Raw genomic sequence first — 144,179 nt, 5'->3', positions numbered from 1 at the left:
ACTGGGCCCACGATTTATCGGTCCGTTTAAAATAATTGAGAAGATTAATGCGGTGGCCTTCCGGTTAGAAATTCCCAGCACGATAAAAATTAACAATGTGTTCCATAAATCTCTGCTCAAAAGATTCATCGATTCTGGGAATGACTCACCACCCCCGGATCCTGTGCTAGTGGATGGGGAGGAGCAGTTTGTAATCAGCCGCATTCTGGACTCCCATCTAGTCAGGAATTCCCTGCAGTACCTGGTGCACTGGCGCGGTTATGGCCCAGAAGAGAGGTCATGGGTTCCTGCAGCGGATGTCCATGCTGATCGTCTGGTAAAAAATTTTCATAGATCAAACCCTGGTCGTCCTGGTCCTAAGGGTCCTAGGGCCCCTTCTAGAAGGGGAGGTACTGTTGCAGCCGTTCTGAGGCCTGAACTTTGCTTGCAGGCCAGACCAGGTTTTGGGTGTGCCTTGCTTCTCCTGGAGCTGAGGGGTGTGGTAGTTGCAGGAGCAACGTCAGTCAGCACCTGGTGCTGAATAGCTTGACTCCTACTTAAGCAGTGTCAGCATGATCTCCTGTGCTGGTCAACCCTTCGGTTACCTTTGGACAGCGACGGAGGAACACACCTTGGCTGAAGCTCCTAGCTAAGTCCTTTTATGCTTTGTTTGGTTTTCTGTTGTTACCTTTCTTTTGTGCTAAGGCTCCCTGACAGGTACTGGTCAGTGGCCCAGGCACACATGCGGGCTCGCACTTGTCAGAGCGGTCGGTTCGCCAAGTAGGCAGGGCCCCCTCCCGGGTTAGGGGACGATAGGGAGAGAATTCCCCTTAGTTTTTGTTTCCTTTTGCACAGTTGTGCCTTTTGTTTATGTTTTTGAGGTTGCACGTCTGGAGGATGCAACAATTGCACTATTTGTCAATACATGATGTCTACCAAACAGTACATTTAATTAATTTATTCATTTATTAACCCTTTTCAATCCACTGTCTGACGTCTTCAGACATTCTGATTGAAGGCTGTACAGCTCCGATGTCGGAAGACGTCCAGCAGGCTATTCTTACTATATATTACTGGCTGCTCTATTGTTGGGGGCCTCTCCAGCATGTCCCATACCGCAGTACTAGCTCCAGCCAGCAGATGGTGCCATTGTATAATAGCAGAAAGAGAAAGCCCCCTAGGAAACCCTGAATCCAAAATTGGATTGCAAAGGGATAAACAATTTAAAAAAAATCTGTTTTCTTTTGTTAAATCCTTTAATTACTGTTTGTCTTTATCTTTATACAGTTTTGATTATAAGCCCCTTGTAAATCTAATTTAGAAAAACAGTTGGCACCATTCAACAGATCTGGAATGAGAGGCAATGGGTATGAATTACGCTTGGTGATCTTGTTTAGCTCCCTGAAATCAAGACAGGGCAGCAAATCCCCATCCTTTTTCTTAACAAAAAAAAACAAAAGTCAGAGGAGATTTTGGGGGTCATATTTGTTTCTTTCTTAAACTGTCCAGGAAATAAACCTTTAGAGCCTGTCTCTTAGGAGCAGTCAGGTTGTACATGCGGCTTTTAAGTAGTTTACAGTCTGGGATGAGTTCAATAGAGCAATCACCCTCCCTGTGAGGCAGTAATTTGTCAGTAAAGAAGTCAGATAAATGATCAGGCAAATCATCCACTTGCAAGGAAGACACCTTTACAGATATACAACACTTTTTACAGAAAGGGCTCCATTTAGAAATGTCTCCCCTCTCCCAATTCACCACGGGATTATGCAACTGCAACCAAGGCAAACCTAACATTACTTGCGTTGGAAGGGATCCCATACTATAAAGGGTGATAGTCTTTGTATGAAATAATCCGATCTTGAGACAAAAATCCGGAACATAGAACTTCTGTAATAGTGAAGAGGCATCGATGGCAGAGACCGGAATGGGTGAATCCAGAGGTTTTACCTCTAACCCCAAACGTTTTACCATCTCCTGATGAATTAGATTGACACCAGCTCCACAGTCTAAAAAGACTGTGATCGGACCACTATCACCCCCAAAGAGTATCTCATCAGGAAGAACCAGCCTGGAGGACGACATCCAGGCAATCTGTGGACCTAGAGGAACCTTTCCTCTAACCTCCAGGCCACCTAGTTTTTTGGCTGTGACCAGCTGCGAGGGCAATTCTGCACAAAATGTCCCATCCGACTGCAGAGAAAGCACTGTCCTCTGACCTGACCCCTCTTCTCTCTACTAACCTTGCCAGCTAATGAACCCAGTTGCATGGGTCCCCCCCCCCCCCTCAGAAGGCAAGAAAACAGAAGTAGAGGAACACTCATTATGCCTTTCTCTAATCCGTCTACCTGCTCTGATGGCTAAAGACACTGCCTCATCAAGACTTCGATAAACCACCAATAACTCCTTAATTTTATCAGTGAGACCACAGTAAAAATCTCTTCACAAAGCAGGGTCTTTCCACTGAGTCTCAGTCTCCCAACGCAGAATTCGGGGCAAAAATCCTCAAGCCCGTAGGGTTGGTTGCTGCTATTTACTTCAGCAACTTCAATTGCCAGCATTCTTAGCTGCTTTGACAAAACCTCAATGGAAGGTGAAAATATCCTACCGAGCAAGTGTGGCGGTTTGACTATGTTACGTCCAACCAGGACGCACTGGATCTGTCACCTGCAGATTTCCCACAAATACAAATTAACAAATAACAAAAAAGTAATAGAACTAAAATATGGGAAACACTGTCCCTATATACCCAAACCCAGGGAAGGGCCCTGCCTGAACGCAGGGTGATCGCCCCAATAAGGACGGACCTGACGGCGTGCCTCGGCTCCTAGTTGACCCTACGTGGGAATGGGAAAAAACACAAGAAAACCAAAACTAGAAATGAAAACAAGTGTAGTGCTTAGCTTAAGATGCAGCAGGTAACTGATTGATCCAAGACCAAGGCTCTGAAAGCTATCTCAGCCAGACAGAGACTGAAAGTCAACCGCAGTTCAGTTCAGTATTAGGCCAGGTAAAATAGTCCTAGTAATTACCCACAGGTGCGACTAAGCACGTCACACCTAATACGACACCCACTGAGCCAGAAGATGTAGAAACATATCCAAAACCAGCACCAAACTTCTCAGCAAGGCAGCAATTCCAGAACCACTGCAACACTGCATTTTATTCATGTTTTGTGTGATCTGTGAAGCTTCTAAGAATTGGTGGTAAGTTTCAAACCAAATTCTTCTGCGCTATTTAAGTCTGGTTATATACTCTTGGAATGCATAATCCATGAATAAAGAAAACAGTATCTTTTGTCTGATATGAGTATCCAGTTTTCCTCTGTGATGCTCTTGGCGCTCTATACATTATCCAAAAATATAATACTGTAAGGCCCCCAAGGCCTGCATGTCCCAAGCAGAATGTTTAGATGGTGATTTGATTGGTTATTAGAGTAGTTCACAATCCATCTAGAACCAGAGTCTATGCTCTTTTCCAAGAACATTTTTGGTAAGTGTTGACACCTGACTTTAGACGATGCAGCTCTGGCTTCTTTTACCTCACTATAAATATTTACTGACGGCTTGTGTGAGAAGAAACACACGAGGGATGTGAGAATGCATTGGCAAGAACAGCACCCTTTTTTTTATTTTCAGTTTTTCCTCCCCACTGTCCAAAAATCAAATCTCTTTTCTTTATCGATCGACATAGCTGTCTGAGGGCTTGTTTTTTGCAGGACGAGTTGTATTTTTCAATGGTACTATGTAATGTACAATATAATGTACTGAAAAACGTTAAAAAATTTCAAAGTGGAGGGAAATTGAAAAAAACCCGCACAATTCTGTCATCTTTGGGCGGGTCTTGTTTTTAGTGTATATACTGTAGCAAAAATGACATGATAACTTTTTGCTGTGGGTCAGTACGATTACATTGATACCAAAGTTATATATAAATCTTCTGTTCTATTAATAAAAAACAAAATATCTTCGGGAAAAAAGTTAATTATTTTCTGATAACCATCAGATAATCGCGATAACTTTTTTATTTTTCCGTCGACATAGCTGTGTGAGGGCTCTTTTTTTTGAAGGAGTATGTACAGCTTTTGATCACTTTTTAGTACATTTTTTCTTGGAGTTGGGGTGACCAAAAAAGAGCATTTCTGGCATTGTGTTTTCACTGTGTGAGACAAATAATGCGTTACTTTGATATATTGGACTTTTACAGATGCAGTGATACCAAATGTGTTTTCGTTTTTTATTGTTTTGATTTTTATTATAAACTTGACAAAGGGTTGTTTTTTTAACTTTTACTTCCTTTTATTTTTTCTAATAATTAATTAAAGGTTTTTTCACTAATTTTTGCCCTTTTTTCTAAGTCCCCATAGGGTACTTGAACTTGATTGCTCATGCAGTATAATGTAATTATACAGTATACCACGATCTGGCAAGCATTCTATCAACCATGTCAGTGCTGGGGGCCTGACAACTGAATGGCACCTCCCAAGCACATTGGTGGGGGCACTATTCGGGACCTCCAAACTTCAATTGGGGATTTAAATGCCACTGTCAGAACAGCCGCGAACAGTGTTAGCGTGGATTACCGTTGGGTGTCAGCTGTAAGAAACAGTTGGCACCTGAATTGTATGGAGTGGGTACGGCTCCCGATCCGTCTTCATACAAATCCCCGAACGCACAAAATGTATATTTATGTAATGTATTGTTGGGGTGTTAAGGGTGCCTAATATATGAAGCAGTTAACTTGTCAGACTCCCCAACTAACACAGGGCCCTTCACCAATTCCACACAAAGATAAAGGTTTCACTTATACTACTAGTATATTGTGAGGGATTAGCGTCAGGGTAAGGTAGCGGCCGGGGCATCCACGGCCAGAGACAGTGACACCAGGCAATAAAGTTCTTTAGTCCAGGCTTCACCTGGGTTTATTGCAGCGTAAATAAAGTAAAAACAGAAATGAACACCTGCTCGTCTGAGCACTCACTACACATATGCTCGGTCCTGACTACTCACTGTCAGAAACACTGCATGCTGCGCACAGCCAGTCCGATCCTCAGACCTGCAGAGGTCTCAGCACACACCTCTCCTAGGTGTGGAGGTTAGGGGCGTCTCCCTGTAAACCTCTGACCTTCTCAGCCACACACTGGGCTATCCTAGCTCCCCTGAGCCATCTCACTGGCTCTCTCAGCCAACATCCTCCAAGACCTGCAGGCCCAGGCTTTATAAGGCCTGGTACCAGCCTCACCTGGTACATGGGAGTGGCCATCCCACCCTTCGCTTTGACCACTCCAGGAAAGGCCGGCCCGGACTATGCGGCTTGGAGCCACTACATTAACTACACCGTGTCAGTAACTTAGTGTTACTGACACCCAAATGCTGGCTTCCTCCACTGAGCCCAGGCCACTCGGTGGCACGTATCTTCCCAGGTGCTCCCTAAAGCTTCATATGAGAGCATCCTAGGCGAAATATATCTGCCCTCCAGCACTTTATCAGTCACTGTCTCACAATATGAATAGCAATATATAGTTTGAGACGCATAAATTACTTATCTGAAACCTGAATTTTGCTCTTTAAAAACTTCATTAAAATGTATTCCCAGAATTAAGGGAGCCTGTTACATTGAAAAGGCAATTTAATCTGCAGGCATCATGTTACAGAGCAGGAGTGTCAGGGTAAAATTTTAAGTACAGCACCAATCAGGCCCACCCCACTTGCCCCGCTGCCGGCGGTAAAGAAGAAAACACCACACAGAGGTCTGGTATAGTTCCTCACACGGGGACATGACTGCGCTGCGCCTTTATTACAGATTACATGAGATCTTATACCCTTTGGTCTCATCACTAGAAATGGGTGATGGGCTCATTGGCTAAAATTCACAGCATAACCATATATGGGAAGTCCGGATTTCCGGCCTGAGACAGTGAAAGTTATGTACGTAGTTGAACAGTCGTTATCTTGCTACGGCGCCTCTGGAAAAACAGCCAAGCACACGGCCTTGTCCGATTCTTCTTTGCTGTGTTTAAAATACATTTTGTCTTCGCCTGGCAAGGCCTTTGGAATATCTGGTATAAGGCGAAGTATTAAGTTTTTCATAGAGTTAGTACATATGAGAATAAAGTTAGTATGCATATAAAAAGAAAGGCACATAACTATATCTATATAAATGTATATATTCCAGTGTTTTCTTTTCTATCTACAAGGATATATATATTTCCTTCTCAAACCCCCCTAAAAACTTAATATTATTCATGGCATTATATGTGTGATGTAATGGCATTATTCTTAGCTTGACAAAGGCATCAGTTGATGCTGAAACGCGTTGCTTTTATTGCTTGTGTATATGTTATTTTGGGGAATAAAAATCAGCTTGCTATCAACATAGGTTTCTAGAGGCTTATTCCCATTTTATGCAAAGGGTTTATGGTGTAGCGCAGCTGAGAAGATTTTTTCTGTTAGTATTTTCTTTTTTTCCCCATCTGCATTACGTTGGGGTATCCTTTAAGCTGCTGCTCTCCAGAACGGGCTGGATGGTAAATTATATCTGTATAAGCTGTTCTGGATAAAACAGAAGACCCTTGGATAAAGAAACCTTGAAAAGGCGAACTTGGATTCCCGGTGCAGGCGGAACTCAAATATTTTTTGTTGCTCCGCCTGGCACCTGGTGAGTAAAATCCCCTTTGATTGTTACATCTTTTTCTTCATGGCTATGGCGCTTTCCCTAATTTATATTTCTTTTTAAAAACTTAATACGGAGATCAAGCACCAGGCCTTGCACTCTTCCTCGGTCGCCTCTCCCTTGCGTCGGGGTTTTCTCCACTGCCCGTAAGTCCCTACTCCTGGGAGGGGGATCCCTACCTCACCTCAGAAGGAGGCCATGGATTCCCTGGGCTTATTTCCTGGCATCCATACCCTCTATCTGTACAAGTTAACACCCCACAGGGTGTGCCCTCGCCGGAACCTAAGGTCTTCTGCACTATCCCTAGGCAAATGGGAAGTCCACTGACAGTTCATCTTATGAGACCGGGGTAGGCATAGTACTAGTACATTTCTCCATTCTTCTGATAACGTAGTGGTTGGCATTATCGGAACTGGCTCTTCATCTTTTTCAAACAAGGGAAACGTTGGTGTCACATTATCCAGTCCCTTACTCATACTCTTTTTGATCAAAGGGATAATACACATACAGGAAATTACATACCCCACCTCTTTCTGCTAGGATCATATCCAGGGCCACTCTATTTTGGAACGACATGGATGCAGTCAACCCTAACTGGTCAGCTAACCCTTGTAAAGCATCCCTGGTGTAGTTTACAAACCTCTGCTGATTGTAATAGATATAATTCATCCAATCTACATTATTATTAACAGTGACAATAACAAATAAGGACTCAAAACCTGCTTTAACCTGATCTCTAGAATTAAATTCATCTGGCACCCCCTTGGCACTCCTATTACATCTATGTATACATGTGGATCAAACCTGCCACCTGGAGCGTCAACTTCTCTCTTAGCACGATGCGGTGTTGGATTCTCACCCTCAGTGTAGTCTTCATATTGCACATTTGATTGTATTAATTTGTTCTGATCCCTGAAACTGGGGGCTAGTGTACAGTAGTCAAAGGTGTGTGTTAGAGGAATTGTACCACATTATAGCATGTAAAGGATATGCAGGATCATGAGTTTTTTCAGTGCGAAGTGTGGATCCAAGTGGGCTTTCCTTCGAGCTTGACTGCATTTGGGGTGGTAAGCAACATCTGGTAGGGACATTCAAACAGGGTTTCTCTCTCAAACTTTTTCACATAGACCCTGTCACCTGGTTTCAGATTGTGACACTCATCTGTAGGACCTGGGATAAAAACAGAGACTGCAGAATGGATTACTAACAATTCCTTGGAGAGGCTTATGACAAAATTAACAAGAAAATCATTCCCCAAACTCAGCTACTGTGGCATGTACCCTCCTGGAGAAAAAGAAAAACTAATGGAAGACACTCAATTCAAAATTTGCCCGTTTTCTTCATTGCCTTTTGTATCTACTTTCCCACTACTCCGTGGATGGTAGGGTGTGTGAAAAGCCTGAAATATACCCAAAGCAGACATGATGTGTTGCATTATTTCACCTGTGAAGTGTGTACCTTTGTTTGACTCAATCACTTCCGGTGCCCCGTATCTGCAGATTACCTCATTCATGAGCTTCTGTGTGATTACCTGCTTATTTACTTTGGTAACAGAGTAGGCCTCCAACCTGAAAAACATCAACAACAACAAGCACATATTCATACTTCCCAAGAAGTGGGAGCTGAGTGTAGCCAATTTGCAATCCCTGAAATGGGTAGAGTGGCCTAGGCAAGTGTTATGTGGCAAATTTACTTCTGCCCTGCTGCTTACGGCAAAGATCATGCAAAATTGGACAAATGATGCTACAGAAAACCCAGGAGCCACCCGTCCTCGTTCAAGCATCGACATCATTGCTGCTTTAAGAGGTGCGTCTTTCCGTGCGTCAGCTGGGCCATCATGGGGCACAGGGACCATGGTAGGCAAGTGCTATTGACTGTTCACCATATGCCGTCCCTTTTTAGTCCATTTGTCTTTTTCTTCCTTGCTGGCTTGTAACTGTAAAGTCTTTAGCATATCAAAGTTCAAAGTTTTTAGTCAAAGTCCAAATTTTTATCAAAGTCCAAAGTTTTGTCAAAGTCCAAAGTTATTATCAAATTCTTCTTTTCTTCTGTTCTTCCACGGCTTGAGGGCCGCTGCTTTTGCTGTGTGGTCTGTGATGGCGTTGCCTCTTGTTTCTCCGGTGTAGGAATTGGTGTGAGCTCTCCACTTTGTTAGGTAGAAGTAGAACCTCCATGAGACCGCTGCATCATTCTTAATTGGCTGTCCTTCTGAGGTAAAAAACTGTCTGGCCTTCCATGTTGGGCCGTAATCATGAGCTGTGCCAAATGCATACCAGGAGTCAGTGTAAATGTTTGCCGTCTTACCTTCTGCCACTCTACACGCCTCAGTGAGGGCCTTTTTAGTTCCGCTTCTTGTGCTGCGACATGCGGAGGCATTCTGCTTTTAGGACATCTTGTTGTGTGACCACTGCATATCCAGTGTGGAGTCGTCAATCACCACTGGTACCATCTATAAAAAACAACTCAAAATATGCATTGTTAACAAGGGCTTTCAGTAACTTTTTTTAAAAACTTAAATTTTCTTGTTGCATCACTGCTGGACAATCATGCTGGTATTTTATTTCAAAAAGATCAGAATCTTGTTGCAAAAAATGTAAAAATTTAAAAATGGCTTGCAAAAAATTTAAAAATGGCTGACTTGCAATACCTAGATCACCTATGCCTTCTCCTCCCCCCCCTTTGAACCAGGGTACTCAATTATAAGAAGAGTAGCCGGGTTTAAGTAGTACAACATTGTAAAAAGATTTGATGGATGCAGATAAGGCCTGTAAGATGTTAGCACCAATACCAGAGACATGAGTTACATCGGGGCAGAATAATCTACAAACATGTATTAATATTTGAAATGTGAGATCCTTTAATAAGCAAATTCATTATTAATCTGTTCCTGCCTGCAATGTCTTATGAAATTTGAGAGAGAAAAAAACAAAACAAAACAAAAACTTTTACTAGCTGCTCAAGATCCTCACCCCCTCCCTTGTGGACAAGAGGGATGAAACATTACATCCTTTACATCATCTAGCTGCACCCCTTCGATATTGGTCGCTTGCGTCTTTTTTCACAGCTTAATTTCAGCTGTACAGTCTAAGCATCCACACCACAACCAAGCAAGGTCCCATGCATGGGGGGGGGGACTTTTATCCCCAGTCATTAACTCTCATCCATCCATGCGCTCAAGTCTGCTCCGTCACCCCCCATTGAAGGTGTACCAGTCCATACAGATGCACAGACAAAAAAAGTTTGACAAACAAACGTACATCAGTTGAAAATTGAGGTGAGTGCTATAATGTTATAAAGTACATGATTCTATTGAGATGAGATTGTGAATGAGCGCTATCTTTTACTAATTATGTGAAAAAAAGTTTGCTGAGTGACTGAGACATTCTATCTTTCTTATTTACTGAAGCTATTATATGCTGTATTAAACGCTGAAGTATTTTAGAATGCGTGGGTATCTTTCAGCCCCCATTGTCTTTCTTTCTCTGTATTTGACCCTGAACAAAAAGTGAAGTCTGAAAGCCCCCACCTTTTCAAAATATCTGTTATCTCTCTATGAATATGACACACAGACTGAATAAGTTGTTTTAGTTTAACTATTCCCTGCATTTGAACTCATAATTAACACATATGCTGGGACCTTCTGACAAATTTAACATGTTCATTTTCAACCCCTGTATAAGTAAGAATATACCTTAGAAATTGCTATATTTCCTGCCTACTAAGACAGTATAATTAATTAAATTCATTTCAAGCCTCCATTCCATTTAAGCAAGCAAAGATATTTTCCAGGGTCATTATTTCATTCTCTCTGCTTTGTTATCGCTTGACCTTGAAAACTAGACAGACTGCAGCTTTAAGTAAACAAACTTTCTCACACTAAAAGCAAGCTCAGTTAACCATTTGCACATACAGTATATACATATATACACACATATATATCTATATCTATTATCTATCTTGTATTATACACCTTTTCCTCTCTCTCTCTGCCAACAAATCACATGCATTGTAACTTTCTTCTCGACTTTGCTTGTTACTTCAGCACTTTCTCCCTACCTAACTGCCAATGTAACCTTTAATAGACACTCTCCCGACACCCTCTTGATCACTTACTGTACTTTCCAACATTTCACTTACGGATACTTTCTTAATATGTGTACATACTTAACTTTCTCTGACTGTCTCTCTGCTTCTCACTCCAGCACTTTCTAGCAAACCTTGGTCTTTCAAGGCATGCTTCTTGGTCCTAAAGACCTCCTCCCAGACGCCATACTGTAATCTACCGTGCGGGTCGATGTCACACATTTTCATAAGTTTTCTTACATTTTACAGATTGTGACTCTTGTCTCTCCTACTGTCTCTCCTCCATCAATTGATCCACACGGCGGCAGCCCTTGAGGGGCTCTGTCTTCTTTAATAAGGTCTTACGCATATTAGAACAACAATGATAATAATAACACACTCCATAGAATGCATCCCTCTTAATTTCCAAATTGTCAGCCCCTTATGTACCGGCAAAACAACCGAGGGTCCCTTCTCCTATGGAACCAGCCTCACAGAATGCATCTCTCTGAAATCAAATCGTTAGCCCCATATATAAGGCAAAACAACCGAGAGTCCCTTCTCCTATGAAGCCTGTCTCACAAAATGCATCCCTCTTAATTTTCAAATTGTTAGCCCCTTATATACTGGTAAAACAACCGAGGGTCCCTTCTCTTGTGAGACTAAATGAAAAGAAAGAGAAAAAGAATTCTGCAGATACAACAAACAATCTCCACTATTGCTAAAACACTACGGACTTCAAAGTACAAATAGACTACAGACTAGTTTCTGGGTGAGCGATTGGTGCGCATATCACGGTCAGTGGTCCATGACGGCAAACCCGAAGCCCACACGAGTTACCGTGTAAAACTCTTAACCCAACCCGTCCGGTCACAAAACACAGATAGTCCCTCCTGCTGCAAGACTCGCAGTGTAAAACACAACATAAATATATGCTGGTCTTACCTGGAGTTCTGTGAGTTGATCAGGCTCGATTTGCAGCAGGACGGCTTCCCCGTGGCGTGGATCCGGGTGGACTGCGTTGTACGGCTCCGGTTTTGTGGCCCCACGTTGGGCGCCAATCTGTCAGGGTAAAATTTTAAGTACAGCACCAATCAGGCCCACCCCACTTGCCCCGCTGCCGGCGGTAAAGAAGAAAACACCACACAGAGGTCTGGTATAGTTCCTCACACGGGGACATGAATGCGCTGCGCCTTTATTACAGATTACATGAGATCTTATACCCTTTGGTCTCATCACTAGAAATGGGTGATGGGCTCATTGGCTAAAATTCACAGCATAACCATATATGGGAAGTCCGGATTTCCGGCCTGAGACAGTGAAAGTTATGTACGTAGTTGAACAGTCGTTATCTTGCTACGGCGCCTCTGGAAAAACAGCCAAGCACACGGCCTTGTCCGATTCTTCTTTGCTGTGTTTAAAATACATTTTGTCTTCGCCTGGCAAGGCCTTTGGAATATCTGGTATAAGGCGAAGTATTAAGTTTTTCATAGAGTTAGTACATATGAGAATAAAGTTAGTATGCATATAAAAAGAAAGGCACATAACTATATCTATATAAATGTATATATTCCAGTGTTTTCTTTTCTATCTACAAGGATATATATATTTCCTTCTCAGGAGGAGTGGAGCAGATTGATATATAGTTTGGGAAAAGATTCAGTATAACTTGTTTTTTACTCACATAAATCTCTGCTTACTTAGGCCTCATGTCCATGGGGAAAAATCAGGCCCGCCGCGGATTCTTCATGGAGAATCCATAGCGGGTCCCTCCTGCCCCGCGGACATGAGGCCAAAAAATAAGAATAAACTCACCTCTCCGGATGCTGCGGTTCCTGCTTCCTTCCCGGACGGATCTTCTTTCTTCGGCTCAGCGGATGTGCTCAGCACGCCGGCAGCATGCCGCGCGCATGCGCCGGGCACATCCGCTGGGCCGAAGAAAGAAGATCCAGGAAGGAAGGAAGAAACGCAGCGTCCGGAGAGGTGAGTTTTAATTCTGGTACGGGTGTTCCGCGGATCTGGACGGCTTCCATAGGCCTCAATAGAAGCCTGCGGGAGCCGTCCCCGTGGGACACCCGCACGAAAATGGAGCATGTCGCTTTTTTTTCTCGCACACGGATCCGCGCCTGATGGGAAAAATGACATCCGCAGGTATTTAACTACCTGCGGGTGTCCAATGCATCCCTATGGGGCGCGGATCCTCGTGCGGGAAAAATGCTGCGGATTTTAAATATTAATTTACCCGTGGACATGAGGCCTAAGAGCTTAGATGTCCACTGGGCGGTCCTATCAGTGATTTACAGCTATTTTAATGTATGCACAGTCATTCACGGATAGCTGTCAATCACTGATAGCACTGCCCACTAGACCTCTACGCTCTAAATGAGCGAACATGTAAATAAATAAATGGCGCATCATACTGAATCTTTTCCCAAAATACTATATATCAGTCTGCTCAGCTCCTCCTGCTCTAAAATATGTGCCTGCAGATTAGACTTCATTTACAATGTGACAGGTTGCCTTTAAGTGGAGAGGCAGCGTGTATGTGTAGTGGTCCGAAGTCTATATTTCTGCCCCTCCATAATTGTCATACATGGCATGTCATCAATGTGCATGCACTGTGCAAAGTGTCTCGTCTCCTGTTATGTGTATTGCACAGCTGCAGCATGTGAGAGGTTAATGTCTGAAAGAGGCTGGGATATGTCTGGAAAAGTATCAATTTATGTCCTGTCATGTGGTATGTTAGACCCTATAAATGTGAGTGTCTGAGAGCGGGAAAGGGCTTCTGTCATCTTCTACGGTTGAGTGTGGAGTGTCAGCCACATGGGCGTACCTTCAACCATCATGTGGTGAAGTGATGGAGGAAGAGGAGAGGTATCCTGAGGGCTGCTATTCCACGTAGCACCTCTAATGAGCAACTGAAGTGGAGAGTCTGCCGTGCAGAGTGTCTTAAAGTACCGAGTGATTGTCTGTGGAGTGTCCCTACCCCCATCCTCCTCTGGAATGTTCCCTTTCCAGGAGTGGTACCTTACAGATAACTTGGCCTGTAGGACCGGTGTCATCCTGTGTCTCCTCCCTGACCTCACATTCTTTGTCTTTTCTGCACTGGTGTGTGTAATGTTCTCTGGAAGCTTCCAGTAAAGTTCACCGGTCATTGCTCGTTACCAGTGACTGGGTTATCAAGTTTCAACTGTGTGGACTCCCTTCATTTATCCGCTGGGTACAAGCTACGGTGAGAAGGAATGGTGGCGTCACGTGTGACAAATCTAAAGACCATTACATGTATACAGGTAATCGCTGTCCCAGCGTTTCCTGGAAAAGGCCTAGCAGTACTTGGGCCGAGGTTGCATGCATCCCTCTGGGGAGGAGTCTTTTAGAGCCACTGTGACGAGTGCCAACTCCTCAGTGTGGGCCTTGTGTCTAGGTGGCTGCTGGGATGCTACATATATCTAACCACAACTCCATTCAAATGGAACATAGAGGACCTCCATTCTCACAATCAATGGGGCTTACAGCAGCCACGGGGACACATAAGCAGCATTCAATTTTTCTTTATTTTAAGGCATTTTAACCTTTTTTAAGTCCCGGAAAACCCCTTTGATATTGAATATCTTCCCATATAGTCAGTGGGCCTTATCAAAACAGACTAAATAAACTATTTTTGTTGCCCACAGCCATCAATCCAAGCATAACTTTCATTTATGAAACTGCTCTGGTAAATTGAAAGATGTGTTGTGATTGGCTGCTATGGGTAAGAAAAAAAATTGTTTTAGACATTTTTGCTAAATGAGGACCAATGTTCTCCATTTTTTAGTACATTATTATAAATTCAAAATGTAGATTAAAAATGGAGCTCCTGGGGTGTGGAGTTTGGTCCATATCTGGCTATGTGGGTGACAACACACGGTATATATTTATATCTGATTCTATATACAATACTTTATGATTGGAAATGTGAATCATCTTCAATAAATTCCATGGGAAGATTTGTTTGTCTTAAATATATTATTGTGCAAAATAAATACTTTTTGAGGGCAATATATATGCCTCCTACATATTCCAACAAATAAATGAAGAAGGTGATGGAATTTGTGGCTATGTCCGATGCTGTTCCTACATTAATTGTGGGCAATTTTAATAACTGTCTGGATCCCGGTTTGGATAGATTTAATGAAGGCCCTTAAGTGGCACAGGGATCATCATCTTATATTGCACATTGAGAAGACCTGATAATTCTTTGGTTACAAAGGAGGATGAAATTTTGGACATTTTTTCTTTATTTTAAAAACCTACATGCTTCTAAGTGTGGATTGTGAAGATTTTTATGAATATTTGGCTCGGGTGCAAGGGCCAACTTTGTCTGATGATCAGAAAGCGATATTAAACACTCCACTGGCACTGAATAAGTTAAGGGATTCAGTAGCAAGTAGAGATGAGCAAGCCTACTCGGCCACACCCCTTTTTCGCCCATATACCACGATTTTCGAGTACTTCCGTACTCGGGCGAAAAGATTCGGGGGGCGCCGTGGGTGAGTGGGGGGTTGCAGCGGGGAGTGGGAGGGGGAGGGAGAGAGAGAGGGCTCCCCCCTGTTCCCCGCTGCTACCCCCCGCGCCGCCACGCCTCCCCCCGCCCCCCGAATCTTTTCACCCGAGTACTGAAGTACTCGAAAATCGCAGTGCTCGATCGAGTAATTACTCGAAACGAGTAGGTTCGCTCATCTCTAGTAGCAAGAGTCCCTCATGAAAAGTCGTCTGGGTTGGAGGGTCTTCCAAATGAATTTTGTAAGCTCCACTGGGATATATTTCGGCCACATTTATTTGTTTAATGAATCGTTGCATGAAGTAATATTTTTGCCATCAATGAGAGATGCTATGATTATCTTAATTTCTAAACTTGGAAAGTATTTGTCTCTTATCATCCAATATCTCTGTTGGCCACTGATGTTAAAATCTTGGTGAAAGTACTTGGAAATAGATTACTTTTAGTAATGACTCATTTAATACATAAGGCTCAGTCTGGCTTCATGCAAAATAAATCAACTGCTATTAATTTAAGGAGGTTATATCTGAATCTTCAGGCGGATCATCGAGTTGTGGGAGCGGAGCTATTCTTTCACTCGACGCTGCCAAAATTTTTGACAGTGTCAAGTGGAATTATTTGTGGGCTGTTCTTTATAGGATGGGTTTTGGTGAGAAATTTGTGGCATGGGTTAAACTGCTGTATTCAGTGCCAGGGGCAAGAGTGAGGGTAAATGGACATATTTCTGGACGGATGGTATTAGAGAGGGGAATGAGGCAGGGGTGTCTCCTCTTCTCTTTGTCTTGGCAATCAAGCCCCTGGCTGGTTTGATAAGGCAATTGCCTAATATAGCTGGATTGCAATATGGAGAAATTGAGGAATGTATCTCACTATATGCAGATGATCTGTTGTATAGGGGGGGGGGTATGTGAGGAGATCAATGAGTCCTGTTATGTCCATTTTTAACCCGTTAATGATGCGGCCCCTTTTTCTTTTTCCATTTTCGTTTTTTCCTCCCCCCTCAAAAAAATCGTAACTCCTTTATTTATCCATCGATGTTGCTGTATGAGGGCTTGTTTTTTGCGAGACGAGTTGTATTTTTCAATGGTGCTATTTAATGTACCACATAATGTACTGAAAAGCTTTTAAAAAATTATAAGTGGAGTAAAATGAAAAAAGAAAAACGACATTTTGACATCTTTCAGTGCGTCCTGTTTCTACGGCACACAAACTGCAACAAAAGTGACATGATAACTTTATTCTATGGGTTGGTACGATTACTATGATACCAAACATGTATAGGTTTTTTTTTACTGTACTACTCTTTTTTTTTCCAAAGACATTACATTTTTTTCAATTATTTTCTGCAGTCATTTTGTGCGCACAATAACTGTTTTATTTTTCCGTCGACAAAGCTGAGCAAAGGCTCATTTTTTGCGGGATGTTCTGTAGTTTCTGATAGTACCAATTTCGAATACATATGACTTTTTGATCACTTTTTATTCCCTTTTTTCTGGGAGACAGGGTAACTAAAAAAGACACATTTCTGGTGTTTTGTTTTTTTTTTCAGACGACGTTCAGCGTGTGGGAAAAATAATGCACTACTTTGATAGATCAGACTTTTACGGATGCTGCGATACCAAATACATATTTTTATTGTATGATTTAGGTTTCTTAATAATAGATATTGCAAAAGGGGGGTGATTTAAACTTTTACAACTTTTTTTTTTTACAATTAAAAAAACTTTATTGATTTTTTTTTTACTTTACTTTAAAGTCCCCCTGGGGGACTACAACCAGCGATGCTTTGATCGCTCCTGCAGTATGACGTAATGCTGTAGCATTACGTCATACTGCCATTTAAAGGCAGTCTATCAAGCCACCCCACAGGGATGACTTAATAGGCAGTCTGGTAAGGTAGCCCTGGGGCCTTTCAGAAGGCCCCCGGCTGACATGACACCTGCATGGCTCCCCCGATCTCACCGCGGGGAGGGGGGGCGTACGGGACCCCCGAACATAGTTCGCGGGATTTAAATGCGCCTATACGTCATGGAGCGGGAAGGGGTTATTTGTTAAGATGTTTGGTCTCACTATTAATTGGGGGAAATCTGTGAATCTTCCTTTAGATCCCTAGACAGTGAACTATTCATTGGAACATACACAATTACAAAGAGTGTAGGAATTCAAATATTTGGAAGTTGTGGCATTTTCTAAGGTTTAAAGGTTCATTTACACAGGACAAATGTTTGGCAAACGATGCCTGACACTCGTCCCTGTATTTCCTCGCTCCCCTGCTGGCCGCTCTGTGAGCAAAACAGCTTTGCTAGTTCCCGTGCAGGAGCATGGGAGTGAGGAAACACAGGGATGAGTGTCGGGCATCGTTTGCCTGACATTCGTCCTTTGTAAATGGACCTTAAGACTATATTACTGCCAATCTCCTTCCATTGGTACAAAAGTTTGAGGATAAAGTAAAGGTCTGGTATCGTTTCCCATTGTCAATAATTGGCAGTGGAAATCTCTCAAAATGGTTCTGATGACACAACTTCTTTATATACATCAGAATTCTCCGGTTTGGATTCTATCACGGTATTTTTTTAAGACTACGATATTTGGGTGTCTATTATGGAATAAAAAATCTGCTACAATTAAATCGGAGACCCTTCAAAGGAATAAATGATCTTGAGGGTTGGCAATTCTAAATGCTTAAATATTTGTTCTGGTGTCTTAATTGCAAAGTCATTAACCTTCTAGGTGCTCTCCCTAAGGGGAAAAGATAGCGTTCGTGATTGGTGTCTCAATTGCAACAGTTGAAGGGGCAGGGAGGAAGAAATGGGGTGGGGTTGAGTTGCTGATTGGTTTCTAAAATGACAGGCTATAGCCACCCATAGTGGTATGTGAGAGATGGACGAAAAGAGGAAAACAGGAACTATATCTGACAATTGTTTTAATAATTAATAGAGATGAGCGAATGTACTCGGTAAGGGCGATTTCGCAATCGAGCACCACGATTTTCGAGTACTTCACTACTCGGGTGAAAAGTACTCGGGGGCGCTGTGGGGCAGGGCGTGGTGTGGTGGAGCGGGGGCTAGCAGCGCGGAACAGGTGGGAGCTCTCTCTCTCTCCCTCTCCCCCCACTCCCCTCTGCAACGCCCCGCTCACCCACAGCGCCCCCGAGTACTTTTCACCCGAGTAGTGAAGTACTCGAAAATCGCGGTGCTCGATTGCAAAATCGGCCTTACCGAGTACGTTCGCTCATCTCTAATAATTAAGCTATGGAACAAATTTAAGCAGATTTTTGCAATTAGGCGGATTTACTATTTATACACCCCTCTGGAGGAACCCTGAATTGCCAGGGTTTTTTAAGTTGAAGGGATTTTCACCATAGTGGGAAAGGAGTAAGCTTTTTGGAACAGGTACATTGTGGTTTTTTTTATATAGTTTTGAACAGTTTAGAGAGCTTTCTAGTTATTTTTTCCAGTTCCTTCAGTTACAATGTGCGATTGCTGCTCAGACCCGGTCAGTATCAGTGCTTATGGTTCAACATCCTTTGGTAAATTTTCTTGGGTGTTCTGGAGCTACAAAGGATGTAATATCTTATTTATATAAACAGATGCTTTCTTATTATTTACAGAAATTACCAATGAAGATGAAAGAAATATGAGGAAAAAGATTTAGGTCATATTAGTGAAGATAAATGAGCCGCAGTGTTGCGTATGATTCCAATGATATCCCTATCTGATACTCAACAAGAATCGCAACTGTATTTAGTACGTAGAGTTTATCAGACTCCATTAAACTTGTTTAACATGGGTATTAGAGTGAATTCCAACTGTACGAAATGTAATATGGATGGTGCAGATTTAATGCATATGATTTGTGATTATGTAAAATTGGGAAAATTATGGAAGGAGGTATTAGAGATCATTTTAAAAATATATCTTGTTGATATGGGGCTCAATCCTAGAACCTGTATAGTAGATATTGTTGATGGGCACACTCTTCTGGGAATTCAGAGAGCATTGTAGCAGGCAAGGAAGCTAATTTCTGCCCATTGGATGCAGCCTGCCCCCCAACAGTAGGAGATTGTGTTGCACAAATAAGAGAGATTATATCTTTGGAAAGGGGAGTATATTAAAAAAAGGCTGTTTGACTAAGTTTGAGGAAATTTGGGAAAGATGGTCTGATATAGAATGGATATTTTACATTGAGTCCTGGTTGTGTTGAGTTATAATAGAAACATTGATGGGATTTGGGAGGGGAAGAGGTGAGAAGGTGGAAAAAAGTTGCTTATAGTTTATGATTGATTGCATTGTTGGGGTGGGGTAATGCTATGTTCTATGTATATTATGCTTATGTATGTATAAATCCGTCAAGATTAAGGGGTAATTGTATTCAAAAATATGATTTTAATAAAAATGTTCTAATTTTAAAAAATTGACAAGTCACATTATGCAATATGCTTTTGGAATGCTTTTACCTATCCAAGTGATTCAGAGACAACGTTTTTGTGCCATGTTATGCTTTAAAGGGGTTGTCCCGCGCCGAAACGGGTTTTGTTTTTTTCAACCCCCCCCCCGTTCGGCGCGAGACAACCCCGATGCAGGGACTTAAAAAAAAAACTGCACAGCGCTTACCTGAATCCCCGCGCTCCGGTGACTTCTTACTTACCTGATGAAGATGGCCACGGGGATCTTCTCACTCGGTGGACCGCAGGGCTTCTGTGCGGTCCATTGCCGATTCCAGCCTCCTGATTGGCTGGAATCGGCACGTGACGGGGCGGAGCTACACGGAGCCGGCATCCAGCACGAGCAGCCCCATTGAAAAAAGAAGAAGACCGGGACTGCGCAAGCGCGGCTAATTTGGCCATTAGACGGCGAAAATTAGTCGGCTCCATGGAAACGAGGATGCTAGCAACGGAGCAGGTAAGTAAAAAACTTTTTATAACTTCTGTATGGCTCATAATTAATGCACAATGTACATTACAAAGTGCATTAATATGGCCATACAGAAGTGTATAGACCCACTTGCTGCCGCGGGACAACCCCTTTAAGTTATTTGCGAATTTGGGTTGAAGCACTGTGTTTATTAAAAAAGCCTAAATCTGCAACTTTTTAAACTTTTAATTTTTCTGCTTGTAAGGCAACCCACACAGGGGCGAGCCCGATATCGGGCCGCTAAACCTAGCCCAATATTACGTTTGTGAATGTGCATTTTCAGGCAAAAACGCCTTGCATTGCTTCTGTGAAATTCCGATCCTCAGACGCAATAGAGGATCAGAAGTGTTTCCAGTTGATTCAATGAGAAACCTCACATCGCACGGCATGCGAGAGCCATGTGATGCATTAAAGCTCCCATTAAAATCAATGGGCGATGCGTTCTGAGAAACTCAAAGAGATAGGACATGCTATGATATTTTTTACCCGCTTTTGTATATAACTCCATTCAAAAGAATGGGGTTCGTATTCATGCGAGATTCAGAGCCGTGTTTAAGTGGCCTGACAGATACTCACGTCACAAAAATAGGAAACAAATAAATTATCATATGTCTGTTTATGTTGGCATAATTTTATAAGAGTCTTTTTATTTATTTTAGATGCCGGAAAGCTTATGAGCATAGGGGCAATTTTTCTAATTTTGCCCCTATGAAACCAATGGAAGCCGTCCGGATCCGCTGTACAGACGCAGCTGTCACTGTGTCTGTGTCGCGGGACCACGGGAATTTTAAAACAAGACAGCGCGGCACGCCACTGGCATCGTGCAGAACAAAGATCTGGCCCGCACGGAGGAAAGCCCTGCAGCGTCCAGGCAGGTAAATATATTGTATTTTCTGGCCACGTGTCTGCGAGGCGGGTGGAAACCACTGCAGGATTCTGCACGGGGAAACCGTGCGAGCCCGTGGACATGAGGCCCTTGGTGTTTTACAGGAATTAAAGAAGAGTGGAGGATAAATTTGAAAAACTTTATTTTTCTTGCAGATTTTCTATTTATTTATTTTTTCCTGTAACATAAGAGGAGTTACCAAATGAACAAAGCTCAATATTAAAGGGGTTGTCCCGCGAAAGCAAGTGGGGTTATACACTTCTGTATGGCCATATTAATGCACTTTGTAATATACATCGTGCATTAAATATGAGCCATACAGAAGTTATTCACTTACCTGCTCCGTTGCTGGCGTCCTCGTCTCCATGGAGCCGTCTAATTTCAGCGTCTAATCTCCCGATTAGACGCGCTTGCGCAGTCCGGTCTTCTCCCTTCTGAATGGGGCCGCTCGTGCCGGAGAGCTGCTCCTCGTAGCTCCGTCCCGTCACGTGTGCCGATTCCAGCCAATCAGGAGGCTGGAATCGGCAATGGAACGCACAGAGCCCACGGTGCACCATGGGAGAAGACCTGCGGTCCACCGTGGGTGAAGATCCCGGCGGCCATCTTCGCAAGGTAAGTAAGAAGTCACCGGAGCGCGGGGATTCGGGTAAGTACTATCCGTTTTTGTTTTTTTTTTTAACCCCTGCATCGGATTTGTCTCTCGCCGAACGGGGGGGCTATTGAAAGAAAAAAAAAACCGTTTCGGCGCGGGACAACCCCTTTAACCTGAATCTGCAATTTTTAGAAATATTCCACGTCGCCCTAGTTTGCAACAAGCATCAGAAATCAAGGAGCACCCTGTGGGTTTTGGGGCCTTCCTTTTATTTGGACATTTTCCAGGCACCATTTCAGGTTTGTCAAGGCCTTGAAGTGCTAAGCGATAACAAACATCCCTCAAAAGACTTCATTTTGGAAGCTGCACCCCTCAAGGAATAAATAAAGTGGTATATTGAGTGTTTTGATGCCACTGGTGATTTAGAATTGAGCTCTAAAAAAAATCACAATCTTTCCAAAAAAACGTAGGTTTGGCCACAAATGTTTCACTTTTGCAAGGAGCAGTAAGAGAAAAGTTACCCGAATTGTTACCCAATTGCTCCAGAGTATGGAAGTGCTCCACATGTGACTATAGTCTGCTGTTTGGGCACATAGCAGGGCCCAGAAGAGAAGGAGCGCTATTTGGCTTTTGAAGCACAGACTTTGCAGGAATAATTTTTGGGTGCCTTGTTGGAAACCCCTGAAGTACCCAGAATATTTGACTGCCGTAATCCACATTTTTAGTATATAATAACAATTATAATGTGGGGCACCCTGTACACGTCATACTGTGTGGTGACCTGGCTCTATATCAGGATATTCTACTGTGGGGTTGGAAGGTTTTGGAGGAACATACCACTCCCTCCACTGAAGAATCAAGTAGTTGAGCCACTCCGACGGGTGCTCACAGTGAGAGACCTAAGCCAAGCCTTCTGCGCTGTTAAACAACAACCTCTTCAATGGCTGGCGCCTCACCATCCTGAAGATGTGACCCACAATACGAAGAGGGAAGAGGCTAGTAGCGAGATGGGCAACACGTCACAAGGGCAAGTGGGAGCATAACTAAAAGCTCCGAGAGGCGCCGTCTTAAGAGCAGTAGGAGTTGTGGCAAAGTTAATCACACAATAAGCGGTGGAGGTGGCATAGCCGGCGACCTCCTTCGCTAAGGATGTCAGCCATCAGGATCCCTACCAGATTGAAAGTGAAAGGCCGATGTAGCAACTGCTGCACCAGTGTATAAAAAGGGCACTCAACAGACTGGAGAAGCTTAGCAAACGACGATGGCGATGACTGAGGTGATCAATGAATGGAACAGTTTGCCACAGGAGGTGGCGGGTTCTCCTTCAATCGAAGTCTTTAATCAGAGGCTGGACAGACATCTGTCTGGGATGTTAGTGATCCTGCTCTGAGCAGGGGGGTTGGACCCGGTGACCCTGGAGGTCCTTCCAACTCTATGAGGAGTGTGGAAACTCTCCGAGTAAAGGACCTGCTGCTCAGGCATGGGCAGGACGAGTCAGAATGTTAGTCCCGAATGCGGATGGGCTGTTGACCTGTGCTCCTGTGAGTAATGTCTGTACTTTAAGAGAATGTCGCCCGAAGATCTAAAGGACTTTATCCTTTTGGGGAAAAAGACGCGATTAAGAAACTGTGTTGTGGGTGCTAGGCCCAAATAGTTGTGTTTTGCAACTTTTTAAGCAGCCCAATGCCCTCCTGTAAAACAGAAGATGGTTTATACCGCGTCTTTGTGTCCGGCATGAGAGCTCTGTCCACAGATGGAGGTGGCCATAGCGTGAAACCGAGCGATAATCGTTCCGTGTAAATGTTGCCAGCGGACAGATGTCGGGCAGTAATGTATTCACATATCATTAAGGCAGGCATGAAAATCAAACAATGATCGCCCGTTTCCTCTGAACGGAGGCGGGTGGGTGGAAGCGATCTCCAACTCACTCTGCCCGCATTTAGTGAATGATTATCACCCCCATGTGATATGCACTGGCGCGGTAATCTATGGGCCGATTGTTGGGCGCCCGGCAGTCATCCTGTGCAGAGGCGTAACTTGAAGCTTCTGGGCCCCAATGCAAAATCTGTAACAGGCCTCAACTATAATGCTTTATTCATAGTACTGGGCTCCCTATATGGAGAAGAGAGGCCTTATGGACCCCCTAAGGCTCCTGGGCCCGGGTGCAACCGCATCCCCTATAGTTATGCCCCTGATCCTGTGTACAAGGACCCTCCCGTGTAACCTGGCTATATACAAGTAATGGTAGTCGGCTATGGAAGACATCCGCCATCCACCTCAGTTTATTATCCTGCAACATTGGTGCAGAAAAAAAAGCAAAAAACATAAAAATAAAAATCCCCCATTAAGTAGAGTTCACTTTCCAGGGGGCCACATCCCTGCACATTATACTGTGGGGGGCCCGGCTGCATATAAGGACATCACACCATGGGGTACTGTAAAGCTCTGTTTTAGGGCTTCACAAAAGACTCGATGCTGTATCCAGGCAACCGTGTGAGCCAGACAGTCCCCGCCCCCCTTGCCGCGTCACTCCGCTCCCCCTTCGGCCGTGCTGCATTGTGGGACACAAACAAACTGATGCGCTGTCCTCCCCTTCGCCCCCCGCTACTGAGAAGTGGAAGATTCCGTGCGCCTGGGCCTGTGAGCGCAGACACGCAGGCAGAGTCCGCCGGTGACGGCGCGCACCAACTGTTTGGCGCCGGAGGGGGAAACGGGACGAGGCGTGAAGGCGGCGGCGGCCGAGAGAGGAGAGTGTGTAGGCTTGGACAGGCCGCTGCCTGCCTAGGCCTGAGCCGCTGGCTTGCGGGGGGGCTGAGGCCTGTGACGGAGAGTGCGCTGGACGCCTTGTAGGCCGCACGAAGCTGAAGCTGGCAGGTGAGCGGTGAATCCACTGATACACCGGGACTATGTTTCCCGCCTGGTCTGGGCCGGGGAGGAGGGATTAATGTGTCTGCCCCCTCCCCCTTATATCTCCTACTGCCCAGGTGCAGAACCTCATCATGGGGGGTGGGGGCCGCTCCCTCTTTTACCAGACGGTCACCCCCTGTGCCGGCGGCCATAAGGCTCAACCTATGGGACTGTGTGTAATCACATCCATGTGTGTAGGGGGCTTATCACATACCTGTGTGCTGCACACAATGCTGCTCCCGTGCTGGTATACGGCACACACATGTACAACTTGCTGTATACTGTTATATACTACATATGTACGGCACCTTATATACTGGTATATACTACACATATGTACAGCATGTTATACACTGGTATATACTACACATATGTACAGCATGTTATATACTGGTATATATAGTACACTTCATATACTGGTATATACTACACATATGTACAGCATGTTATATACTGGTATATATAGTACACATATGTACAGCATGTTATATACTGGTATATATAGTACACATCATCTACTGGTATCTAGTACACGTATGTACAGCACGTCATATACTGGTATGTAACACATGTATGTACAGCACGTCATATACTGGTATATACTACACATATGTACAGCATGTTATATACTGGTATATATAGTACACTTCATATACTGGTATATACTACACATTTGTACAGCACGTTATATACTACATATGTACGGCATGTCATATACTGGGATATAATAATAATTTTGTATAGCGCCAACATATTCCGCAGCGCTTATATACTACACATATGTACAGCATGTCATATACTACACATATGTACAGCACGTTATATACTGGTATATACTACACATATGTACAGCATGCCATATACTGGTATATATAGTACACATCATCTACTGGTATCTAGTACACGTATGTACAGCACGTCATATACTGGTATGTAACACATGTATGTACAGCACGTCATATACTGGTATGTAACACATGTATGTACAGCACGTCATATACTGGTATGTAACACGTATGTACAGCACGTCATATACTGGTATCTAACACATGTATGTACAGCACGTCATATACTGGTATGTAACACATGTATGTACAGCACGTCATATACTGGTATGTAACACATGTATGTACAGCACGTCATATACTGGTATGTAACACGTATGTACAGCACGTCATATACTGGTATCTAACACATGTATGTACAGCACGTCATATACTGGTATGTAACACATGTATGTACAGCACGTCATATACTGGTATGTAACACATGTATGTACAGCACGTCATATACTGGTATCTAACACATGTATGTACAGCACGTCATATACTGGTATCTAACACATGTATGTACAGCACGTCGTATACTGGTATCTAACACATGTATGTACAGCATGTCGTATACTGGTACCTAGTACGCGTATGTACAGCACGTCGTATACTGGTACCTAGTACGCGTATGTACAGCACGTCGTATACTGGTACCTAGTACGCGTATGTACAGCACGTCGTATACTGGTATCTAGTACGCGTATGTACAGCACGTCGTATACTGGTATCTAACACGTATGTACAGCACGTCGTATACTGGTACCTAGTACGCGTATGTACAGCACGTCGTATACTGGTACCTAGTACGCGTATGTACAGCACGTCGTATACTGGTACCTAGTACGCGTATGTACAGCACGTCGTATACTGGTATCCAGTACGCGTATGTACAGCACGTCGTATACTGGTATCTAGTACGCGTATGTACAGCACGTCGTATACTGGTACCTAGTACGCGTATGTACAGCACGTCGTATACTGGTACCTAGTACGCGTATGTACAGCACGTCGTATACTGGTACCTAGTACGCGTATGTACAGCACGTCGTATACTGGTACCTAGTACGCGTATGTACAGCAAATCATATACTGTTATATGGTATACATATGGACAGCACGTCATACACTGGTATATACTACACATTCTCTACAGCACGTCATATACTGGTATATACTACACATATGTACAGCACGTCATATACTGGTATCTAGTACACATATGTACAGCAAATTATATACGGTTACATGGTATACATATGTACAGTACGTCATATACTGGTATATATAGTACACATCTAGTGGTATATACTACATATGTACAGCATGTCATATATAGAAATATACTACACATTTGTACAGCACATCATATACAGGTATATACTACACATATGTACAGCATGTCATTTATGGTATATACTACACATATTTACAGCACGTCATATACTGGTATCTAGTACACATATGTACAGCAAATCATATACTGTTATATGGTATACATATGGACAGCACGTCATACACTGGTATATACTACACATTCTCTACAGCACGTCATATACTGGTATACAGCAAACATCAGTCATATACTAGTATACTGCACAATCAGTAAATGCAAAAAGCGCTCACCGTTGTATCCACATGTCACATACTGGTATATAGTACACATATGTATAGCCTATCATATACTAGTATAAAATACACATATGTACTGCATGTCATATAGTGGTATATACTATACATCATATACTCGTATATAGCACACATCCTCTACAGCATGTCATATAGTGGTATATACTATACATCATATACTCGTATATAGCACACATCCTCTACAGCATGTCATATACTGGTATATAGCACACATCCTCTACAGCATGCCATATACTGGTATATAGTACACATCAATCATATACTGGTATATAGTACACATCAATCATATACTGGTATATAGCACACATCCTCTACAGCACGACATATACTGGTATATTGTACACACCAATCATATACTGGTATGTAACACATATCCTATGCAGCACAGCATAGGATTCCGGCTTACAGCACACATTAATCATATACTAGTATACTGCACACATATGTACAGCACGTCATATACTGGTAAATAGCACACATCCTGTACAACACAGCAATCATATACTAATATATAGCACACATATTGTACAGCGCATCAACCATATACCAGTATATAGTACATATCCGGTACCTATATAGCATATCAATCATATACTAGTATATAGTACACATCCTGCACCTCTTTAGTACATCAATTATACCCTAGTATGTATTAAACATCCTGTACAGCAAATCTCTCATTTACTAGTATATAGCACACATCCTGTACAGCAAATATCTCATTTACTTGTGTATTGTACACATCAATCGTATAGTAGTATATAGCACACATCCTGTACTTGTATAGCACATCAATCGTATACTAGTATATAACACACATCCTGTACAGCACATCAATTATATACTACTGTAGTATATAGCACATCTGCCATATACTAGTATATAGTACATATACATTACCTGTATAGCACATCAATCATATACTTGTATATAGCACACATCCTGTACCCGCACATGTCACACATAGTATACATGTATATATATGACACTTAAAATACTTGTATACATGTGACACACATCCTATACCAATATATAACACACATATTTCTGTATATAACTGCATCCTATATCTGTATACATCACATGCATACTTGTAGATAACACACTTATCTGTATATAACTACATTCTATACCTGTATATGTCACAAATCCCATATCTGTATACATATGCCTGTGTATAACACACAGTGCTCATCATGCGTCTGCATATAACATACACTACATACCACAATATAACATCTATATACAGTATATTACACAGTGCTCAGCATAGACCTATATATAACATACATCACATTTGTGACTGTATACTATACAGGGTTCATCATATATCTGTATAAAACACACATCATATACTTGTAGGTAACACATCCTATACCTGTATACAAAAACCCTAAAGCCGTCTAGTCTAAGTTTAGGCCACTTATTAGTTGGCTTAGTTTATACCAAAAATTATGCCAAAATGTTGGCACAATTCACGGCATTTTGTAGCCTTTTAGGCCATGCGCCTTTTTCAGAAAAGTTGGAAAAACTGTCTGAAAGTGTATAAAAACACATGATTCATGTAGTATAAGAACGTAAGACCGTTTTCTGGAATAATGAGCGCCAGAAAACGGTTGTATTTTGAATAATCAATATGCTCCAGAGTGCCAGCATTGAGTTTTTTTGGGCATCCTCACCTAAAAAAAATTGAGTAAAAAGAGATCAAAAAGTCATGGGTAGCCCAAAATGGTAATACAAACAAAAAGCCGACTCACAAAAACAAGCCCTCGCACAGCTACATCGACAAAAAAAAAATAGTTATAAAAACTCCTGAAAAGTAGGGCTGAAAAAAATGAAAAGCTAAATTTGAGGAATCGAATGTATCATTTGACTTCCACAGACAATCAGGGATGTTTACATTTATCCCCTTCATTGCTCTGGACTACCAGGGATGCTGGAATTACCCCCTAACTGCCTCAGACCACCAGTGATTCTTACATTAACCATTTTATTGTCCAAGGCCACCAGGAATACTAGAATTAACCACCTCACTGTCCTTGACCAATTTTTCTCATATCTAGTCCCGAAGTTCTCCCAGCAGGTCATGTTTTTAGGATTTTGTCAGTGTTGCACAGGTGATGTAAATACTGTTACTGCCTCATAAATTGTCACAGGTGTTCTCTATAGGATATCCTCACATCTTGGCTTGTTGTGGGTAGTTGAGGACTGGCGTTGAGAAACACTGTCCTAGACCACCCAGTGTACTCATATTAACCTCTTGACTGTTGTAGTTCACCAGGAAAGCTGACACTAGCACCTTAAATTCCATAGAACACTATGCATACAGATATTAACCCCTGCAGAACTGTACACTACCAGGAGTTCAGTCTTTATGCCTTTCACTGACCTAGACCACCATGGGTGCAGATAATAACCTTCAATTTGCTAGACTGGGCTTATGTTTAGGGCTCCCGTCCACGGGCAATGATTTGCTGGTGATAAATCGCCGGCGAATCATGCTGTCTGAAGTTTCCATAGCGTTGCTATGGAAAGTGCAGGGCCGGCATCCACGAGCAAAGAATCATTGCGATTCTCCACTCGTGGGATTCTCCGCGGTGAGCCCATCTGTCAGATAGGCTCAGTGCGGAGAGTTGTCAGCTCCCACTTGCTCCCTGGCAGTGGCTCCCATGGCAGAGATCTGCTTCGGGATATCGCTATGCCCGTGGACAGGAGGCCTTATACTCTGTATGTTTATATTTATTTGATGTGGTTTTGTATTGGCCGGTTTACAGGGAGCTGCACCAATCATTTCAATGGGCGGTTAAGTTTAATCAGTTGAATATGTGCTATTTCCATTCGCAATATGCACGAAAATAGAAAATGCGGTGTATTTGCATGCATGAAATGCCCGCACAAAATACGGTCCTGTGAATGAACTAACTGAAATCATTGGGCTCTATTCACTGCGTATTGCATGTGCAGATTTTGCACGCATAATATGCTGTACAAATGCGTTTGTGTGAATGAGCCCTTTAATCCAGGGTCCATGAGCCCCGATAAAAAGAAAACACAAAGCACTCGATTTTCGGTGTGGTTTCAGTAAAAACTGTAGTAAAAACCCCATCAAATCGTCGCCAAAAAAAGCGTGCAGTTATGGATGCGGTTTGAAGCACATTCAGAGGTCCCATAACGCCCGTACAGGCAAATTTACGCTTTTGAGACAGCCTTATGTGTATTTGTACACATTAGGCTGCTGTCCACGAGCGAGGTGTCATAGCGAGATTCACGGCGATAAATCGCACGCGGCGCTCGCATGACATGCTCCCCATCGGTTAACTATGGAAAGCGCAGCCTACCGCTCACGAGCGGAGAATCGTAGAGATTTTTCGCTTGCGTGATTAAAATCGCAGCATGCCGCGGCAGGCCTATCATTAACATAGGCTCATTGTGGAGACCTTTTAGTGCTCCTCCCCCGCTAGCGATATTCCGTCGCGGCCGTGGATAGGCGGCCTAAGATTGACCGCTGTCCTGAGCTGCACTGTAGCCAATAAGAAAGCTCCTTACTTACAGCCAATCAGTAAGGAGCTTTCTCTTTGGCTCTGAGGCATACGGTTTGTAAGTGCTGGGGAGAGGAAGAGCAGCGCCGCCCAAAGCATTTAACAAAAGGCCCGGGAACATCTCCCATGTGAGTGGCTGAACTTGTCACTTCGTCCTATTCTGTCCTCCCCCGCGTGGCTGCTTCCTTTATATATACACAGTGATCTTCCCACTCCACGGCGCTCCTCCTGCCCTTCACTCTGATGTCTGAGTTGCTGGAGAGGAGGGGGAGACGTGCGGGAAAACGATTTATTAGCATGCAGATACACAAAAAGCTGCAAGGATCCTATTTAACAAGGAAACGCTGCTGTCACTTCCGAGCAGACAAGTACTCTGGGCCGTTCTTGCTCGTTACTGTTGATTGAACGCTGCTGCCACTGTGCACAAATGGGGCAGTATTAGCATGTCGGGGCATTTTTTTGTTTGCTGCGGCGCCATTACTTTCTGGGGCACAGAGGGGGCACTATAAGCTTGTGGGGACAGCTGTTACTTTCTGCGTTTGTTTTAGGCTACAGACACGTATGTGACTTCACACATCTTCACACAAAGTCACAGCGTTATGTTCAACGTATGATGTAAATAGGCTTAGAATTCCTGTTTATGAAGGAAGCTTTGTTGGGTGTTCTAGGAAAGTTTCTTTGCAAGTTTTTAACACTGCGTATACCTAAAGTGGACCCAAAAAGATTGCAGCACCACAAAATACATTGGTCTCGTTTATTAAAATTGTCTTAAAGAGAAACACTTTGTTGCCTATAGCAACCAATCACAATGCAGATTTTATTTTTTAAACTGTTGTAGTAAAATGAAAGCTGCGCGGTCATTGGTTGGTATGGGCAGTTTCACTTTTGGACAGTTTTGATCGTGTCAAAGGTTTTGTCAGCTAACTCCACTGAGGAAAGAGTGTTACTGTGGCCCTGAGTAGTGAGGGGCTCTCAATGTGTCAGCTAACCGGATCCATTGTAATCAGTGGTGCAGTTGCTGCAGAAAGTGGGGGAAATAAAGTACTTTAACCAGAAGAAAGGAAGTGGATGTCTTGGGCATCACAAGATCCGTATCTGGTGTCTTTGGCCCTGAAAAATTAAAGATTTTCAACTTCCGACCAGAGAACAATGTGGGATTAGGTATCTGGATTGAATGTGGATACTGAAACTGTTCGTAGACATCTGAATTTTAGTGGTCTGGTGGCACGTCATCCAAGAAAGAAACCTCTATTAGCATAGACAATGAAAGCTGACTGCTTTAAATGAGCAACAGACCACGCCATTTGGGCGGAAGAGCAGCAGAAATGGGTCATTTTCTTGGACGAAGGCATGTTTAACCTGCACGGATCAGATGGGACTCGACCTTCTTGGCACTGAAGAGACGTTCATCCAGATTGTGTGCGCTCTACTGTTAGGTATCCAATATCTCAGATGGTATGGGGATGCGTTTCCTATAAGGGTTCACGAGCGGAATATTTCCGCAGTCCGCATCTAAAGGCGCAGCCTGATCTGTTTGCGTTCTGTAATCCTCCTGCATGCTTGCTGATTTTGGTGTGGAATTTTCTGTGTTTTAGCTGAGCATTGCAGAAATATTCCGCTCATGTGAAAGCACCCTCAAGGAATTGGTGACTGCTTATATATGCCTCCGCATTTACAGAACCTTTCTGGAGGGGACGTTCCTTACCACCATTAGGGACCACTTTGGTGATGCCAGCAGCGGCATGTTTCAAGGTGATTCTGCGCCATGTAAGAGAGCAAAATTAGAAATCTCTTGTTTCACTTTTCATTAGTATTTTTTATCAGTAGTTCTATTTGCAGCAGTATTATAGTAAACCGGTTTCCTAATGCAGCATTTTTCTAACGGGTGAAAAATTGGTAAATTTTAGACGGGTCTGGAAAAAGCCCAGATGTTAATCCTTTGGAAAACTGTAAAAAAAACCAGCCAGATGAGGAGAAAATCAGGAGGCATTAATCCATATGGGGCATCACTAATTACATCAAGAGTCCACTCAGAACCTTGTTTTATCAATGGATGCAATCCTGTCATAAAGGCTGTAGGGGGCCTACTAAACACGAAGGCCGGCTTCACACGGGCGTATTTAGGGAATAGAACCCATTTCAATAGTTTCGTTCACATGCGGGTATATATTTCTGCGCATTTTGGTTACGGAAAAAAAGCAGCATGCTCTAGTGTCTGTGCGTTTACGAAGTCCCCGAGGAAGTCAATGGGGATGAGCAAATGTGCACGCAGTATGCCAGGAGATGCGTGAAACACTATGTAATTGGGCTGGAAAAATCACACATCGTGCACACCTCAGGCTGGGAGAATCAGTGTGTATATTTGTGATGCAAACAGAAAAAGGCAATGTTCGTTCCGCCAAAGCGCTGCACTCATGTGCATACGTTTATGTAAACCTGGCCTAAAGAATCAGAAGCAGCTGCTGTATTCCTGACATGTAACCAGTCGCAAAATGGCTTTAATATAAAAACATTATTGCAGAAGGTGCCATTATGTAAGCATTCTGCTATAGGCTGATAATGGCTGGACGCTGAGGCTGTTGAGAGGAATTTCCGAAAATTCATTGTATACTGTTAGCAAAATACAAAGCAAAGTGTTTCCGACCCCCATCCCAGGGCAGTCACTAGCAAAGCCAGACTCCTACTGTACACTGATGAAGGGCAAAAACCGTGAAACAGCTGTCTGTACATGGGGTCTGGCTTTGCTTTTAATTCCTGGTCATTGTTACAAAGCTTGTATAAAAAGTCCGACTTTGGCTTGAAGGAATGCTGCCTTCCAATAGGTGGCACTGTGGAGGTTTTATTCCATCTCCCTTATTGGGGGGGGGGGGGGGGGGAGATGGAAATAGCAGAGTATGTTCGCTCTGCATCCTCCTGGATCAGGGTGAGTGGGCACTGCCAGTCATGAGATTGTTTGGGTGCCAGTGATCATGCCATAAGTATGTGAAAAGCCTTACAACTGCAGATAGCAACATGGTGGACTCCCTCCACATTATTAACCCACACCCGGGGTTGTAATGTGTCCAAAAGCCTAAACGGACCGCTGTCTTCCTGACTCTCCCAACCATCATACCTGTGGCAGTGACTGATGACTCCTCTGAGGGTAACCAATGCTAGACTTGAGTGGATCCCCTGACCATAGTCTGCTGTATATTGTTACTGTGCAGGCCTGGTCGTCTCCTCTGCTCCGTTCTAGTATGTCACTCCTATGGAGGAGGTGACTGACTGTATGGGGAGCGGGCGCCCAGTAAGCACAACTAGACATCTATACATTAATGGTAATCGCCTGGTCGAAAATAAGAGATGGCTAATTAGGTAGAAACTGGTAGGGCATACTAAATGCATGCAGCCCTCCACACGTATATCGTCCTCTTCATAGCGTATTGCTGGCCGCAGCCAGGTCTGCGCTCTACCTGCTGCTTATTATACAGTAGATGGCACAAGCCCTCTGTAGGATTTAGTCACCATAGAAACCAAACTAGGACAGACAAGGTGGGCTGCAGCGCTTGTACATCCTCACACCATTCTCTGCCTGCTCGTATAGAAGGTGTCCCCCGGAGGCGGCTGTGTACCCAGGACGGGGCTGGGGTATGAAGAGTATGCAAGCAGAGATACAATCAGCCTGCAGCATGCAAAAGAGTCTGGAGGTAGATCAGGAAAAGGCTGATAACAAAGAGCAGTAGATGCTGTTCACCTGCACATGCAAAAGAGGGAAAATTGAGTTGTAGGTTTAATGTCCCTTTAAAACACTCATTATATAAATGATCCCCAAACCTCGCAGTAATAATAATCTTTATATAGCGCCAATATGTTGCACAGCAGGTTTGCTTGTCAGAGAATACATGTACAGACAAACTCATGAACAATTCAAACCGGGGCACGGAGGAGCGTCTCACAAGAGCTTACAATATGTAGAAGTCAGGATGACCCCAAAGGTAAAAGGGTCTTGAATTCTGCAATGTCCGGTCATCTTTATTAAGAAAAATACAAACTGTGAAGTACAAAAATAAGGGCTCATTCACACGAGCGGGTGGTAAAACACTGCGTGGGTACGGCCAGCTTCACACGGGCACTAAAATCGTGCGAGATTTGTGCGTTTTGAGTCGCACAAATATGAACCCCATTCATTTGAACGGGGTCCTATACATGAGCAATGTTTTCCTGCAATGCAATTCGATGTGCGGGAAACATAACGCGGCACGTTCTATCTTTCTGTGCGACCTCGCATCACAACACCCATTGTTTTCAATAGGGCCGATGGGGATTTCACGAAGTGGGGAGCTTGATATGGCGGTGGGATTCACGGCCCCGTATCACACTCGCCCATGTAAAGTTAGCCTAATACAGCGTTTTACTGCTGTGTGATCCAGCGTATCGCCGTGTACGGCAGTGATATTGGACTGCGCATGATAGCGTATCTCACACACGCCGTCATGCGCAGTCCTCCTGGCTTCTTTTTTATTTTCCGTTTCCTGCTCTGTTGCTTAGCGGTATTGCGTATAAACACGGACATGCACCATGTAATTGCGTATGTACAGCGCTTTATATGAACCCACAGATAACAATAGGGCTTGATAACAAGGCAAAATCCAAACCAATTGAAATGGGAACTGTATAAAGGATGGCGATGGATCACCCTGATCTTCCAGACCTGCAACTCCTGAGACTATTGAGATGTGAGTTGGCTCTGAGGATGATATTATTCCTTTTCATCTTATTTCTCCTCGCCAGTTTCCAGTTAGGCCGCCTGCACACGGGCGGAAATCCCGCCGCGGGATTTCCGCCACTGAAAGTTTGCATAGGAGTGCATTACAATACGCACTTCTATGCAGACGGCCGCGGTTTGGCCGCGCGAAATCTCGCGCGGCAAACAAACTGCGGCATGTCCTATCTTTGTGCGGGGCACGCACTCACCCGGCCGCCGGCTACGGTCTGCGCATGCGCCGGCTGCGCGGCAGCCGGCACATGAAAGAGCCGGGGCCGCCAGGCGCGGGTGAGTACTCGCTCATCCCTGCAGGCTCTCGGGTCGGGTCCCGCGGCGAGAATTCTCGCTGCCGGATCCAACCCGCTCGTCTGCAGGCGGCCTTAATCTTGGAAGTCCCTGGTTTTCTATTCACAGACCTTCTGTCAACACAACCACTTTCCTTGTGAGTCCTGTAAGGATAATTGTCATACAAATCTTTGTGTCCCTGACCAGACCCATGTCCCTGAAATGTCTCAACAGGGAAGTTACCATCTCAGCAATGTCATCATGTCTGATGCAAAAAAACAAAAAAAAAGCTGATTACCTGCCTCCTCATTACCCTTATGATTGACGCATTGAATTGATACCCCGAGCAATCATTCCTTTTGGGCAAGTTTATAATTTTTCTCATTCTCACCAGAATTAAAAGTACTTATAAAATACTTGGATAATAATGTAATCAATTAAAAGGCTTCCTTCAACATCTCTAGCAGGCACATCATTGATCTTCATGGGGGGGGGGGGGGGGGGGAATCAATCTGGCAGCCATGCATTTGACTATAGAGAACTAAATAAGATAAGCATTAAAAATACAGTGTTTCTCTGAAAATAAATAATTTCCTCAAACGCTTCCAGTTCCATCTAGACTGTGGGGCTCGATCTCACTGGATATTATTGTTGATTTGCCTCCTTCTAGGGAAATGACTCCAACCTCACAAAAAGGGCCAGTTTTAATAATAATAATTTTTTATATACCCGCTGTATTCTGCTGTGCTTTACAAGTCAGAGGTTTTGCTCCAACTAGAAGGAATCTCACTGCCAAATTAATGGTCAAAGAGGTATTTAGATTGCATGGAGTCCTGACCATGTGGTTTCAGACGGGTGTGCAGTTCACTTTTAGAATTTGGAAAACTTTTTGTACAGCCCTAGGAGTTGCATTTCACTTGTCTTCCACCTTCATTCTTCAGTCCCATGGTCAGACGGAATGAACCAGCCAAACTCTTGCACAGTATCGTCGCTGTTATATGCGGTCTTCAAAATGACAGCGCAAATTACCTATGAACAGCAGAATCTGACTATGGTAACGTAGTTGTACTTAAAGTCCATTTTATTTCATCTTTGGCCTCCTTTTTGCTCAAATTACCCAAGTTGCTTTCCGTTTAAAACTTCCCAAAAAAACTGAAAACTCATCCTATGTTTCATGTGTTTCTACTCAACCTTTCCCGGGAGAATTCTGCCCCCACCTCCACCTATAGATTTTCAAGGTGAAGAAGAGTTTACTGTAGGTGAGACTCTGGAATCTAGAATTCTTTGGAAACAAATTGCATTATGTGCTTTAATGGAAAATATATCTATCTGAAGAGAATTATTGGTAGCTGGAGTATAATGTACATTCTCCTAGACTAACTTAGGAGCATCTTGAGAAACCAGCCCCTAAGAAGCCATCTTCTAATGAGGGCTACTGTCAGGATTTGAACTCGTAGAACCTTGTGTCCTGGGTGGTTGGCTTTCCCACTCAGCTGCTGGTCCTATTGTATCGTTCCTTTGCCAGATCTCCTTGGTGTGGTGGGGCAAAGTGAGGGCACAAGGCAGAAGAACCTGATGTGTTCATTGATACATCTTCAGGTGCTGCTGGGACAGAGAAGAGGGACTAATCAAAGTAATATTTGTTGAGAGAGGGGAAGGAGAAAGTCAGCGCAGACACTGCAAAAAGAGATTTTTAAAAATGGTGGGGGGGGGGGGGATTGAAGCACGACGTTTATTAGAAAGTTGGAGAATTTCTCATTCTGTGTACAACAATGAGGCTTTATCTACAGCAGACAGACTCTTCTGCAGCAGCCTCAGCCTCCTAGGTGCTTTGTCCTCCTGAACCCCTCGGAGTTGTTCTGCTCTGCTTCATGTTGCTGTGATTGCATTTGCTGTACCATTCTTCTCAAGGTCAGTTGCAGCCGCCATTTTGCTTGAGGGTAAAGTGCAGAGGAATGTGGTTGTGGCGGAGGCCGTCCTCCGTATTACCACGCAGTCCCGGCTTCCTGCTGCTACAGTAACTGCAGGCCTACCATGGAGGAATGTACCTGGAGTGTTACACAGGGGTGACTTCTCTTTGCAGAGGGGCGGCTGCCGTGTCTTCGCCCCCCTCTTCCCCACAAGTATTTTTAGAAGCTGCTTTTTACCGTTCGCCTCAATAGAAGTAAAAGCCTTGCTGTAGCAGACCCTGCCAGCTGCGGGCGCCTGGGGGGCGACATGTTATTGGATAAGTAAGCAGCAGAATGTATGAGGGGCGGATTAGGCTGGTGCTGAAATGTGACACCGCAGCCTCAGTAGTGGCTCACAGGGAACTTTCTTTTACCCGTTCTTTTCTTCATTGATACTGTGTTGTGTAATGGCTGCAAATAGAGAGGGCTCAAGTGTATCGCCAGGCTTTAAAGGGGGGATTCAGACGGTGCGATTGAAAACGCCTTTAAAAGCACACCTAGAAAACATATTTATCCATGCGGTTCTTGGAATAAAAAAAACATCAACCACATTGAAAACCACAAAAAAAATGCATATATAGTAGTTAGATTTTTTTGTTTATGCTGTTTTTAACCGAAGTTAAATTGCACAGCCTAATATAATACACCGTAAGGCTGCCTGTCCACGGGCTTTGCGGGAGCCGCCGCCCAGGAGCAGAAGCCGGCAGGCGGATCTCCGCTGTCAGCTTATCTGACAGATAGGCTGACCGCGAAGAATTGCAGCAATTCGCAGCATGCAAAGAATTGCCGGCAGTGAGCGGAGAATCGCAATGATTCTCGCTCGTGGACAGGGGGCCGGCGCTTTCCATAGTAACGCTATGGAAAGCTTCAGACAGCGTGATTCGCCGGTGGAATCACGCCCGTGGACAGGAGCCCTAAGGCTAACTTCACACAGATGAGCGCAATATGGGAGTGGGATTCAGGGCCCCATATCGCACTTGCCATCCATGTAAAATCCCCATGAATCTGAGGAGTTTTCATGGTAGAATCACTTCGAGGATGCAGGGATCTTCCAGCGCGGCTGTCACAGTCGCAGCAGAAGATCGCGGTGTTTCTCCCATTGCTTTCAATGGGGTCGGTGGTGCTGCTGCTGCCGGCCCCATTGATAAGAATGGGATCTGCGATGTGACAGCACGGAGCAAGATAGAATATGCTGCGATTTGCTTCATGCATAGCATTGAATCGCGGTGCCATGCGGTAAAACATCACTGTGAGGCTCGCACAGAAATAGGACATGCTGCGATTTGTTTACCGCCCGAGTTTTCACGCAGTCAAATCACGGCTGTCTGCACTGGATTGCATAAACTATTGCAATCCTATGGCAGCGGGCACGGGCGGAAATTCTGCGGGAAATCTTGCCGCAGAATTTCCGCCTGTGTGCATTCACCCTATTCTGTATAAGGTAAACATCCTGGACTCCAGACTGACACGTTGTAACAAACTAGTAATGCAGGAAGGGCTTGAGCTTTTCCTCATAGATGATTGTCAAGACTGGATAATAATAATCTCTATATAGTGGCAACATATTCCGCAGCGCTTTACAAATCAGAGGTAACCTACACAAAATAAGCATAACCTACTGCATTAAAGCAATGGATAGACTAAGAGAGAATAAGGCCTCCTGCATACTGCAGAGCCGTCCGCGCGTACCTGCTCTGTTGGCTTCTTTTTTTGTACTGCGGATGGACCTGGTGGCTCGCCATCTCAAATACGCAGTAAAGACCTTTTTTTTTTTAAAAAAAAAAAATTCCCTACGACGCGGAATCCGTGACCTGTCCGCAATGTTCATTTTTGTCCGAGCGGAATCCGCGCAAAAATGGAGCATGCTTCAATTTATTTTTTTCGAGCTGGTTTCTGCAAGTGTAGAGGAAGAATCTATTTCCAATTTTGCATGCTATGGGCGCTATTTGCTGCGCATCTGCAGTATGGACACTCGCCGTGGATTCCGCAACAAATAGCTGCCCGTGGGCTGAAGGCCTTAGACAGAGTGTAACTGAGCATAAGTAGAGATTTTGAAAATGGTAACTGGAGTAGCCCTTTAAATAGTTACCGAACTTTCAACAAACTTTACATGTATGAATACTACAGGTGAATATAACAAACCTTAATATTTTATCAAAAAAATGCTTGTCTTCCCTTTATCAGTCTCCCCACCACCAAACTGCTCACTCACTGCTAAAATCCTAAACCGAACTAACAGTTTACTGAGAGATCAGCTTACATGCTGCCCATAGAAATCTAGTGAGAGGAGGGGGCAAGAGAGAATCGCACAGGTGCTGCTGCAGTTAATAGTGAGCGTTTTACTGCCCCACAACTACTGGAATAACATCTAGGCTGCTCAGTACGTTATTGCTATATCCCAGATGTGCAGTTATCCTGTAGCTCACACAGTTATGGATATCAGCTCCTTGTGTCTTCATGAGCTTTTCCTACCTGCTGTGATACGACACACATTATGACTACTGTAAAAGGCCGTGTTACTGTGCCAGCAGGCTGGCATTCCAAGAGCATGACATTTGCTTACAGCACAAGGTGGATGGCATGGAAAATAGCTGCAAGGACCCTTGAGATCTCCCAGAAGCAAGAAGCCGAGTTTGTCAACTTTGGCGTAAGATCCATTTCTTGTCTCTCGGGTCAAAGATTTAATTTTCTCTTTTGCCAATTGTACTCCTTTCATGGTTTTCATTTAAACATAACATAATATGCCCAGCAAGCCAGCACTAACCCAGTGCCCAGCAGCCGGGCACATAATCACAGCGCTGTTCTATTTTAATCTGGCCAGCTCATACAGGCATGCGTACAAATCCTTGGAATCAGTAGACTAAAGTGGCAGGAGCGACTAGAGACCGGGTATAATATCATGTGGTTCAAGTGTTCACCAGCAGGGGCTCAACAAAGGAAAGCTAGAAATGTCTGTTTTTTAATGAAGAAAAGTGACATTTTTACCAGAAATAGTGCTTGCTAACACTCACTGCACATTTTTTAGTGTGATTGCACTTTCTAGAAATGTTTGATGTGTCAAAGGTTTTGATTGCTGGGGGTCCGGTTGCTGAAACCCCCTAGTATGAATTCGTCCGAGCGCTGTTGCTGCTTGCTAGCTGAAGACTACACATAGACTTTCAATTGAGCCCGTCTTCAGCTAGTGAGCAGCGACAGTACTAAGACAAGCTTTTAGTTGGCAGCTTGAACCCCAACGATCAAACCTTTCTGACATGTCCCTGTGGTATTTGAGAGTTTTTAGAATGCACAGTTAAACTTTAAATATCATTTCATTGATAAGCGTTAAAACATCTGATCAGCGTGGTTCACCTTACAGAGTTAATCAACGTTTAATGGAATTCTGTATGTAAATTGTTGAGTTTACTTAGCCTGTATTATACTTCCGATCCAGAACTGCACTCACTATTCTGCTGGTGGAGTCAGTGTGTACATGATGAATAGCGAGTGCAGCTCTGGAGCATAATATGGACTGCAAGTCTTGATCAGTAATGTAATGTGTATATATAGTAACTCCTTCAGCAGAGTGAGTGCAGTTGTGGAGTGAACTGCATTGATTGGCTGAGCAGTACACGAAGAACCAGTCACAGCCATCGCGTTGTGGAGGCGAGCTTTATGAATTGGCTGAGTGGCATTCATCTCAGCATCTCCGGCGGTGGTAGCGCTGTCTGCTGTGGAGTGAAGAGAAGCTGCCGCTGGAGATGCAGAGACGAACTCCTCTCAGCCAATTCAAAAATCCCATCTCCAAAACATGATGGCTGTTAATTGGTTCTTAGCCAATCGGCCAATCAGAGCCATCGCTTCCTGGAGGCGGGATTTATGAATCCTGGAACCAGGAAGCGATCTTCTGTCGGCGGCTGAGGACTGCAAACAAGTGCGCCGGAGACCACTGGGAGGACACAGACCGTGGCTGCTAGGTAAGTATAATAAGACATCTCCCTGAAAATAAGACCTAGTGCCTCTTTTGGGGTAAAAATTTATATACAAAGGGGTCTTATTTTCAGGGAAACACGATATAGCTGAATAGTGAGTGCCGCTCTGGAGTATAATACGGAATATAACACAGGATAAGTAATATAATGTATGTACACAGTGACTGCACCAGCATAATAGTAAATGCAGCTCTGCAATGTAATTGAGGATGTACTTCAGGGACAGTATTATAATGCATGTAGACTGTGACTTCACCAGCAGAATAGTGAGTGCAGCTCTGGTGTATAAAGCTGCTTTCACACGTGGCAGAATATTCTAACTTGGAAAATCTGCAGCAGAACCTGCATTTCCAACATGTAGATTTTGGCACAGATTTGTGGCCTGAATTTAACCATCAGCTCATCCGCATGAGATTTTGGTGCATATTTTTCCATACGGCGGAGGATTCCGCTGCGTGTGGTGGAATATTCCGCGCAGTGTGAAAGCGCCCTTATTCAGGCTGTGACTCGGGATCAGAACAAGTGAGGTCATGTATTTGCGGACAACTCCGCCGTTTACATGTTGATCAGAGGCAATGAGATTCATGGATTTGTTTCAGATATTGTTGTTAAAGGAGTCATTTCAGGTCTTTGTTTTTTCTTCTTTCTTTCAGATTCCGAGTTACTGCACTTGTTTCTTAAAAGGAGAAAACAACATCTCTCCAGAAACCTCAGGATGGGGGTCAAGACTTTTACTCACAGCTCACCGGCGCACAGCCAGGAGATGTTGGGGAAGCTGAACATGTTACGCAATGACGGGCACTTCTGTGATATCACCATCCGGGTCCAGGATAAGATCTTCCGAGCACACAAGGTTGTCCTGGCGGCATGCAGTGAGTTCTTCCGTACCAAGCTGGTGGGTCAAGCAGAAGAGAGCGCACAATGCGTCCTAGATTTGCATCATGTCACAGTAACGGGATTCATCCCTCTCCTGGAATACGCCTACACTGCCACCTTATCCATCAACACGGAAAACATTATAGACGTCCTGGCCGCCGCCAGCTACATGCAGATGTTCAGTGTGGCCAGCACCTGCTCCGAGTTCATGAAGTCCAGTATTTTATGGAACACACAGCAGGAGAAGGTGCTGGACACAGGACAGGAGAATGCCGGCAGCAACTTCCGAGATGGCAGCCTTTCCCCAGTGTCTTCTGAGTGCAGCGTGGTGGAGAGGGCCATTCCCATCTGTCGCGAGTCCAGACGCAAACGTAAAAGCTACATTGTCATGTCACCAGAGAGCCCCCTGAAATGCAGCACACAGACCAGCTCCCCACAAGTGCTCAATCCTACACCTTCTTACACCGAAGCAAGAGGTCAGCCTGTAGACTCGTCTCACGCCTTCCCATGGACTTTCCCCTTCGGAATTGACCGGAGGATGCAGCCAGACAAGGTGAAGCAGATAGAGTCCAGAACATTAGAACTGCCCGGGCCTTCAGAAGTTGCAAGGAGAGTAGCCGAGTACGTGCCCTGTGAGAGCACTAAGGTCAGCTCTCCTCTGGTGATGGAAGACGATGTCCGAGTCAAGGTGGAAAGACTAAGCGATGAAGAGGTACACGAGGAGGTGTCCCAGCCAGTCAGTGCGTCTCAGAGCTCAATGAGTGACCAGCAGACTGTACCGGGAAGTGAGCAGGTACAGGAGGATCTGCTGATCAGCCCACAGTCGTCTTCCATAGGTGAGCACCTAAGCTGTGCCCTATGTTTAAATGTAAGGAGTCTGAAGAAATGCAGGGGAATGATCATTATGTGTAGAGATGAGCGAGCACGCTCGTTGAAGGCAGATGCTCAAGCGAGCTTCGCTCTTCTCAAGTAACTGGTTACATGCGGGTGGGCAGCGGACGAGTAATCTCTTACTCGAGAAGAACGATGCTCGCTCGAGTATCTGATTTAAACGAGCATGCTCAATCATCTCTAATTATGTGTGATCGCTGCTTACAGTCTAATCCATTTATTGTACACCCAATCGTCCTTGATGCTGGGAGCTCACATTCTAATCTCCCTGTATCACTCCCATCATTCCTAGGCTATGAGAACACAGGAATGTGGCCTTTAGTCAACACCCCAGTACTTGCCATTGAACCCCTAAAAGTTCATATGTTAGAAGAACAAATGGTGGCTGCTTAGTGTCCTCACATGGTTTCATCTCTGTGATGTCGCTCTACATCTGTTCCTTTGGGCTTTAAATTCTTTGTAACATTTCAGTACATTTTTAGTAGTATTTAACACATATAAGAGGGGTTTTTTTTTGCAACTATGTACTTAATCACACCTGGATAGTTACCAGATAACTATAGATCTGTGATGCTTTTGAGGTCCAGGCTTCTCCCATGGCCCCTTAATGTCACATGTTAGGTTGCTTAAATGGTCATTGAGCTTTCAGTAAATTTGCATAAATCAATAGTACTGGTGATTATACTGTAAGAAAGGTTGTAATATATCTGATCAAAGAAAAATAGTTGTTTGTCCACTCATTTCCTCTTCCGCCCCTCCTTCCAAAACTGTTCACTCACTCTAACAACTGCTAGACAGACTAACAGCTGACTGACAGATCAGATTACATGCAGCCCATAAAAGTGTATGCATGGGGGAGGAGGAGCCCAGTGAGAAAGAAGCACAGATAGGTTCCTGCAGTTAAAAGTAAGTGTTTTACACTCTCACAACTGCGTGATTCACATCTACACTGCTCAGTACTTCTCTGTAATGTCCTCTACTTTCTATGTACTGTGAATGGAAGGTATTATAACCCCTAGTATACACCAACCAGCTTTAAGAAAACTTACAATTAGAGAAAGAAGCTATAGAGAGGAAAACTGGTGAAGAATGCAGAATATAAGTTCTATAATGGTCAAAAACAGTGCCACTCATCATGCACACACACGATCGCTTATTCTGAAACGTACTTGAAGTGACAGGTACACTTTAAAGGGGCATGTACACCAATTACTAGTTATAACTTGCTAATCAGTGGGTGCCTCACCGTTGAGAGCCCTGCCGATCTCAAGAACTGGAGTTCAGTGTCCCCCGTCCGCACTGCGGGGTTGCTGCACTCCCCACTGTGAGGAGGAGGCTGAATAAAGCGCTGGTTGCCCAAGCGCATTAGGGCTCCATTCACTTTCAGTGAACTGCAGAGATAGCTGAACAGCACCTGCTCAGCTATTTTCGTCAGACCCATTGAAATGAATTGAGAGCTGACTGCATGCTCACCTAGCGCTCCATTCACAGTGACATCACTGCGGGGCGGAAAACTGATCCTCACAAGGACAAGCGGAGCGAGGCACAGGAGTTCTGTTCTTAAGATCAGCGGTGAGGCTCCACCATTCAGCAAGTTATTCCCTATGTAAAAGATAGGGGATTACTTATAATTGTGGTACACTCCTTTTAAAGACTCCAAATGTATATAGAAAGACTTTAAATGTATTTGTGCACTCAGGATGTGACTATGAGCGAAATGGCATGGGGTACCTTTCCCGGCTGCAGATGCCACTTATGTGTGGCACATTGTAGTGTCTGTAAGGAGGTCGTAAAGCTGAGTATTATCTTTTGTCTCATATCCAGTGCTCTCCCGCCAGTGTGCAGTTTTAGATGCAACCTGGGATGTGAATTACTGTGGATTTCAGAATTCAGGTCTGTACACTTACACGTTACCAGCAGTGGCCATTTCTGTGGCCCTTTTCTATGCACAGACATTGATATGCTCAGTTTATATAAGAGATTTAATATGTGATTAAATCTATAAGATGGCATCTTCCTGAGTCCAGGGCTGATTCTCTGACCGACATTACACTTGCTTAGTGCAATTCTGCAAACACAACTCCCATTCAAAACACATGCAAATCTCATCCTGTGCTGCACCCGCACCTGTCCAGGTGAGCAGTTCCAGTCCCGTCCTGCTTCCTACCATGTGCCATGCATTGTGCCCTTTCCTTATCCCTCTTCTGTAGTCCGTGAGATTATCAGGGGGATCACAAAGTGTTTCAGGGTGGATGATTTTGGGGTGATCAAAGCAAGAGGGTAGCATGTGTTTTGAGCTCAGTCCTCCCTGAGGTTTTCAACCCTTCATTTTCCATACTTTGCTATGACTATTTGAAAATCTAGACTATAATCTAGTCCCGTTAATTCTGGAGTTTTTACTGTACTTTTGGCACAGAGACCACCACAGCTGCTTATTCCGAATGAGGGTTAAATCTCGCTTATTGTTACTCTTGGTTTGGGGGTCCCTTGCACCACCTCCGCCTGCAGAATGGGGTTCATGATGTTCCACGTCAGTCTTGTTAACGGATTTTCGCTGATCTCACCCCTGTAAAGTTCAGTTTGCTGCTAATTGCAGCTTAGTTCACGTTAGGAGCACGTCAGCCGGGGGAGAGGCCGTTGCCATTATAGCATCCCATTGTGAAGGAATGTTCCACAAATAAGCTGTTTCGCCAAGCAAAGAATTATTACTTTCCTGCCGACCTTTGTACAGCTTGGTGAAGTCACTGAATATTTTCCATTTTCGTCATCACTAGAACGCAGCTCCTGATCAGTAAGGACGCTGATTCTTGGAACGTGCCGTATGATTTCCAGTTATAAATCACTTTGAGTCTAATGATGATGTCATAAAATGACACGTAACGTTACACAACAGGGAGTTCGGTTTTCTCCCACCCGATTTTTCCCTCCATTTTTAGTACACATTCTTTTTTGTGCATTACTTGTAAACATAGCCGTAGAAAAACACGTACTTCTATGGTGCTGTCTGTGTAGCCTGAGGCCGGGGCTGGGTAGAGACTTGTTACAGCCACCGTCCATTATAATAACACTATGTTGTGCAGCATTCCTCCCCACATAGCTAGTAGTCATATCACTAGGATAGGATAGGTAATCACTGATCGATGGAGATCTGACTTCCAGGACCCCCACTATCCTCAGATATAAAGGCACCCCCGCACTAGTTGCACTGTGGCTCCTTTACAGATTGAATGGACAGGACCCGCATTGTGTAGAGCAACTTCTGCCACTTGGTTTGGAAGCTGAACAAGGGTCCCAGTAGTCGGACCACAACAATCCTTCGATCACATCCCTGTCATAGGGTAGCACTTCTTTAAAATGTAAATAACCCTTTTGTTGTTGAATGATGGATGATTTTCTGCATTTGCTTTATCCGCTTTGTAGTAAGTGATGATGATGGTGATAACGAGTGTGTAACGGGTGGATGATTGACATGCACCTACATTATGTCCTGTTCCCTGACTGGACCAATGATAACCAGTGTTCTGTTTCCACTATCATCTAGGCTCCATTGACGAGGGTGTCGGGGAGGGTCTACCGACACTCCAGGGGACGGCGAGCAACAATGTCCATGCAGATGATGATGACAGGTAAGTGGCTCCTAGATAACGTGGTGTTGGCATGCTATACCTATATTGGTCCCGATTTGTTGGGACAGGCATTTTGTACCCCTGTTTTGATAATAACTGCGCTTGAGTAAGATGCGCCAATTTTGTAACTTTTTTTAAGAGGCATGCATTTTAAGACAGTCTGTGTACCTACAATCAAATCTACACAAGCTAGCGTAGACTTGCACCATAATTTATGTCAGTTTCTGGCATAAATCATGGTAAATATGTTGAGTTGTGGGAGGCCATGCTAAGCAACAACCACTTCTGCTTAAAAGTGCCACACGTGGCATAGAAGTGAAAGAGCCGCTTATATTTTGCACAGAGTGGCGTGCACCAATATTTATGTATAGCAATATGCATGTCCATCTAATAAAATGAGTGTCAGTCGCTCTCCTCACACCCAGGTCTCTGCTTGGCGATCCAGTGTACTACAGAGCAACCTATAGAAATGGCTCTCTGCTTGTCAGTAATGAAGCGAGTCTCTGTAGTAACCTGGCAGTGTAGCGGAGGGAGCTTCAGAAGGGACTACCTCATCAGCTGCCAGAGGGGAAAGGAGACTCATTACAGCATGTGGGCAGCACAAAATGATGCCCAGTACTTGCTAATGGACCTAATGTCCCTTATAGCCAGGTCTCACTGTAGAATCTCACCTGCTGGCCCTTTTATCTTTGGATTATTTAGTGATTTAGGGTGGCTTTACATGGGATAACTATTGGCTGAAGTATCACTCAAACAAGCAATTTTCAGCAATAGTTATCCCGTGTAAATGGCTCAGTAGTCCCTAATTTCTTCGTTTCGGCTCACTGAAACAAAGCGTCTAGTGAGCGACGACTTGCTCAGTGTGAACAGGTAGTTCTTCATCTTTGAACGATTGCCTGTTCACAGTAAATTGAGTCGGCTGGACGGAAGAGATCTCTGTAGCCCTCCGTCACTATTCTCTGAAAGACTATCGCTCCCTTGTGAAAGCATGGGAGCGATAAGTCTTGGGACAGCTGTCAGGTGACAGTCGTCCTGTATAAAGCCACCATAAGACCCTTATAATGAGAGCTAATGACACTGGCCCAGAGAAATCTAGCAAACTGTAAGTTTAGAACAGGAAGATGTGATCTACGGCCAGATGACAGTGGAATGCCCGTATGTCATCTAGATTAAACGAAGAAAGGATAATGCGTACAGATGGTGACTGTAATTCCTTGAGTCCATCACAGACCAGTAAAGACGCCACTATTGTTTAGGTCCTGACAGGACTTGTTGATCTTACAGACAAGGATCTTAATGATGTAGCCATTTAGTGACAAGGAGGTGTTTATCTGTCTCTGATGCTCTTGTTGTCTTCATTAGATTGGAGAATGTCCAGTATCCCTACCAGCTGTACCTGACTCCTTCCACGAGTAGCACAGAGCGGCCTAGTCCCAATGGCCCCGACAGACCTTTCCAGTGCCCAACCTGCGGAGTGCGCTTCACCAGGATCCAGAACCTGAAGCAGCACATGCTCATACATTCTGGTTAGTCTGTAGACACCAGAAATAGTGCTGGGTGTCCGTCACCGTCTTCATTGTATCTACCTGTCAGTGCATTGTGTGTATAGGTCTCTGCTTCACCCGTAGTGCTAACCATCAACATGAAAAGGGATGGGGTCTACTGCTGCTGTCTGTTTACTGCTCGGTCCTGTTATAATACATCGGTACACAGTGTGACCACAAGTAGGCGCTAACTGCAATAACATCCAGCTGTTTAATTACGGCCCCTATGGCTAGGACATGGCCCATGTCTTGAGTTATAGTTTTATTCCTGTGCTACCGCTGCACCACATGAACATGTAACATCAATAAGTAAGACGTTCTTCACCATTTCATGTATGATATAGTGTCTTATGGGGTTCAAACTCTTATCCCATACTGGAAGGACATTGCAGGTATCCTCAGTTGCACGTTAATGGCAGCTAACAGAGAGCAGTAGATTTATCGGGTATAAACTGTCCATTTACTTAAGAACTGTGTTGAACATATCCTCCTCTCTTTTCTAGGAATTAAACCATTTCAGTGTGATCGCTGTGGGAAAAAATTCACTCGGGCTTACTCCTTAAAGATGCATCGGCTGAAACACGAAGGTAAACGCTGTTTCCGGTGCCAGATATGTAGTGCCACATTCACTTCCTTCGGGGAATACAAACACCACATGCGGGTTTCCCGGCACATTATCCGCAAGCCTCGGATATACGAGTGCAAAACATGCGGCGCCATGTTTACCAACTCTGGAAATTTAATCGTGCACCTGAGGAGCCTGAACCACGAAGCGTCAGAGCTAGCAAACTACTTCCAGAGCAGGTGAGGTGCACATCAAGAAGTCAGCAGACACGGGCATAAATAACTGAATATTCCTCCACACAGCAGCTTCTCCAAATCCAACAGTGATTTCTATATGAGCCGGCCTACACACTTCTGTTAGTAGTGCTCATGTATTGATGAGGCATAGACTCTGGTTTTATTGGTCATGCCTGTGAGCACAGATAGCATCTGTTCAAGGGTCCGTCACATACAGAATGTTCCAGTAAGACCCCTTATAATTGTCCGACACTGATTTTTCTTGTTATCAGTGCATCTAATTTATTCCCGGGAAGGTTCTGCTTATAAATGTATTTATGTCCAGGGTGCCACATCAGAAATGTTTTTCAGATGGTGTATAATTACTATGTGACAACCAGGTATTTGATGGCAACAATCGGATTGGACCCCATTACAGGAAAGTAGTAAAAAGCATTTTTTTTTTTTTACAAGATGTCCCACTGAGCTATAATGCAACAGTCTGAATGCAGCTTCATTCTGTAATATGCCACCTCATACCCCCAATGCACTGGGTGCCCTGGTTATAAGCTGGCAGCAGTAAGAGGACTGACGTGTTTGTATCCCTTCTTCCCTTAGACTCTTATAGAGAGTTCCCACATCGGTTTTTACTACACTGTGGTATTCCATCAAGGGGTTCCATTATAGCTGCCGGGAACAGAATTATGACGGAACCCCTGAACGGAAATTGACACAACCATTTATTGCCATTAGTAAGATGGACACTACTTTGCGGTCTGTTTTACAAGGGTTCCGATTGTTTTCGTTATATTTAGAGTATAGAATAATGCAGAATAGCGTAGTAGACTACATTATTCTATACTCCAAATATAATGGAAATGAACAGAACCCTTATAATATCAAGGTGGAATGACAGTTAGTGGTTGCATTAGGTTCTGTTTGGGGGTTCCGTTACATTGCTGTCATGAAACCCCCTGACGGAATCCAACAGTGTAGTGAAAAAAACCACAGTGGAAATGCTCCCTTAGGTGTAGGAAGGCCTAGCAAGTTTAACGCTTATGTCACATGTGATTGGCTGGACTGCCTAGGGGGCAGAACTCTGCATCTATATATAGTATGTGCTTTATTTTTAGCCCCCGACCCCGTCACACTCAGCTTTTTTTAGCACTTCTCAATTGTATGTGAGGTAGAAGAGCTGATTGTCTTGATGCAAGACTCCGTCCAACCCTCTCCAGCTTCTGGATTTCTCTACAGAGATGAGAAACAAAAATCAGTTTTCTTAAATTGATGAATTTATAACAAGTTAGCAATAAATTATTGTATTAGCACCCCCTATACATGTGCCCACCCCCTTGCACACAGACTGAACCGTATAGACATTGACCCATCTTTGGGTGCTTTCACCAATAGCTGATTTGCTGTGAATGTTGGTGCAGCAGATTTCACCCCTTCAATTTGAATTTAATTGAAAGTGTGATATATGCTGCAGATCTGCAGCACAACCCACAGCGCATCAGCTACGTGTGAACGCACTCTTTATGCGGTTTATTACGCCTGTGGGATTCAGGTGGGGTGAATGAATCTCTCCCCACACCTGCTAATATGTCACCCTGCCGGAAGACGTCCCCTCCTGCACTGTTGTTTTACTATGGGGCATCTTGTCTTTTTTCTCCTGTGTGTCACGCATCCAAGTTCTCCGAAGCTTTTGAGGCCAAGTTACTTACTGGCAGAGCCAGTGGGATGCCAGACCTTTTTGTTTTCCCTTTGGATTGTAAGAGTGTGTAAATAAACATGTTAGAACTGGCTCCTTTCAGGGAGGTGTTGTTACTAGCGAAGTGTCCCTGCATTGCCAATCAGCAGAGTTGGGGACATTTGCACTGTTTGTCTCTCTTATCCACAGATATATGTCAGGGTTCAGTCATCGGTTTGTGTCCATATAGATTTTGATCAACAACATTTGGGAAGCTTGTAATATGGGACCGTGACCTCTTCCAGTAAGGCAGTGCTCAGGACGTTGTGACACACCAGACGCTCGACTGATGTACTTCTGGAGGTTTTCACATTTTAAAAATGTACAATTTTACCTGATTTCTCATTATTTTTTGCGTTTTAATGATAACGTCATTCCAGACCAGTAAATAGTCACCCAGTCCCCGGGGGTTCCTGTAACCTCATATGCCCACACATACACAGGTGGACCTGCCAATTGTTATACTATAGTGCGGTTTGCTTCCACTTCACTCCCGTATGGGGGTTAAAGCCTAGCAAGATGACTCGGACAGCGCTGAGGCAGAAGTGGCCAAAGTGAAATATCAGCCATTGTCACTCCTAGGCAGCCAATGTACAACCATTCAGGTACACTGATCGCTGCACCTTTTGCATTAATGGTCTCTCTCAGGGACGTTTGGCTACTTTAACCTTCTTACGTAAAGGGGAATGAGCAGGAGAAGTGTATAGAAACCTCTTTACTGAACATTTAATTGTAAAAGGGTTTTTTAATCTCTTTCTCTTATGCCGAGATCTGATTACTTGAAATTACGGGCCTAAAACTTGAGGCTGCATTACTGAGAGATTCTGATTTCATCGTTGTTAGTGACTTTGTGTGGATCGACATTTATTTCTATACACCGCCTGGCTTGAGTATTGGCATTTATATGTGGTCATTGGATAAAAATCGTTGTCACATGTCAACTCAAGGATGTAGATATCCACATCAAAACCTTAAGGCTGGGTTCACACAGGGCGGATTTGCCGCGGTTTTACCGCAGCAGATCCGCCCCCGGCCGCTAATCTCGGGATTAGCCAGCCATGTGTGGATGAGATTTCTCAGAAATCTCGTCCACACGAGACGACTAATCCGCCGCAGTAAATCCGGTTGAAACCGCGGCTGCGGTTTCAAAAGATTGAGCATGTCTGTTTACCTTTCCTTTTTTGTTTATTTACGTCGCGGCCGCACTCTCCTCTATGTGAGCGCCGGCCGCAACGGAAAAGCATGCGGCTGGGCCGCTTCAAAGCCACTGCGGCTTAAACCGCGTCAGTTCTCCCGGCGGAAATCTCTCGGTTTTTGCTGCGGCCAAACCACGAGATTTCCGGCGGGAATCCGCCCTGTGTGAACCCAGCCTAAGTGAATATTTTACTTAGTCTCAGTAGTGCAGCCACAGGCTTCAGGCCTGTAACTTCAGGCAATCAGATCTCCGCTCAGAAGGAAAATATTAAAAAGCGTCTTTCATATATTTCCTTGGTCATTGCAGGTTTTCTTTTCATTTTTTTTCTGACCACTCTCCTAATTGTGAGCCATTTCCACTGTTCTGTGATGCATGATTACGATGATCTCTCTTCTTTCTGTCTTAACCTCCTCACCCCATTGTTGAGCTCTGTGCCTCTTTCTTGAGATGTTTGCTTCCTGCTCTTTTCTTTGCTGTAAATATTTGCAGAAACTCTTGAAGGCTTTTCCATAAAGTCTATGATAGAGTTCCACATAAAGAGCGCATAGATAATTGATTGAAAATTGGACTCAAAGAATTGATGGTCCAGTGGATTCCCAGGTGGTGTGTATTCTGAACACAGACTGGTTAGGAGTGCTGACTACAAAGGACTGTCCTGGGCCCTATTCTTTTCAGTAGGTTTGTAGGTGACACAGAAGAAGGCTTAAAGGGGTTTTCCAGGCAAATGTTATTGATCATCTAGCCTCAAGATAGGAGTGAAGTGTTTTTAATAAGAAACTGAACACCAGAACAAGGGGGCACAATCTGAGATTAGTTGTGGGTAGAGCAATGTCAGAAAATATTACTTTACGGAATGGGTATTACATAACTGGAACCAACTTCCAGCAGATGTGGTTGAAAACTCAACAAAAAGTGAAGTTAAGATAAGCATATATCTATCCTAGGAGAAAGATAGAAAGGCAGACTAGTTGGACCGGGTGCTCTTATTCTGCTTTCAGTCTTAACAAACCATAGTATGTAAGGCCAAAAAAAGACATGTAAATCCAGTTCAGCCTATTTTCCTTGATGCAGAGGAAGGCAAAAAAACTCCAGTGAGGTAGAAGCCAATTTTCCTAATTTAAGGGAAAAAAATCCTTCCCGACTCCAATCTGTCAATCGGAGTAATCCCTGGATCACCGACCCTTCTGAAGTAATTGGTGACCATAACATGTAATATTGTATCGCTGAAGAAAGGCGTCCAGGACCCTTTTAAACGCTTATTGAGTTCACCATCACCACGTCCTCAGGCAGAGAGTTCCATAGTCTCACTGCTCTTACAGTAAAGAACCCTCTTCTATGTTGGGGCAGAAACCTTCTGTCCTCTAGATGTAGAGGATGCCCCCTTGTTACAGTCACAGTCTTTGGTATAAATAGATGATGGGAGACATCTCATCTGTCTTTTTTCTAAACTAAATAAGCCCAATTTTGATACCTCGCTGGGTATTGTAGTCCACCCATTCCATTTATTACTTTAGTTGCCCACATTTGTACCCGCTCAAGCTCCGATATGTCCTTCTTGAGTACCGGTGCCCAAGACTGTCCACAATATTCCATGTGTGGTCTGACCAGTGGCTAGTAAGGAGGAAGAACAATGCTCTCATCATGTGCCCCTAGACCTCTTTTGATGCACCCCATAATCCTACTTGCCTTGGCAGCAGCTGCCTGACACTGGTTGCTCCAGTTAAGCTTACAGTTAACTAAAATCCCCAAGTCCTTTTCCATGTCGGTGTTTCCCATTTAGTGTGTAATGGGGACATGTATTTCCACTGCCCATGTACATAACCTTAAATTTATCAGTGTTAGGCCGCTTTCACACGGGTGGCGCAATATCATCGGTAGAAAATCGTAGCGATATCGCATCTGTGTTCTGTGCGATATTGCTGCGTTTTCTCGTGGTGATATTGTCATTTTATGCCGCTACAAAGTTGCACAACTTTGTAGCCCTCCTTTCTTGGGATTTTTTTGGGGGGAGGGAGGGGCTTGAAATATAAGCCCTATCTGCATCAAAAGAGAAAAAAAAAATACATCAGCTATCAGGCTCTTGTCAGCTCCGGCACACGTCTCCTCTGCTGCTCCAGCACAGTTTTCTGTAGTCTTCAGGCAGCCCTTCCTGGATTGGAGGTTAAAATCTTTGCCTCCAAGAAGCGCTGGCTGTGATTGGCTGAGCCGTGGCGCTTGAGAACCAATTGGAGCTAGCGCTTGATGAATCAATCACAGCCAGTGTTTTTGCGTGATGCGATAAACAGAGAGGCTCCATAGGGAAACATGGGTTACAAAACATCGCAAATCGCGGCTGTATAGATAGAGCATGTGCGATTTTGTATTCTCGCAATGTAGCAGCCTACAAAGCATTCCTAATGTCAAAGAACCCATCGGAAAGCATGGGCTCCACATACATGTGATTTGTAGCGCTGTCCCATTGCAAGAAAATTGTGCAGTCTTGTCGCCTGTGTGAAAGCGACTTGAGCCTCATTTGTCACTTTTCTCCCCAAGACTCGCATTTATCCAGATCCATTTGTAACCACCTTCTGCCCTCTTTTGTTATTTACTTTATATAGTTTTGGGTCATCTGCAAATATTGATGTTTTATCGCACAATCCTTCTACCTGGTCATTAATACAGTGTTTCCCCGAAAATAAGACAGTGTTTTATATTAATTTTGGTTCAAAAAGGTTTAACTTTTTTACATGTATAGCTGCCTGGACACTATTTAAATTGACTTTTTTAATTAACTGTTAGCAGGGCTTAATTTTGGAATAGGGCTTATATTTCAAGCATCCTCAAAAAGCCTGAAAAATCATTTAGCATCCTCAAAAATTCTGGAAAATCATGCTATGTCTCTTATTTTTAGGGAAACAGGGTAAATATATTAGAAAGAATAGGGCCCAGTACTGCCCCCTGTGGTAACCCACTCAGAGTATGTACCATTTATAACCACCCTCTGCTTTCTCACTGAGCCAGTTACTTACCCACTTTTCTGTGTTCCTATAATGGTGATAAGTGATCATATATATATATATATATATATATTACTTTTGTATTTTACTGTAAAGTCCTTCTCCTTAGAACCCCTCTCATTGGAAGTTGTCAGAAGCCAGTGACCCTGACCTGAGGAAAGTGGGTGAAAAGCAGCAGCATCCTAATTATAGATCTGTAACTATTAGGGTGGTTTCACACCTGCATTGGGGATTCCACTTTCCTGCTTCCTCTAGGGAGCAGGAAAGGGGAATCCCCGCGGCCGAACGGTTCTATCTCAGGATGGAACCAAACAACACCCTACGGATCACATTGACGATAATGGGGTCCACCCGCTTTCCGCTCAGCTGCCCGGTATTTTCAGCCGCAGCTGTGACGAAACCTCCGGCCGGACGCAGATGTGAAACCACCCTAACACCTGCTTTCCTTGTCACTGCTCATAGGCTAAGGATTATGTAGGTCAAGCTGGATTCACACATCGCGTTTCAGTGGCTTCACGTCGGCTTTCCTTCTGCCACTAAACCGCGACGTTTGACCCCGCCTCCATCTAATGTTGGGTGGGGGGAGGAGCTTGTTCCCCCTTTATAAACGTTATCATGGTAAGATTGTCTGTTTTTTTCTCCCCAGCGATTTCCTAGTCCCGGATTACCTGAGTCAGGAGCAGGAAGAGGCTCTTGGGCAGTATGAGCTGGCAGAACACGGCTTTGAAAGCAACTCCTCTGTCCAAATGCCTGTCATCTCCCAGGTCTCCTCCACTCAGAACTGCGAGAGCACATTCCAACTGGGCTCCTTGAGCGGCCTTGCAGAGAAAGAGGGAGATGAGGAGGAAATGACCGAGCCTGCTAAGGCCAGCCCCCTGGAAGAAACCATCCGAGATGACACCCCCAAAACAGAGGTGGCTTCCATTGCTGTGGAATAGCTGATACCTGGAAACAGCCACCCTGCACCCGGACTTCAGCCAACTCCGAATTCTTCATTTTTAACTTTTTTTTTTCTTCTCTTCTTCTTCTTCTTTGGGAAATGCCTGTGTTTGGTCAGTTCTAGTTCTCTCTATATTTCTTTTTACCTAAGGACAATGCAGGGAGAGCAGCCGAATTCGCCACAGGCAAAAACCTGGAATCCGCTGCTTGTCCTTTTTAATGAGAGGAGCCTTTGCTTTTGTTTATACCCAGCGCTCTTTACCTGGATTATTCCTTGCACATTGCTGGTTGATGACCTTTTACAACACTATCACACACGGCGCCATTGACCCAGTGGTGCAGGATGATGCAACCATCAGTAACTCCTACCCTCCTCCTCTGGCGTTGCGTGATCGTCTGATCCTTAAAGGGACAGACCAACGGAACAGTCACTGGAGGTGCGTGCATTGCAGCAGGAATTCTCTGTTCCTGGAAACTACAGAACTTTTCCTTCATCATAGGAAGCTTGAAATTTTTAATGTAATTGTGTTCTATGATTGGAGTGTTTCATTCTCTTTATTTGATGTGAGGAGTGACCTGTATTGTCTCGGTGGGATGTTGCTGCACTGGTACAGACATTGACCTCCATTGCCCAAGCTTAACCTGTGTGTTCATTTTAGAAATTCTTTGACCAAATGTTTTCACCAGCAACGTGAATTGTACAGATCATCTCCCGACGGACGTTCATCCCGTTCTGTCACCTCTGTGAGAGCTGTAAAGACGTTTAGCCCGACCAACCTAATTCTACGGTTCAGCTAAAGTCGGCAAGCACAAGGTATAGACCTGCACTAAGCTAAATTCCGATTGGTTAATATTTGATAGTTCGGCTGCTGTTGCTATATGTAAACGATATGACCCGGTTTCCTCTTTATTTACTAACCTTTTTATTATACCTGGAACTTGTAACTTTACTACTTTATAGGAGTTTTATTATTATTATTTTTGTTTTTATTTGATTTTAAGCCTTACCGGAGCGGAAATCCCAGCTTTTAGGGCTTTTCTACTCTAGATGGAAATCTTATGAGACCTGCAGTTTTGGTTGGCACAGCCTTTGTTGTCATTGGCTGGTCGCAATTGTTGGCATGTTGTATACGACGACAGTGAGTGAGGAAAAAATGAGGAATTTCTGCTCAGGGAAAGCCACCAGCAGATAAAAGCTACTGTCTAATAGCGCAAGATCAGGGCCTGTCGTATAGAAGGTGACTTCTCAGGCGAAACGCAATGCAAATTAGTGCAGGGACGAGGTGCCAATTTAATTTCTGCTCATAACGGTGCACAAAGCCTATAAAAGTGATTGGGAGTGGGGTGGTCTCGCCATCTTTAAGCGCTCCTTCTGTATTGGGCATAGTCTGTGCATCCGTTTCAGTATACTGTAAACATAAGCAGCTGATTTATGAGAAGTCACTGGATGTAACATCAAGATCGGAACCTTCTTGGAGGTCACATCCACTTCTCTGGTCAGTTGTCCATGTGCAAATTAGTTCTTCCTTGGTGGGTATAATAATAGACCAGTAAATCCTCCCAATATGTCCCCTAGAATTGGGTGGGATGGTTACTCATCTCTAGTTGTCATGTGATCTATAGATAAGAGACCAGGAGTCCTCACAGATATGTACATATACATCTCTCTCTTCCCCAGAATGCACGTCGCTTTGCTCCACAATTGCAATCATACTTAGAGTACCTGCGCTTATAGAATAGGTGGGTATAAGCAGTTTCACATTATGTTTTATCAGCGTATTCTGTACATTTTTAGTACGAAACCCCTATTCAGCTTGGAGAAGACTGTGATGAGAAACCGTTCTCAGCTAGATAACTACATAGCTGAACGAGGTGCTCCAGCTGTGCCTGAACTGTTCTCTCTAGTGCAGGCACAGCTATTCCATATGATAGTTTAAAAATCAAAATAATAAAAAAAGGCTTTATTAATAACTTAGCTCAATGATCTGTTCCCCTATGCTCTTTTATTAGCCTCTGCTTATCTGTCCCCCAGCTCTGTGTAAGGAGACGCCGTTCTGTGCTGCAGACAGCTTCTCCTTTTCACAGCACCGTGCAGTCGGTTTACAGTACTGTATGTCACAACCCGATGCACTGAGACAGGATGCTAATAAAAATAGAGCTAGAGAATGGATCATTGGGCATAGACGAAGTATGTTTATTAATAAAGGCTCTTTTTAGATCTTAAATTTTAAATGGTCATATGGAACAGCTGTGCCTGCACTATAGAGAACAGTGCAGGCACAGCCGGAGCTCCCCGTTCAGCTATGCAGTTAATTAGCTGAAGACTGATTTCTCAGCACCGTCTTCATCTAGCTGCATAGCTATATAGGGGTTTTGTATGAAAAACGCACAGAATAGGCTGATAAAATATATTGCAAAAATGCTTTTAATCGCCTGTTCTGTACTTTTTAGGGAAAACAAATAGAGTGCAGCTACTCTGTAGCATATAGAGCTGCGGTGTGGGCTAGTGTTGGAGCAGTGAGGATGGCACAGAGTAGGTGTTGGAGCAGTGTTTAATGCCTTTGTGGAGACGGCTCCTTCCCCTCCTGGTGTTTTCTTTTTCTGGCAGGAGCTAAGGTGTTTGTGGACTGGTTCCTGCTATTCTAAGTAACATGACAGTGGGTGGGAGGATTTGGCAGACAGGTGCACCGCTGGGATCCTGCAACACCTGGTTAGAATGCTAATAAACAACGTGTGGGGTTTGTGCAAATTGGCCCGGTTCACGTGGTTGGGTGCGGCCCTTTCTAACTGGAGCTGTGGAGGTTTTTAACTGTTTTCTAGTTTTTAGATGCAGTCATTTGTTTAGAGAAGACACTGCTAGCAAGCGTTTAATACGTTACAAGCATGATGGTCGCTGACCTTTTTTAAGGATGCGTGAATCAGTCACTGCATTGATTCACAGATCACACTTCTTCCAGGATGCGTGACTCTTCGTAAGCCCATATTCACATGTAATTCTGAGATGACGCTGCACATAAGATGGTTTAGAAGAGGAACAGTCTAGAATCGCTCCAGTAGAGTGTCTTACTTTCTGACCTACTGCACTACACAGCATCAGACTTTTATGGTAGTATCCTGCGTCATCACTTTGAGGTAGGTAAAGTGCTACAGATGCTGTGTACACATCCCTGACTCTGCCCACTCACCGGTACTATATACATATATATGAAGGTACTATGATAAAACTACTCTCACCATTCACTCTTCACAAGCGAAGGATGCCTGCTGTGTAATGCAGGAAATCACCTCACTGTCGCCTCCAGTCTGTCAGCAAGCGGTTAGCGCCCACTAATTAACACATGGAATTTAGTCCAGTGGTCTGCAGCCGTGGAGAAGTACAACTCCTATCAGGTCTTAAACCATTAGTGAAAATGAGCATCAAGACTTAATCAGCCATGTAGGATGCGATATGCATCAAATTTTATAATTAGGAAGGAGATTGATGAGATGGTCCGGTGACATGTGACGTCTCTCATCAGATGGGAGCTACGTTCATTTTTTTTTCTTTCCATGAAAAATAAAATGCCAAATGAAAACAGCACAATATGAACAATCGCACAATCCCCCTCCCTGTGAGCGTGGCTCCCAGACCACACTGGTCATCTTTTTATATCTGCCTTCCCTCCCCATTCATTGATACAAAATATACAGATTTCTGGAGATATTTTATCAGTCCCTGAAGTCTAGCAACGGTTCCACCCCAGTATAGAGGTCACGTATAGAACACTATGTTCTTATATGACGTAGAGTCCTAAAACACTGGCTACATCCCCAGCAGGAGCCCTCTTCTCCAGACCGCTCGGTGTCAGGCCACTTTCACACGGCTGAGAATCTTGCATGAATGTGAACCCCATTCTTTTGAATGGAGTCACATACATGAGCGATTTTGTGCTTATTTTCTACCCACATCACATCGTGATGCAGGGAAAAAAAGTGCCATGTCCTATATTTGGCCATTCCCTCGGAACGCCTCGCCCTTTGGTTTCAATGGCGCCGGAAAAAACATCACATGACATGCGAGTGCAATGCGATGCGAGGTTTCCCATTGAACACAATGGGAAACACTTGCAGATCCTCCACACAGCTGAAAGCTTTACCGGAAGATCGCTACTTCCCTGTCAAAAGCGCCTTGCATCCGCGAAGACATTGCACATTCCTGAGCATGATTTTGGGCTGAGTTTCACGGCCCGATATCATGCTCGCCCGTGTGAAATTAGCCTAAGTCTTATCACAGATCCTCCGTGTATTTTCTGCCGTAGGCTAAGGACTTAGTGCAAGTTCTTCCATTTACATCACCGCACACACTAGTTCTTGTTAGGGACCTTTCACACGAGCAAAATTGGCCTGCAGGATGCACCACAAACTGCTGTGATATCCGCACCAAAATCTGGAGGCTACCAGCAGATTTTGATGCAGAATTGAAAATGGTCTAAATGTGCCTGCAAGTCCTCAACAAAATTTGCAATTAGAGCTGCGGATTTTGGTGCGCAGCTTTGTGTCTTGCTGCACATCCTGAAAGATAATTCCACCCATGATCACTGTTCTCACTCAGTATTAAATCTCTCCTGTGATAAATGATCTGACGGTTTATTAAGCACTTATTACCTGAGATTCAATCATTAGCCAGCTTCATGTAATCAACATCACTGGGGCTGGGGACATAAGGGACTGCGATGGCCCATCCACCGGGATAGCAATAGAAAATAGTAGAAAATCTTTCCCCATCTAGTGTACTTGGAAGCCTTGCAGCCAGTGCCACGTCCATTGTGCAGCATGTGGGTGTCAGTAGTTGAGTATTCTGGGTTTTGCATTTCTTTGCTGGTGTCATTTACCGTTGACTCCTACCAGTCCTGGGCAGCCCCTACTCATGTTCTGGCTCTTCTTGGCTCTGCACTGTAGTCCAACCAACCATGGGCTGTATAATATAGATATATATATGACAGTTGCTGTCTGTGAGTCCTGGCGCCCTCATCCACCCAGCACAATCCTCCACCTCGTCCCTCTACAGGTCCGCTCCACTGTAACCCAAATAAGAAGTTGCGTTCTGCCTTGAAGTTGTTTGCACACGGCCCCCTGAGGTAAGGAGACGGGGTGCTGGGACATAGCACCAAGGTGCGCTCTGAACCAACCCCCTGCTTTATAAAACATTAGAAAATCCCTTCTACTTGACGATCTGTCCTAATATGTACACAATTCAGCTGTAGGGTACCCTTCCCCGAACGTATCTTAAACCTAGCATGTATATTCACTTGTTGGCAAGGATTGCTTTCTTTTTGTTTTAAATATATAACAATGTTTAAAGAGAATTGACACATTTTATATACTTGTATCTGGCTTTTAACATTTTTATAGTACCCCATTGTTCTTGGTGGCGACAATATCTATTTTTGTGCCCATTTTTGGAAAAAAAGTGCCGTTTTGGAAATGTTACAATTATTTCTACAGTTCTTGTATTCAATGTGAAGGTCACGGTTGTTTAATTTTGTTGTCCTTTTTCTTTTCTGATCTGTTTTTCGAGCCTGTAGCTGTACGCTTTTGATGTTTCCCAATGTCTGAAAGGGGGCGGAGCCAAGCAATATCCCACCCATTTGCTAAACGTAGAGAAGCAATTGTGGCCCCTGGAGGGAACCATTGACATGTACTCATTGGGTATATCTTGTGTTAAAGGGACACACCTCATAGGAAAGACTCCTCCTACTCAGATGAGGGCATCTACAAAGATCAGTTTTATACTGGGGAAGTAATGAGGTCATTTGCACTCGTTAAACAAAATCTGGTTCTGTTTCATGGGGCTCGGAGTTCCATCACAACTGTGGCCCTTTGGAAGACCGTTTACAGCAGTGGTCTGTAGCCCTCGCGTTTTCAGCTCTTGTTAAAGTACAATACCCAGGATCCCCAGGTCTTACAGCAGGATGCTGATCACTGATTTATGGGGTGCAGATAACTGACTTTCAAAGGTCATCTAGTATCTGCCATAAGGGGGGGGGGGTCATCTCTCCTAGTGACACATGCTCTATAAATGTTAATCTGAGAGGGGGAGATCCATACTTGCATCATACACAAGTTCTAATGCTAATTAGCATGCACGAAACCTTGCTGGGGCATTACTGGGTTAAAGTGCTCCCTTCTGACAGTTGAGGATTGGCAATCACTCTCATTAGTCTTGTACGGTGATGAGCGAACTTCAAAAGTTTGGTTCGGCCAGTTCGCCGTACTTTTTCAAAAAGTTTAGTTTGTTCTGAGATAGTTCGGACCGAACTGGAAATTTACTAAAACCACTAAAACTGGTGTATGACACTAAGAGCAATCAAAGCTGTATATATCACCTGAAGTGTTATACAGGGCTCTTAGACGGTGTTAAACACCAGTGTTCAGGATTAGTGTTGAGTGAACCGAACCAGTAGAACCCTGTTTTGGGTAGAACTTTGCTGAAAGTTTGGTTTGGAAAGAACCTGAATGAAGCTTTTAGCAAAGTTCAACACTAGTCTTGTCCATAACAGACTCTCTTTAAATGATGTATATGGAGGCTGTGTCACCTTCCAACTTTTAAATGAGTAAGGAACCCGTTACTTTCCAGTTTTCTGCACCTACTGAATTTGCTGTTTTCCCTGCCTGCACCGACCGGGAAGACACTAGAAAGGAAGCCATTCAGAATATTTGTGGCCTCTACATAGCGTGTCCTGTGGTAATAGATTTAGAATTCACCTATTTGTCTTCTAGGCACTCGACGTATCACTAATGATAATTACAGTAATTAACGTAACAGTGAAGATCACCAAGAAAACACATATCACACTGCTTTTGTAATTTCACCATAAAAAGGAAAAAATCGGATTCTTAATGATCCAGCACAAATTTTCTATTCTGAAGAGTGATAAACCAGAGAGGAGTCGTTTAGGAGGAGTCTGGGAGGTTCCCTCTGTTCCCCACGACGGTCATCTATCTTGTAGACTGTTTCCTTCTGTAGCGCAAGTCGGCATGAGGTGGTGGGAATTGTGCGCTTGGCTCCGCCCCTCTTGTGTAATGTGTATATAACTCTGTATAGCTACATGGAGTTCGAGCTTGTGGGATAAACGAGGAGTACGTGTCGGCTACATTTTGCCTGGTTGTTTAATCATAAAAATAAAAGGAGAAAAAAAAAACAAAAACCTTGTATGAAAACGCAGAAAGGATTTCAGTTCTCGCCTGGCACCATCATAGGTCAAATTAAGGACAAAAAAAAAAACACAAAAAAAAAGTTAGTTTTGAGTGTCTTTGGATAGAAACCTGATGATGATGCGAAGATTTTTCATTAAAATATATTATTATTAATGTTTTCTGCTTGTGGCTGCTTCTTCTTTGTGGACAGTTCATCATATTCTGCACGCAATGAGAACTTGCAAGACACATAAGGAGCCGCAACGTCCGAAATATGCCATCCCCTTCTCTGTTCCTGAGTGATCACCAGTATGGCAGCCATTACTGCCCTAACATTGGCTGTTACTTAGCTTTTCCAGACTCCTGATTGGCAGATCTACCCAGTTACAAAGCAATACACAGTCAGTGCTCGAGGTATATCTGCAATTCAGGATTCAATGGGTAAGGACGAATCTGGGGATTTTTGGGGTGTAGGGGGTTTATAGTCTTGTCCATCCTGTTAGGACTTCCGATGTTGCCTTTGGACTGATTCTCACTAATTAACAGTTTTATAAATACCAAGATCTGGTGTCTTCCAACATTTTGGTCTTTATAGTCTTGTCCATGGTTAATACCAACATCGCATATACCACTACAGCACAAAATCCTCAGGAGAAGCACGGATGCTGCAGCCAGCCTTCCATTAAAGGTATACCTCCATATGTCACTGTATAGGCATACGTGGCTCAAAGGGTTCCCCTGCAAAAAAGCTTTATGCCATCGTGGGTCCATTTTTTTGTGGTAACCCTTGGTATAAGAAAGTGCATTCTGCTGTGTTCACATCTCTGTTGCATATTTCGGCCAAAATCATGAAAAAGCACAGTATGTTGTGGTATTTTGTCGAGTAAAATTCCAGGCGGCAGGACTGAAACTTGATGGAGGCCACTGCGGTAATAAAGGTCATCAAGTACCGTTCATGTCCGGCACGTGCCTGATCCGCCAGTTCGTTATTTTCATTGTTGAGCTCCTATGATGGATACAACAATAGAAAATATGAAGCACAAATCTGTGGGGAAAAAAAAAAGTATGTTGCCACGTACCACCCCAAAGAAACCCTAAAGGAGACTCTTGCCCTCCGTTGGGGAATGGAGCCTTAGGGATATGTTTAACTTAACCGCCAGGAGCCTTTCCTGGCGTATACGTTACCTATAGGGCTGAGATGCAATATGTACTGACCCGTAGAGAAGGTTTGCACACACCCCAGGATCTTACCTGTAGCAGCCTGCAGCTCCGCATCAGGTGACCCCGCTGATTACTGTGCCCATGTACCTACTGCACCCGATGCCAGCTTGTTTCCTGCCTCCTCACACTTCCCTGTGGACATGGATTTCTCTGGCAGTACACCTGTAACTTCTGAGAACAAACCACACATACAACTTGGCTGCATTCTGCAAACATGTCTACCCCCCCGGGGTGATGCGTGAAGACACTTGTTGACTCCTGGCATCTAGCAGAGCGTTGATAGAAATCTCTACCCGTCCTGTAAGTGAAGTCATGAGCTTCAGATATAAATACTCCACATGGGTGAGTGATGTAGGCAGCCGCAAGACATCGTGCATAAGACGGCCACCATGTGGTTTAGGGCCCAGCTTTTCCAAAGTCCTGAAAGGTAATATACCTAGCCATATATCTACACAAATCTATTCTCCAGTGGTGCTTGTTATGTAAATGTACAGGGGCCTAGAAAAGCTGGGTGACAACTCTTGTAGCTGTAATATCAATGCTTTTTATTCAGTTTTCCAAGAAGCAGATATAATTGAGTAAAACCCAACAAAAGACAACTATTTGACTTTTTTTCTGGGATTTTCTAAATATTTGAGTGATCGTTCCAGAGATGGGCAGCAGCTGGGGCACATATAGCTGGTGGTGAGCTGGAGCTGTGTGCAAGCTAAGTACTCATGCACATAGCCATATTGCCTTTTGTACAAAGCAGGGCTACTATCGAAGGTACGAGAGGAGTTGGCCTGGAAGGTCTCGCTCCTCTTGAAGGAGTTGTCCTGGAAGGTCTAGCTGCTCTCTTGGAGAAGTTGCCCTGAAAGGTCTTGTTGCTCTTGGAAGAGTTGTCCTGGAAGGTCTCGCTGCTCTTGGAGGAGTTGGCCTGGAACGTTTCGCTGCTCTTGGAGGAGTTGGCCTGGAAGGTTTCGCTGCTCTTGGAGGAGTTGGCCTGGAAGGTTTCGCTGCTCTTGGAGGAGTTGGCCTGGAAGGTTTCGCTGCTCTTGGAGGAGTTGGCCTGGAAGGTTTCGCTGCTCTTGGAGGAGTTGGCCTGGAAGGTTTCGCTGCTCTTGGAGGAGTTGGCCTGGAAGGTTTCGCTGCTCTTGGAGGAGTTGGCCTGGAAGGTTTCGCTGCTCTTGGAGGAGTTGGCCTGGAAGGTTTCGCTGCTCTTGGAGGAGTTGGCCTGGAAGGTTTCGCTGCTCTTGGAGGAGTTGGCCTGGAAGGTTTCGCTGCTCTTGGAGGAGTTGGCCTGGAAGGTTTCGCTGCTCTTGGAGGAGTTGGCCTGGAAGGTTTCGCTGCTCTTGGAGGATTTAGCCTGGAAGGTTTCGCTGCTCTTGGAGGATTTAGCCTGGAAGGTCTCGCTGCTAGTTATGAATCCTGTGTGTCAGTGTTACAGCCTCCATAGAGTTTCCTGTAACTGCTTGATATTCACTGGAAGTAGGAAGGGAGGTCTCTGCACAAAGAAGTCTCACAATGACCTCTACAAGGCATCTCCATGGAGCAGTGTCCTACAGTCCAAGCATCCAGACTCCATACACAATAGTACATGCAGAGTAGAGCACTCTAGGATTGCCCCCACTGCATCGGGGTCATGGCCATCTATTTAAATGCTCACTGCTGTAGCTTTAATTACTACACACTGAGCTACATGTGAGATCTGACATCTAAATGTCATTAATTGTAAAGCAAAGGGTTAATAGTGGTAGGGAAGAAACACAATGTGATAAACATCCTTGAACTTTATAATAGGGTTTTGTTATAGTGACAACATATTCCACAGCACTATTCAATCTTATTGTAGCAAAGCCCAGATATAAAAATATATAGTCACTGGCACACAAAAACTGCTGACGATGTCACAAAATTCACAGGGGAAAGTCTGTTTGTGTCTGTGCAATGCTGGAGAAGCGCTAAACACTGAAGGGCCTCATTCAAGTTGCCATAATGCAGCTGGAAGATTTGCATGCTCATTGAAGGTGCTCAATCAGCCCCACCCTGAGACACAAACAGGGGCACTCGCTAGTGAAGGCTCTTTGGTCTGCCATGGATCATCGCAGTCTGTTTAGCTCTACCTGGGAAAAGGCTTAATAGACTGAAGGCCCATTTACACGTAGCGATGATCACTCAAACAACAGTCTGAGTGAGAGCTTTGAGCCATCATTTTGCATAAACTATTAAGTAGCTACTCAGCTATTAAGTGTGTAAATGAAGCCTTAGCTGAAAGCAGTTAATAACCCAAGGGCTCTTATCTGCATTCAGTTCCTTTGTTCTCCAGCGGGAAACAATGCTATCAGCACTCCCTGTGGAGAACTGCTGATAAGGCTGAAAGAGGATTTGTAGGGTGATCTGAATTTAAAGATCTGCTACCCGTACACAAAAAGTGTGCGATGGCCGCACGTTTAGACGCAACAATTATCGTTCAAACGATCGCTTTTAGCGATTTTTGAGCGATCATCGCTCCGTGAAAATGGTCCTTAACATTAAAAATACAACATACTATAATAATAATGCAGTGCAGTATATTGTAGAGGCAAGCAAGTAACCACAAGTTTAGCTCCCTTCTGCGGGGGCCAAAGAAAAGTGTGAAAATTAAGTTTCAATTTGTTTTTTTGCTGTAATATTTTTAAAAACTTTTGAGTTAAATAAAATCTTAATTTTTCACATTTAAAACAATTATACATAATTTGTATTGCTGCGTCTGTAAAATTCCAAAATTAAAACGTCACACTATTTATCCCGTGCAATGAACGTTATAAGAAAAAAATACATAATGCTAAAATTGTGGAGATGTTTTTCAGCATCCATTCTACAAAAAAAAAAATTCAATGTAGAGCGATCAAAAAAGTCATATGTACCCAAGAACGGTACCGATTGAATCTACAGGTTGCACCGCTGTGAATGAATTCTTTTTTCACTGAGGCAGGCACGTAGTCTATTATTCAAACTTTCAAGCCCTTCACAGTATAGACGACTAAAAGTTCCAATTTTTATTACTCAAATATTAAAACTTAGGGCCAACAAAGCCACCCTCACATATCACTTTATGGTGGAGACCCTCCTGGAAAATATGTTGACTGTGCACAACAGAATGTTGAATAACCATCTTTTTGGGGGTTTTCCGCAACACCAAAATTAAAAAGATCTCTTAGGCTGCCTTTGGCGAGTCAGTAACCGTAGACTCCCGCAGGAGGACACCTGAATAGGTGTATGAGAGTATCTCATTTAGATTGAGGAAGAACCCACTCCTCCCATAGATCTCAGGGTACTGAAGGAAGAAGCGGACAATTGCTTCAATGATGTGAAGTGAAGCAAGCTGCTTGATCAGACATTGGTGAAAGAAGGCAATGGATGCCAATGTCTCCTCTTGTACTAATTGATAGAGCAGTGCATAAAAATGCAGTTTGTCAAGAGGCTATGCGCTTACTAGTGCAGTGGTAGTGCCTAATGGATTGTGTATGAATTTTGTGGTTCATAGATTCTTGGTTATTCTAGATTTAGAAGTAAAGAAATACTCAGTTCGAGATTTATGACGGTTCAACGTGCTTCTCTGTCGATGTTGACAGTTAATCAGGAACCTGTTACAGCTTTACTTATAAAAAAAAAGTTGTTTTTTTTACTGAACATTCAGAGATCTGGAGACTGAACTATATTGTAATGAATGATAGTAAGAGGTTTCAGGGTCTCTCATAGTATGTACTCCCTATAGCTCCCTTCTGTGTAGTCTGCTCGTTTCCTTCACTGAAGAGCCCTTGACAGTCCAAAAAGATTAAGGACTGTCGATTAAGCAGCTCCTGAGGGGATGTGATGAGGAGAGTAGGCTAACCAGTGGGTCCAATAGGTTATAGACAGTAATAGTATTATCGGACCCTAAAGGAAGGTTACTGGTCAAAAGAGCCTCACAAAGCTGACAGCTAAATAGAATGGCGCAGAGAGGTTAAGCAGAGAATGCCCTGTCTTCAACTAGGATTTATGCTCCGTTCAAAAATAAAGAAAAGAAAAAAATGCAGAGATAAGACCTGTAGCCTTGATGGTAGACCACAGGTATATGACAGTATGTCAGAGTAGCCAGAGTTAAAGGGGTGGTCTCGCGAAACCAAGTGGGGTTATACACTTCCGTATGGCCATATTAATGCACTTTGTAATGTACATTGTGCATTAAATATGAGCCATACAGAAGTTATTCCACTTACCTGCTCCGTTGCTAGCGTCCTCGTCTCCATGGTTCCGTCTAAATTCGCTGGCAGCTTGCTTTTTTAGACGCGCTTGCGCAGTCCGGTCTTCTCCATTCAGCACGAGCCGCTTCAGTGTGCTCCCCGCTACAGCTCTTCTGCGCATGCGCAGACGAGCTGTCACTGCTCGGGAGCGCGCTGAAGCGGCCATTCTGCACCATCCTCTGTTAGAGGAAGGTGCAGAAACTGGAGCTGCCCAGCGGAGAAGCCCAGCCCAGCCCAGCAGCCCCGAGAAGCGTCCCAGGTAAGTGATGGGTCGGGGGGGGGGCTGTCGCTGCGCCGGGCTGCGCCGGGGGGGCTGTCGCTGCGCCGGGGGGGGGCTGTCGCTGCGCCGGGGGGGGGCTGTCGCTAGGCCGGGGGGGGCTGCCGCTGTGATGGGGGGGCTGTCGCTAGGCCGGGGGGGGCTGTCGCTAGGCCGGGGGGGGCTGCCGCTGTGATGGGGGGGCTGTCGCTAGGCCGGGGGGGCTGCCGCTGCGCCGGGGGGGCTGCCGCTGTGATGGGGGGGCTGTCGCTAGGCCGGGGGGGGCTGTCGCTAGGCCGGGGGGGGCTGCCGCTGTGATGGGGGGGCTGTCGCTAGGCCGGGGGGGGCTGTCGCTAGGCCGGGGGGGGCTGCCGCTGTGATGGGGGGGCTGTCGCTAGGCCGGGGGGGGCTGTCGCTAGGCCGGGGGGGGCTGCCGCTGTGATGGGGGGGCTGTCGCTAGGCCGGGGGGGGCTGCCGCTGCGCCGGGCTGCGCCGGGGGGGCTGTCGCTAGGCCGGGGGGGGCTGCCGCTAGGCCGGGGGAACTAGCGCTGGGCTCCGGAACCTAGCGCTGGGCTCCGGGGCCTTCACCTGGGCTGAGGGTCTAGCGCTGGGGAGCCGGGGGCTAGCGCCGGTTACCTGCTGTCTGGTCGGCGGCTGCGGGGCGTCTGGTCGGCGGCTGCGATGCGTCCGGTTGCCATGGAGACACAGCTGGCGGCGTCTCGGGAGCGCGCACGTCGGGCTGCAGCGAGCGACGGGGAAAGAGCCGGCGGCCATCTTGAGGAAACTTTTATAAGTTGCTGAAACGCTGGAACGGTAAGTACGAACCAGCTAGAAATGTCATTTACAGGGGGGCTTTGTAATGTATGTTTAATGGGGGGGACTGGGCAAAAAAAAAAATTAACTGCTTCCTCGAGACATCTCCTTTAAATAGCAGTCAATGGCCCTCTCCAAGGGGTGGGATTTCATATCTCCTACCAATCAATGAGCAGTGGGTGTATTCAGCATCAAAGTTGACACCCATCGTAAAGTGCAAGGAGTTAAAACAAAGTCAGTCTAGCAGTTACTTGCTCAAAAATGAAAGGATAGTCATAGCACCTCTGAAAACAAACATCATCTACCCCTCAATCGCAGTACTAAGCTGCTGATTGCCTAGGTTGAGTGAAAAAAACATTACCGTTGCTCCAGGTATCTCATTGGTCAGTAGTGCGTACGTCACTATAGGCGTGAACTAGCGGGTATATTCTGATCTAAGCTGACAATAACATCAGAGTCAGGGGGCATGGTCTGAACACGTCATTCAGCCAGGTCCGCCTTCTCCTTCAGATGTGCCTGCCAAGATGTGGGGAAGTAGTGTACTCACAACTGACCAATGGGATACCTGGAGCAATGGTAATGTTTTTCTCACTCAACCCAAGCGATCGTCAGCTTAGTACGGCAATCCAGGAGTAGATGTTTGTTTTCAGAGGCACTATGACTATCCTTTCATTTTTGTGAAAGTAACTGCTAGACTGACTATGTTTTAATTCCTTAAACTTAAGATGGGTATCAACTTTGATGCTGAATACACCCCCTGCTCATTGATTGGTAGGGGATAGGAAATCCACTACCCGGGAAGGGTCATTGGCTGCTATTTAAATCGACCGTCATATAGCTGGTCTACTATCAAGGCCACAGGTCTTATTTCAGCATTTTTTCTTTTCTTTGATTTATTTTTGAATGGAGCATAAATTCTAGTTGAAGACCAGGCATTCTCTGCTTAACCTCCTCTGAGCAATTCTACTTAGCTGTCAGCTTTGTGAGGCTCTTTTGACCGCTAACCTTCTTACTTTTAAGATTTAGGAAGTAGCAATTAGTTATCCGCTTTAGGGTCCGATAACAGTACTGTTTATAACTAGAGATGATCGAGCACCCAAATGCACAGGTCCTCCTCCTCCTAACGAGCACCATCAAGTAATCTAATACTCGAACGAACATCAAGCTCGGCAGAGTACGTTCGCTCAACTCTATTTATAACCTATTGGACCCACTGGTTAGCCTACTCTCCTCATCACATCCCCTCGGCAGCTGCTTAATCGACAGTCCTTAATCCAATTGGTCTGTCAAGGGCTCTTCGGTGAAGGAAATGAACAGACTACAGAGAAGGGAGCTATAGGGAGACTCTGAGATACCCTGAAACCCCTTACTATCATTCACTACAATATAGCTCAGTCTCCATATTTTCAATAAGGGGTCCCCACCATAAAGTTATATGTGAGTGTGGCTTTGTTAGCCTTAAGTGTTAAGATTTAATGTTTGGGTAATAAAAATTGGTACTTTTAGTCGTCTATACTGTGAAGGGCTGTGAATGAATTCAGTGAATAATCACTTCTGTGTCAAAGTAGGGGAGCGCTGATCGTTGGGATGACGGTTAGGCGCTCAACATACACATGGCTTGAAAAGAATTGCGCTGACATGAAATCATAAACTCCCTGACAATAGAACAATGAAGATAAGAGTCGTCCATTATCTGCAGCTTCCCAACTCCCAATTACTGCTCCCAGGGCTACCCAGCTCTCCCATACTCCTAGAAGTGTCAGAATTGTTCACGTCCTGGGTGACTAGCAGTAAAGATGCTGCAATGGTTGCCATGTTGGTTGTTATAAACGGCCCTTTGAAGCCAACCATAATTATGATGTGGCCCTAAGTGAAAATGAGTTTGACATCCCTGCCTCAGGCTGGCTTTACATGGGCGTAAGCATATTTACATGCGCAGTTGTGAGATGGGCGTTGTGTCTTTGCACACGCCTGTGCAGATTTTTGTGCACGCGCAAAAAAACACACAAGTATGCTCCCTGTGATTTCAAGGGCCAGTTAAGTTTCATATGGGCTATTTGGTGCGTAGTACGCACTAGAATAGGACACGCTAAGATTGTTTTGTGCGACTGAAATTCACGTGACCTAACTCATTGAAATCAATGGATTCTAATCACTGAGTATTGCACATGCAAACTTTCCATGCATGATACGCAACGCAAATGCGTTTGTGTGAATAAGCCTTCATAGTAATAATGCCCCAATATGTCTCCTTTGTAATAGTGCCCCTCCAATATGCTTACAATAACAGGGTGGTGAGTGTAGCCGGGGGCCTTTCACATCAAACTTTCTATCATTCTGCAGCATTGCTCAGTCACATCAACCAGCATCAGAACGCAACTTCTTCCCTAGAGCTTGGTCTGTGTGCTAGAGATAAAGGGGAGGAGTCAGATACTGGCGGGTGATCGTGTGACCGAATGGTGCTGCTGTGGCATAACAGGAAGTTTGATGTGAAAGCACCACCGGGTAGATGGTGGGACCAGCCTGGAAAGGGGCCTTTAGAGCTGATCATAATAGGGGCAGTTTGGACAGCCATGGAACCACTGGCCCAGCTACCCTAAACTGCCCCATTATAATCCACCATTGGCCCTAAGGTGTGATGAGCTCATGTTTGATCACAACGTTAGATAGCGAATAGAGATGAGCGAGCACGCTCGGATAAGGCAGTTACTCGAGTGAGCATCGCCCTTCTCGAGTAACTGCATTCTCATCCGAGCAGGCTCGGGGGGGAGGGGGGCGAGAGATCTCTCTCACTCTCCCCCCCCCCCGTTTCCTCCCGTCGCCCCCCGCGCCTGCAGTTACCCGAGAAGAGCGATGCTCGCTCAAGTAACTGCCTTATCCGAGCATGCTCGCTCATCTCTAATACCGAACTTTAACTTGGAGCCTCTCATAAGTTTTTGCTGCAAAGGGGCCCCTAGGATATGATGATGAATATGGTGGTTACATGCAGGCAGCTGCAGATACAATCCAAAAGCCCCCCAATCACCTGTGATCCCCTCGATCCATGTTCAAGGTCAAAATTTCATTGCAAATAATCTTCCAAACCAACAAAAATACATAAACGTCTGGACACTAGAATCATGAACGTGCCGAAGAGGTCACCGCCGACACAGTAAGAAGAGTCCAAGACCCCCTGAGTTGAGAAACCCCAGAGTCACTAGCTGCTGCCAAGAGAACAGAAACACGAGACGTGAAAACACTTTCTAAGCACAAAATAATTTTTCTTGACGTCACAGGTCCGTAATTGAAGATTTCAGAATTGGAAAAATCTCTTTGGAAAATTCCAAAAGAGATATGAGAAGATTCAGATCACTGCCATTATCCAGTGTGTTGGTCTCATACCTGGTACCCAACACCTGGTGCATAGACTGCATAGACCCCACAGACCCCGTATCTACACCCCTGACGTTCTTTCACCAGTTGAGGAGCTAGTGGAGAGCTGGCATTAGTACACAGTTGTCTTCCATCAGTAACTGGTGCCGCCACATCTATGGGGTTAGAAATGAGTCCTGTCTCTTTTGCAAGCTGGATGGCGGCTGTATATGATTGTGCTAAACTATATTATGAAGGCAGCTCTGGATGTAACCTAATTAAATGCGATTTAATGGCAGTGTTTTGAATGCAGCTCTGGCTGTGGCAGCTCACAGTGATCATTCCAGTCCAACGGCCACAGTGAATAATAGCACATTTGTTATTGATAAATATGACGCACAATGATTGCAATAATTTGTTGTAATACATGTCTCCTGGAGACGTTTCCAGAGTGGAACAAAGTTACTGCTGCAGATGGGAAAACCACGTGGCAACACAGAGAATGATGAGTGAATGCTTGTACTGATCCTGTTACTTCTTATTCAGCAGGTACATCCAGAACTGAGCTGCCATCCCAATTTGTTATGATCATCAGGAGAAATCCTCCTATATTGTTGTTGGGGCAGTTGCTATGTAACTGCTTCCACAAGGTGACCCATTAGAGGGAATCTGGTGACCACACTGCTGAGCCTTGTTAGAGAAAGGAGTGTCTGATTAGTTAGTCTCTTTTTAAATAGTTTTGGTTTCTGCAGAGTGGTGCAGTTGATAGCTACCCAGTACTCCTTGTTCTAGTACAAGTTGTAGTCCAGTCTTTTCTAGTCTGCCCAGTCAGCATGTCTTGCTCCTTAGTTTAGTAGTCCAGTTTGTTGTTTGAATCTATTCTTGTCTGTTGGTCTTTGCCCTGAGTCATTGCAGCATTTGTTTCTTTAGGGTCCTCTCACACCTGGAAGCATGAAAGCACCGCGATTTTACTTTAGTTTTCTGCCCCAGTTCCCTGCGCCCGACAGCATATTTTAGCGCACTCCATCATTGTGATGGGTGAGGAGGTGTGCTAAGCGTCCAAAAATAAAGCAGACAGCACTCGAAAATCACAACGCTAGAAAGCGCCGTCCAGCGCTGCGATTGAACACATGCGTGCGAGACCCCATTGATTTCAATAGAAGCGTTATACCGCAATTACAGCGGCATTCAAAACCTAAGCCTCTTGTCTGGCCCCTAGTGATCCCTTGCTCTCAGAGATAGGCTTTTAGACAGGGTCATCCATAGAAACAACTTAGGCATGTTTAGGAATAGTGGGGTCTGGTGCTGAGGGGCAGTGTCCTGGAGAGATTAGGAGAGACCTATGAATAACCAGTGTTAGGGTAAGCATTTCTCTCGTTCTTATTTCGTTTCCATACCATATGTTCCAGCCTACACTGGTAGTTTCATTATATTCTTCTGGTTTTTTTTTAAATAAGAAGGTACCTCCAAGGTCATCAGGTCCAACCCCCTGCTCAATTCAGGATCACGAAATCATACCAGACAGATGTCTGTCCAGCCTCCTGTGGCAACTTGTTCCACTCATTGATCACCCTCACTGTCAGAAAGTTGTTTTTTTTCTAATATCTAATCTGTTTCTCCTCTTTTTTCAGTTGTATTCCATTGCTTCTAGTCTTTCCTTGTGCAAATGAGAATAGGGCTGATCCCTCTGCACTGTGGCAGCTCTCAGATATTTGTAGACCGCTATCAAATCTCCTCTCAGCCTTTTTTGCAAAGATAAACACTCCCAGATCCTTTAACCGTTCCTCATAGGACATGATTTGCAGACCGCTCACCATCTTGATAACTTTTCTCTGAACTTGCTCCAGTTTGTCTATGTATTTTTTAAAGTGGGGTGCCCAGAACTGGACACAGTATTCCAGATGAGGTCTGACCATGGAAGAGTAGAGGGGCATAATTACCTCACGTGATCTAGACTCTATGCTTCTTTTAAAACATCTCAGAATTGTGTTTAAACATGAGTCAGCAGTGTGATGCAGCAGCAAAAAGGCAGTCTGTGATCTATTAGTATACCCAAGTCTTTTTCACATGTGCTGCTGCTTAGCCCAATTCCCCACATTCCGTATGTGCTTTTTTTTTCATTTTTCTTTCCCAGATTTAGGACTAAGCATTTCCCCCTGTTAAATACCATTCTGTTAGTCTCTGCCCACTGTTCAAGCTTGTCTAGATCTTTTTGAATTCTTCCCCTCTTCTCTATTGTTAGCTATTATATATGAGCAAACGTACTCGGTTCGGGTGTTTTTGGACCCGAGCACCGCTTTTTCCGAGTAACTGACTACTCGGACGAAAAGATTCGGGGGGCGCCGGGGGCGCTGGGGGCGCACGGGGGGTTGCAGAGGGGAGTGGGGGGGGGGAGAGAGAGCTCCCCACTGTTCCCCACTGCTACCCCCCGCTCCACCACGCCGCCCCCTGAATCTTTTCGTCCGAGTGGTCAGTTACTCGGAAAAAGCGGTGCTCGGGTCCAAAAACACCCAAACCCAAGTATGCTCGCTCATCTCTATTAGCTATTCCTTCCAGCTTTGTGTTGTTGGCAAGTTTGATCAGTTTCCCATCAATTCCCTCCTCCAGATCATTTATAAAAATGTTGAACAACAGTGGGCCCAGGACAGAGCCTTATGGTACCCCACTTGATAGATTCTTCCACTTTGAGTACGATCACTCAGCCAGTTGTGAATCCACCTTATCAGTTGCCTTGTCAATCCCATATTTGCTCATTTTTTCAATAAGGATGGTATGAAATACTTTGTCAAATGTTTCACTAAAGTCAAGATATACGATATCCACTGCATTTCCCTGATCAACCCAGGCAGTGATTCTGTCATAGAAGGAAATTTAGATTCATCTGGCATGACTTGTTTGTTACAAACTAGAGATGAGCGAGCGTACTCGCTAAGGCAAACTTCTCGAGCGAGTAGTGTTTTATGCGAGTACCTGCCCGCTCGTCTCAAAAGATTCGGGTGCCGGCGGGGGAGAGCGGGGAGGCGGGGAGATCTCTCTCTCTCTCCCCCCTGCTCACTCCCGCAACTCACCGCTCTCCACCGCCGGCACCCGAATCTTTTGAGACGAGCGGGCAGGTACTCGCAAAAGGCGCTACTCGCTCGAGTAGTTTGCCTTAGCGAGTACGCTCGCTCATCTCTATTACAAACTCATGTTGGCTCCATTTAATTACTCCATTCTCATCTAAGTACTTGCATACATGCTGTTTAATAATTTCTTCAAAAATCTTTCCCATTATAAAGGCAGGCTCACAGGCCTGTAGTTTCCTGGGTCCTTCTTCTTCCCTCTTTTGAAGTTAAGGACTAAATTTGCCTTTCTACAATCTTCTGGAACTTCTGTTCTCCAGGAATTTTCAAAAATTACATCCAGTGATTCACCAATTACCTCTGCTGCTTCCTTTAGTATACTAGGATGTAATTCATCTGGAACTGGAGACTTGAATTCATCTGTTTATAGGTACCCTGGATTCTTTTATCCCCCTAATAGCACAGGGAACGTCAGCTGATATTACATTTACTTTCTGAGGGAAACAGATACGAAATAGGAATTTAAGAGTTGAGCCTTCTCAACATCATTTTTAACCAATACACCATTTTCATCCTGTAAGCATCCAATAGCATATTTGACTTTTCTTTTGCTTCTGACATACCCCCCAAATCCTTTTTTTAGTTGCTTTTGGCCTCTCTTGCAAGCCTCAATTCATTATCAGCTTTAGCTCTTCTGACACTTACCCTACAGTTTATACAGACCACTTTATATTCTTCTTTAGATATGCCCCCTACTTTCCACTTGATAAAAATTTCTTTTTTAGCATGTGTTTTAGTTCTGTGTTCATCCATCCTGGTCTCTTTAACCCCTTAGTGACCAAGCCTGTTTGCGCCTTAATGACCAGGCCAAATTTTGCAAATCTGACATGTATCACTTAAACATGGAAAAACACCAGAAAGGTTTTGCATATCCAAGCGATTCTGACATTGTTTTTTCGCCACATATTGTACTTCATTTAGGCGGAAAAAATAGACCGATAGAATTTGTGTTTATTTATTAAAAGCGCCAAAATTGGGAAAATTTTGAAAAAATCGTCATTTTTTCACATTTCCAACTGCAATATCTTAAATATGTGCAAACATAATATAGAAATTTTTGCTAAGATTTATATTTCCACCCGTTTACTTTATTTTGGGCGCACATTGTAAAAACTTTCGTTTTTTTTAACCATTTAGGAGACATTCAAATTTAACATTACTTTTTAGCATTTTAAGAAACACTTTGTTTTCGTACACCAAGCCAAGATTGGAAAGGCTCGAGAGTGTCAGAATAATAGATACCCCCACAAATGACCCCATTTTAAAAACTACACCCCTTAGTTTATTCACTGAGGGGTGTCATGAGTATTTTGACCCCACAGGTTTTTTTCAAGAATTAATTCAATTTAGAGGAGAAAAAGTAAAATTTCATATTTTTGCAAATCTATCATTTTAAAGACATATTTTTTTCCAATAGTTTACATGAAAATGAGGATTTACACCCCAAAATGGATACCCCTGTTTCTGCCGTGTTCAGAAATATACCCATTGCGGCCCTAATATTATATCTGAGTCCACAACGGGGCCCAAAACGAAAGGAGTAGTCAGTGTCTTTCAGAACAGAAATTTTGCTTGAAGTCATTTTAGACCCCATAGCACACATGTAGAGTTCTTGAGCGCCCAAAACCATAGAAAACCCCCACAAATGACCCCATTTTGAAAACTAGACCCCTTAAGGAATTTATCTAGGGGTGTACTGCATATTTTGACCCCACAGTTATTGAATGAATTTAAGCCGAACAAAAGGAAAAAATTTGAATTTTTGTTTTTTTGGCAATTCTGTCATTTTAAAAACAGCTTTTTTTGTACAGCACACACATGAAGGAAGACTTGCACCCCAAAATGGATACCCCTATTTGTGCTGTTTTCAGAAATATACCCATTGTGGCCCTAATCTTATGTCCTCATGCACAACGGGGCCCAAAATGAAAGGAGTAATCGGTGGCTTTCAGAACATAGATTTTGCTTGAAGTCCTTTTAGGCCCCATTGCCCACTTGTAGAGTTCTTGAGCGCCCAAAACCATAGAGAACCCCCACAAATTACCCCATTTTGAAAACTAGACCCCATAACGAATTTATCTAGAGGTGTACTGTGTATTTTAACCCTACATTTTGTGAATAGATCTAAGCAAAGCAGTAAGAAAAAAATTACGATTTTCATTTTTTGGGCTATTGTGTCAATTTAAAAACAGGTTTTTTTGTACAGCACACATATAAATGACAACTTTTACCCCAAAACGGATACCCCTGTTTGTCCCGTGTTCAGAAACATACCCATTGTGGCCCTAATAGACTTACAGGACACATGGCTAGGCCTACAATAAAAGGAATACCCGTTAGATTTCAGGGTACAACTGAATAAATTCCAGGCCCCGTTGCCCACTTATAGAGCCATTGAGCGGCCAAAACGATAAAGAACCCCCACAAATGACCCCATTTTGAAAACTAGACCCCTTAACAAATTCATCTAGGGGTGTACTGCGTATTTTGACCCCACAGTATTTGAATGACTCTAAGCAAAGCAGAAGGAAAAAGTAACGATTTTCAATTTTTGGGGCAATTTTTTAAATTTAAAAACAGTTTTTTTGTACAGTGTACATAGGAATGAAGACGGTCACCCCAAAATGGATACCCCCGTTTGTTCCGTGTTCAGAAACATACCCATTGTGGCCCTCATCTACTTACATGACCCATGGCATGGCAAGGCCTATAAAGGAGGGAACACCCGTTGGATTTCAGGGCACAACTGAATAAATCCCAGGCCCCATTGCTTATTTGAACGGAATAAAAATTGACTCCCTAAAATTCCCCCCCCCCCCCTCCCACACCAACTCCGCGCCCTTTTTGGCGTTCGCAAATCTTAGATAAAAGTAATAATGTGAACTGTGTGGTATTTCCAAAGACAGGGGTAATTACGGAGGCTGGTTGGAATGGGCCTATGGGGCAATAAAACCTCCTCTCATGCTTTTTGGGGGTCATTTCTTGACCTCAGTAGCGGGTATGGGGTGTAAAAAGTGGCGTTCCGTGAGTCTCCGTAAGCTTGATGAGGTGCGGCGGTCTCACATAGAAGGCCCTCAACAAGGTGCTCCTGGAACTGCAGGAAGGCGAACGTTCCCGGGGCTTCTTGGAAAATACGTATCACAGGTAGCGGTCTGAATAACGCCAGGCTCACACAGCCGTGGGTGGAATCCGCTTGCGGAGGCCCGCAGCGGATCCCAGCTGTGAGCCTGGCTGTGACCCTGCGTACGGCCACGTAATGTACTGTGCATAACTGCCTACTCACACAGGCGGTCATACGCAGTACCTTTTTTTTGTTTGTATTTCCCGCACCGTCGCTTAGCGATGACGCGGGTACCCGCAGCCCGTATACAACGTAGTTGCGTATGGGCTGCGGGTATATCTGCGACCATGGAGCACAATGGGCTCTATGCTGCGGATAGCCGCGGTAAAATAGAACCTGCTGCGTTCTTTTTTCTGCGAGTGGATTACACAATTCCGACCCGCTAATGTGAGCGGAATTGGGTAATCCAATGCGATTGATCTGCGTATTACCGTGGATCAGACTCATGCGGAATCCGTAATTCCTATCCGGTCATGTGAGACCGACCTAAGGTAGATCGCTACCTTTTTATCACGTGACCGGGGACCGCTGAACGAGGCCACACGTCACTGCTTCAGGCTCTCGGCGACCGTTGGTCGCTGGGAGCAAGGAGATTTTAAGTTTCTTGGGCTCCCTGACTCCTGCGCATGTGTCCGGTGTTTTGCCGGCGGTCGCATGTGCAGAATCCGGATAAGTTCACGGATGAGGATTGCATCGGGGTTCAAATACAGAGGCCTCCGGTAAAAAGTTTCATCTCCTCTCATCGATCGCATCGGTGAGGGGAGATGAAACTTCAAATTTTTTTTTAAACTTTTACGTGATCGCCATTATCCATTGGATAACGGCGAACACATGATCAGGAACCGCTCACCGCGGCCCGCCGTGAAATCTCCGGGCTCTTGGCTCAGTTTTGTAACCAGGAGCAGGGAGATTTTCAATTATCCTGGCAATCCACAGCTTTTGCGCATGCGTCCGCCATTTTGGCGACGGGTGTGTGCGCAGAAGCTGGGGTAAGGTCCGCGGATAAATCTGGGGGCCTTATGTGCGTACTTTGATCCTCCCTCATGGATATGATCCGTGAGGGGAGATGAAACGTACACTTTTTAAACTTTTTCAAACTTTTTTTCCCACTTTTTTTTTACTATACATGATCACTGTCATCCATTGGATGACAGTGATCATGTCTCCAGTGACATCCCTCTGTTCCAGGCTACACATGGCAGCCTGGAGCAGAGGAATTTTAAATTTCCCAGGGCTCGAGCCCCTCTGTGCACGCGCCCGATGTCAATCATCGGTCGCGCATGCGCAGACGGGGATTCGGGCACCTGGGACATCGGGGACGACTTAGGTGAGTATTTTCACCTCCCCTCATGGATCTGATCCATGAGGGGAGGTGAAACCAGCACTTTTTTTTTACTTTTCAAACTTTTTCGCGATCGCCGCTATCCGGTGGACAGCGGCGATCGCGGGCCCGGGGACTGCTCACCGCGGTCCCCGGTAACACCTCCTGGTTCCCGGCTACCTTCAGGAGCCGGGAGCCAGGAGGTTTTGAATTTGCTGGGGGCTCCCGGGCTTCTGCGCATGCTCGTGACGTAATCATCTGGCGCGCATGCGCAGAAGGCCGCCGGTGGGTCCGGGAGGACCAGATCTCCGGGGGACACCGCCGACAAGACAGGTGAGAATTTTCAGCTCCCCTGATGGTTCCGATCCATCAGGGGAGCTGAATATCTAACTTTTGGGGCACTTTTATTTACTTTTTTGCGATCGGCGCTATCGATTGGATAGCGCCGATCGCAATGCTGGGGGGGGGGGGGGGGGGGGGTGTCCCCGCAGCCCGGGATGACAGCTCCATGCTGTCGGCTACCTACGGGATTGTTAATAATTGTGCTTTGAAAATCTCAATTCACAAAATTTTCCATCCTTTTTCGACATTTCTGTCCTTAAGAACATCCAGCCATTGGATTGTTCCTACCCTCTTTCTGAGTCCATTAAAATCTGCCTTTCTGAAATAGAACCTTGCGGTCTGCTTCTTCTCAGGTCTTTCTCCCCTTGTCATTTGAAATTCTTTTGAGTGATTCTTTTTAAAATAAAAAAGTTATAATTCTTTGGAACTAAAGTGGTTAAAGGGAACCTGTCCCGTCCCCACAGCACCATAAACCAAGTTATTCTGCTGGTAGTGGACATGATAGGGAGCCGGATGATGTTTTCTTTTCCAGTCACCTGGGTCCGCGATTCAGCACGGTCCACTCTGAAAAGAGATTTCCATGCCACACATTGACGGCGTTCGATCACTGGAGCGGATGAGTATAAAAAATTCATCACACGGCTCTCCATCCCATCCCTATAACAGCACCTTTAAAAAAATCAGACATTGACTTACAGGAATGCTGCCTTCTGATAGGTGGCGCCAGTAGCTTTATGCCTCAGCTGGAGACAATTGATGACATTTTTCTGCACCAGTTTAGCATTCAAAACCGAACAGAAAACGTAACGTTTTTCTGTCCAGGATAGGGAAACATCCCGCATAAAACTTATGTGCTAGAAAACTATGGGATCCGTTCAGTTTCCGTCTGACATTTCACTACAATGGCTGGGGGCAAAAAGACAACGGATAACCAGAAACGTGGGAAGTCGGCCTAAAATGTCTGAATCTGACAGATTTAGGACATGGGCGGTGGTCTCCGTCCACTACTGCTATCACCTGGTGTGTAACACTGCGTCACAATGTGGCAGGGGGCGGAACATAAAATAAGAATCTTTTATAATCAGAACTTCACATTCCTGAACTATCCAAACTTTCCAGACTCCCTTCAGCCACACGCCAGCCTTATCTCAGAAGTTGTGAAACTTGCTGTACTGGATGTCAAACCTCCCACATCCCCCTCCTAACTCCTCCAAACCCGGATAAACATCTGAAAAATGTTCTGGAGAAGACCGAATATGGGAAACAGACAATATCCTGGAAGGAGGCAGCAGCTCCACTTCCAATAGAACTATAATCTCCGTATATCGGATGGAACTGATTTACTTATCTAGTGCTGATCCTAAGTTGCATCATTTCATGTGAATAGCCAGTTTCACAATTCTGCTGTTGCATAAGGTCTTAAGACCCCATATACTATAGGGGAAAAAAAAGCCGAGCACACTCACTGGAGGAGGCAGGAGAAATAACGGTCAGCCGAACAAGCGTTCATCTGACAGCTATTGAAGGTGTATCATATAGGCGCCTGTACACTCCAGAGCTGCACTTACAATTCTGCTGTTACATAAGGTCTTAAATTCCAGTCACATCAAGCACTGCTGTCACGGTTCTGAGAGTTTCCTGGCATCTCTGTGCTGCAGAACCTGTATTGTACGGCTTCTTTCCATTGGTTCAGTGTTGGTATGGAGAATGTCTACAGTTACGGCCAAAAGTTTTGAGATTGACATAAATTTTGGCTTTCAAAAAGTTTGTTGCTTCAGAGCTTTTCGGCAGATGTTTCTATGCCATACTGAAGTACAATTTTAAGCATTTCAGAAGCTTGTAAACTTTTGACAAATACTTCAAGTTTAGACAAAGACTCAATATTTGCAGTGTTGACCCTTATTTTTCAAGACTTCTGCAATTAGTCGTTGAGTGCTGGATATCAGTTTCTGGGCCAAATCCTGACTGATGGCATTGGCAACCTATTCTTGCCTAACCAGTGCTTGTAGTGTATCACAATTTCTGTGTTTTTGTTTGTCCATACGCTTTTTGAGAATTGAGATCGGAGGAGTTTCCTGGCCCTGGACCCAAAATGTCAATGTTTAGTTCACCGAGCCACTTAGTTTTATCATTTTTGCCTTGTGACATGGAGGTCCATCATGCTGAAAAAAACATTGTTCATCACCAAATGGCTCCTGGACTGTTGAGAGAAGTTGCTCTTGGAGTTCGTTTAGATAACATTCATCGTGGCAGCGTTCTTAGGCAAAATTATAAGTGAGCCCAATCCCTTGGGTGAAAAGCCCCCCCACACATGAATGGTCTCTGAATGCTTTACTGTTGGTAGGACACAGGACTCATGCTAGCACTCACCTTTTCTTTTCTGGACAATTATTCTTTTAGATGTCCACAGCTGTATTTGGCATTGGAACCAGAGGGCTGGTGCCTAGGGCAGCCATATGTGAATATATAACATTTAATAAATTTGGTACATTTTGCTCCAGCGAACTTCATTTTTAGAAAGTGTATGAAATGCCAGTCTTAATAAAGTTCTCCCCTTGTATTTTGATAAAAATGCATCGGATTAAAAAAATATGAAGAATATCTCTGAAATATATTTTTATGTAAGAACTATAAGAACTAGAGATGAGCGAGCATACTCGCGAAGGACAATTACTTGACCGAGCATTGTCCTTAGCGAGTACCTGTCCGCTCGGAAGAAAAGGTTCGGGTGCCGGCGTGGGTGAGCGGTGAGTTGCAGGATTGAGCAGAGGGGAGAGAGGGAGAGAGGGATCTCCCCTCCGTTCCTCTCCGCCGGCACCCGAGCCTTTTCTTCCGAGTGGGCAGGTATTCGCTAAGGACAATGCTCGGTCGAGCAATTGTCCTTAGCGAGTATTCTCGCTCATCTCTAATAAGAACGCATCCTTACACCCATACCCAAAACAGCCTCAAGTCACTTCGGGGAAGAAGCAATCCTCCTGCCGCGGCCGCACCAGCAGATTGCGGATTTTCTCTCCTTGAAAACAATGGGCGTTGAGAAATTACACAGCCAGATGGAACACGTTGCAATTTGTTTCTCACATTGCGGTGCCATGCAGGAAAACATCACTCGTGTATGACCCCATTCAAAATAATAGGGTTCATATTTGTGCATCTCACAAGATTTTCCTCGCCCGTGTGAGGCCAGCCTTGGACAATAACCTCATGAGCTGAGTATGAGATCCACAGTATAGCTCCCACCCCTAACAGCAGCTAGCAAAGCCCCTACCCCGCTTATAGGCCTGTTAGCTAGATCTCACTGACTGCCGCTGGACAACCTTTCCCCTCTCTGATGCCGTCTAAGTATGTCCAGTAGGTGGCAGCATCAACACTGCACTTTCTGCCAGTTAGTTTCTGTAAATCCTAAAATATGCCATAAATGTCTATAATGAGAGGAATCCTTTAATTCTTCACCATTTTCAAGATATTTCCTTGATGATAATTAAATAGGGATTGTTTATTATTTGCAGAGGCTAAAATCTATCCTGACCAGATGCTTCTTACAGCAGAGGATGTGTTACAAACTACCAGTATAAGCATTCCTCCTTGCCAGCTAAACATATCCAAAGCACAAATCTTTATTCTGTCTAGGTCTCCAGGCTGATAGCCCTAGTCTGCACTGATACATTGCAACAAACTCACCAACTGTGTGAGCAGGCCTCATCTGGACAGGATCTCAGCTGACATCTCTGCTAAGGTCGTTAGCGCCGCTGCGGGATTCTGCATGTGGCATCCAGCGCTGCCGTGTGCAGGGGGCCTTACACAGGACGATTAGCAGTCAAAACAAATTTGAGTGATAATTGTGCAGTGCAAATGCAAAAAAAACCACAAAAAACTCACTATTTGTTCAGTCAGCTTTTAAAGCTTGCTCTGTGTAAAGGGGCCCGGGCGCTCAGCGCTGAGCAAGAAGCCTGCGAGCCAGCGGTGAAGTGTCAGTATAAACGCTCTTCACAAGCTCTAACCACCTTAGCGGTGACGTCAGCGCTCGCTCAGTCGGTTGTCCGTGTAAAAGGGCCATTATGTCACAATGGGTTCTGTCGACTTAAAGGGGTTGTCTCGCACCGAAACGGGTTTTTTTTTCTCCATAGGCCCCCCGTTCAGCGCAGGACAACCCCAAAGGATGTGTTAAAAAAAAAAAAAAATTTTATTACTTACCCGAATCCCCGCTCTGCGACGTCTTCCTTCTTCCTTCACCAAGATGGCCGCTGGGATCTTCACCCACGATGCACCGCGGGTCTTCTCCCATGGTGCACCGTGGGCTCTGTGCGGTCCATTGCCGATTCCAGCCTCCTGATTGGCTGGAATCGGCACACATGATGGGGCGGAGCTACGAGGACCAGCTCTCCGGCACGAGCAGCCCCATTCACCAGGAAGAAGACCGCACAGCGCAAGCGCGTCTAAAAAAGCAAGAAGACATCAGAATTAGACAGATCCATGGCGACGGAGACGCTAGCAACGGAGCAGGTAAGTGAATAACTTCTGTATGGCTCATATTTAATGCACGATGTACATTACAAAGTGCATTAATATGGCCATACAGAAGTGTATAACCCCACTTGCTGCCGCGAGACAACCCCTTTAAGGGAACAATAGCTTTTTAATAGGTTAAGATTCAATGACTTCCTGCTCTGTATCATCAGAATCAAGGTGACGTGTCATCAGTCGTACAAGAGCCTTTTGTTTGCCCATACGGATCATCTTTTTTTAAAAATAAACAAACAGTCAAAAATGAATAATAACTTAATGTAAACAGCCAATGAGCGATCAGTAGTTTGCTCTTCGTATTTAATTCAGACATGAAAATCTTCGACTTGTTCATTAATCATTTGGTTTAAATGTCAACAGTCATTCACATTCGCTGTATATGTGAATGAGACCAATGTCTCGTTTATACAGGCAGATACATCGTTGGCTCGTTTAAACCGGCTACACGAGTGAATGAACAGCATTGGCTTGTTCAAACAACAAAATCGACAGGTTTTTGGGCATAAAGACAACACAAATGTTTTGTAGATTTTTATCTCTACTTTTCAAAACCCATGACTTTATTTTTCCGTTGACATAGGCGTAGAAGGGCTTGTTTTTTGCATGGCGAGGTGTCATTTTTATTTGTACCTTTTTTTGGGTACAAAAGAGTTGGACATACATTCTATTTTTTTCTGGCGGGCAGGGAAAAAAACAAATTCTGCAGAATCCTTAAGCAAAAATGACATTTTTTTCTGTGGGATGATACGATCACGCGAATACTAATTATTTTTTTTTAGGTTTTTTCTCGTATATACAAACTTTCAAAAATTTTCTATTTGAATTGCGGCATTCAACGACCCATTACTTTTTTTTTATTATTTCTCCCAAGTGTGGAGTGCTGTAGGCCTTGTTTTTTGCATTCCAAGCTCTAGTTTTTATTGGTACCACTTTGGGGGTACAGATGGCTTTTGTGGCAAACTTTAATTGCGTTGTTGTGGGAGCTGAGATGAATGCAAAAAGACATTTTGGCTCAGTTGTTTTTTTCCTCCTCTTACAACCTCTGCTGTGCAGGCTAAAAAAGTGCCCAGTTTATTATACAGGTCGTTACGGATACAATGCTATTAAAAGCAGTGTTTTTTTTATTATATCAAGAGGAAAGTGCACAAATCTTATTTTTGTACCATTTAATTTTTTTTCTGCAATTATGTCCCTATATGGGACTTGAACCTGCAGACCCATGACCACTCTGATAATACATTGCAGTACTTCTATACTGCAATGTATTATCGCTATTATTACAGAAGCAATCATAGGCCATGACAACACACGGGCCCTCTATTTTTACATAGCAGAGGGTCGATGACATCATAAAAAGGGGCACCCTCCTGCTGTGAACCCTTTACTTGCCAAGATCAACATGGATTGTGGCATGAAACAGGTTAATGACCAGCATCGGTGTTCTCACTGACCCCTGCTATTGCAGCAGGCGGCCAGCTGTCAGTTCCAGCCCGCTCCGAGTGTGGATGGCGCAGCCTCAGCTTCTGAGCACGCACCATCCATAGGATATAAACGTGCATCCACTTATGCATATAAAATCTGATAGTGCCATTTCTCATCAATACCTCCATTAACCATTATATTTTCTACTTGGGATACGTGAGATTGCATGTACATGTTACCCCCTCAACTCTGCATATGAAATGAGACTCGCAGCATTTAAAGGGCTGAACCAAGATTGACTTCTCACCTATTCACAAGTGATAAAGGAGAACGGGCATCCTCTTCGCTGCACCCCCACAGTGATGTAGAGATGGAACGCATGTGTGACCGCCGCTGTATTCATTCATCTCCACAGGTGGATTTCAGTTTGAAGATGGGAACATTGTGCCCTCATACTCTAGACTGGTGATAGGTGATAAAAAGTAATCTAGGTAGAACCCCTTTAAGTACAGAGAAGTTGTGTAATCTAATCCATTTACCAGCAGATAGCACTCCCAACCGCAGGCCGAAGGTTACGACCCCCGGGATAGAAGCGGTGACCTTACAGACGGAGTATTTAGAGGAAGGAGCCCGGAATAACCACCATGAGACCAACCCCTCAAATAGAGGAAACCTGAGGAGTTGGGATCATCTTCTATGTCTAGAAGAGGCAACAACTGGATTATAACAGGAGCAGCGGGCGCAAAGCCAAGGGTGGTTTTGCACTTCATTTTGCAGTGCACCTCAAAGCTATAATGTGGGAAGGATTTCCCGGTCCATTTCCTCCTAAAGAAGAACGCAACTGAACAGGTATACCATGTGCTGCCTCCATTGTAAATTAAAAATAAATGCGTAAATGCGCATACTGATTGGTGCATCTATATGGCAAAGTGCAGCAGCCTAGTTGCACAAGATGATAAAAACATGGCCGCTCTTATAAAACAAAAACAAAACACAACTACATTCAAGTTTTGCATGAAATTGCAGCTCAGCCATATTTACTTAAATGGAGCTGCCCTGCAATGACAGACAGAAACATGACTGCTTTGTTCCAGAAACCACGCCGCACCTGTCGTGGGTTTTAACTCCGCACAGCCCATTTAATAGAACTTCTACTTGCGGCAACCATAAAGGAAGGTTACTAAAGACAGACCTACAGCTAGCATGGAGATTAATCAGCCTATGTAGTTCTGCATGCAGGATGCGCCCTCTAGTGGTGCTTCCTTTATCAGAAAGGATTCCTGTGTAGCGCTATTCTTCACAAGAACCATTTCCATGGACCAGCGAGTAATGCTGCGTTTAGACTGAACGATCACAGAAAATCGCTCAAACAAGCAAAACTAGATGATGATCGAGCAGTGTAAGCGCAGCCAATGACTGAAGGATGAACTAGAATCGTGTGTTTCCTGTTCGTCGTTCAGTTTCAGCGATTGCTTGTTCAATTGTTGGGCAGTTTAAATACCGCTTTACATTCCTACATGATCCGCTGAGCAAGCGAGCGAAAACTGCCTGCTTCTCAACCATTGTGAAGTCTAAACATGCAGCCCGAAATGTATATTTTTCTAAACTAGTTCTTTCAGTTCGCTGTGAATGAGAACGACTGAACGAGCCAACGATGCTTGCAGAAAATGAACAAATCATTTAATCATCGGCAGTGTTGATGCTGAACGATCATTTCATGTAAAAAAAAAAAAAAAAAAAAAAAAACACTTTTAGGGCTTATTCAGATGACCGTATATCGGCTGGGTTTTCACACCCCACCCTGCCCCCTCCCATTGCAAATAGTGGCAAGGGGCAGGAGCTCAGCACTGCTCACGGCTCTTCCAGCCTCCTCCCTCTGCAGAGAGGGATACTGTATATATCGGCCGGCGTGAATACCCGGCCGATATACGGTCGTCTGAAGCCGACAATCTGATGGTAATTCCACAGCTGAAGTCCTGAGGCATTTGGCGTGGGTTTTGAAAGCTGCTTATTCCACTGCGGCCATTTCTCCCCATAGAAAGGTGAGAGCCGGCAGTGGAAAATGCAATACAATTGACATGCCATGGCTTTGAATTCCACGCGGCATGTCAGCTTCAGCACAGCCTGGTCGCAACGGACTGTCAGCAAATCTTGTCTACTTTGCTGCTTAATCTCAGGCGGAATTTCCGTATGGAAAGTCCGTCCCGTGTGAACCCAGCCTTACACTATCAATGCACTGAGGAGTAAGTAGTGTGAAGATTGTGTCGGCCATCTCGGACAGCCCAACACAGGACCCAGATCCAGCATATCAGAAGGAGAACTAGTACTGCAGGTAATAGACCTTCCTCTCCATCAGGTCCTGGGATACACACTTGTCCCCAGAGGGTCTCTAACTGATACATATTTTTTTGGCGCCTCCTGTAAATGCAGGGCAACCGTGGTAGAACAAGTTCTGTGGCCTTCTAATAGACGATCAATATCAGCTTGTTCTAGGTCACTTAGTTTAATTTGGCAACAAATGCTACTTGCATGTGTTATAATGGACATATTTTGCGCTGCTGCTTTGGTTACTTACATTTTACTCACACCTGCTAGTGACCCGCAGATACAACTCTTCTTTACGAAAGTTGTATTTGAAGATTTATGGCTACACATTAGCTCCACCATAACCCTGTCCTCAGCTTCAGGCACCTTTACATGGTACAGCTGGTCGGGCATAGTAGTGCCGGCAGCTGTACCAGCGACTGATCACTTTGTGCCTCCCAAAGGGGTGATAATTTAAGCGAATAGAGGCGGAGCGGTCCGTTATCGGTCCAGCCACCAGTCTCCATTCACAGGGAATAGGAGTCGTTAAAACCTTGAGCGCCTCCTTGTTATGATCGATATGCCATGTTATACAGTGTACACAGTCTTAAGGTTAAGTTATGCTCTCAAGCATGTGTGGATTTTTTATTTTGTAACATGTAAAACATGCATTTCATGGCGGTTCTTTTTAAAGTCCCATATAAGGGAAGCCTGTGGGGGAAAAGACCACCAAAAAAAAAAACAAAAAAAAAACCCACACACTACTGTAGACTTAAAGGTAACATCTGGGTATTAACATTTTTTGGCCTTAAGGGGGGGGGCGATACTGAAAAACACTGTGAATCTACTACAGCAGTGGTTCACAAACTGTCTGAAGCTGCAACCCATTTTTGGGCAAGTCTCATTTGCAACCCCTGCACTGTTATACATAACTCTAGTCAAAAAATGAAAGAAGTTCCTGTAAAGTCAAAAACAAATTTTACTCAGCCAGTGGATCTCATCTACAGAATGGCCAGAATAGGAGTATACGGTGCATTAAAGTTTGTATGGAAAATTTTAAGGGGCTCTATCAGAGCAAGGTATCCCCTTTCCACAGGATAGGGAATAACTTGTTGATCAGTGGGGGTCTCTCCACCGCTAATCTGGAGAACAGGACTCCCGTGTCGTCCTCTCCGGTCACTGTGGTGGATGCTTCTCCCCTTGACAATCACGCTGAATGGTGCGCTGGCCGAGCATGTGCAGTCAGCACTCCAGTCAATGAGAGTTGCAAATACCCAAGCGGGTGCTGCTCTGGTATCTTGGCAGTCCCGTGGAAAGTGAATGAAGCGCTTCATTTAATCTCCTCCTCACTGCAAGGGGGTACAATAACCCCAAAGTGAGGAGGAAAGGGAACATGGGATCCCATTCAAGATCAGTGTGGCTCTCGGTGGAGAGAAGCCCCATGATCAGCAAGTTAACCCCCCACCTTGTGGAACAGGAACATGAAATTCTGGTACAACCCCTTTATTAAAAGGTGTATAGCCTGTACTAGTCATTTGATATTCCATATTGCACTAGTTGCTCAACAGTATGACACAGACTGGAAGGGACTTGTCATTGAGCTTCTCTGCCTATAGTTGAATTGTGTCCAAAAGACTCCACCGCCATCTAGCTACAGAAAACAGACAAATTGGACAACTAGGTAACAGCACAAGCATCAGTTTCGATTTGTACAAGATCCATTACCACAGCAGTAGAGATTATGTTTATATGTCATACAGTTACCAGAGTAGCCCAATCTGTTTGTTTTCTGGACTACTCCAGCTTGTTCTAGAGCATGCGCTCTTTGTAGCTAGATGGCACTGAAGTCTTCTGGAAATAATTTCACTGTATATAAGCAGCAAAGCGCAATGACGCATAATTTCCAGTCTGTGCTGTAGAGCGACGAGTGCAATAATTGGCATTAGTGATTACAAGCTATGCACGTTTTATTAAAGATGGATACATTTTTATTTTGTAAAAAACTCATGGACTCCTCAGCTCTTTACACGAACCCCAGGGGGTCATGACCAATACTTTGATCAAATTGTGCCGTTGACACAAAGCTAGAAGGGATAGCTAACACTAGGGAAGAAAGAGTATTCAAAAAGATCTAGAAAAGCTTGAACAGTGGGCAGCGACTAACAGAATGGTATTTACCAAGGAGAAATGCAAAATCCTACATCTGGGCAAGAAAAATGAAAAAAGCACATACAGAATGGGAGGAATTGGGCTAAGCAGCATCACATGTGAAAAAGACTTGGATATACCAATAGATCATAGACTGAACATGAGTCAGACCTCATCTGGAATACTGTGTCCAGGCCTGGGCACCCCACTTTAAAAAAAAAGACAAACTGGAGCAAGTTCAGAGAAGTTACCAAGATGGTGAGCGGTCTGCAAATCATGTCCAATGAGGAATGGTTAAAGGATCTGGGAATGTTTAGCTTGCAAAGAAGGCTGAGAAGAGCCTTAATAGCGGTCTACAAATATGTGAAGGGCTGTCACAGTGCAAAGGGATCAGCCCTATTCTCATTTGTACAAGGAAAGACTAGAAGCAATGGGATGAAACTGAAAGGGAGGAGACACAAATTAGGTATTAGACAGTGGGGGTGATCAGTGAGTGGAACAGGTTACCACGGGAGGTGGTGAGTTTTCCTTCAATGGAAGTGTTCAAACAAAGGCTGGACAGACATCTGTCTGGAATGACTTCGTGATCCTGCACTGAGCAAGGGGTTGGATCCGATGACCCTGGAGGTTCCTTCCAACTCTACCATTCTATGATTCTATGACTTTGGGAACTCTATCTTCATGCAATTGAGTGAAAGTGAAAAATAATCGTTCAGTCTCAACATGAGCCAACAATGAACGATAACGGTTCGCTTTTCTTTCGTTGTTTATTTTATACAGTCAAAAAAAAAAATAAAAAAATCACTGTTTGCTCATTCACTTATCGTTCAGTTTAAACAGCACTCATGCAGTACTTCTCATTCACATATGCAGCGAATGTGAACGATTTATCAAGTGAATAGACTGGTAGATACATCGCTGGGTCAAATAGGACGCACCAGCCAACAATGACATCAAATGATAAATCGGCTCGTCTACAAAGGCCCCCTGGAGAATGCTCTGTGCCTGTAAAATTACTAAATCTTTAACTTTCAGGATGTCACATTTCACGGTAGATTCAGGATTTAAAGTGGAATGGTCCCTAGGGAGCAAACAGAGGAAATCACTAAATAATATACTAACATTGGGAAAAATAGCAGCTATTCCAATATCTACAGCCAACACTAATACAACTGTATTGCTTAGCTTTAGAGCAAACATTCTTCACTAATTAATCTATAGCTTTATACTTAAAGGGAGAAAAAAAACAGAAGTTTTAAGGATATCTCTCTCTATCTCTCTCTCTATCTCTCTCTCTATCTCTCTCTCTATCTCTCTCTCTATCTCTCTCTCTATCTCTCTCTCTATCTCTCTCTCTATCTCTCTCTCTATCTCTCTCTCTATCTCTCTCTCTATCTCTCTCTCTATCTCTCTCTCTATCTCTCTCTCTATCTCTCTCTCTATCTCTCTCTCTATCTCTCTCTCTATCTCTCTCTCTATCTCTCTCTATCTCTCTCTATCTCTCTCTATCTCTCTCTATCTCTCTCTATCTCTCTCTATCTCTCTCTATCTCTCTCTATCTCTCTCTATCTATCTCTCTCTATCTATCTCTCTCTATCTCTCTCTATCTATCTCTCTCTATCTATCTCTCTCTATCTCTCTCTCTCTATCTCTCTCTATCTATCTCTCTCTATCTATCTCTATCTATCTATCTCTATCTATCTATCTCTATCTATCTATCTCTATCTATCTCTATCTATCTCTATCTATCTCTATCTATCGGTGTTTGCGGCCCAATGAATGAGGCTGACTGCAAACCCTGATGGCGTCCTAACTGCCAGTAGACTGTTCTTTTAAGCCTTATGCACAGCGTACATACACCGTAGAGGAGAGCAGCCAGACCAGCACCAACCAACACGTGGGGCGTTCAGGAAAAAAGCAAATGTAGGAAGAAAAAGTTGGTCCCGCACGCATAAGGGATAATAGGGTTGACAAAGCAAAAAATGGGAAGGACTTACTCCAGAGGAGGTCTCTGTCCCCAAGACCACCACCACCCACCCAAACTGCGTTCGAAGCTATAGATTTAGATCCAGTCCAGAGACTTAACTGGAAGAATTTATTAGTCCAAAAATATACAGATACACAAAAAGATAAAAGGCTCCACCAGCATACTTAAAGGGGTTGTCCTGCGGCAGCAAGTGGGTCTATACACTTCTGTATGGCCATATTAATGCACTTTGTAATATACATTGTGCATTAATTATGAGCCATACAGAAGTTATAAAAAGTTTTTTACTTACCTGCTCCGTTGCTGGCGTCCTCGTCTCCATGGTGCCGACTAATTTTCGCCCTCCGATGGCCAAATTAGCCGCGCTTGCGCAGTCCTGGTCTTCTGCTCTCTTCAATGGAGCCGCTCGTGTAGAATGCAGGCTCCGTGTAGCTCCGCCCCGTCACGTGCCGATTCCAGCCAATCAGGAGGCTGGAATCGGCAATGGACCGCACAGAAGAGCTGCGGTCCACGGAGGAAGAGGATTCCGGCGGCCATCTTCACAGGTAAGTAGAGAAGTCACCGGGGCGCGTGGATTAAGGTAAGCGCTCCGGTAAGCTTTCTGTACGTCCCTGCATCGGGGTTGTCTCGCGCCGAACGGGGGGGGGGGGGGGTTGAAAAAAAAAACCCCCGTTTCGGCGCGGGACAACCCCTTTAATGAAGGAAATAGACTTACTAACAGAATTCCTTCAGTAAGTATGAGCCGGTTTATAATTTTTACACCTAGGACACCCAATTTTAAAGAAAAATCTCTCAGTAAAGCCCTTTAATCAAAGCTCCATATTTCCTGCACAAAAGGATAAAATGATGCAGCCACCATTAGGGGGAGCTCACTGCATACAGACAAACCAATCTTCCATTGTTCCCAAGCCTCCCAAATGTCTCTATTTTTGACCCAAGTCAGTCTCTTTTTGACCTTGGAAACAGATTTGCATTGATAAACTTACCATATTGCTTTAGTAACGATCTGTATGGATTAGGGACACAACCTCAAGGACAACTTTTATTTATCAACAACTGCTATAAAAGCTTCATGATTGATTGGGACAATAATGTATACAGTTCGGTCCATTCAGGTTTGCTGATAAAATGTATATTTAAAAAGGCAACAAATGGCAAAATTATATAAAACGATAGAACACACGGTAACCAGAAGATCACCGAAATGGCGCAATCATTAAAATACATCCAACATAAGAGTACATGCACACAGACTAGATTTTTGTCAGATTTATGGACCAAACAGTTGCCCCAAAACGTGGACATTAATTTGAGAGGGTGCATGCACAGACTTTTTTTTACTTGAACTGATAACCAGATTAAATAATTATTAGAAATGAATAATTGCAGCAAATCCTATTCTTGTCCAATTTTGACAAGAATAGTACACATCAATGTACCGTGTTCAGCACACCGGACAGCAGACAGATGGGATTTCGGAGTGCTGCCCACTGCAAGTTGCGCCCCAAAATTTGGGGTGCAACTTTTTAATTGCCAGTGTGCATGTACCCTAAAACGGATAAAAACCAAGGTAAAAGGGTCAATAGACACAGCTTGAACTCACACACCAGTGGCGGACACAAAGTCACCATAACCGCCAGGATATGCGATCAGAGCAGAGGTACAAGCGTTCCTGGATGAAGTGTTGTGGCGCAGCCTCCAATATAAGGAATTCGTTTTCCATTACATAACTTGTATAGCTCCTCACCGTCTCAAGAGCTCAGGTTTAGGACATTCACATCAGATATCGGCCATGTTTCATGGCACCTGGATATTCCACCTTCTTGGAGTGTTTGTGGCACAATATCCCTCACCAGCAGCAGCAATATTCTTGCATTACAGTTACTGCTCAACACAACGAAGATTAGAAGTCACAAATGTCCGACTTCCATCCAGTGCAGCAGAGATGAGTAGGATAACAAATGGCTCCAAGTTTCCAGTCTCTCCTCCGCATGGAGTTGTTCATGGTCGCAATGTCATACAACGGTCATCTCTTAAAAACTATTTAAAAATATATATTTTAAAAAAAAAGTTTGTGACAGTTTCAGATTAGCGGGGCTGTTACAGGCCTGTGTTCTGTTTAATCCAGTCTCTCATGGCTGTCACTTTTGTGTAGACTCCCGGCTTGTTCCTGCGAGCGCAGCCTTCTCCCCAGCTGACGATTCCAGCCAGATAAATCTGCCCATTGGTCTCCACACTGGACAATGGACCCCCAGAATCACCCTGGAAGAAACAGCAAATACGTGACTTAGGGACACCGTAAAGGTGCGTTCACACAAACAAAATTTGTGCGCAACTATGTGCGATGTGCACAAAACTCACACGAATATAGAACGTCTCGCCTATTGTTTTCAATGGGACATTAAAAGACATTGCATAGCACTCATGCCGAGCGATGCACAACAGAGTGCGATGCACAACAGAGTGCGATGCACAACAGAGTGCGATGCACAACAGAGTGCGATGCACAACAGAGTGCGATGCACAACAGAGTGCGATGCACAACAGAGTGCGATGCACAACAGAGTACCATGCACAACAGAGTACCATGCACAACAGAGTACCATGCACAACAGAGTACCATGCACAACAGAGTACCATGCACAACAGAGTACCATGCACAACAGAGTACCATGCACAACAGAGTACCATGCACAACAGAGTACAATGCACAACAGAGTACAATGCACAACAGAGTACAATGCACAACAGAGTACAATGCACAACAGAGTACAATGCACAACAGAGTACAATGCACAACAGAGTACAATGCACAACAGAGTACAATGCACAACAGAGTACAATGCACAACAGAGTACAATGCACAACAGAGTACAATGCACAACAGAGTACAATGCACAACAGAGTACAATGCACAACAGAGTACAATGCACAACAGAGTACAATGCACAACAGAGTACAATGCACAACAGAGTACAATGCACAACAGAGTACAATGCTTTTATTCCCCCATTGAAATCAAGAAACACTAGTGATGGCAATTTCAACCTAGGAAACTTCAAAGAAAGTTGGTCATGGGATATATTACTTAAGAATGTCATCAGAAATTGATGGGTGCAGTCGTTTTTCAATAGGTGGACAATTTTCAAGTTATGCTGAGAATGAATAAAGTCGATATATTGAATTATGTGGTATAGAAAACATTTATTATGGCATGTCTTTTCAGGTAACAGAAAATGCCGTTAATCCAGGACAGAACAGAGATCGCCCTGCTGGCCGGTAACAGACGTTCACATGGAGATAACTGAGGCTTTCAACCAAAAACACCCAGAAAGGACAAATTCAGAAAGTTCTGGTAAACTGGAGTAGGTGTCCAGGACAAACTGAGAACTTGTCGCTTGTGTGTTGTGAGGATCCTTACAACAGGTGGTTGACTCACACTATGCTCCAATGGCAGTCTCCTGGGGCTTTTCGATGGACACTTCGTGGAAACTGGTAGTGCAGCTGTCCAAGCCTTGAGATTGAAAACATTGCTCAGACCACCAGTTCTTGCTTTTTCCTGGACACTACCAGTGCCCTTGAACTTCTGAAACCGTTCCCCAACACTGCGCACTTACTGGCTGTCTTCATGGGTGTTCTTGATTCACCACCATATGCAAACTTCTATTACAGGCATCATAGTACCAAAAAGTTATCCCCCCACCCATCTACATTTTCCACAGAGTTTCCTACTTGCATCTCTTCTAGATATTCTGGGTGGCCCTGACTTATGAATCACCCTGTACATAATCTACACAGCAAGCTTTCAGTCCCCTCAGTAATGCACCAGTCGGATTGGAACAGATTGAAGATCAGAATATATAAAACAGTTGAGGACACAGAGGTAATAGATGCGGCGCTCACCTGACAAGCGTCGATACCACCACTGACATATCCAGCACATATCATACGAGGGGTGAGCTGGTCGTCCAGGAGCTTGTCGCATTCAGTTTGATTTATGATCCGGATTTCTGCTTTCTGGAGAATTTCAGCTCCAGTTCCTGCAAGATAAATCAGCAGATAAATACTACAACCCCCAATCCCTTCCAGCTAAAAAAAAAAACAGAGGAGTACGGATGTGGGGTTGCTCATTTATCAGTTTTGGGAACGCTGGCTGACATTATTAAAAATAATTCTAGTAGCAGCACCCGTCATCACAAAAACTTTCCAGGAAAATAATTGAAAGGGTTCAATGTTAATTTTGACAGAAGAGAACTTAATGAATTAAGTTTTGAGGTCAGGTAGTTCTTTTCTGAAGTGCAAGCCCCCCCCCCCCCCCCTTCCCCATACAAATAACATGGAGCGCCCAGCATAGATTCTGCTTTATACATGGGTCAGTCCAATGTAAGACTGTCAAATGTGTGAAGCGTCACTCCTTCAGCACTTGTATATTTCTGGGGCGGTGTACATTTATGCATAGTCTATTGATTCTCACCTGATTCACTCAGAGCCCCCCAGCCTGTCACCCATATAGACCTGCCCACTGGGAAGACATGGCTACTTTCAGGGATACATATGGGCTGGATGAAGTCTGTGTAGGCAACCGGACTCTCCAGCTCTAGGTAAGCGATATCATTGTCGTACGTGTAAGAGTTAAAGTCTCGATTTGCAGAAAGCTTCTTTATTTTGCGCACCACAACATCAGAGCTGGAAGTCCGTGTCTTTTGGTCATGCAGCCCCAAATATGCCGTCCATGTGTTGGGTTGAGAATACCTAGAAGACAAGGACACCACAGATTAGGTCGTGTGACAATGCTCCGATACATTCCACTGCAATACAGGGGTTTGGGCCCCGTACCTTATTCCTTGGGCATCCTGAAAGCAGTGCGCAGCTGACAGCAGAATGGTGGGAGAGACCAGCGAGGCTCCACACGTGTGACCATCCCTCTGGGTTTGCAAACTGACTTGCCAGGGCCACTCCCCAATATCGGCATTCACACCGCCCACAATCCGGGTCTTTCTGCTGTAAGGACGCTTTCCACAGCCTAAAAGAGGAAAAGAGATTGAAGGTAATGCTCTATACACATTGTGAGTATTGCTAAAAGTGGAGGGGTGTAGAATTGTATTTAAAAAAAAAAAAAAAAAAATCTTTCTATCTATATCTATGGCACTTCCCAACGTACACCTCCAACACTGGATAGATGTGCGTCAACCACTGACTTAGTAACATAGTTCGTAAGACCAAATGAAGACAATGTCCATCTAGTCCAGCCTGTTTATCCTCCTGTGTTGTTGATCCAGAGGAAGGCAAAAAACCCCAAGAGCAGAAGCCAATTAGCTCGTTGGGGAAAAAAAATTCCTTCCCGACTCCCTAATGGCAATGAAACCGGCGTCCACATGGACCTGTTTTCTGCCGGCTTCTCTGCACTGCGGATGGTCCGCACAGCTCGCAGTCAGACATGCGTAGTACAGATTTTTTTTTTTTAAACTCCTGCTTTTCACGCAGAATCCGCGACCCGTCTGCAATGGCAATTGTGAATGGGCCGCAGGTTGGACAGCTTCCATTAACTTCAATGGAAGTAGTCCGTGCATGAACCGAAGGAAAGTGGAGCATGCTGCGATTTTTCATTCGCGAGCGGAAACTGCAATTTGTTTACGGTAATGTGCATTAAGAACCATTTTTCCATAGCAGGCTATGGAGGGTTATTGCTGCAGAACCCGGAGGCGGTCGTCCGCTCCGGATTCCGCAACAAAAATGTGCCCGTGTGCATGAGACCATAAACTTACATTTCTAACCCCCTTCCCCGCCCATCCTTTGCCATCCAAACGGCATCAATTTTTCCAGGTTTACTTGACGTGTCAGGCATTTTGTAGTATTGTAGTGAGGTATGTAATTAACCAATTAAACTAAACGTGTTTTCATATGTAGGGTAAGACACAGTCATTAACTGAAACGGCTGTGTAGGAGGTTTAAAACTGGTGAGGAACAGTCAAACTCTACTAAAAAGGTGATGCTATGGAAGACAGTTCATACACGTGCCAAGACGGAGCACACCACCACTCAAGGTAGCTACATATACTGCAAGCTCTCTCCGAGGCAAAGATTTCAAAGCAGGCTGGGGTGTCAAAATATACTGTTGAAGCTCTTTTGAAGAACAAACAAATGGCAACTTTGAGGACCATAGATACAGTGGTTGCCTATAGACGCAGTGCAGCAGATGAAAGATACATAAGGTTTACTTCCCTTCAAAATCTAAATATGTCCAGCAGTACCAGCAACTCAGAACAGCCAGAAAGCAGTGGTACCCAGATATACCCATCTTCTGTTTGGAGACATCTGGCCAAACATGGTCTTCATTTAAAAAAAAGGGCAAAAAAACGCTACCTTCAACGTAGAAGCAAGGCCAAGCAGCTCAACTCTGCGTTAAAACATAGGAACTGGGGTGCAGAAAAATGGCAGCAGGTGCTCTGGATTGATAAGTCAAAATGTGCAAGTTTGAGGCTGCATTTCAGTAAATCGAGTTCGGGATTTAATCAGGATTACTGGTGTCCTCAATGCTGAGAAATACAAACAGATGTAATACCATCAGGGAGGCGTCTGATCGGCTCCAAATTTATTCTGCAGCAGGACTAGGACTCCAAAACAGAGCCAACGTCATTAACAACTATCTCCAGCATATAGAACAAGGAGTCCTGGAAGTGATATGACCCTTACAGAGCCCTGATCTCAACAAGGAGTCTGTCTGGGATTAAATAAAGAGACAGAAGGAACTCAGCAAGCCTACAGCCAAAGAAGATCGGTGGTCAGTTCACCAAGATGGCTGGAACAACCTCCTAACAGAGTCCCTTTAAACAGTGAGTGTCACACCATTGTGGTCACACCAAATATTTCATTGAGATTTCGCTTTTGTTCATTATGTATAACCTCTATGGAACATCCGCATTAGCGGTTTCCTGCAGCTGCCTCTTTTGGTACAGGTTTTGCAGCACCAGCTGATCACATGCGATAAAGCATCTTAACACATAGGGGGAGGGGACACACTTACTGCAAGAGGTTTCCTTCTCATCTGACCCATCAGCACAGTCCTTCGTGCCATCACACTGCGGGTTCAGCTTGGTGATGCATTCTCCGTTGTCACATTTGTATGTGTTCTGTGTGCAGGCGGTGGTCTGAGCTGCAACAAGAAACCAACATGAGGTGGCATCTACACATGCTTATGTGGCTCCTTGCCCATACCGCTACTCCAGACAAAGAGTGCAAATTATTTGCCAAAAAGCTTGCATTACAGGGATCGCACAGTATTCGAATGATCATCAAACCCCCTCCTGCTTATGGCCAAGTCTGGTATTACAGCAGAGTCTTTTAAGTGACAAGACATATGGAGAGCAGTAATATTTCTAAAAGGCCCAGGGACCCAGACTTTTGGTATAACAGGGAGCATATGGCCAACATTCTAACATTCTCTTGTAGACCATAAGCTGCATTAGGCCTGCAGCCTACAAGACACTAGGGTCAGACACAGGTGGTGTGAAGACATTACGCCTTAGTTAAGGTCCATTTACACTGCTAGATGATCGCTCAGAATTGTCAGTTTCTGACGAATTCTGAGAGATCATTTTTAATTAGATACTAATGGGTTAATCAGCCCCTTAGTAGCCAACTGTCTTCATTAGCATGTATTTAGAGGACAGTAGGTGGTCTTTTCTTTAACTACATCGCTATTGTTCTCCAGTGGGACAGCTGCCAAAAGAAGGTCATCAGTGCTACCCGTGGAGAATCACAGGGTGTGCTCCTTGTCGCATGCTGTGATTTTTAGCAGGGCTGAAGTGAGCGATGGACGAAAAGTGCACGATGGGCATACATTCACACACAACGATTATCGATCAAAAGAGGTCTTTTGAGCAAATTTTGAGCAAAAGGGCCCTTAGGCTGCTGACTTCACAAGTTAAAGGAAGCCTCAGCTGCATATAATTGGGTTAGTGAGTAATTTATTTAATGGGGACAAAAGCAGGCACAATTAGAATAGTCCAAGTGAAAAGTTTTTTGCAAAAATTCCTCCCTCATGGTGGGGTAAAAAAAAAAAAAAGAGCAGATACTCACTTCTTGCCGCCATTTCCCTTACATGGCTTAGTCTCCTCGGTGACGTATCGCTTACTGGCTGCAGCAGCCTTTTTACGGGATATCACAGGCTTCTGCAGCCAATGACAGAGGTCAGTAATCGATCTTTGAGCTCTGTCATTGGCTGCAGCAGTCTGATGTTCTATATACAGGCAGTTGTAGCATATAAACAGTATGTCAACGAGGAAAACCAGAGCCACTGCAGGGGACTTGCTGGGCAATACGAGTGCCAACGTTTTTTTTCCCCATGGGCAACTTGTTTTTTTTAAACAAAAAGAAAATATAAATATTTTTTGTTTTAAATAAAAAAAAAAAAAAAAAAAAAAAATCACACTTAATCATCATCTTGGACTTCAACTATAACATGGCAGAAATAATTTTTAGTTGTGTGGGGCACAGAAGGGGTGGTTATGCCTTTTCTCTCCAAAAGCAGTAATACTTTGTGCCTCCAAACAACAAAATGCCTACCTATTTTTTTCTACGTGGCAGAAAGGTTGGCATGTTTACTGTGTGGTGGGCACAAAAGGGGCCATCATTACTGTGATGGGAAAGAAAGTGATGGTATTACTACTAGCAAAACCTCAGTGACTTGGAAGCACAAAGGTGGGCATTGTGTAGAGCACTAAGAGCTCAACTACTATTTTAAAGCCTAAAAGAGAAGTTCACTATATGCAGCTCAAAGGTGGCATTTACACTGCATTGTGTACGATTACCCTCCACAGCACTAGGTTTGGCATTACTATTTTTGGGGGCTGTATTTTCAGAGGTGCTGTGTGAGGCCCAGTTTTTTTTGGGGGGGGGGGGTAACTATAGATGCGCCACCATTCGTTCTGAAGTACAGTATTTAGGACCACTGTGCAACACCGTACTTGGTGCGAATCGGCCAGCTACAGGCACAAAAGTAGGAGATACTGAAGACAAGTCATGGCTGGAAGAAGTTTTCATGGTGGTCTGGACCAGATGAAAAGATGGGAGACAAACTTCAAATCAGAGAAGATTATGGTCATTGACTCACAAGTGACACTAGATCGTTAGTACTACTGGTCTTCATATAGGGTTTTTTTTTTATCCAGTAACAGTATGGCAATATTATGGTTTTTCTTGTTTTTTTTACTCAAGGTCACTGTCTAAAACTGGCTTTGAATTTTAGACATACAGGGTATTTCCCATTTGTTACTTACCATTCCCACATTCGGATTCGTCAGTACCGTCTCCGCAGTTATCGGTTTTGTCACACTTCTGTTCCTGCGGGACACATTTTCCATTCCTGCATTTGAGGTACTTGTCTGGGCATTCTGAGAGAGAACATAACAAACGTTAACACTAGAATATCACGTGAGGTGGGTAAACACTGCCACTGCTTAAGTAAACTTACGGCAGTCTTGTTCATCACTGCCATCTCCGCAGTCGTTCACACCGTCACACAGGAAGAACCTGGGTTTACACACTTGATTGGTCTTGCAGCGGAACTGTAGAGCTGAGCAGTCTGCACAGAGGAGAGAATGGGGAAGATTTTATTAAGGGATTATGTTATAGATACATAAAACCCCTAAGCGGCAGGACACGCTTCCTCTAGAGGCCAGATTCTACACACAAGGTATCTACAGGCAAAAGGCTAATGTCATCGTCCACCCCCTCCAGAACAGTACAAGTGCTCTGCTCCCCCCATTGCTTTCCATGGGACTAACTGAGACATTGCTGTCTTGAAGGCTCTTATTACTCACTGCATGATGCTTCATCACTGGAATCCCCACAATCATTCCACCCATCGCACTTCCGGGCCAGATCTATACAGCGGCCGCTCTTACAGGTAAACTGGTCAGGACAGGCTGCAGAAAAGACAGAAAACTTAGTCAATCATGATATAGTAGAAACAATCCACATTCAGGTCATCTGATGCCAAGTATTCCCAAGATGAAGTGTGAATTATGTATAATGTGTCCCAAAAAATGTATACACTTTGTGAATGATCATTAAGTCAGTGTTTATTAAACACATTTCATTCGTTAATGCAGAAAATATTTAACTTTTTTTGGAAAATATCTGTTATCAAACTGATGACCGTTCTGGTCCAGGCATTGCACACAGTGAATAAGTGGAATCGCAAACATCAAGGTAAATGTGGAATTTGTGTGCATTCTTGTGCAGTGGCTGCCCTCAATTTGTTGACTATTGCCTTTTCTTTTTTTTGCTTTAGACTTTATCTTCTAAGTATCCACATTAAAAGAGGTTTTGTGGTGCGAGGTCTGGTGAACACGGGGGTATTCTACTGAACCTCTTCGACAAATCCATCAGTTTGGCATACAGTCATCAAGGATAGTAGTGTGGGGGTGTGCCAGCTTGTTGGAAATCTCACTTCTCCTCAAAGTCCTCTTGCTACAGCAATATTTCATTTCACGCATTAAAGTTCAAGAAAATGGCACCAGTCACAGTAGCGTCAAAAAAAGAATGATCCAATTAATGCCTTCATTGATAAGCCTCAACACATTAACACCAGGCAAATTAACATACTGTTCATCCATAGTATGTGGATTCTCAGATCCTCTATACCTGCAATCGTGGTGGTTAATGGAATTAAATTAAAATGTAACCTCATCACTCCAATCTTTCTTGGAAACGGTGCATCCTCTGCACATCTCGTCAAGTACCACTCGCAAATATTCTCTTCGTTCTGTATCACCTTCACTGAGCGCACGGAGTATTCTTGGAGTAACTTTTCCAACAATGACAGTGCTTCAAAACACCATGGACACTTGATTTGGGAATTCCTGTCTCACGACTCTTGCCACACAGATTCGGCTTCAAACTCATCTATAAGGCTACCTACACACAGACGAGCACAAACCTCGCCCAGATGCGTTTTCATGGCGACGTGAGGCGTTCGGTCAAAAAAGCCTCCCATCACTTTACTAAAGTAGCGATCCTGCAGCGATGTTGGAGGCTAGGCAAGTGTTTCCGATTGTTTTGAATGGGAAGCCTTGTATCGCACTCATGTGCACATTGCACAGCGTGTGACGAGTCTTCCTGTCCCATTGAAAACAGTGGGCGACAAGTTCAAAGAAACGTGAAAATATAGGGCACACCATGATTTTTTTTTTCCACACCACAACCCTTATGTATATGACTCCATTCAAAAGAATGGGGTTCATAATCGTGCGTCTAGGAATGCACAAATCTCTGAAGGAAGAAAAAATAAGTGGGGAGATAAAAAAAATTAAAAATCACAAATGGTACAAAGGAAAAAAACAGTCTTAGTTAACCATAGCAACCAATCAGGTCTCTGCTTTCATTTTCCAGAGGTGGAATCTGATCGGTTGCCATGGGCAACTGAGCCAGTTTTTCTTTGCACCAGATTGGATTTATCTCCCCAGTCAGTAAATGAATTCTAAGCCATTAAAGCTTGTATACATTTTTGGGACACCCTGTATATGTCCATATGAATAAACAATCCGCTGAACATGGTGCAGATGCCTAGATGTGGGTGTAACCCCTGAGACATACAAAAAAAAAAAACAACAAAAAAAAAAACGAACACACAACATTCTAGGCAATTCCCAACCTAACTTAGGCCTCATGTGTACAGGTGGATCAGATTCCACATGCGGGAGCCTGCAGTGGAATCGGACTCTGCCCACGGCCCAGGACACTGCGTACTTGCCCGGGTCTTCTGCTTACCTGTCTGGGTCTTCTATTTTCTTCACTGCGGATGTGTGCGGAAGCAGCGGCCGGTGCGCCGCTGCACATGTGTAGAGTAGTTTTTTGGTTTTTTTTTTTCTTTTAAACTTCTGCTTTCCAACGGAATCCACGGCCCGTCTGCAATTGAATTGCGGATCGGCCGCCAGATCAGACGGCTTCCATTGACTTCAATGGAAGCAATGAGTGTAGAAACCGCACTGAAATGGAGCATGCTGCGATTTGCTTTCTGGACCAAAAGGTCCACAAAACAAATCCGCATGCTTTAATTCGTGTGCGGACGCCCCATGCTTCTCTATGGGTGGCTTGATTTGCTGATCTTTATGCGGATTCTGCAAATCAAATCCGCCTGTTGACATTGGGTCCAAGTCAGTAGCATATTATATATATATATATATATATATATATATATATATATATATATATATACACACACATATACATACATACATACATACACACACATATATATACATATATATACCAGGACTAGAGTCTACAATTACCAAACAGTGCGGTAAGGTTAAAATACATGTACTCACGATTCTTGGGCTCATAGGATACATATTCTGCCATGAAGCCAGTGTCTGTGTAGGACTCATCAGAGTGGAACTTCACCATTATTCTGCTGCTATTGCTGGAAACAACAAATGGAGATCGTTCCCCGCAGTATCTGTGAGAAATGGAGCACAAGGATGGAGGTGAAGATCAGGCGGAGCGCCCCCTGCTGGACTCTGCACTGGTCAGTAAAGCAGTGCTTTTTAAGGACACAGGGCTTGACAATATGACCCAGGTGTAAATGTCCGTCTGCCCTCCCCCAAAAGGAAAATCTTCAGAATATTTCCTTTCCCTTACTATTACATTTTAAAGGCTGAAGCATCTGAGGTTTGGGGAGTATAAAGGGACTGGAGCTGACAGGTTGCCATATTTAAATGGGTTGTCTCCGTACGTTGTGCAGTGATCGGGTTTGGCACAGCAGGCCGAATACCATTGACTTTAATAGGATTCAGTCTGTAGTACCAATGCAGGCCACTGCACAATGGACAACCCCTTTAACCCTTTCCAATCCACTGTCTGACATCTGAAGACATTATGATTTAAGGCTGTAAAGCTCCGATGTTGGAAGACGGCTGTCGGGGTTCTCTTACTGTAGATTGCCAGCCTTTCTGCTGTCGGAGCCTAACCAATGTGTCACCTCATGCAGTACTGGCTTTAGGCAGTAGATAGCGCCGTTGTATAAATGGCAGAAAAAGAGTAAGCCCCCTAGGAAAACCAGGATACAAATTGGATTGGAAAGGGTTAATGTACAATTAGCTTTACCTCAATCTCATGCTCTATATCAAGGGACACACTGCTGTCACCTACTGGAGACTTTATGTATTAGCTTCGGTTCACCTCAAGTTTAGAGCATACGTCAGAGGTATGCCAGGAGGAATTCCCAGCTTATACCCAACAGAAGGCTACATGAATATGAAAGCAGTGTCTGCTGTGGCTCCATGCACAGTTTAGGGGGTAAATGGGGGTGGGCACCACATAGATTGATGGAAGCCATAAGATGACTTGGATGAACAGAGGCATAGGAATACATTTTATGCAAATTGCTGAGAGTTTTTTCCTAGGTGTATGTTAAGCAGCAAGGGCAATGTGGACTTGACTTTGCTGGAAGTATGTAAAGTATAGTAGGCCAAGATAAAAAACAGAAATAACGCATTTCCAGTCTAATGGAGGCTAGACGGACACTGTTGACCTCTGTCAAGTGAATGCAGCCCGATGGATATGTTTGGTGCCTATGCTGGGAGCTTCTTCTGGCATACAGTACTGTGCAAAAGTTATAGGCAGTGGAAGAAGTGCTGCGAAGTAAAAAAGCTTTCAGAAATAAAAAAAAAAGCGTTAATTGTTGTCAATTAATGAAACGCAAAGTGAAAGAACAGAAGAGAAATCTAAAGCAAATCAATATTTGGTGTGACCACCCTTTGCCTTCAAAAAAAAAGGCATCAATTTTTCTAGGTTCCCTTGCATCAAGTCAGATTTTGTAGGACTATAGTCAGGTGTATGATTAACCAATTATACTAAACAGATGATTAGGATCATCATTTTCATATGCAAAAAAAAAAAAATTCAAAAATCGAGCCGGTGTACATGGAAGAATTTTGACCAAAAAGCTGTAAGTTCCATGTAAAAACAATGCCGAGAAACTCAACAAGGAGTCATTAACAACCATCAGCATATAGAAGAACAAGGAGTCCTGGAAGTGATGATATTGTCCCCACAGAGCCCTTATCTCAGCATCATCAAGTCTGTCTGGAATTACATGAAGAGTCAGAAGGATTTGAGCAAACCTACAGCCACAGAAGATCTGTGGTCAGTTCTCCAGGATGTTTGGAACAATCTCCCTGCCAAGTTCCTTTAAAAACTCAAGTCAAAAGAAGGGTGGTCACACCGAATATTGATTTGATATAAAGGTTTGTTCATTCATTCACTTTGCATTTTGTTAATTGACAACTTCTACTTTAAAAAGCACCCGTAGGGCTCCTGTCCACGGACGATAGTGCATTGCGTTATTCCCGGCCGCGAATAATGCAGTGCATGCTTTCCATAGCGTTGCTATGGAAAGCACAGCCCCTGCCCACGAGCGGAGAATCATAGTGATTCTCTGCTTGCGGGACTCAAATCGGAGAACTGTCAGTTATCTCCCCTGCAGCGGAATATCGCAAGCGATATATTTCGCCTTGCCCATGGACAGGGGGCCTTACTTTGCAGTATTTTCCTACAGCCGCCTAAAACTTATGCACGGTACTATATATGCCAAACAGATTCTAAATGGGATATCAGCAGATCAGTTCATGGACCTGCTGTGAACCACAAGTTTCAGCAGGAACAGTCAGGCAGGGTAACAGTGCACCTCTATGCCTTACCTTTTATTATGAATTTCCACGTAGTCATTGGGGCAGGTTGTGATGGGGACTAAAGGCTCTAGAAGGTAGAACATTAGGAATCGAATCTTCACATGTTTGTTTTCAGGAACCTATAAAAAAGGGACAAAAAAGCACTGTAAGCCAAGGGGCCGATAATGAACAAGCAGGCCTTTTGTAAAGGTAAAAGTACCATATTCTATACTGTAATCTACCGGCACGTACCTGAATGTCCCATATACAATCCCTGCTAGGTGGGTAATGAGCAGGGTAGAAGGGTGTACTCAACACACCGCTGGCTTCTCTAAAGCTTCCCCCACACACTGGAAGGAGAGGGCACAAACACGTGTTACTTCTGCCTAGATGTAATATACATATAACAAGGGCTGATAGAAATAGGTCAGAACAACTTACGTGTCGTCCTCGGCATCTGAGTAAATTCGGCCAGGAAGCCAGGATGCTTCCCCTCATGGTCTGTGACCATAGTGACCAGCATGACGTTCTGCGAGGAGACAAAGGTCAAGTTGTAGGATGGGGGATAACTTCCGCATAACCTGCAAAGGCCAAAGGGTCAGAAATGAGGTCACAACATCCAAACAAGAGTAACCCTACAACCCACATCATGCAAAGTCCTTCTAGGCACTGGGTTTCCCCGCCACACACTCACTTCACCATAATGCGTGGCTCCAGGACAGTCAGAGAGTCATAAACTGTCACATAGTCTCCTCTGGGTGGCTTGCAGGGCTCCATCTTGAAGGTTCTGAAGTGAAGCAGTATCATGTGATCGGCGTCTGCCCGCAGCTGCCACTGACATCTGGCATTAGGTCCATAAGGCAAGTGGGGAAAGCCAGGGGTGGAGAATTGAGTCGTTACTCCAGGGCGGGAGTGAAGGTAAAAACTGCAACGTTCTGCTGGAGGAGACAAAACAATACGACATTTATATTCAAGACCCAAAAGAGAAACAGTGAAAAAGCGCAAACAAGTGTCACTGGTCAAAATTATTTTTAAGACAATGCAACAAATATAACGAGCTCAATAAAACCATAAATATTAGCCAAAACGGAAGGGAAAAGATCACTCACGGTCAAGCAACTGCCTCGCCATGTGCAGGTCGGTCGCTGGAATGACAACAAACAAGAGGAGTCAGGTTTATGGCACCGAAACTTGTGATGCAGTATGATTGTTGTGTGTGAGAGAGGTGCGGAAGAGAAAGAGGGAGAATGGATTGAATGAAACCGCTGCAAATTGTATTTAAAATTATCCAAATCAATCCATTTTATAGTCTACATTACCCTTTTTAGATACTTTTCCCCAAGAAAAATAAAACAAAAAGCACAAACTTTTTTTTTGCCCATTTCTGGTTATTTTCCATTATCTACACTGTAGTCTACGCATTACAAACTTTTTTTCCATTCACTATTCGTTAATTCTACTTGAAGCATTCCATTATTAATAAATGGAAAAGATGAATAGGGGACAATAGTTTTATCATAAATGGGTTTTTGTCGTCGTTAACCCTTACATCTATATTGTTTTCATTTTGGCATTATGAGGTATTGAGTGCAGAATGACAGGCCACAACATTCAAAAATGTAAGAAAAAGAAAAAAAAATGCAGTGTATGTAACTTGTATTTTTTTTTTGCCTAGACCCCCAGTAACCTAAAATCTGGTAAAATCCTCCTAAAATGTCACTTTTATTGTGGATTTTGAATGTCTCATGCCTAGAGTCCATTATTAACCCCTTAGTAACAACTATTTTTAGCCATAAGAACCAATAAATGTTCTCCCTTTTGCGTTCCTGTGGTCATTTTTTTATATAGTAAATTCAGGTACATATAATAGTAACATAGTTTGTAAGGCCGAATGAAGACAATGTCCATCTAGTCCAGCCTGTTTATCCTCCTATGTTGTTGATCCAGAGGAAGGCAAAAAAAAACCAAGAGGCAGGAGCCAATTAGCCCTTTTGGGGAAAAATGCCTATATTGAGTAACTTTTTTTTTGTTTGGCGCAATAAAAACAAAAGCCATTTCACCCTTGCTTTTTGGGATTTAATTTTTACAGCGTTCACCACGCGGTATAAATACGTTAACTTCTACAAGTCATTACAGTTATGCCAACATATTTAGAGGTTTTATTGGGTTTTACTACTTTTGCACAATGTAAAGCCCTTTTTTTTGAAAAAAGACTTTGTGGCTCCACATTCCAGGACCAGAGCAGTTTAATTTTTCTGCTGATAGTTGTAGGAGTTTCTTGCGGGAGGACTTCTAGATTTTATTTTATCGATACCATTCTGGGGGTAATACTTTGTATTCCTGTTTGGAGTAAGATTGATGAACAGAAAACTGCCTTTTTTTTTTTTTTTTTAATGAAATTTACTGCGATTGATATATGGTGTTGTCATAACAACCTGTGCTATAAGTTACACTAATTGTATTAATTGTTTTCTATATTTAAAGCCTTATGCAAGGAGGAAAAGTTTAAAAATTCTTTTTTAAAACATTCAGATGCCATGGTCAGCAATGATTGTAGCATTTAGAGGGTTAAATGACACAGAGGAGCGATTATACAAGTTCTTAACCTTTCACTCCTTTTCTGGGAAGAAAAAATAAAAAAATAAAAAAGACCCGCATATTTGGCATAAGTTCTTATTCCTAGACAACAAACAGCTCATCCTAAACTGTAGGGGGTTAAATTATTTGGAACTTATGTAACACAATTACTATCGGTATGTACAATACAGTAGAGAAATCTAAGGCAACAACTTACGATATGCCTTAAACGCATCCACGATCAGAAACATTTGGCGTAGTTTGATGGGCTCCACCTTCAGCTCATTCATGGCTTTGTCCAGGGCGGACGCTTTGTACGCCGGCACTTTAAACTCGGACAGGAAATAGGTAATGATGCTGCCCTCACTGTGGGACGAGAAGATGCCAGTGGAGGGTCATTGCGTCATATAATCATCATCATCATCAGGAGAGGACTTCACAGGACTCTATTACACAGCACCGCTAACACTACGGATTTACAGCCGATTGCTGGGCTACCCCAGCACTTGTCAATTCAGTCCAGTAATTATCGGCAGCCGCTAGTGCTTGTGTAATAGTGCCATTATAATAAGAAGTGATAAGTTTGAATTAGTATACAGAGCGATTCGAAAGTCAGAACCACCCAGAATATCGTCTGAAGAAAAAGAGGTAGAAGTAGAAAACTTTGTAGAACACTTAGGGCTTATTTACACAGGCGAGAAAATCTCAGGACTTCTATACATTTGCATAATGCACAGAACTCGTGAGATGTATTAAATCATTGTTTCCAATGGGTTAACTTCCACAAGAGTTATTCCTTTCACATCAATGCTGTGTGATGGCGACAGCTACATCATGACTTTCTATATTATTTGCCATAGGCGAGTTAAACGTTGCACTGAACATGAACTTTCATGTACATGCAAGTCCAATGTAAAGTTTTTTTCTCTCCTATTGAAAAATGTGATTTTCCTGTGTGTAAAAATCTCATGTACCATGGTACGATTCTTACAAAAATTCATTGCACTTGTGCAGCAATCGAGAACCAGGCCTTCAGCTAAGGAGATATCGGGGTACAAGATGGCTGTGGTTCATGGTGGCTCTACCGTCTCCTTTCCCAAAGACTGAAGGATAGCCCAGCTCAGTCACTGGCAAAGGAGTTAAGATTTTAGCAGACTTGATAACTACAGTTCGGTCCTAGATTATTGTCGTGACGCCAGTGTCCCCAAATAAACCATACGTTACTCGCGATAAATAAAGGAGTTCACAGGCAAAAAGTACTTTTCAAAACCAGGGACACTGTCTCCTTTTACCCGCGATTCAACTTAGATTTTCCAACACCGGCAAATAACTTGTACTTCTCAACATGAAGACACAGGCTTTTGAACAGATTTCTAAGCTTTAGTTTTCTGAACAGAAGATGCTTTTGCTAAAACACACACATCCTCAGTCGCTGTTATCTGAAGGACACTTTGTGTTATACGTCGTCTAAAATAACTCACTTTAGTCGTAAGCTGTAACAGACATCTGTATTTCCCCTCTAGATGCAGTTCAGCGTGGCCGTGGCAGCTCTTGCATTCCCATACCAATTGTTAAGCAGCATCTCCTGTGCTTTTGTCCCTGGAGGAGACAAGCCTTTTGCAGCAGAGACATAGCCGTGGCCTAGACCCGGCAGGAGCATCAGCCTGTCTAACCTGCGCGCACCTCCTCCTCGGACCACCAACACCACACTTCCTCAACTCTCACAAACTCCTCCCAAATCACCAATCACAACACACTGATGGGACAGGGAGACAAACGAACTTAAAGACAAACAGACTTACAAATGATGGAGGGACCCTACTCTGGCATAGAAATCAAAGATTTCAGAGTCCATATCAGTCCAGGTTTCTCAGATAGATAGCGAGTTAGCCCATGTAAATACGGCCCGAGATAGGTGGGGTAAAACTTTTTGGCACTATGGTGGTGGTGCCTATCAAACATCTTGGTGGCATCTTGCATTCAGGCCAAGAAACTTCAATGGGAGGGTTATGGGATATACGATCTGCAGGTAAAATATCTAAAATGGATAGGTGCAGTCAATTTTTCAATACCTGCAACCATTTTCAAGCGATTGTTTAGGTCATACTGAGTATTAAATTTATGTTGCATTACACGGTATGGGAAACCTGAAGATGCCATTAACAATTGAGATCACCCTGAGTGTCACAAACACCGAAGTTAACATGACGCAGCAGAGATTTTCATTCAGCAACATCCTGGATGACAGTCAGTGAGTGCGCAGTCAGGAAACTGATTCAGAAGTTCAACTAATTCTCCACTTTGTGGTTTTGCTTCTTAACAAAACGTTTGTCTCATCACTAAACAAGACAGAAACAATACTTGAGAAGTGTAAAACATCTTCACATATTTGTAATGGCCGCTGACAAAATTTCAAGCAGCTCTTAGGTCATCTTCACACGACTTCTGTTGCAGTGTAGTTCGTATGGGGGGCTACTTGTATGTATTGAGGATCCTTACAACAGTTGGTTGACTCACAGCATGCTCCAATGGCTGACTTCTGGTGCTTTTCTGTGGGCTCCACCTGAAAACGACTAAGACAGCTAGTGATCAAAACATTGATCGACCAAGGAGTTCTCGGTTTGTCCTGGGCACTACCAGTTTCCCTGAACTTCTGAATCAGTTTTCTGACAGTTTGCGCACTTGCTGGCTGTCTTCATGAATTTTCTTGATTGAAAGCCCTAGATTAACAACGGAATCTTCTGGTATCTTATAATAACTGAAAAATGATTAAATATATTGGGAGAAAGAAGAAAAAAAAACAAACCTCCAGCTATCAATTTCTGATGAAATTCTACCCTTAAATCATGTATCCCATGACCCCCCCTTTCCATTGATGTTTCTTGGGCTGAATCCAAGACGGCTGCCACCAAGGTGGCCAAGAGGCACCACCATAGTGCCAAAAGGTGTTCTCCCACTCATCTAAGGGTGAATACACACAGGCGGATTTGAATTGCGGAAACCGGCGATTTTAGCGGTGACGTCAGTGCTCGTGTAGTCGCTGAAACTATCGTCCGATGTAAAAGGGCCTTAAACCACATCCCGATGCAGCAACCACTTCATTCAGAGAACACCGTAACTTAGTCAGCTCATAAGGCCTCATTCACACGGGTGTATGCAGTTTCGGTTTGTGAAATAGGCAGCATTTTCACACACCGAAGCAGCACACGTTTACTGCATATTTGGTCCTTAAGGGATTTTTTTTAGCACGTAATTACGGTTTTTCATCCATGCCAAAAATAAAATGTGAGAAGGACCAACTGATCTCTCCTACTTTCTTGGGCAAAGTGCAGTGAATAAAAAAAGCAAATAAAAAAAAAAACAAATAAATAAATAAATAAAATAAAGATAAAAATGCCGACCGAAAATACACCCGTGTGAATGAGCCTTAGTGCAGGCTAATTTTATTACATATTAACCATGTAATACACATGTGCATAATATGCGGTGAGTGGAGTCAATAAAAGTACATTGGTTTTCATTGATGTATTCACACTTCCATAAATTCATTGCATACAAATCAAAAAAAAAAAGAAAAAAAAACAAAGAAAAACACACAGCATGTTCTATTTTACCGCGCATTACGCACCATAGAGCACTATTCTCCATGTGCGCGTAAGAAACGCTGTACATATGTAATTCTATTGTGTATGTGCGGTGCCTATACACAATGTCGCTAAGCGACAGAGCAGGAAACGCAAGAAAATAAATAAAATAAAACAAGTGTGACTGTGCATTACACAGTGTGCACGAGTTACCGTGTCCTGTCCGGCGTGAGGGGGGGGGGGGGGGCGGGGGGGGGGGGAACCCCCAAACTTACGACGCCTTATGCAGTATTTTACCACACACTCATGTGAGCCTGGTCTAAATTATATCCTACTTCACTGTCGATTCTTCCGCCACTCCGGGAACAGCAGTGGGGACGTTATCTACCCCATGGTGTGCAAACCTGGGAGTATGGGAAGAACCTGTACGGTTTTGTGATGATATGATGCCGTAGTTTATTTTCAGGTGGCCATATGGACGGCGATTCTGAGTAGTCCGCAGGACATCAACTCTTACCTGAACCCTGTGATGTTAATGTTGACCAGGTACGGGCCTATGGCAGGGTCACTCCGATAGGTGTTCTGCAGCTGCACAAAAGGACAAAGACGGCTGTGAATAATGCTCTCGCTTCGACAGACGGATTGCGGTTTGAGTAGTAAAAACACAATATTGGAATTACGGTAATACACTTACCACTTCAGTCACTTGGGAAGATAAATCTGCAAATTCACGAGTCTTTGGGTTTTCATATGCGTCAATGAAAGGTCTATTAGTTATAGTCAAAAACCCGGTAAACGCTTTTGTCACCGGTGCGTTCCGATCTAGAAAAAAAACCCCACATAATTAAAAGACCGGCTACTTACGCCAATCCCCTCCTCCCAGTCTACACAGGTATAAGGTGCACGGGTTCACTTACACACAAAGTGCCAAACTAAGAGGCCAATGATGAGTGAAATGATGGCAGCGACGCCCACTATGCCAACTATCAGAAGTTTCTTCTTCAGGGTCATTTTCTCCATCTTTTTCGTGTTCGTGGCAGGAAGAAACTCCACCATTTCTTCGATTCCATTGAAGCTCTAGAAGCAAAAATAAATCAATCCATCATATCCCTTCAGTAATGTCATGTATATAAATTCACCAATCTGCTACTGATACAGAGTTATATACCGTATTATACTGCAGGGCTGCATATCCTATTCTGATGGAAACAGCCAGTAAGCTTGTAAACTGTACTGCGACGGGGGTAAACCGGACTATTTTTGAAAATGAAAGTGACCAGAGCAAGTTCTATGCAGACAATGAACAGGGAATCCTGGGAGATTTCACCTCTGAAGCTGCAGTACCATGAAGTGATATTTTTGTACATGGTGGGCCGTTGACAAGTAACCCAGCACCGCACACATGAAAAGGGTCTAAAAGAAAATCTGTCCATGTTGCCCATAGCAACCAATCACTGCACGGCTTTTATTTTACCTCAGCAGTAGAAGAAATTGCAACCAATCACAACGCAGCTTTCAGGTCTTCTACTGCGGAGGTAAAATGAAAGCTGCGCTGTGATTGGTTGCTATGGGCAACAAAGAGACCATTTTAGACAGCTAGTATAAGTGTGATGCCGAGACCAGAGTGGGCTATGATTCCATGGCCCTCCTGTAGAATTCCTTTTATGCTGGTCTCACACAACCAGGCCGGATTCCGCATATGGGAGCCCGCAGCAGAATCAGTCCCTGACCGCAGCTGGCGACCCCGCGTACCTTAATTATCCTTACTGCGGATGCTCGCCGTCAGTCTTGTTCAGTAGACATAATTTTTTAAAACTATTTACATTTACCGTGCCATCGCCAGGCGATCACGCGGGTACCAACAGCCTATCCACAATGTCAATTGCGGATGTGCCACGGATCGGACAGCTTCCATTGACTTTAATGGAAGCTGTCCATGCGAAATCCGCATAAAAATAGAACATGCTGCAATTTTATTTCCGCTCACGGGAGAAAAAATAAAAAATAAAATCGCAGTTGAGTAAAGGGCGGCGGCACACAACCGGGTCGGATTCCACATGCAAGAGCCTGCAGCGGAATCAGCCTGTCCCCGCGTACCCGATTTCTTCTGTATTGCGGATGATCGTAGACGCTCACTGTCGGTCGTGACCAGTATTCTTTTTTTCACTTTTTTCCCACGCTGTCGTTAGGTGGTGACGGGGGTGCCTGCGACCTATTCGTGATGTCAATTGCGGACAGGCTGTGGGTCGGACGACTTCCATTGACTTCAACGGAAGCCGTCCATGTGGACTCCACACAAAGAGAACATGCTGAGATTTTGAATCCACTCGCAGAAATCGCAAATGTTCCATTCTTTTAATGTGTGGAATACCGCAGATCGTCTGCGCGGGTGATGATCGTGGATTCAGCAATTCAAATGCAGTCTCGTGCCACCGGCCTTAATTAGATCTCTGAAATTATACTCTATTTTCAGGCATGTTTTGGAGGAGCCTCGCGCTCCCTGAGGGGTTGGGATTTGCTGTGTATTCCTACAGGGCAGGTTTCACAGCAGGAGTCAGACTCTCGCAGAAACTGAGCACTCTACCTGGAAGTGACATATCAGTAAGCAGACATTCTTCGACACGCCCTTGCCTGCTATTCATAACATCTAGTAAGCTCTGATGATGCACGACTGACACGCAACTCCTCAGAACGCATGAAAATAACCCAAGATGAGAGGTGGAGACGGATTACATTGAACTTGTGTGCAAATGTATGCAGACAGCTGCTCTATACACTGATATACACATTTGTCCAAGTGCACAGTAGAAAAACAAACAAGGCCAGTCCCTCCAGCCGGAGGCAACGAGACCAATCCAACAGAAAATGCCGGAAGAAAAAGTCCTGCATGCTGCGCTTTTTCTTCCGTTGAAAAGCAGGGTGGAAAACGGATGAGCCCCATCATAGTCAATGGGGTCCGTCTGGTCTGTTCAGTTCTGTCCTGAGACGGGGATTCCCCTTTCCTGCTCCCTGGACAGGGGCACACTGGAGGGTGGATACTACAGGTGAATGGCGCACACTTGTATATACCATGACTGGTTTCGTTTAATTGTCCTTTTAGGCCAGTCTCACATGACCGGATTTGTATGGCGGATACCACAATTCGCGTCTGCGCAGACTTTCCACGGCAAAAACACAGGCATTGAAAGGCATGCAGTTTTGATTTTTCCATCTCACCCACGGATACGAGTTTCGTATTCCGCGAGCAGAAAAAAAATTTGCAGTATGCTCTATTTTGTTATGGAATTCGCGCAGGCCTCCACTGATGTCAATGGAGGCGGTCGACCGGCAGCCAATACGCAATTAACATTGCATATGGGCTGTGGATACCCGTATCATCGCTAAGCGACAATGCAGAAAATACAAACAAAGCAAAAGGCCTCCAAGGTTATCGGCAGTGCAGTAAAGGGAGGTACATAGGGTCACCAGCCGCGCTCACAAACGAACTCCGACCCGTTCGTGTGTGAGCTCAACCTTACTGTACCAGAGAAAAAAGTCCTACATGAAAAGATGATTTCCCTTCAAAACCACCTTGGAGATTAACGTCGTGGACAATAGGAACCCTGATCATGGATACCGGCCAACAGACAGATGCAGAGAAACAACAGAGACACTCCTATATAGAGGCATCCTAATCTCAATGTACACAACTCCGCTACCATGATGCAAGCGGACACAGACCCCAATCTATCAAGACAAGCGGTTCCTACACTTGCAGGCCTGTCTCCAGGTTTTCATGGGCTCTTCCTCGACAATCACATTGGGCCCGAGTAAAAGGGCCATTAGGCAATGATATAAAATTTATCAACTTCTGCTCCTACGGCATCCTGTATCCTAGGCCTCTTGTGGCCAGGATCATGCAGAAAGAGGCAAGCAGCGCAGTGACATCACAGCACCATCCGATGCAGATACAATTAGTTTCAAAGAATGGGAACTGAATTGATCCCACCCAATTGGAAAAAGTTGTAAATTTGTGCAAAACATGCCAGCATTTGTGACTTGGGCTAGTTTCCTAGTAAACTGCCTTAGTTTTTTCGAATGTGTATTGTAGGAATTCCCCTCTGACAAGGAATTCTTGGTAAGGCAAAACAAGAAATTCTACAAAATGATGCTGTGTCAACATAGTCACTGACACAGGAAGACGTCATGTAGGGGCATCACATGAGGACGTTGCGTCAAAACAAGACAAGTGACTCATAAGAAGCCTTCTAAGTACTACAGATACTACGAGTCGAAAGTGAAATGAGGAAGCAGAAGTAGTATCAGAGATACTGCAGGAAACCCATGGAGTGACTGATACATAAACACTCCCACACCATTATATGCTCTGGATTACCTTTAAACTCATTGTGTAAATAGCATATAAAACATCCAGAGTGTTAACGACTTCTACTCCACTCCCACTGCTGCAGTACAACTTCCTCACTCCACTTCTAACCTTTTCCGAGCTGCCTTGTATTCCCTCTTATCTGTGTTTCATCCATAAAACTCTTGGCCGCCAAGACACATCTACACCCTGATATTAGAGATCGAGGATTCAGAATGTTTCTTCTTAGACAATATTTTGCTAACATTATAAACAAACTTGCATACCAGCCTTCTAAATGTTCATGGGACGTTGCAAGAGTATGGTCAGCCCTCTAAACACAAAAGACTGCACTTTACCCTGAGACTGCAGTAGCTCCAAACACAATACAATTAATGGCTCATTCCCATAAGCGTAAATTCACTGCGTAGTACACGGTGAATGGAGTCAATGAAAGAACACCGATGTTCATTGATCCATCCAGATCAGCGTATCTACATTACGTGTAATACACGCGTGAAAAAGAAGGCAGCATGTTCTATTTCCCAGTTTATTACGGTCATATAGCCCTATCGTTCTCTATGGGTTGCGTATTCAATGCTAAACATATGCACCCCCAGCCAGCTCCATATTACAGCAATCACTTTTTCTATATCTAGTGCCATCGAGGTTGGTCTCTTTTGGCTGAGGACAGTGCCGCACCTTGTCAAATATAGTCAAACCTTTTCTCAGATTTGTTACTACAGATCTCCCTTTAAAGTATACCGGTGAGGCCACCAACAAGTCTGCAATATAACTGGCCATAATCTTGGACAGGTCTTTCATACCTTGGTTCCAGCAGGTCCTTTCCTGGTTTTGGAAGTACCTTAGTGAATGCCCCCAAAAAATTTATAGATCATACAAAACCGCTTTGGAACAATTCTTGAACGGGAACCGACGGACATTCAAGCTGCCTTGCACAAAGGACGTGGCACCAGAGACCAAATCGCGAGCCTGCGCTGGATCATGGAGAAGATTAGGGAGTATCAGAAGGACGTTTACATGTGTTTCATCGATTACAGCAAGGCATTTGATTGTGTCGAATATGACAAACTTTGGGAGTGCCTGAAGCAAATGGGTGTCTCAGAACATATTGACAGCTTATAAGGTCGCCTTTACAACCACCAAGAAGCAACAGTCAGGACAGCTTATGGAAACACAGATTGGTTCGGAATCAAGAAAGGCATACGGCAAGGCTGCATTCTATTCTATCACCAGTCCCTTTCAATCTGTATGCAGAAACGAAAATGAGGCGATGCCATCTGGACAAATCAGAAATCGGAGTTAAAAAAAAAAAAAAAATAATGATGGCAGAAGTGTCAACAAACTCCGATATGCAAATGACACCACCCTGCCTGCGGAAAGTGAAAGGGACCTGGAATACCTGATCCAACAAGTGCAAAAGGAAAGCGAATGCATGGGACTGTACTTCAACAGCAAGAAAACAAGAGTCATGATTGTGGTAAGCAACGGGTCAGCGAACATAAAAATTAACAACGAAGAAGTCAAAACTGTCCAAGATTTCATCTTCCTTGGATCCATAAATCGATTGCAACAGGCAAACTGGACCCGAGATCAAGAGATGGATTGCACTTGGTAGGAATGCAATGCAACGGATAGGAAAGATCTGGAAAAGCAAGGATATTAGCATTGCAACAAGTACCAGACTGGTCAATGCAATCAGCTTTCACATAACGTATAGTTGTGAAAGTTGTACGCTCAGGAAATTTGACACATTTGAACTCTGGTGCTGGAGGAGAATGCTACAGATACTTTGGACTACCATGACAACGAACAAGGTAATGTTAGATCGCATCAAACCGAAAAGATCACTAGAGGGAAAAATCATCAAACAGCGGCTCTCTTTTTTGGCCACGTGATGCGCGCTAACTGACTGGAAACAGTACTGATTACAGGCAAAGGCAGTGGACAGAGAAGATCAGGACGACAAAGAACAAGATGGCTAGATACAATCAAGGCCACCACAAACATGTCAATCGCGGAACTGAAAGAAGCCGTAAAAGACAGGAATGCGTGGAGAACATTGATCCATGGCGTGACCAAGGGTCAAATGCGACTGAATGGATAATTACCATAGCGAGTGCCACTTTTGCATTGATAGAATGTTTACGTTGTATATTATAATATTCTTAAAAGGAGGCGCAGCCTGGCGGCTCAGTATTTAACACTGTTGGGATCCTGGGTTCAAATTCCACCAATGACCAGATCTGTATGGAGTTTGTAGGTTCTCCCTGTATACTCCAGTTTCCCCACACACTCCAAAAACATAATAGGTGAACATACACTGCAAGACCCAATGGGAACATCAAGTGATGCGCTGCACAATAAGCATGCGCTATACAAGTGTGTTTAATCAAGTTTCAGCAGTTAATTTTACACAATTTCATTAATATTCTCATGTATCCATCTGGGCCCGATGCTTTAGCATCATAACCATTATTTGTAGTTTTTACTGCCCTCTCTGCATTTAGTAGGTTTGTTCTTGTGACAGACGCAAATACAGGACATTTAAGAATGCCAAAACCTCCCTGTGGGGTCATGGCAGAATCCCTGTATAGGGAGCTATAATAATCTTATTTAGTTTACCGGTTTGGGATGAAGTTGAATATTTTCTCTCGGGTCTTTATGAAAGGTGATTTTTGTAAATGGGCTTTAGCTAGCCTTGCTAAGTGTCCCAGATTTATTCCCAAAACAGAATATCCACGTCTAGGCAGGACCCATGTTCCCTTTCATCCATCCTTACTTCCTGCAATTAGGGGGAGAAGCCGAAGGCAGAGTAATCCCTTTATATTGTGCTGGATACCTTAAACCACACCAAAACACTTTCTCAGCGCCCTATGTGTCATGGGATGGCCCCTTATTACCACTTTTAGCAGTTTCCAAGTACAATGAGGGATCGGATCTAGGACCTTTATTATTTGCATTGAACTCCAGCCTTCCAAACAAGAAGTATGAACAGCACAATTAGGTGCAATAATAAAAGTTTACATCCGCATGGATATCACTTTATTTTTCATTGGCATAAAAAACAGGCGACGTTTCGACTGCACAGCCGCAGTCTTTGTTAGTTGAAACGTCGCCCCTTTTGTTAAGGCCCTTTTACATGCAAGGATTCTTTTGAACGACTGAAAAATTGAAGTTTTATCAATTTACATAGTGTTAATGGCCATCAACACTTTACCATCTTTATTTGCATGTAAAAGAGCCTCCAGGAGCTGTCTACAGAGCCCAGCGTGTCTAATCACATGCTCAGCTGTGCAAACAGCTGCATTACTCTGCTCGCGGCAGATTACATAGTCATCTGTAGTCTACCGTAATCTATTGAGAAATAAACAAGTTTGGCTTTATCTCTCAGTAGCTTAATGATGGATTTTAAGTAAAAAAAAAAAAAAAAAGCGCAATTTTGAAATCGAAACTATTCACTTGGGTTGTGAAACAGACCCCACTTTGGTGTTGATTTGACAAGGGCTCCACTGGTTTCCATTATACTTGGAGTATATTACAGTGTAGTTGACGTTAACTGAAATAATGGTAAAGCTGTCAAACATGCACCAAAAATAGTACCCGGTTCACAAAGTAAGTGAATGGTTCCATTTGGGGTTCCAGCATAGCAGAGCTCCCCGACAATCTTATAGGGAGCATTCAACCAGCATGCTATGGGCCATTAGTAAAAAGGTGTATGGGTGGTCCCTAGTGGGTTAAGCTGACTACTTCTGTTGATAAGATATTACTAAGATCACCATCTAGAAGTTTTAGATGTGTCCCTTCTGCTTGTGTTTTTGTCCCCAAGCCCTGACGGGCGTTTTCGTTTCTGCGTTAGGACCATAAATGTAACTGAACTTCTCCCTGCATATTCTAGAAACCGCGAGTCCAACTAAAGATTGTGAAATTCATTTGATCTTTATAGAACAAAATTAAACACACTGGCTTTACCATTCCGGGCCCCCGAGTCGCACCCGTCCAGCTCACAACTTCCTCATTCTTTACAAATTATCTGCTGCCAGATGAGTCTTGTAAAAGAACCAAGTCTGGCCTCAGATCTTACAGGCCTCAGATCTTACATGCCTCAAGACTTTAATTTTAATCTGGCAATTTATGGTGCAAAAAATTACAATCAGATTTTATTTTAAAGATTTCCATAAAAAGGAAAAAGGTTATATCAGGTGAGAGCTTCAACCTGTACCCTGATGGTGCACCGCGGGAGAAGAGCAGATTAACAAGTCAGTGAGAAGATCATAGCAGGATAATTTCAATAAACTATAATTAACATAAGAAGTTGCCAAAACATACCACAACAATAACCCCTCTTGCTCAGAATGTCGAAAACGTAAATTTCCCACAAGACCGCAAAATTTTTTATACATTTAGTATTAACTGGAGTTTTGTTGAGCATCCCTTAACCCTTTCCAATCCAATTTGTATCCTGGTTTTCCTAGGGGGGGGGGCTTACTCTTTTTCTGCTGTTATACAACGGCGCTATATGCTGGCTAAAGCCAGTACTGCATGAGGCGACATGTTGGATAGGCTCCGACAGCAGAGAGGCTGGCAATATACAGTAAGAGAACCCCGAAGGATGTCTTCCAACATCGGAGCTGTACAGCCTTAAATCATAATATCTGTAGACGTCAGACAGTGGATTGGAAAGGGTTAAACACTGTACTCTTTCAATCCAAGATCGACTGTACCATGTCAGGTTATTGTTAAGGTGGTTATAATGTATAGGACCCCATGAGCCTGAACATTTCCATGCAGATCAGGCGTCATGGCCTCCGGCAGCCTGCAGTGGAGCCTGCTGTCACCAAGATGCTGTCAGCCACCCGAGTGTGCAATGGTAACGCAGCAAGGAATGTCATTTCAGTGCACCCTCTTACAGGCATATGTTCTGCCACCAAGTACCTTAATAGTGTGCTCATTATGTTTTACTATAGGATCAACTCAACTATTCAAGTTATGTTCTGTTTATACTACCACTCCCATCATCCCATTTTCCAGGAGCTCAAGTCAAAATCTCCTTCTTATTTACACACAATGCATCATTCCTATCATCCCCTATATAATGCAGATTAGGCTAAGCGCTACTCAGTGGCTTCCTCCCAAGTGCCACTCATCTCTGATGATAGCATTGCTCACCGGTGAGTAATCAGCAGTCATTATGTCATACCCTAGTTAATTCTGTAGAATGAGGTTAATGTAACAGTGATGTATGGAACATTGTGTAACCAGTGTAGATCACACAGCATTACCAGAGGATGACATCACCCGCCAGAACATATAATAATCCTTATTTACACAATGCCAACACATTCCGCAGCACTAAAATCAGATGGTTCATTTACAGACAAATCTGGACAGCCCATGTTATATTACACTAATAAATAGGAGCGAGGGCCCTGACGTCAGAAGACTACCAGCATCAGTGACGCGTCTCCTTACCGAGGCTCAGAGCACTTGTACCAAACGCTCAGCCGTGACAACTATTCAGCCAAATATGGGAACGACCCAACAATGATTTTTATCCCGGCATAAAGTGCACAATGAGCAGAAAGCCAAACGTTCTGGTCGTTGGCTCGCATTTAGACTAAACGATTAAATCGTTCACTTTTGCTCGTTTGGAACTATATAGTTGTTCCGTCTAAAACTTTCATCAAGGAGAGGCAATACTAAGTTTACAGTGACTGATAGGAAAGTCTGCCTCTGGGTATAATAGAAGGATGTTCTTCTTTACATACACTAATAGGTTACAAAGAAAACAGGAGAACAGCTCCCCAGGGAATAATATTAATACTCATTAGCACACTTAGACCAAAAGTTGCCCTAAAATAATTTCTTAAGCACAAATAATACCGTCTGCAGTGCAGAGAGTGTCGGGGTTATTCGTTACCCCTTTCTCAAGCAAATACAATATACATGATAAACAGCAAGCATGTGTCAAGGAAGCTGTAAATGATCGCAGTCTGTCAGTTGGGCAATGACATAATGATCAAATGATTGGCCACCTGCGATCACGTGATTGGGTTACATCGGCAACTGACACTCACTATGGCTGGAATCCAATACCTTACAGGCGGCACACCCACCAACATATCTAAGACTTGATATGGGAATGTTAGTTAGAAAGTGTTTATTCTCTGTAGCAGTATGAGCTCTTATATACAGCCATCATATATAATGTTTGAGTGATATGAGTTATTAATATAGCCTGAGGAATGGTGGGAAACATACCATAGTTCGAAGCAGAACAGAAGTAAAGGGAACCTGTCACGTCTCTACAGCACCAGAAACTAAGCTACCCTGCTGTATTTCTTTTATACTTATCAGCTCCCCGGATCCAGCTGTGTCCCCTCTGAAGTCCCAGAGGCATGTGAAAATCTGACTTTTCAAAGTCCTGTGCCCTTCCATAGACATTCATGAATAGCTAAGATAGTGTTTAGCTATTCAATCATGAATAGCACTATCTGTAATTGGCTGAGCGCTCAGTCAATAGCTAAGCACTAGCTGCTTTTTGGCTGAGCCCTCAGCCAATTAGCACAGCCCTTTCAGGAGGCAGGGATTTTTAAATCCCCGCCTGCTGAAAGTGCTGGACAGCAGTGCCGGGTAGCCAGCCGGAGGACGCGTCTGAGTGGCGGAGAGGAGAGTAAAGACTTTTTAAATTTTTTTTACCACATATTGATGATTTTCAGTTAAGGGCTTATATTTCAAGCCCTTCCCCGATAATCATACTGCGGGGCTTGCCAGAAAGCACTGCTTTCAATGGGATATTCTGCACTTCTGCCACAGAATTCCATATAACTTTTCAATGGAGCTAGCGCTGCTGCCGCTGGCCCCATTGAAAATACTGGCGATATTCCAGCATTTTTCCTCGTACTGCGCTGCGACACTTTTCGCTTACTCTCGCAGCGCAGAGGAGAAAAACAAAAAACGGCAGTGGGTGTCCACCCTAACTTATTCATTTTTATTCTAGAGATAGAACACAACTTATTACACTTCTAAGAACTCAACAGGATTCAATGTTGGGAAATTACATCACATGTATTATTTGGAATCGAGTTACATGCATCAATAAGACGGATAGATAAAAAAAAAGGAGGCTAATTCATCAGTTGCTTCATTGTATATATATGTATATATATATTATATATATATATAAAATTGAATGTATGCGTGTCTGTCTGTGTGTCTGTGTCCTTTACGCGCTACTACACCATTCATCCAATCGCCATGAAACTTTGGGAAGTTGTTGAGTACACTACTGGGAAGATTATAGGTATAGTACAACTATCCTATGATAAATGGCGCGCGCGTCGCCGACAGTTATGCCCCCCCACGTAGATCGTTCGATTTCCATCATTGCCACTAATTCTCTCACTTCCCGATAGCGTAGAAACGTGAAATTTGGCACGAGCATTAATTTTGTCATAAATAGGAAAAGCTAATGGGTCCCAACTCGATTATTCAATTCTAAGCGCTAAAGAATTAGCGTCCAAATTTTACGTACGGAATCTAATTTTCTCGCTTCCCAATGTCATAGAAACTTGAAATTTGGCACGAGCATTAATTATGTCATAAATAGGAAAAGCTAATGGGTCCCAACTCGATTATTCAATTCTAAGCGCAAAATAATTAGCGTCCAAATTTTACGTACGGAATCTAATTCTCTCACTTTCTGATGTCATCTATATATATATATATATATATATATATATATATATATATATATATTACATATATATATATATATATATATAAAAAGGAATGTCTGTCTGTCCTTTTGGCGCTACTACACCATTCATCTAATCACCATGAAACTTTGGGAAGTTGTCGAGTACACTCCTGGGAAGATTACTGGCATAGTACAACTATCCTATGATAAATGGCGCGCGTGCGAGCATAGTCGACAGTTATGCCCCCCAGACAAAGATCGTTTGATTTCCATCTCAAGCACAAAAGCCATAAACGAGCAAGCGTGTTCAACTACAAAATGATGCATCCGCCGAATGTTTCGCAAGACAATTGCTGGATATTGAGAATGCTGAGGTAAAATGAAAGCTGTGCTGTGATTGGTTGCTATATATTATACCGCTGAGGTAACATGAAAGCTGTGCTGTGATTGGTTGCTATATATTATACTGCTGAGGTAACAAGAAAGCTGCTGTGCTGTGATTGGTTGTTATATATTATACCGCTGAGGTAACTTGAAAGCTGCGCTGTGATTGGTTGTTATCTAGATATATAAAAACGAATGTATGTATGTCTGTCTGTCTTCGCAGCAACGCGCGACGGGTACGCTAGTGATAGATAAATCACAATGCTAGTAATGAAATGATAAACAGACATGGATATTGAACTTGAGTATAGATTTGGATATGCCAAAATAAGAACTGGGACTTAGAGTCATTAATAACTCCTAATGATATTGTTATTAAAGGGGCAGATAAGGGCGGCATGATGGTAATTATGGATCATGAATATTATGAAAGAGTCCTTGAGGAATCTAAATGACTGAAGATTAAACTGTGATCCTACATCTGTAATAAAGAGAAAATTACATGAATTTATCAATACGGCCCACAAGTGCGTTGCAAAAAACGAACCCGTACGCATTAATATTCACAACCCTGAAACTCCATATTTCTATGTTGTTCCAATATTCTATCAGATATCCCCCAGACCGCTCTATAGGGTCTTTAAAGTTAGTTTGTTAAGGAAGTTAGCACCAGCTACTTTGAACAGGATGGGGCGACTCACCACACCTCTAACATCATGCCAGAGATTGATTCCATCCCTGAAAAAGATGCTCTTTAAGAGACTTTGCCCACCACCGTCACCCAATTAGACCCCATTTTTCTTATGGGGTCTGGTTTAAGACAGAAAACTATCCGAGAATTGAAAAGGATCGTCATGTAAGAGATTTCTTCGGTGATGTAGGACTGGATTACCAGAACATTCCGCCGTATGGAGCGTAGGATTCAGGTGTGCTTAACTGCAAATGCAGGGCAGTGCCAGTATATGCCACGAGGCACTCCTGATTCTCACTGGATAAAGTAGGTTTTGAACAAATTTTATAAAAAATTTGTTTGTTATAGCTGATTTTTTATCGAGCCTCCAGTGAGAGGGACACTTGTATATCTGTGCAACATAATAAGGATAGGTGACAGCGAGGACCTAAGGGAAACACCTCAAGACAGCAACATTTGTAGAACGCGTAATAGTGAGGGGTCCTGGTACACATTCTGCTTTGGGGTCCAGAAGTTGCCTCCTGCTCCAGTCTTGACTGATAAGGACATGACCCGGATCTTTGCTTTTTTGTGAGCATTCTATTAACTACGGACAGACTGGACCAAATGCAGGTCCCAGAAGTCCTTAGTCACGGTGTAGATATGAGTCACTTTACACCAACTGTGCCAACTCACACATACACACCTAAGCGCTGTATCCTCTGCCCTCAACACCGACAATATATTAACAGAACCCAAAGTCAGCTCCTTGCCCTGACTGCACCCGCTCATCACCCTCCCTTTCCTGCAGCCTGGGGGGGGGGGGGGGGGGGGACGCTGATCACACTGTCCCAGAAAGCACGGTCACATTCCAGTTCTCAATTCTGGATTTACTAACCAGAGAATGCAGCAAGAGGGCAAAAGACTGATTAAACCTACAGCAGGTCGGCTGACTAATGTACAATCTATTGCTCTACATTATCAGTCATTTCTGGCAGGCTAAAGAATGACTGTAATGATCTTCAATTGGATGAGCGACAGGACGTGTAGAAACCTTCCTGCCCCCATAATCACTACTTTATATCACATCTTCAGTGCTGAGAACCTTCCATGTATGACCGATACTAGCAGCTCCTCTTATAACGCTCGTGGCATGGTTATAATATGGAGACCCACAGTACTCCTGCACAGCGCACAACGTTGTTGCGTCCGAGACATATCAATCTTGCTACAAGAGAAGGCAGATTGTGAAGAGCACAATACCCCTGCGGCTTCTCTTAACAAGTAATCCTAAGGCTGGGTTCACATGGACCCTCCACACAGAAATTATGGTGCATTTACAGTAGCAGCTAAGTGGATGAGATTTTTAAAATCTTGTCTCAAGGCAGACATACCGCGGCTATAGAGCAGCAGGATGTCCGCTGCGAATATGCCGCTTGAAATCAGCACCGTGTAAACCCAGCCTAAAGGCTCATTTACACGCAATGACAGTCTTTCAAACAATGGAAAAATTTACAGGTTTAGCCATCATTTTGCCCATTAGCACTTTATCAGCTTTATTTGCTGACAAATGAGTCTCCAGCAGCTGTTTGAAAATCCCAGCATGTGGTCCGGACTTCACCTTGAGCTGCCTGATTCTTCTTCTTCCTGCGAGGTTACATACATTGGTTGGCAGCCTTCTTCCTGGCAGCCAAAGTACATTACGTCACAGCTCACAGGCCAGCAGGGGGAGTGCCTATCTTCTCCAGAGATTGCTCATGCGAGCCATCTCTGAAATAGATTAGAATTCCTTCCTAGGCAGTGAACGCTACAGCACAGGGACGTGACTTTCACTACCCGGCCGGAACAAATGCGAGGAATGCCAGCTTCATAACAAGACTGCAAGCGTGCGGTGAGGTGACCCTGGACACTGGAGAAGCTCAGTCATGAGAAGATGTGGTAAGGATTTTGACAGGGAAGAAATAGGAGAGTATAGAATTTTTTTTAATGACAAAACCCCTTTAATGAGTGCAATTCATTATTAGTACTGTTGCCTAGCAATGATCCTAGGTTCAAAGTTCAAGTTTCAACAAGGGCAACACAAGCATTGAAAAACTGCATACAGATATCACCCCTGGTCAGATTTGAACCAAGAAGGCAATGCTAACAACTGAGCCACCATGTTTGTTTTCTTCTTCCTTCTCCACAAAAGTTCAATTTGAACCTAGATTAAAGGGGTTGTCTCGCGCCGAAACGGTTTTTTTTCCCTTAGGCCCCCCGTTCGGCGCAGGACAACCACAAGGGATGTGTTAAAAAAAAAAAAAAAAAAAATATTACTTACCCGAATCCCCGCTCTGCGACGTCTTCCTTCTTCCTTCACCAAGATGGCCGCCGGGATCTTCACCCACGATGCACCGCGGGTCCTTTCCCATGGTGCACCGTGGGCTCTGTGCGGTCCATTGCCGATTCCAGCCTCCTGATTGGCTGGAATCGGCACACATAATGGGGCGGAGCTACGTGGTGATGCGTAGAAGGGGCGGAGCCAGAACGCCGCTCGTGCCTGGACTGAGCAGAAGGGGAGAAGACCGCACAGCGCAAGCGCGTCTAAAAAAGCAAGACGACATCAGAATTAGACGGATCCATGGAGACGGGGACGCCAGCAACGGAGCAGGTAAGTGAAGAACTTCTGTATGGCTCATATTTAATGCACGATGTACATTACAAAGTGCATTAATATGGCCATACAGAAGTGCTGAACCCCACTTGCTGCCGCGAGACAACCCCTTTAAGCCTTTTCAATCCAATGTAGGACATGATCCAACTAGATTTCCCTACACAGCTCTGATGTCGGGCGAGGTCCGACACGTTTCTAACAGCATGCAGGACAGCTCTCTGATGTCGGAGTCTATCCTACATACTGTTAGAAATGTGCTATATACATTGTATGCAGTTATAGGATGTGTCTGTATAGCACGGTATCACAGGGAGATCTATCATTACAGAAGTTAGAAGTGATTGTTCTCAGCAAGAGAAACGACGTAATCTTGTAGATATGATACCTTTTAATGGCTAACAAAAATACATGATGTAATAATAGCGAGCTTTCGTACCAACGCAGGGTACTTCTTCCGGCTTAAATGGATTGGATCTGAAGAGGCATGCATATTTATACACACTTATAACATACATACTTATGACAAGGCACAGATATGGATGTGATTGGTTCGCACTTAAAAGGAATTCTGCAAACCAGAAAACAAACTTTTTTTGTCTAGGCACTGATAGCGGAGTGAAAGTTTTATGGTCCCTAAATTACTGTTGGAGGGGGGGGAAAAGGTCAACAGGCTCGAATTGTTATAAGAGATACACAAACATTTTTAGCTAAATACTGATAAGGGAGTGAAAGTTTATGGTCCCTGAATTACTGTTGATGGGGGTCTTATCTGTGCAATCAAGTCTCACACTTCCCATTCACGCATAAATCCTGGGGAATAGTTTAACCCAGTATTCAGCGTGTCAAAGGTTGTTATCAATTTATATTCCCAAATTCTTCTGTGGTTTTGTGACTTGAAACCACCCTTCAATATCAAAACTCTCATATCTCCTATGTCATGTCCATGGTTAGAGAAGTGTTCGGCCACAGGTAATTCTCTTCTTCTGTGTTCAATCGTGTGGCGATGAGATCTCATCCTGGCTTTGAGTTTCTGTCCTGTTTCTCCAACATAAAGACCCCCAGCAGGACATTTACTGCACATGATCAGGTACACAACATTGGACGAGGAACATGTGAATGTCCCCGGGATCTTATAGTCCTGCTGTGTGTTGGGGATCCGTATCCTGTCCGCAGTCAGTACATGTGAGCAGTGAGCACTGACTGCGGACAGGATACGGATCCCCAACACACAGCAGGACTATAAGATCCCAGGGACATTCACATGTTCCTCGTCCAATGTTGTGTACCTGATCATGTGCAGTAAATGTCTTGTTGGGGGTCTTTATGTTGGAGAAACAGGACAGAAACTCAAAGCCAGGATGAGATCTCATCGCCACACGATTGAACACAGAAGAAGAGAATTACCTGTGGCCGAACACTTCTCTAACCATGGACATGACATAGGAGATATGAGAGTTTTGATATTGAAGGGTGGTTTCAAGTCACAAAACCACAGAAGAATTTGGGAATATAAAATTGATAACAACCTTTGACACACTGAATACTGGGTTAAACTATTCCCCAGGATTTATGCGTGAATGGGAAGTGTGAGACTTGATTGCACAGATAAGACCCCCATCAACAGTAATTCAGGGACCATAAACTTTCACTCCCTTATCAGTATTTAGCTAAAAATGTTTGTGTATCTCTTATAACAATTCGAGCCTGTTGACCTTTTCCCCCCCTCCAACAGTAATTTAGAGACCATAAAACTTTCACTCCGCTATCAGTGCCTAGACAAAAAAAGTTTGTTTTCTGGTTTGCAGAATTCCTTTTAAGTGCGAACCAATCACATCCATATCTGTGCCTTGTCATAAGTATGTATGTTATAAGTGTGTATAAATATGCATGCCTCTTCAGATCCAATCCATAAGCCTGAAGAAGAACCCTGCGTTGGTTCGGAAGCTCGCTATTATTACATCATGTATTTTTGTTAGCCATTAAAAGGTATCATATCTACAAGATTACTTGGTTTCTCTTGCTGAGAACAATCACATTTTGCTCTACTGGCTAACACGGTACTAGATCTTTGTTTTCATTAGAAGTTAGAAGTGAAATGAAGTCTTATATAGCTGTACGTTATGTCAATATACATATATTACGAATGATCTTCTGGGTAGGCAACGCTCAGAACTTAGTTAATTTTTAAAAACATTGCTAATAAAGTCATGACAGATGATTGGAATTACTCAACAGGAATACATAACAAGGAATCCACAATGCGCTTTTCTACCCAAAACATACACGAGCGGTAGAGTGTGCTGGTGGCAGGGAAATTAGATTGGAAAGGGTTAACTCTGTATGCTCTGTTTGTGTTTCTTGTTCTCTTCCTCCTCTATAGAACAAAGAACACTGGCTCAGTACTTAGTGCTGCTACCTTGTAGCGTTGGAGTTGTGGGTTCAAATCTGACTATGGGGCTTAAGTGGGACATATGTATTAAGCCCCATTTACACGCAACGATTATCACTCCACAAAATTCGGTCAAATGATGGCTCTTGAGCAATAATCGTCACGTGTAAACGCTTCCATCTTTCACTCTTCGGCTGAATTATAATTTTTAGGGGAGCATAAATCCATTATTCAGCTGGAGAGATAGCAGGGACCGCACGCTGTGTTCTCAATGGGAGCAGCGGATTACAATATATTCCGCTGACAGCCCACGGCAACCTGTGTGAAGACAATGCACAGTCCAGACCACATGCTGGGATTAGCACACAGCAGCTGGAGGCTCATTTACACGCAAATGAAGCTGCTAAAGTGCTAATAGGTATTAGTGCCCTTTAGTACTTTATGCAAAATGGTCGTTTGAAAGATTGTCCTTGCGTGTAAATGAGCCTTTAGGCTTTTATGTTCTTTGCATTTATTCTTCTTGCTCTTCTCTCTGGTGAGTAGTGTGGTGGCTGCGTTGTTAGCACGACTACCTTTCAGTGCTGGAGTTTAAGGTTCAAATCTGACCAGGAGTGATGACTGTATGCAGTTTTTCAAAGCGGATGTTGCCCTTGATGAGATTTGAACCTAGGACCTCAGCACTGTAAGGCAGCAGTGCTAACCACCGAGCCACATTCAACAAATAGGTTTTAAATCTTGAAAAACGGATGTAAACAAAAAGTTTACGGATGCTTTACATTAAGATAACAGTTTTTAGTAAAACTACAGCTGTTGAAAAAAACTCCAGTATGAACAAGCGCTAAAAAGCACAGAGGATGAGCCTTTTTATGTGGTCAAATAAGATGGACAGGGATGGAAACCTTAGAAAAAATAGAGACCAAAGATATCCATTTCACATATTACACCCTACGGTTCCATCTTCATATGGTTTCATAAACATTATGATCTGTCCGCCACGTTTGTGTCATCTTTATATTGATGCTTCAGCTTCTGAACATTGGCAGAAACTGGATTCTCCACATTCCTGAGCAGCCTCTTATGTAATCCAGCTCGCCACAGTTCCCATTATCAGCCCTAAGAATAAAGCATGAGCCAAAAATAAATACGGAAGTGATGTAAACATCCTTGTTCCATTTTCTTTCCTGTAGAAGGCGCTATATTACATCCTGATGCAAACCACAGTACAACAAAACACGGTCTGTCCATCTGCCCTGGTAGGTCTGGGCAACATCCTATAGGAGTCTCATACACCCAGCGCAAGCAAAGTTACCACAATGACAGATGCCAGACATGGATGCGGCAGTTGTCGTAAGCAGGAAGTAGGCAATAAGGAAATGAAGTGACTATGAACAGGGGGGGGTTACTCCTTTATTGGGGGTGCTAAGGTTCACTTCACACTTTTTTGGATAGTATGAGCCCATTTGCAACAGCAGAGTAAATCATTACTTTGGATGTATGTGTCGGGTAATGATCCAACACAAAAAGGGGTATTCCCAACTCGAGAATTCTATCTCAATTCTTTTTGAAATCCCAAAACATTCACCCATAAGATGCTCATTTCCAAATGCTCCGTTCTCCAGATATTGTAGATATGGATTCCTCTGCCCTCCGGTTGGTCACTGCTGGGAAACAGACCACCACGTCTTCAGGAAGATATGTCAGAGGAGGCCATCACTTCCTTTATCTAAACCTGTTGGCCAGGATCTCAGGAGCGCATGCGCATTAGTTTTGGCCCGGCCACCAACTATGGCTATGCTCTGCTGTTTCTCTCTGCAGAAGAGGTGGTCGGTTTCCCCGGCAACAAGCAATAAACAAAAAGACAGGAATCTGGAGAACGGAGCAGTTTGGAAATGAACATCTTATGGGCGAGTGCATTGTTTTGCGATTTTGAAAACATTGAAATAGGATTCTCAAGATGGGAATACCCCTTTAACATGATGTATAAAATAGGTCAAGTAGCTTAATGAATTCAACTATTCCATTACAGCAGAAAGGAGGGAGTATAGATGGGCTAAACCAGTCAGATTGAGGCCAACAAACCCTCTTCTGGTCTGTCAGATAAATGTGGTGAGTGGGCACAAAACGTCTACCTTAGGCTCCTTTCACATGATGGCTTTTGCTCTTACTTCCATTCTACCTCAGTTTTAGGTTTCTGTTTTCTATGCAGAAAACCATATAGTGATAGAAGTCTGGTCGTAACTGTAGGCTTCAAGGTTAACCCCTATTGTCCCATCCCGGTTTCTATCCACATTCTGTTTTCTGCATATAAACATAGAAAATGAAGACAAAGGGAAAAGCCAAAAGCATCATGCGAAAGCTGCCTTACTGGAAAACTGGCCACTGGAGACTGTGTAGTATGCTGCAGATTTATGCCATTATGTAGTATCTGATAAACACAGCAGTGATACATACGGCAGCCATCACTCCAAGCCCTGATGATGCTCCAAGGCCAGATTACTCACAATGGCCAAAAGCTATCTATGTGGATGAATCAGACAGCACGGAAATTCCAATCCTACAAAGTCTCCTAACATCTGACTCCCATTAGTGCTCCGCAAGCGGCGCATCAGAACGGTATCACTCACTGAGACTCTGAGGACCGAGACCCCACGACCAGCCCGCTAATAGACTTGTACGCGAGTCATCAAAGTTCTGAGTAACAAGATCTCACATCACCGAAAGGAGTGATTCACCCAAAGAAATACCTTCACAAGTCTCAGTCCTTCTGTCAGGCAGATAACGGTTCTGTCCAGCTGACCGGTGACTGATATTAAGGCCAATACCCAGAGACTGTCACCCAACTTTCTCTGAACAGCAAGTCTGGCTAGTTATGCAGTGAACAACAGGCAACTTGTGATACATGAGCCTAGGAGAGCTGGGTGCAGTTACAAACCCTAGAAGGTTTACCACCCAACTTTCCCAGAAAGAGGAGTAAGCAGCTAAAACCTAAATGTTTAACTCCTTCATGACCACAATATGACATTTTTACCTACCAGATTAATGGGCTTTAAATCCACATATACATATTTTTTAAAGAAGCAGCCTTGGATGAATACCGATAGCCAGGCTCCTGCTGTAACTGCCAGGTACAGAGAAACCTCAGATCCTGGCAGTTTAACCCTTACATCCCTTACATGCCACAATCAATATCTGCTTACATGCTGCAGTTGCTAACAGGGGAAAGGGTTTCTTTCTGTCACCTTCTAGTACCCTGCAGTGCAACTGCAAGGTACCAATGGGTTTCAATGGCAGCTGGAAGCCTGACCGAGACCTCCATGTAACTCGACCCAGACAATAAAAGTATTTTTTATCACACATAATGAACCCTGTAATAATAATTTTAAAATATTAAAAGGCCAAAATTGCCATTTTTCTTTTGTCCACCTCTCAAAACCACACAGAAAAAAATCCAAAACAATCCAGAAGTCACATATACCTCAAGCTAATATCAATAAAAATGAAAACTCTTCCTGCAAAAACAAGATCTTATTAAGGATGAGCGAGTATACTCGCTAAGGCACTACTCGTCCGAGTAATGTGCCTTAGCCGAGTATCTCCCTGCTCGTCCATAAAGATTCGGGGGCCGCTGCGGCTGACAGGTGAGTCGCGGCGGGGAGCAGGGGAGAGAGGGAGGGGGAGAGAGATCTCCCCTCCGTTCCTCCCTGCTCTCCCCGCCCTGCGGCGGCACCTGAATCTTTAAGGACGAGCAGGGAGATACTCGTCTAAGGCACATTACTCGGACGAGTAGTGCCTTAGATCTTATGTTTTCTTTAAAAAGTAGTAAAAAAAAAAAAAATAAGATTATATAAACTTGGTAGCGCAGTAATCCTACTGATCCAGATAACAAAATGTTAATTTAGCGAAATGGTCAACTGCATGAAAACAAAGTCTTAAAACATGGAATTCCATCTCCCACTTCCAGCTCCAAAAATGTAATAGTTATACAACACATATGTATCCCAGAGCGGCATCATTAAAATATGCACCTCATCCCACAAAGAACAAGCCCTCATACAGCTATGACAACGAGTTTTTGCTCTTGCAATTACACTGCGACAGCCTATTTTGTCCCTCAAGTACCAAGTGATTTTCCTAAAGTGGTTAAAGATCTGATACCTGTAATGCAGAAGTGTCCTGAAGTGTACGACAGCAGAGGACACCTGCACACCCCTGCTTTGTTCACTTTAGTGGGACTGCTGAAAAGAGCCAACTCAGCCACCCTCGGTGGTCCCACTGAGGTTAATGTAGGGGACATGTGCAGGTACGTTGTCAGCTATCCCACACTTTAGGATGTATCGGTGTTGCATTGTAGGTATGGGCTTTTGTGAGACAAGGCCTTTAACATACTACCTCAAATGTTTGTGCAAGACAAGGAGACAAGATTGTGAGCTCCTGGGGCCAGGGATAATGGGAACGATAGATGTAAACGAGATTGCATTAACAGCGCCAATCTCTAATCTCCCAACCCCAAATCATGACTCGCCATGCAGAACATCTTCCTCAGAGATGCAACAACCTGCAGGAGAGATGCTCCTCACACCTTGTGCAGTTCCTGGGGCCGCCGCCAATTTCCTGTAGGTAACAGCCACCATAAAAGACAAGGTGACGTGCGAGCAGGACGAGTCAAGTTACACGATCCCTATAAACCTCTGTGACGTATGAGGTCCCAGCACTATAGCAGTCACCAATATAACACACTGGGACTTGTAGTTCACCAGTCATCCATGGACACAGCATGCTAACGGCCGGGAGGGGGCACTTCTAAGTGTCAAGGTTACTTTTTAAGGTGAAGCCGCTTGTACAGCGAATGTGGATTGATGCAAAGTGATTGACATTACATTACTCATCGCATGGATAGCCAACAGAGGGGCAGCCTAGTGTTCATGGGGAAAGGAGGGTTCTGCACTTCTTGTCAATCATCTAATTGAAGAAAAGCACAGCTAGCAGATCGCCAGCCTTAAATTGTAGGTAACAGGAAGCAACAGACTACATACACCTACGTAGAGCACATCAACCAGCTTTACTGCACAAGATACGACCGCAGGAAGTGGAAGAACATAAAGGGATCCTGTCAGCAGGTTTCTGTCATTGAATCCAGGAGTAGCGCCGCGATGTGTACATTACTGCGTATACTGCCTTTGTTTTGGATCATAATAGCAATGAGTAATGTGGGTCTAAATGTCTCCAGCGTTGAATGTAGGTGATGCAGACCGGTCCGCTGGGTGCGTTAGACTGCCTCTCCTAGCAGCCTGTTCCACTCGGTTTCTCAGACGCAGAAGACGCCATTCACGTAGCGCAACAAGAGTCTCACGAAACTGGCAAGCTGCCCACAAAAGAAAGAAGTTCCATGTAGCTCACACGCTGATGCCGCCTACAGCAGCAGTATATATGTGTGTGTAAAGTTGTGTACGTGTAAAATGCACTTATGTAAGCTTAAGTCAGTTTCACACAAGCGTATCATGGACACGGAAAAATTGGGAGAGGGGATGGTTTTTTTTTTTCAGTTTTTTCCAAAAGCCATTTTTTTCCAGAATAAAAAAAAGTGTAGAATATGCTCTTTCCCAATGATAAATAATATATCTGACATGGTATTTAATCTATATAACATTAGAAAAATAGCTTTCAAAAAAAAAAGAAAGAAAACTTTTTTTTTTACCATTTTTTTTCCCAGGCCTTCCCATCTAACTCTTCTACTCTCAAAATATCATAAGAATATAATTAAAAGTTTGGATAGGTTAACCCAGACAGGACATCCTGACCCCATGGTCTTGAGCAGGAACTATCGAGGCAGCGTGGCACTCCCGTTGATTTCAATGGAAGTGAAGCAAATGCTCCCTCTGCTTCCTCTGACAATGCATGTGATGCCTGCTGCACTAATAGCAGACAGGATGATCAGCTGACAGGGGGGTCCGAGTGTCAGAACCCATCCATCACTACAGGGGATAAGTAATCAATGAAAAAAAGCCCAAAAAAACCCTTTAAGAGAGAGTGTCTCTGTGTATAAGTAAAAGTGAATACATTTTCAAATGTATTCTTGTCTTTCCATAACGCAAAAACTGAAATGCATCATTCTGCCGACTAGACCCTCTTACATCTTCATACACAGGCCGAATTGTCGTCTGTTTGATGGTTTTTATTACAATGACAGTGAATATATTTTCTTCTGTACATGCACAACCTCTAACATTTGGATAAGTCTGGCATTGGCAGTGGCTTGTTCCTCTACCGTATCCATGCTGCAAGTTCAGTTCTGCTATTGCCATTTATAGCAAACATCCCACTCTGGCTGCACTGATGGAGAAGTTAAGAGTTTGGGAAATGAAGTGACGTAAAAGCTATTTTCTTTCCATGAAATGTGCCATTAATTGTGCAAAAGTAGTTAAATATATATGAAAAAAGAAAACCCTATACATATTTACTACCGTGGGACACAATGAAAAGGGACCTACGTAAAGTCTGTTGCCCAAGGGTCCACATAAACCTGGAGAGCCCTGGTTAAGATACATTCAGTCTAAACAACCCTTGAGCTAAACACATCAGTGGTAAAGATCTCCCTCTGATCCTGACAGTTTGTTACAATGTATCAGTGAGGCATCCAGGCTGTTCAGCACAAGAGGATGGTCTATACTCCATAACAAACCATCAGCTGTGGGAAATCTGACAAGCACCAGATGTTCAACCACTAAATCTACACCCTGAGACAACAAGCAGAGATCTAGAAGGCATTCCACGATGTTTACAAACAAAAACAAATAACTTAGGCCAGCATACATTTTCCATTCTCTGCTTTTACTAAAAATAAGGCCGGCTGCATACATCCAGGTTAGATTCCGCAGGCGGGATCCAGCAGTGGAATCCGACCCCGTACCCGGTCAGTGACCCCCGTGTACCTGTCCAGGTCTGTAATGCAGATGTGCAGGAGGCATGCATGCGCAGTAGATTATGCCGCATCGTCGCTAGGTGATGGCTCGGATCCCGCAATGATGATTGTAGAAGGGTCGCGAAGCAGACGGCTTCTATCAACTTCAATGGAAGCCGTCCACATAGAATCTCAGCATGCTGCGATTTCTTATCCGCGATGCAGGAAATCACAACAGATTTCTGGGCAGGAAATCGCGTTTCGCCATAGCATGCTATTGGCGACATTTGGTGCGGAATCCGGAGGCGAACGCCCGCTCCAGATTCCATAATGCAAATCCGCACGTGGGGAGGTGGCTTCTATGAAAGAGCCACAAGTTATTTTTTAACCCATTAGTAACAGGCCTATTCTGTGCCTTAAGGACCAATTTTTTTAACTGTTGCATTGCTAGAGCCATAACTCGTTGACATAGCCGAATGTGGGCTTGTTTTTTTATGGCACTCCAGGGTACATATAATATCTTGTACAACTTTATTGCATTTTGGGGGGAGGGGTGTTGGAAAACCTTCCCCCAGAAAATCTGTTTTTTTTTTTATTCTCTCCTCACAGCATTTACTATTTGGTAAAACAATATAATACCAAGTTTCTATAGTTTTCTTTTTTACTACTTTAGCGGGAAAAAAAACAAAAACAGTGAAGCCATGAGAGGTCTTGTTTTTTGCAGGAAAAGTTGTTATTGGTACCAGTCTGAAGTACGTGTGGCCTTTGGATGCCTTTTATTGCATTTTTGGAAGGCAAAGAAAAATAGCAAATTGTGGAATAAAATTTAAAATGTCTTTACAGCGTTCCCCACGTGAGATAAAGAACAATGAAATATTTCCATTGCCTAAGTCCTTGAAAGCCGTAATAATACCTGCTAAGTGCTGCTTTCTTAAAGATAAAAAAAAAAGTTATTTTATCCGTTTAGGCCGGCTTCACACGAGCGTGACGGGCTCCGCTGCGGAATATTCCGCAGTGAAGCTCATCATGGCGCCCCCCAGAGACCCCATACTTACCAGCGGAAGATAGCGTGAAAACGCTTCCCCGCCCACCGCCGCCGTGTCACGTGACGCGGCGGCGGTAGGCGGGGAAGCGTTTTCACGCTATCTTCCGCTGTGTTACAGCGGGAGATAGCGTGAACGGACGGCTTCCATTGACTGCAATGGAAGCCGTCAGCACGTACACCCGCGGCAAATAGAGCATGCTGCGGGTGAGGACGGAAGATTTCACGGTGCGAAATTCCGCGGTGGAATTCCGCACCGTGTGCCCTGAGCTATTAGGTTCAATAGAACCTAATAGCTGCGGGCAACTCAGCGGATTTTCGCCGCGAATTTACGCGGCGTAAATCCGTTCGTGGGAAGGAGGCCTAAAAAAGGTTTTTTGTATCAAAAACGTATATTTTTTTCAAAACTGAATGTCTTATAAACAGAATAAATAGATTGTATTGAATTTGATGCTATATTTTTTAGTACCTCAAGAGGACTTGAAAATACAATGGTTTGATCACTGGGAAAGTACATTGCATTAATTATGTAGTGAATTCTAAGCCCATGACATCAGCCAGAGAGGGTGTCTAATAGGTTGAGGGGTGCAGAGGCTTTTGTCAACCTCCGGCTGTCATGGGAACCCGTTGCTACCTAAGGATCATATTACAGGATGCCGATGGGTGACAAAAAGAGCCAGTTCCCCCGTCATCTGCTGACATACTGCAGCTGCAATTGATTGTGGCATGCAAGGGGTTAAACTGCCAGGGTCTGAGGTCTCCTCTACATCTAGTGGTTAGAGCAGGAGCCTGGCTGTCATTCAGCCAATCCACCAGACACCTTAAAAAGATGTGCAGGTTTACTGCCCATTAGTGACAGCCATAAAAAAATATATATACTGGCAGTCATTAAGTGGTTAAGTTCTCTGTAGGTGAAACAGTGTAGGAAAGTCACGTTACACCTTTGCGCAGCTTTTAATCAGACTCTGACTGATATATAATATATATATATATATATATATATATATATAGCTACTGTAGGCGTGCAGAAGAGCTAACACTCTGCTACCATAACTCTCACTAGTAATATTACCACCAACTACGCCAGGTCTCTACAGCAGAAGAAAGGCAGCTGGGAGTTGTAGTGCAGTCTATATATATGCTGGGGTGTGTATACTTACGCATTACACTACAATGTACCTGCTGGCAGTAGTAGTGGGCTCCACAAGTATACACACACACTTCTGGCTAGAGACTTGGGGAGGAACTACACCTCTCAGCATTCCCCGGCTGACAGGCGTACTATGCTAGGAGGTGCAGTTACCTTTCACCCAGCCAGGTGGCAGCAGAGGGCTCGCTGAAGAGCCCCACTCCCGGCAGTGCCGGGACTCCTACAGCTCAGTCCCCGGACTCAGCTCTTACCTGCGGCCGGTTGTTGTACTTGATCTCCTGCTCCTTCATGGTGGCGGTGTCCGTGTCCCAGGGATTAGGTATGAGGTCGGATAGGGCTGTGCAGCCTCTCAGGTACGAGTTTCCAGGTGTGTCCTCAGCCCAGGAAGGAGTCACGTGATGGATGTAACCCCGCCCTCTTCTCAGGTGTGTCACCGGTCGGGATCGGTCATGTGATGAAGGGAGGCTCCACCTCTTTCCAGGTGAATGAGAGAAGGTGAAAGCCGGACAGAAACTGAGAAGAAGGAGGAGGGGGAACGAAACTATCAATGTCCTCCCCTCCCCCCAAGGAGACGTCCTTCCTCAGTCCCGCCCAAACTGAGAGCATGTCGGCTCGTAGCGGTGCACTGACCGTGGGCGGCAGGCTGGTGCTCCTTGCTGACGGTTTCCCTTATTAAGCCCTGCAGGCAGTGGAATGTCCTGGGATGGTAGAAGTGTTGGCTGGCGGCTTCCCCTGCCTCGCCCAACTCATTATGGGGAAGGCTGCTTTACACGGAGAGATTAGCGGTCAAACGAGCAAAACTTAACGATAATCGTTCAGTGTAAATGCAGTCAGCGATCGATCGGCGAATGATAATTGATTCGCTTTTCATTCATCGCTAATTTTATGCAGATGTAAATATCGTTTGGTTTAAATAGCAATCGTCCTCATTCACGGGTACAGAGAATGCGAATGGCGGAACGCTCTGCGAGCGAGCACCCTATCTGTATAAACAGGCGGTACAAGCGAACTCCGACAGCAATGATAAATCGGTCCACGTAAAAGCACGGTTGGCGACGGGTCGTTGGGGAACGAGAGCCGGGAAGTTACAGGCTGTAACCCTTTCAGTGCTGAGCAGGGCGAACGATTAGGAATTTAAGGGCCTGTTCACACGGATGTACTTCATCGGGTGGAATCCATTGATTTCACCGAGATCGCTTACGTGCGAAGTTGTTTGCCTGATTTTGGGCACGTGAAAAAAAACCGCAGCATGTCCTCTATTCGTCTCGTATTTTTTTGCGCGCTCGCTCCCATTGATTTCCATAGACAATTGCGTTTAATTCATTTGACATGTTCTGTTTTCGTGTGTAATACGCACCAAAATAGAACATGCTGTGGGGTTTTTTTTTGCGCGACTAAAAAGCGCACACAAATTACGCACATGCGACCAAAACCACTGAAATCAATGGGTATTATTCACTGCATATTGTGTGCGCAAATTTTCACAGTGCGAATGTGTTAGTGTGAATAAGCCCCTGGAAGGAGCACAGAGAGAGCGGTGGGAGGGATTGTTCGCGGCGCGGGGTTCCGTTCAGAGCGTCTGCCGCTGAATTTAATATAAAGAGAAGGTGAAATCGTTCATCGTGCCGCACAATGCCATCCTGGTAAAGCTAGAAGCCCGGCAGAATCCGAACAGATCCAACTGCAGCGTCTGTTCGGCTCGTACCCACCTGTGATGCGAGAGCGAGTGAAAACGCAGGATTATGAAACCAGTGATGTTCAATGGTTTCATCCTCATTAGTGATGTTCTCACTCCCAAGCTGCGATAAAAAAATTCTGATATCGCCCATTGTTTTCAATGGGCCGGCAGCAGCGAAGATCGCAAAAGAGCTTTGGAATCCCCCATAGTGAGGAGAGGAGGTGGGGCTAGAGGGCTTACATATTTCCCCATATTTGGAGTGATAGGGGACAGGGCTAGAGGGCTGTCCCAGGACTTCGCCGAGAGCAGGGGTGAGGGGTGGGGCTAGAGGGCTTTTCATAGTGATTCTGAGAGGGGCGGGGCTAGAGGGATCCACCCTCTAGCCCCACCCCCTCTGCCTTGCCTTTTTTTAATTTCAACTTGGAGTGAGTGAAAACATTGCAAATGAGAACGAAACTATTGAAAATCCTGTCTTTTCACTCACTCTCGCATCGCAGGAAAATCTATCGCCAGGGTGGAAGAGCCCTTAGGGCCCCTGCACACTGGCGATAGAGATATCGGGCTGTGGTTCACGGCCCTATGTTGCCCTCGCAATGCATGTGGAACCCCTGGGTTTTCCATGTGAAAACAGCCTCAATGGGGCCCCATTGAAAGCAATGGGAGAACATGGCAATTTCCTGTCTCTGCTGTGAAAACTGTAGCAGGGGATTCCTTCATCACCTCGGATAGTCCCCTCATCAGTGAACACCCTGCCACTGCTGTCATAGTGTTCAGTGATGAGGGAACTCCTCGTGGGGAAGAAGGAATTCCATGCCGTGGCTGTCATAGTAGAGGCAGACAATCGCAATGTTCTGTCATTACTTTTAATAGGGACGGAACTGCTGCTGCCGCCGCCGCCCCCTTTGAAAACAATTTGAAACCCCTGGATGAAGGAATCCCCCGATGCAGGTGTGACAGC

At 44.1% G+C, this 144,179-nt stretch overlaps 3 protein-coding genes across 6 annotated transcripts; 1 reads left to right on the top strand and 2 right to left on the bottom strand.

Annotated features, from left to right (window-relative positions):
* The first annotated feature begins 24,199 nt into the window (after nucleotides 1-24,199).
* On the top strand, nucleotides 24,200-63,462 carry ZBTB44 (zinc finger and BTB domain containing 44). Of its 3 annotated transcripts, none has more exons than XM_066607008.1 (7): nucleotides 24,200-24,515; nucleotides 42,164-43,222; nucleotides 45,102-45,170; nucleotides 46,819-46,903; nucleotides 48,266-48,429; nucleotides 48,951-49,251; nucleotides 55,815-63,462. In XM_066607008.1, the coding sequence occupies exons 2-7, from the start codon at nucleotides 42,226-42,228 to the stop codon at nucleotides 56,104-56,106; spliced, it is 1,908 nt and encodes a 635-aa protein (XP_066463105.1). In that variant the 5' UTR covers nucleotides 24,200-24,515; nucleotides 42,164-42,225; the 3' UTR covers nucleotides 56,107-63,462. The 3 variants fall into 3 exon arrangements, with proteins under 3 accessions (XP_066463105.1, XP_066463107.1, XP_066463106.1); XM_066607010.1 differs by having other exon boundaries at nucleotides 48,951-49,034; nucleotides 55,815-55,957; XM_066607009.1 differs by lacking the exon at nucleotides 45,102-45,170.
* A 1,748-nt stretch (nucleotides 63,463-65,210) lies between these two features.
* On the bottom strand, nucleotides 65,211-70,025 carry LOC136633606 (uncharacterized). Its single transcript, XM_066609365.1, has 2 exons — nucleotides 69,980-70,025; nucleotides 65,211-65,911 (listed from the first exon to the last, which is right to left on the bottom strand). The coding sequence occupies exons 1-2, from the start codon at nucleotides 70,023-70,025 to the stop codon at nucleotides 65,211-65,213; spliced, it is 747 nt and encodes a 248-aa protein (XP_066465462.1).
* Nucleotides 70,026-94,485: 24,460 nt separating this feature from the next.
* On the bottom strand, nucleotides 94,486-142,054 carry ST14 (ST14 transmembrane serine protease matriptase). Of its 2 annotated transcripts, none has more exons than XM_066607006.1 (19): nucleotides 141,795-142,054; nucleotides 115,210-115,369; nucleotides 114,987-115,114; nucleotides 114,810-114,880; nucleotides 110,926-111,074; nucleotides 109,241-109,276; nucleotides 108,826-109,069; nucleotides 108,573-108,712; nucleotides 108,384-108,481; nucleotides 108,162-108,271; nucleotides 105,789-105,919; nucleotides 103,278-103,382; nucleotides 102,929-103,039; nucleotides 102,735-102,848; nucleotides 100,481-100,609; nucleotides 98,293-98,479; nucleotides 97,931-98,208; nucleotides 97,360-97,496; nucleotides 94,486-95,718 (listed from the first exon to the last, which is right to left on the bottom strand). In XM_066607006.1, exons 1-19 carry the CDS (start codon nucleotides 141,831-141,833, stop codon nucleotides 95,557-95,559), a joined length of 2,529 nt encoding a protein of 842 aa, XP_066463103.1. In that variant the 5' UTR covers nucleotides 141,834-142,054; the 3' UTR covers nucleotides 94,486-95,556. The 2 variants fall into 2 exon arrangements, with proteins under 2 accessions (XP_066463103.1, XP_066463104.1); XM_066607007.1 differs by having other exon boundaries at nucleotides 108,826-109,066.
* Between the last annotated feature and the right edge of the window lie 2,125 nt (nucleotides 142,055-144,179).

Source organism: Eleutherodactylus coqui, chromosome 6, assembly GCF_035609145.1.
Source record: "Eleutherodactylus coqui strain aEleCoq1 chromosome 6, aEleCoq1.hap1, whole genome shotgun sequence".
Lineage (NCBI taxonomy): Eukaryota > Metazoa > Chordata > Amphibia > Anura > Eleutherodactylidae > Eleutherodactylus > Eleutherodactylus coqui.
The sequence above is the reverse complement of the archived record's forward strand: the minus strand, read 5'-3'. Positions and strand labels throughout refer to the sequence as shown.

What these genes read in the sequence shown, in the direction of transcription:
- ZBTB44 (XM_066607008.1), top strand. Translation starts at nt 42,226, where the DNA reads ATGGGGGTCAAGACTTTTACTCACAGCTCACCGGCGCACAGCCAGGAG. An exon ending in CCCACAGTCGTCTTCCATAG is followed by an intron (nt 43,223 to 45,101) that starts GTGAGCACCTAA and finishes TCTCATATCCAG; the next exon opens with TGCTCTCCCGCCAGTGTGCA. An exon ending in CTGTGGATTTCAGAATTCAG is followed by an intron (nt 45,171 to 46,818) that starts GTCTGTACACTT and finishes ACTATCATCTAG; the next exon opens with GCTCCATTGACGAGGGTGTC.
- LOC136633606 (XM_066609365.1), bottom strand. Translation starts at nt 70,025, where the DNA reads ATGGGTGTCAACTTTGATGCTGAATACACCCACTGCTCATTGATTG. An exon ending in CACCCACTGCTCATTGATTG is followed by an intron (nt 65,912 to 69,979) that starts GTAGGAGATATG and finishes ACTGACACACAG; the next exon opens with GATTCATAACTAGCAGCGAG.
- ST14 (XM_066607006.1), bottom strand. Translation starts at nt 141,833, where the DNA reads ATGAAGGAGCAGGAGATCAAGTACAACAACCGGCCGCAG. An exon ending in GTGGAAATTCATAATAAAAG is followed by an intron (nt 105,920 to 108,161) that starts GTAAGGCATAGA and finishes CATTTCTCACAG; the next exon opens with ATACTGCGGGGAACGATCTC. An exon ending in GTGGTATCGACGCTTGTCAG is followed by an intron (nt 95,719 to 97,359) that starts GTGAGCGCCGCA and finishes TGTTTCTTCCAG; the next exon opens with GGTGATTCTGGGGGTCCATT.